The sequence below is a fragment of the Acomys minous genome, assembly GCF_964271855.1.
Source record: "Acomys minous genome assembly, chromosome: 4".
In the NCBI taxonomy this organism is placed as follows: domain Eukaryota; kingdom Metazoa; phylum Chordata; class Mammalia; order Rodentia; family Muridae; genus Acomys; species Acomys minous.
The window spans coordinates 23,655,792-23,785,214 of record NC_140486.1 but is presented as its reverse complement, the minus strand read 5'-3'; the positions used below and the strand labels follow the sequence as shown (position 1 = coordinate 23,785,214).

General features: G+C 44.1%; 1 protein-coding gene across 1 annotated transcript; it reads left to right on the top strand.

Moving 5' to 3' along the window:
- Positions 1–55,683: 55,683 nt before the first annotated feature.
- Positions 55,684–112,839, top strand: ONECUT2 (one cut homeobox 2). Its single transcript, XM_084778015.1, has 2 exons — positions 55,684–57,028; positions 98,763–112,839. The coding sequence occupies exons 1-2, from the start codon at positions 55,798–55,800 to the stop codon at positions 99,050–99,052; spliced, it is 1,521 nt and encodes a 506-aa protein (XP_084634141.1). The 5' UTR covers positions 55,684–55,797; the 3' UTR covers positions 99,053–112,839.
- Positions 112,840–129,423: the final 16,584 nt, after the last annotated feature.

Sequence of the window (129,423 nt, the reverse complement as noted above, 5' to 3'; positions counted from 1 at the left end):
GTGTAGTCAAAACAGATATAAGCCGGCAGCCAAAGTAAGGAGCTTAACTTTTGTGGACTTCACTCCAGGGCTACTTGTTTATATTTCACTGTCTACATTTCAAAGAGGCAAATCGCAGGCCATTCATCTTCATAAATGAATAGACCAAGAAACGGAGAGGTCCAATGATTCATTCAGATTCAATTTGGGATTCATTCCCAGAGGCTAAAATATTCCTTAGGTGATCTGATTTCTCAACCTCTGAACAACGCCTCAAATGGAGGGATGCACCTGTGCTGTGATGTTTGAGCTAAAATGAGACCCACTCCTTCCCCCGACCACACCCACACCAACAGAAACTCAAAGAGCTAAAACGCAAGACCAATACCTGCAAGCGAGGTGGTCGGTTGTTACTAGCTGTCTTGTCCTAGCCCCTGCTGGGTGAGGTGCGACCATCCTCATGAAGTTCCAGGCCATGATTTTTCTCTCTACTGTGTACATACAAAGCTCTTGATCACCACAGGGACCCAAGAACACCTTTGATTTCCTTCTGTGTGGGATTGAAACATAGTCTTATTTCTGCTGTGCAGCCAGATATATAACAACTGCTCTGGTAAACTAGCATTTATGCATTTCCATGTGTATGTAACATCATCAGAGCCAACTTCAAGCTACTAACTTCACATCAGCCAGCTCCAGTGTGCCGAGGTTCCCAAGAGCCAGTGTAAATTGGCTTTGACCTATGAGCTGGTTCCAGCATAGCACTGCCTGAACAATTCTGAATCAGTGAGCCCCTTATCAAGGAGACAGGAAATCTACCCTGGTCAGTTCACTAATTTCTAGGAATGGAGCATGTTATTATGCCCTTTGGGTGAAAGCCCTAAGGTACCCAAATATTTTTAGCCACGTGCTGATGGGAGTTTCTCAGCAGGTCTTCAACTTAGGAGATTGTTAGCCATGGCTTCCCTAATGTCAAGGAGTGGCCTCCTTGGCGAACATGCTCTACTTTAACTGACAGTTGCAATCGTGCTTGGATGAGATTTCTGCTTGTCCGTTTACTTGTCATTCTTCTGACAACACAAAATTCATAGGCTTTCGTCAGGCAGCAAAGAAGCAGGCAAACAAGATAGTGCTCGGCTCACCGAGTCCCAGGCACCTGCAAAAGCTCTGTGGCTCAAAATCTGCACTGAAGGAACGCTCAGCCTCATGCCTGGAGCCTGCAGGAGTAAACAGCGGAACGTCTCTCAAAGATAAAGTCATAATAATTCCAGGACATTCCTGCATTGAAGGCCTCTGGACAACTTCAGAAGCTGAGAGAACAAGATTATTAGAAAAAGACTCAATATGTTGCCCTCTTCACAGCTTAGCTAGCTATGTCTGGCCTCTGAAAAGGATCCTACCAAGCAATATGTCGCCTTGTCATTCTGTGGCACTGGGTGGCAGAGATGCTGTCCCTCACACTCCCTACTGAGGATCTAGACGTCAAACACAGTGATGAGCTACAGAATAAGCTTGCTTTGCAAAGGGAGAGTTTTGTTCTGGTGGGAGTCATTTTCGGGTGAGTTTAATGAAATCCTTTCAAAGCCAATGATGGGAGAAAAATGTACTTAATTCCCCAGACAGTGAATGGCTGTAGATTTTCGCTCTGCATAGAGTGAATCACAAGGGACCAAGCCTAGTTTTCTCATGTAATAAAATATCCAGCAGGTCCTGTAGCTATTTCTACACAGTAAATGTTTGAAACTCATGTTGGAGACATTTTCCTGTATCGTGTTTAAAAGGCTAAAGTATACCTCTGTTTTGGAGGAGCTTTATTTGTTTATTGTTTTTGAGACAGGGACTTGCTCTATAGGCATGAGGTTGGCCTCTATCTCACAGAGATCCACCTGCCTCTGTCTCCTGGAGTTAAAGGTGTGTGCCACTACTCTGGGCATTGTTTTCTATTTGTCTTAATTATTATTGTTTCTTTATACTGAGCAAACCACATTTTGTTTCAAATAAGTCATGTATGTGTTCAGGAGATTTTTCAGTCCTCTCAACAAACTGTATGTTGGCACAATGAATGTCCTCATCTTCTGTCTCTTTCAGAGGAAAAGTCCATAGCTATCATCACAAAAGACTAGACTGGAAAACTCAATTTTATTATGAGCATATATTTACTACTACCCACCCTGGGAGCAGAAAAGTGGAGCAGAAAAGTTCATAGACAATAGGAGAGAGGTTTGGACAAGAGCAGGTTAAATAAAATTATTGAGGCACTTGCAAAAGGTCAGTAGATTTTGTAAAATCTGGAATCTTTAAGCCATATTGGAAAGGCTGTCGAAGCATGTTTCATAAGCGCGGTTGCATATGTATCTGGGAACTGAGTTTTGTCTCTAGAGCCCCAGTGGAGTCTAGGATCAAGCATCAATAAATGGCACTGAAACCCTCCTAAAACTAGAACAATGAGTAGTTCTCAACCTTCCTAATGCTGCAAACTTTAACCCAGCTCTTCATATTGTGGTGACCCCCGACCATAAAATTATTTTGTTACTACTACATAACTGTCATTTTGCTACTGTTACGAATTGTAATGTAACTATCTGATATGCAGGAGATCTGATCTGTGACCCCTGTGAAAGGGTTGGTCAACGCTCCCAAGGGGTCACGACCCACTGACCTAGGACAAACACATCAAAGCATCACCGTTTGAGACAACCACAGCAAGGCTCCGCGGATCTAGGCCGTTCCTGCTTCAGCTGTAGTCAGCATCATCCTCAGTTCTGAGATTCAGAAGCCACATCTCTTCCCAGCTAGAACCATGGCCATGGATGCCATGCTATGGTGCAAAGCTGGACAGTCCACTGTCAAAACATAGATTAGAGGTCAAGGCAGAAGAACCTGTTTCTCACACTCCACTTACTCTGTGCTATCCTTTAATTTCAGTACCATTTTAAAGAACAGAATAGAATGGTGTAGAACAGAGCCCTTCATATTGTGATGATAAAACTAAAAGGTTAAAATGCGAAGGCATGGCGAATGCAAGTTACTAAAGAAATGAGCAGGCTGAACAAACACGTCAGGTGAAGAATCAATGCCTCTTGTTAGTATCGTGGCAGCCCTTCCCCCACCCTCACTGACTCCTTTGTTTTGGGAAATGCCATTGTACGTAGAGACACTTTATCCTTGCTCAACCACATTGGCTGTTCTGTGGTCTTCAGAAGAGGTAGGGGCCTTTACCAGTCAGAGTCGCATCTGTCCTGTGAGAGTCCCCCTTACCTGTCCCTGGAAAGAGACTGCTAGAGAGCGAGGGCCACAGAGGCCTGGAAGAAGCCAGTGTTGCTGGGCTGAGCACCCTGTACATATCTTCTGCCTTCTAGGTGAACAAGAATGATCACCTTTCACAGAGACAACTGTCTGCGTGTGTGCGTGTGTGCGTTGTGGCTGTAGTTTGTGAAGAAAATGCAAAAGTTTGCTGCAACGGCTTTCAAAACGAACCTGTAAAGTATGACTTTGCCTGCCTTGTTGCCTCATGTGCCAAACACAGTACTGGATGCGTTGTTTTTAAATAAACTGTTTTATCGTGCATTGGAAAATGCTGCTCTCTGTCTATGCCCCGTTCAGAAGATCCACAGGTCTACCAGCGTTGGCACACACTCACTCACATGTAAAACAAATGCATCCTCCCTTCTCATGCCCTGTGAGGCCTTCTCCTGGTAGCTTGCAGGACAAGTCCACACAGGTTGACCCTGCGTGTCTATAGCTATGAACCATCAGTGAATGCTGAAAGTGCCTGTGTACACTTTTTCCATAGGATTCTTGAATGATGGTAACTACTAATAATATCCTGAGAACTACAATTATAAGCACCATCTTATTTGATCAAGCCACAAGGCTGAGGATGGAGCTCAGTGGGTGGAGTGCTTACCTAGAGCGCACAAAGCCCTGGGGTCAATCTCAAGCATCACATAAATTAAGTAAAGTGACATATTCCTATAATCCCAGTTCTCTGAAAGAAGCAGGAGTACCAGATCGTTAAAGTCATGCTTGACTACATATTGAGTTCGAGGACCACCTGGGCTATATTTGATCCTGGAGAGAGAAGAGGAGTGAGGGAGACAGAGATGGGCAGAGACACAGAGAGAGAGAAAGAGGAGAGAAAGAGATAAGAGACAGACAGACAGACAGAGTCATGCAGATAAACAGACACACATACGCACAAGGGGGGCAGGGAATAGAGTGAGCCAGATGTGGTAATGTATGCTCATAAATCCTGAAACTTAGAGGCAGGAAGTTCAGGATTTTGGGGTCATCCTCAAGTACATGAGACCCATGTCAAACATGAAAGAATTGAGTGAAAAGGGCCCAGTAGCAGTAGCACACTTGCCTAGTGTTCACAAGATTTAGCTTCAACCTCCAAGAGAAGGAGAGAGAGGGGGGAAGTGAGAGAGAGAGAGAGAGAGAGAGAGAGAGAGAGAGAGAGAGAGAGAGAGAGAGAGAGAGAGAGAAGAAACAAAAGAGAAAGGGAGTACAAACCAGAAACACTTAAGAACGTGGCTCATGAAGCACCTAATGATGACTCAAAGCGAGAATGCAGTCTGCCTCTCACTTGTGCCTTTTACTCCTGGAATACCATTAGGTCACTCTCTTCATAGTGCCCCTTGGCTGTCACCATCAGCCTCTTCTTTATTTGTGTCCTTTCTCTCCTCTGGGATTTTTTTTTCTCATCACAAGAAATGATACGTCCATTGTTCAGCTGTGTTTTGTACTGTATTAAAAGTTCTAACTTATATAAAGCAGGTAACTTAGCCTGTCTTTTTGATGCTATGCCCTTAGTGCCAAGAACAGTGCAAGGATCTCGGTAAGCCAACAAGCAGTGTCCACAGGATGCAGAGAGGCGGGTGGAAGTACAGCACGGTATATGCAGTGCCTCAACTCTTCTTTTTTCATCTCCTTCTATATCTTTGGATCTGTACCACAGACACCAGAAGCCCTGTCTCTCCTCTCACTGTAATGTCTGAGACAGCACTGTGAGCTATGCTCAACAAGAAAGTATAAAGGAAGAAAAGGAGGGAGGGAGGGAGGGAAAAACAGAGAGAGGGGAAAAGTAGGAGAGGGGAGAGAAAACAGGATACAAAATTGGTAAAATCACAATGCCCGTCTTGAAAATTTCTGCAGTCTTGTTGGGGAAGTGCCTCAGTGCATCCCAGGGGATTTAACTAGAAATACAGGCAAAGGCCTAGCAAGCTCTGCGAGTCAAACACAGAAAGCAGAGGCAGGGGGATTACGAACTGTGGGCCTAATATATAGTGGGATCCTGCTTTAGGAGAGGAGAGACGTGAACATGGTGGAGAGAAAAGGTTAATTCAAGTAAAGATAATCAAATTTTTAGAGTCCAGATGTAATAATTTGGGTTTCTATTTTCTGAAAATTGTATTTGAAGATTCTCCTTTCACCCTACACATATGCACACTGAGAGAGAGAGGGGGGGGGGATATGGGAGGTGGGGCAATTCTAAAACAAAACATTTCATGAACTTCAGCAAAACATGAAATTGACATCAAGCTTATTGCAGACTCTCTGCCTGGGGCTGATTAGTACAAATTAAATTTTTTTAATGGGATTTTTTTTCCCTAAGAAAATGCATTGCCGCCACTTGATCAAGACAAAGAGGACTTAAAAAGAGAGAAATCCCCTTCATAAAACAACCAGCCTGACCCCCTAGAGTGGCAAAGAAGTATGACTTTGTGCTTCCATTAAGCGTTGGGACTCCTCCGCTAGCTGGACTTCCTTGGGGTCCAATCTTAGAGCAGGGTCACTTGGTACCAGCCTCAGCTGCAGAGGGGTTACCCCGAGTGTGGGATTCCAGTGAAGTCAGTGAGCTCAGAGATCATGCCTCTCCTGACACCAGCCCACCAAGATCTCTGTGAAACTCTTCAATGCTCAGTGCTGGGGATGGAGGTGGGGAGGTGGGGGGTTGAGGGGTGAGGGGTGAGGGGTAGGGGTGAGAGGTGAGGGGTGAGAGGTGGGGGGTGAGGGGTGAGGGGTGAGGGGTAGGGGTGAGGGGTGAGGGGTGAGAGGTGAGGGGTGAGAGGTGAGGGGTGAGAGGTGAGGGGTGAGAGGTGAGGGGTGAGAGGTGAAGGGTGAGGGGTGAGGGGTGGGGGTGAGAGGTGAGGGGTGAGGGGTGAGGGGTGAGGGGTGAGGGGTGAGGGGTGAGGGGTGAGGGGTGAGGGGTGGGGGTGAGAGGTGAGGGGTGAGGGGTGAGGGGTGAGGGGTGAGGGGTGAGAGGTGGGGGGTGAGGGGTGAGGGGTGAGGGGTAGGGTTGAGGGGTTGAGGGGTTGAGGGGTTGAGGGGTTGAGGGGTTGAGGGGTGAGGGGTGAGGGGTGAGGGGTGAGGGGTGACTATCCCAAAGTGCTGTTCTAATGAGCCATGGCTGAAGCACTTTGCCAGCTTTTAGAGGAGAAAGAACTTGGCTTTTATGTCAACTCACAGTTCTCTACTCCAGGTAGAAAATATTTAAAGAGTCAGACTGCCTGCTTTGCTTATTTTATAGTATTTGAAAAGCATTCATGAAACAGTAGAAGATGGAGGTAAGCCCAACCCACTTAAACCTTGCGTGTTTATGATGTGCCATGTATTCTTTTTGCCTTTTCTGCCTTTTTATTTTTATAAAATTCCACCAAAGTCATCGTTCTACGTTATTAAATATTAAAGGATAAGCTCACTGAATCAGCATTAGAGCACTGTAATTTATTTAACCAATTCTCTATTATTGCTTCAAATTTAGGTAATTTGTAATTTCTCATGGTTATAGACGGTGCTCTGAGAAATGTTGGGTATTTAGCTATTTTCTTGGAGTAAGTTTTCAAGAACTTTACGTTTTATGAAAAGAATTTTTGCAGGATCTGGGAAGGAAGCTTAGTCAGCAAAGTGCTTGACATACAATTACAAGGACCTGAGTTCAGTTCCCAGAAGCTACATCGGAAACCTTGGCTTGGAGCCAGCAAGATGTCTCAGCAGGTAACCTGAACCAGCAGCCAAGCCTGTGGACCTGAGTTGGATTCCTGGGACCCACGTGGTAGAAGGGAAAAACCAACTCCAGCAATTTGTCCTGTGATCTCCATATGTGCAACACCACACACACACACACACACACACACACACACACACACACACACACAAAACGTAGATAGATAGGTAGGTAGATAGGTAGATAGACAGACAGACAGATGATAAAATTTAAGAAATAAAAATATGGGCATGTTACCATGCACCTATAACCCCCGTGGTAAGAAGGACCGCCTGATCCTTGCTGGCCAACCAATATAGCCAAATAAGCAAGCCCCAGGCTAATGAGAGACCCTGTCTCAAAAAAACAAAATAGACAGTACATGAGGAATGATACCTGGGATTGACATTTGGCCTCCACATGCACATAGATGTCAAGCACACACACACACATGCATGCACACTTACACCCTCATACATATAAACATAGGAGTGAACACACACACACACACACACACACACACACACACACACACACACACACACACACATCTTTTCAGAGCCAGGCAAAAACGTTCAGATAGGGATTCAATGCTTGAATTTCTAACTGTTCTTCTAGAAAACTTGCAACAACAAAAAAAAAAAAAAGAGTCAGGAGAAAAACCATACATTGTCACTGAATATAACTTCCTTCATGGCAAAATGATGAGTTTTATATGCAAAACTTAGGTAAAGTAGCTAAGCTACTGTATGTTTCTTATGTTCATTTACTGTGTCTCTCTTTTAGGCGCTGGGGAACCTTCACACAGACAAGAAAAGACTCAACTGCTTGGACTCTCATTACTAATCAAATAAGAGGCACCTAGATCATGCGGGAAAGACAGTCCTTCAATACAGTGATAGATAGTTCTTTTCTTTATTCTAAGAGTATGTTTATTGCTTACTCAATCTACCAACCTACTAATGCTTCCATTTTACATTAAGTCCAGTAAGTCAAAATAAGGCGATTGAACCAAATGATCTACCTTGAGGCTGCACAGAACGTACAGACCAGTTGGTTTTGTTAAGCTTCTCTTAATTAATAACACTGGCTACATGGAAGAGATATGCTTTAACCGAATTTGAAATATACTATACATTTCAAGGCAGATATTAAGACTAGCTGGTCATCACAAAACCCCAAACAACAATTGTTTCTTTCATAAGTAAAGTAGATTTGTATCAAAAAATTAAATAACATATTAATTTGTGTGTGTCTTGTAGTTTCTGTCAAAGCAACTCAACTCCACTGTTTTGCCACAAAAATAGCCACAAATGACATAATCAAATGACAGTGGCTATGTTCCAATAAAACTTTATTTGTGATATCAGGCAGCAACTAAATTCAGAGCATTGGGTCCTAATTTGACAACTTCTGCTTTAAGTAACAAGCCTCTTTTTATGTTAAATAGTTGGATCTTCATCACAACAGTTTCTACAATCTTGGTGGCTTAAAACAACACAGTTCTGGAGGGTAGATTCTGCGGTCGGTCAAGATAATAGCAATCAAGAGTGATTGCTTAGAAGGGTCCGACACGTAACTGTTGTGTGCATTTCTCCTTGCTGCTGGTAGTTGCCAGAACCCTTGGTATTCCTCAACATGTAAATGTAGATTTCTGCCTCCATCTTCTACTCTAAGGCCACATCCCTGAACTTAGAGCCCAACTGAGTCCAGGACGATCTCCTCTCAAGCCGCTCAGTCTGGGTACTTTTGTCTCCACTCTTCCTATAAATGAAATCACATTATGAGTTTTCACATAGACATATTTTGGGTAGCTATAATTCAATTGCCTACATTCATTTATTTTTAATATATTTTATTAATTTATTCATATTACATCTCAATTGTTATCCCATCCCTTGTATCCTCCCATTCCTCCCTCCCTCTCATTTTCCCCTTATTCCCCTCCCCTATGACTGTGACTGAGGGGGACCTACTCCCCCTGTATATGCTCATAGGGTATCAAGTCTCTTCTTGGTAGCCTGCTATCCTTCCTCTGAGTGCCATCAGGCCTCCCCATCCAGGGGACGTGGTCAAATATGGCACACCAAAATTCATGTGAAAATCAGGCCCCACTCTCCACTCAATTGTGGAAAATGTCCTGTCCATTGGCTAGATCTGGGTAGGGGTTCGAAGTTTACTGAAACCTACAAGAAGAACATTATGATGGGCATATCTGGGCCCAGGGGTCCTGCTCAAACTATGGCACCAGCCAAGGACAATACATGCAGTAAACCCACATTCATTTATAATACACGCATGCAGAGTAATTCAAGAACTCATAGGAAGCCACAGAAAACACCCAGATGATGCACACAGGCTCTGATGTACTACACTCTGTGTCTGATGACCCTCTTTCAAGGTAATGCATCATTCTATAGAAACTCAGCAGTATTATTGGGTGACAGACGTTATGCCTTCAAATGAATTAGATTTTACAGAGCTCCCCACTGTTTGTTGATAGAAAATGGGTGTTCTCATCACAGACTCTGAAACAAATCACACACCACCAAAAAAAATCAACAAATTCTAAAGACATTCCTAGAAGACAAGATCTCATTTCCCACACCAAAGAGCTGTTCAACACCAGTGATATTGATCTTGTGTGAGTGAGTTTTTCTGGCTGGGGTACACACATAGTGTTTAACAGAAAAACACATGGATGAAGAAAATATGAAAGTTGACCAACCTATGACATGGGGTGATGCGTTTAAAAGAAATGTCTAAAATGTTTCGGTGGACACATTTGCTCAACACCTGAAAGATCAATTTAAGACTCATTCTCATCTTTGCAGAGATAACACAGATATATAGATCTAGATCTCAGCAACGTTAATCACAAACACTAATATGTCTGATTTAGCTTCCTGGAACCCTGTGACCTAATCAGCAAACACAGTCTATTGGGAAGAAAAGTGGAAATTCAGTTGGAGATATCTTTCTTTTAAAAAAAAGAAAAAGAAAAAGAAAAGCACGCTACCTGGAATCAGCAATGTGTAGCCAATAGCAGGGGCTGGTTGACTTAAAGGGGAGAAAACTAAAGTTCTATAGGAAACGGAGCCAAACACTGCTGCCTTCTTTTCAAAGCACTGAGTCCTTCAAAATGGAAATGTCTGTAAGAAAGTTTTCTCCATTCAAGTACATCCACACCAGAATGACTGTGTAATTATTAGGCTCCAGGTGAGAAAATAGTCTTTTTCATGCAAGTAGCCAGGGGGGGTCCAGGTGAGACACACATCACATCATATACCTACCCACCCTGGACATCCAGAGTTGCCATGCGGCTTTTCCTTTCTCATTCTTTGACCCAGGCCAGAGAGAAGAGATTTTCCACAGATCCAGAAAACAAAAGAGAGGTGGTGAAAGAGCTAAGTTCATGGAGCCTTTAGTATAGAAGACAGGAAGTCGGATTGATCTGGACACTATATAGAGACTTATAAACCAACAATTAGGGACAAAGGGATTTATCACTCACCCCATGCCTGTCAATCCCAAGGTCCTTTGTGGTGGGTACCTAGACTCTCCATCTTATGGGTGAGGTTCACTCTCTGATAACTTTTCTGAACAACCTGGGGTCTTCTGAATATTTGTGTTCCTTTCAACTCTTATGTTGGAAACTAATCTCCAATGAGATTAGAAGATGAGGCCATTGGGCAGTGATCAGATCATCAGGTCAAAACTAGAATGTACTCCTGAGAATTGATTCGTCCCCTTTCACCACATGAGGACACAACTCAAGTGTACCAGTTGTGAACCAACAAGTTCTCTCCAGACACTGAACCTGCCAACACTGACCTTAGAGTTCCCGGGCACCAAGATTTCCTCTGTTCATAAGCTACCAAGTCTGTGGTACTTTTTGTATAGCAACCCAAACCCACTGCCATTTTTCTGAGGCTGCCAGGTCACAGCCCAGCACTGTGTTTCAGAGAAAGTCCCCTGGTTTTCATTTTTCTATCTATATAGACCTCTCTTCTATATTCAGCCTTCCCCTTGTCAGCTCCCAGGGTCATATCAACTTCTCTGCCCATGTGCAAGGTTAAGTAATTCCAACACCAGACTCCATGCTATTTTTGTAAGGCGGCTTCTTCTTCAATATTCACAAGTTCTGGCATAATGTAACCCTCCAATAGTGTGCTCCTGCAAACGCACACACAGCCCCTGGGATGACTCACTCAGCCCATCTCCAGAAGATGTTCAGCTATCAGACTGTTAATCTGGCTGAGAACTAGAAATCTGGCATCCTTGGACCAGGACTCCCAAGTGGTAAATGGGAGGTCATAGTTGGATGGAACAAAAAGAGAAAAACAAACCAAGTCCTTGTGGCTAGAGACAGAGTTCCTATGAGGGAGTCAGGGAAGCCAGTCAGTATATTCTTGATTACGTCACATACAATGGCATCTTCAGGAACTCTAGTCATGGTTTTTCATTCCCAGTCAGGCCTAAGCGAGCCACGCCTACTTCTGTTCTTAAGAATCGCTGACAGCCCAGTGGGTGTCCATTTATGAGTAAAGCATGACCTTGGTTATCTAGAGTAATTCCTTAGACTTCAAATTCTCAGGAACAAATACGACCACAAGACACTGTCCATCCAGAAAGTGCTCCGGTTTACAGCTTGGTGTCTAGTTATATCCAGCTTCCTGCCCCCCAAAAAACTTACATTCTCCCAATGTGTTCCCCCATCCTTGTTTGTACTGACCTAAAAGTTCACACACTGAGTATATTCTTTCTGCTTCCGGATTCACTGACTTTTTTTTTAGCTCCTCTTGCTTTGTGTTTCTGTTCTGTATTTTATAACTCAATGGATATTGGTTCCTGGGGGATAAGAATCATAGCCCATATTCCTCTGTGCCCTTTGCTTTGACGCATCCAGAGCAGGCAGGGTTTGTGAACTGCCCAGTTCCTCGGATTTAACCTGTGTCTCTTCTTACAGTCACTTCTTAAGGTCCCTGCAGTAGCTAGTCCTGGGTAACATCACTTATTTCATTGGAAAGTTTTCATATACATCCAAGGCTGGGCTGGGAAGACAGAAGGCATGGCTTGCAACATGATCTTTGCACTGCTGGCATAGATAGAAGAATTTGCTTTTCATTGATTGGCCTTCCCTAAACCCAGCAAGAGCATTCTGTTGTGGTTATTATTGTTCACCCTCAAAAGCAAAGTTCTCTAAAGAGCCAGCAGGTAGTCATCTTTTCATGGTGAAGCTGCCGTGTAGAGATAGTAGCATCTTGTATTGGGTAACCTTTTTATCTCAAAGGTCAGATACTAGCTTATTAATTAACCATAGCTACTTCTTTGTGTTAGAATTTTGGCACCATTCTGTAATTTCCTAAATTTTCACCAATTGGGTTCATTTTTACCATTTAAAAATTTGTTATTATTATTAATCACTATTGTTATTCTTTCTATATCTTTCCCCAATAAGCCTGATGGTGGCATCCAGGAGGCAGTTAAAAGCATGCTAAAATTTCCTCAAGCCTTCACATAGGGCTGCTCAGTCTCTTCTGAAAGTGACTACCCTAACTGGGATCCAGAGTGAGGAACCTTCATCCTCTAGGCAGAAGATTAAGCAATCAGAGCTAAGTAAGAAAAGCCAACAAGCTAACAGTACTTTGTAGCTACACATGGGACTATCAGTCTCCAGAGAGGTCTGTTCATGAGGGCTGGGCAGTTTTCCCCAGTCAATGATTCATCACTAACACTCTACAGGGTCCCTTATGAGGAACCAGCAATTCCCTAATTCACAAGTAATTAGCACTTTGACACTTAATTCTGGTCAGTGAGGGGAAAGGAAAAATGGAGCTCAATACACTTCCTTTCCTCTATTTAGAAACAACCAGGCATCGTAGAGCATGTTTTTAATCTCAGCACCAGGGAAGTAGAAATAAGTAAGTTCAAAGCCAACTTGGTCTATATAGGAAGCTCCAAATCAATATGACTACATAATAGAGAGACCCTGTCTAAAAAAGAAGGAGAAGAAAAAGAGGGAGAGAAAAAAGGATCAATATAGCAAGAGAGCACTCTCTAAGTGAACAGGCATGAAGAGTATTGTTCGTCCTAGATGGAACCAGGGGCTAGATGCATGAAAAAGAATGTCAGGGTGCTGGAGGGATGGCTCAGTGGTTAGGAGCACCGGCTGATTGTCCAAAGGACCCAGGTTCCATTCCAAGCCCCAGCGTGGTGGTTCACAACTGCCTGTATCTCCAGTTACAATAGATCTGGTGCCCTCTTCTGGCCTCCTCAGACGGTACAGACAAACAGACATGAGGCAAAATTCACACACACACACACACACACACACACACACACACACACACACACACAAAATCAATATATATATTTTAAGAAAAGAACTTCAGAAGCACATAGTCTGACTTCAGCATTTGTAAATGTCAGAGGAAAGGCTGAAATCCAAGATCCGATCTCTGTCTTGGATCCCAGGCTGTTTGCTGTTTTGCTGAAAACAACACAGAGCATCAGAAACAAAGATCACCTCCCTCCTGTATCCCTGTCGGCATCACCTCCTCCAACTCGTGCTATTATGGCCTGCTAGGCATTTCTGAGGCCGCCCGTGTGTTGTGCTCAGAGTCCAGTCGCTGGCTCCCTGGCTCCAAATCAAAAGGCAGCAGAGTTGAAATACTCCCCATTGTGCTGTAATTTGTAATTAACATATCAATATCACAGTAGCAGCAACAACTAGTTCCACTAAAAAAAAATAGAACTAAAAATAAAACAACTCAAAAAAAGAAAAGAAAAACCTAATGCAAAGCAGATTTAAAAGAAATATATCACTTAGTAAATATGGTCATTGGGACTAATCCAGCAATGGTGAGAAACAGACTGTCTCTGAGAAAGACATTACATCATACCACAGCACTCTAAGAACAGGGGTTTAACCTAGGGTCATTGCTGGTCTGCTGCCAGCTGGAAGTCCCAAGTGTTTGGAAGTCCCCATTCCCCTGGCAAACCTGGCCTGATAACCTCAGGTAGGATTCAAATGATCCTTGGTTCTGTATTGGAATTGGAAATCGGCATTGGAAATTTTATCTTCACTTGCCCCTAATAAATTTACAAAATTCCTTTAAGTATAAAAGTAGGCCACAAACGAACTGCTTGATATTAACAATGTCTGTGACTTCATCACTGGTCCTGGTCCTACATGTTTCTAAGTCACACTGAGTGGCCCCTGGCATTTTTTTTTTTGAGACAGTTTCTCTGTGTAGACTTGGCTGTTCTGGACTCACTTTGTAGACCAGGCTGTCCTCAAACTCACAGAGATCCGCCTGCCTTTGCCTTCCTAAGTGCTGGGATTACAGGCATTTGCCACGGTGCCCAGCTGCCCCTGGAATCTTTTAATGAATGCATCGCAACTTGGAAACAGATTCAAAGCTACCACTAGATCGTATTTAATACATTTTAAAAAGCATATATTACTGAATCAAAATCTAGTTATATACCATGTAATCACATTTAAAGAATTCCTGGCTCATAGTCTGCAGGCTCTTTCAGAGTACCAAAGAGATCCGATAACACAGAAAAGGCTAAGGTACCAGGCGACCCTTACACTAATTGCCTAGTGATAATAGTGTTAAAGTTATGTACTAAGGATTATGTTATAGGATTTAAACACATTACTCACTTTATCCTCCATAAACATCCTGTAAAGTGGCAGTTAAGTATATGATCATTATCAACATGACTTTGGGAAGTTAAGTAAATCTGGCCTTCTTGGGGTGGGTCTGGTACCAGAATCATTTCTCCTGGTTCTTCACAGAAGATAGATGTGAAAGACAAAGAAGTACTACTTAGAAATAAGAAAGTGGAGGACTGGGACTAAGAAAATGTCTCCGTGGACAAAGAGCCTGCTGCTTGGTCCAGAGTTCAACTCCCCAGGATCTACATAAATCCCAAATACCGAGTGTGATTAGAGTGCTCCAAAGGCAGAGACAGGGCATCCCTATGCCTAGCTAGCTGGACTAACAATCCCATGACCCAGCTCTAGTTTCCATTGAGAGACCCTTCCTCAGGGAAGAAAGTAAGAAACAATTACAATTAAGAAAAGTTCCCAATGTCAGTCTAGGGCTTGCTCACAAACATTAACACCAATACATAAATCACACACACACACACACAGAGAGAGAGAGAGAGAGAGAGAGAGAGAGAGAGAGAGAGAGAGAGAGAGAGAGAGAGAGACTTTTTTTAAAAGCAGAAAGCTATCTCTTGCTCTAACTATCAAAAGGGCTGGTTTAGTTAGTCCATCTTTCTAACTATGAATAGGGTGCCTATTTTTTTTTTTTTATCTAAATCTCACTTCCCTCCTCCTATAACCTTGGCCTCTAGGTAGCATTTTCCAGGGGTCTTCCTAATACCCCCTCTTGCTTCTGGCCTGTTTGCTTTTACATGCAGATGTGTGTATTACCCCTTGGATACTCCCTGGGACTAAATTCCAGGCACCGGCTACTTTAGTAATTTGGATTCCATCAGCTTTATGTCCTAATATTTTACAATGGTCGAAATCTCATCACTTAGGACCTTTACTGTCCCTTTAATGCTTTGGCTGTGACGAGGTAATTCTGACAGCTTACTGACTCTGTGACTCATAAACACAGGGTAATTGTCTTCAACATTTGGGGAGAAGTGACTATTGTAAAGTAGACGCATTATTTTCATATTATCAGAGCAACAGAAAAGCAGGATCCATTTTTCATCCTGTTGAAAAATTAGCTTCATCACAATAGTTTTTAACCTAGAAGTGTCAATATTAGAACGTGTGAATTATTCTGCCGGTGTGGAAAACAGCAACGCATTGACTGCCCTGCGGGCCTTTATAGACTCCCTCGCCAGCCTACAAGCAGCTGTGATGAGAGAACCTAGCAAGGCATCAAATCAGACAGGACCCATGAGATTACTCAGGAGACGCAGCTTCTCGATGCCACTGCTGGAGCACCACATGGCTGCTGGATGGTCTTCAGACTCCTACTGACAGGACGACTGTTTGTTTCCATTTGCCTAGCGCAGGGGTGCTTTACAACACTTCTGGTGTCTTTATCTCCTGGGCTTTATTGCCCTCTCTAGATTCAGACATGCATGATTCACACGGCACACAGCCATATGATCACCCTACTTGTTGATCACCTGGGCCAGACATCTTTCTCCAGTGACTGGCAGTGGGCTGAGTAAGCAAGGAGATGACGCTTGTCTCATCTCCTTTCCTGTTACTGTGATTTGTACCCTGACCAAGTCAACTTAATAGAGAAAGGGTTTATCCTGGCTCACGGTTCAAAAACACATTCCCTTACAACAGGGCACTCAAGGCTGCAGGGTCTTGAAGCAGCTGCTCATATCCGATTCACAATCCAAAAGCTGAAACCTATAAATGCTTGTTGCTGCTCAGCTGCCTTTCTCTATGGATACAGTCCAGGGTCCTAAGCAGGGAATGGCACCCGCCACGGTGAATGGGCATTCCTACCTCAAATCATACAATCAAGATAACCCCCACAGACATGTCCACACACACACCACACCACACACACACACACACACACACACACACACACACACCAAATAACACAAAAGTAAAAAAAACTAGCTATACAGTATGTTCAGGGAAAAAAAGGATGAAATATTTGGCTGTTGATATACTCAGTAAAAAAAAAAAGATGAATCTGAAGATAATACTGAATAAAAGCAAGGCAAACCTAAAACAATACATGCTACAATACTTTAAAACATGTAATGCCAGGCATGGTAGCAAATCCCTTTAATCCCAGCACTCAGGAGGCAGATCATCTGAGTTCAAGGCCAGCCTAGTCTATATAGCAAGAACCAGGTCAGCTAGAGCTACATGGGGAAACCTTGACTCCAAAAACTGTAATGTTTTCATTAGTGAATATTAATTTTTATGAATGAGATTAATCTGCTTTCTGCTGAAAATATTTTTGAAAATTCAAATAGTGGTGAAATTATAGCAGATCATCGATTGTGTGGGAAGCAGATAGTTCACAGGAAAGAACTAGGACAGGGACAGAAAGACATTTTTAGAGGCAGTCAATAATTCATTTTTTAAAATGTTGGTTGCTATGATTTGGATGCAGCATAATCATGCCCAAACCCATGCTGATGTTTAATTCTTAACCCAGTGGTTTGGAGAAATTCAGCATAGTTCATGAAGGGATTGATGTAGTTCCAATGAGAATGAGTTCGTTACTACAAGAATGCATTATTGTACAGTGAGTTTTGCTCCCTCACAGAGGAACGGCATTGAGAAGAACAGCTAATTATCCTGGAATAATCAGTAAGAGATTTAAAGTTACAGCATTTAGATTCCCACGTCTAATGAGGTGTTGTTGACAAAGTTTAAAGGCTTAGCACTCCTTTCGTATCATTAGCTGCAACAGACAACCCTGAGGTAGAGCTGGGGAAAGATGGCTCCGGCAGTTCAGGGCGTGTGCTGCTCTTGCAGAGAACCCAAAGTTTGGCCTCTAGCCTCCATATTAAGTGTCTCACAACTGTCTGTAACTTCAGTTCCAGGGCATCAGGCATTCTCTTCTGACCTCTGTGGACACCTGCACACAAGTAGCACACACAGGTGTTGTACATACACGCACATATTAAATAAATAAATAAATCTTTTTTTTAAACCTTTGAGTATTGAGGTATATTCTTCAGATATTTCCAAGGCTAAAAAAAATATTTACACATTTTTAGTAAATGTAAATTAAAGCCCACTTGCATAGCAAGCCTTTGTATCATCCATGGTTACTTCAGGTCAACCTCATGTTGACTAGATCATGTACTTGAACATGCTAACTCCATTACACATTCTTCCCCCTTCCCATTAGTCCCTTCTGCACTTCCACAAAGCTTCATATCTACTTTTATGACATCAGTAGAGGACACACGCATCTATAGAGGATTCCAATGTACCTAATAAAGTCTAGGACCCACAAATGAAAGAGAAAATGTGATGTTTGTTTTTCTGAGAGTGAGTTTATTAAAAAAAATTAAGCCCAAGACATGTTCCAGTTGTTGAAGGTACAGAAGTGATGAGGGCCTGATCCCGTCTTCAGAAGGCTGCTTAACCAGTCACTTGAGATGGGAGAATGTCTGAAGCTGTCCAGGGTCTCCTCTTTGTTTATTGTGAAAAAAATATCACTTAAAGATAGTGTGGTTATAATCACAGGGTACCAGTTTAAAATCTAAGACTTCAAGGAAAGTCTCCAATACAGGTGTTGCCTACTGACGAAGTAGGATAGCTCAGATTAGATGCCCATGTCTGAAGATGCTCACTCCAGCTGATTTGCTGAAAAGAAGATGGATCCTCGGGCCCCTGCCACCCCCATCCCACAAAGCAGACACAGCTGGAGGCTATATCATACAGAGGACAGAGCACCCTCTCCCTGAACAAATCTGAGAAGCTCGTTGCATTCGGTTGCGACATACAAAATATGGCATAATTGTAGGCTCTAATCATCACAATGATAGCTGGCTTGATAGGCGAGGTCAAATCCCATTTTTATATCCTGAATTTCTAAAATATTGTTTCGTCCAAAAAAAATCAATTTCTCATTTTTCTAGTGTTAACTTGAAAAGGGTATAATTGATCAAGCCTAAATCCCTTACATCACCCAGGACTGTGTGAAAAGCTCATACACCCAGCAAGCCACTTGAGTCAGAGGCAGGCTAACGCAGGGCAGTCATCTCAGGCATCTGACACCCATGGGTCCAAAGGGCTGCAAAGCAAGAACACATTTTTACATCCTTTGGTTAAGACTGTGGGGAAAATATCGGCTGGTGGAATATGCTCAGCTGGCTCATTGGGGTTTTGTGGTCCAATTTGCGGAGGAGATATTTATAAAATCCGGTGATTACAATGCCATCTCATTAACATTTGTTAAGTGAAAACCACAGAGGGCAGCTTTTGAGCTCCAGCCTGAGCGGAGAAAGGCTGGCTGAGGAGACTGGCTTCCCTGCCTCGGCACAGCAGAAAGCCATCCTGATAGACAGACATCCTCTTAAGTCCTTTCAGTTTGATGTTCTCCTTACGGAAGGAAAAGACTGTGGGGAGGAGCAGAGCTTTTGCTTTCTTTTGTTTGCTACCTAAGCACAGCAAAATTAAGTCAAGACCAAATCAGTTTCCCATAAACTCACGTTCTCCGCTTCTTGTACTATTTATTCAAGAACATACCCCCTCCACCATGATGTCTGCCTGGAGACAAATTAATCACCCCAGTAGGTCTTTGCAAGCTCCATGAGGCCCTAGACCTGACTGAACTCACAGTGCAGTTGTTCTCAGTGCCTTCCACTTTTCTGTCCCTGTTCCTATGAGACTGAATAACCTCTAGTCTCAGCTCGGGCACATGTTGGCCCCAGGCTCTTTGATAATGTCTACTGTGCATGGATGTTCCAGTGGTGGTGGTGGCGAGCACTCAGTCAGTAGTAGTATAATTCCTGTTGATATATTGAGATCTGACTCTCCTCTTCTGGTCAGTCTCAACTTCACAGGTGGTTGAAGCTGTGCATTGTCTACAGACCCAGCCCTAGGACCATCCACATGATGGGCACCCTGTAACTATGGACTGAGCATGTGCCGTGTCCAGAGGAAACATTTGGAAGCTGGGCTCCATGTCTGATCAAATCCAGCAATTTTTACGGTGATGTGTACAGCAAGCAGCTTTACTTGAGGACTCTGAAAAACCTTCAGGGTGGTCTTTCTTTTTCAATTGTAAGTAAAATCTAGACCTCTGGCATTCTTTCGCTCCTAACACCTACCATATTTTCCTCTCATCATGGACATGTGTTACATGAGCATGCACATACCCAGAGGATGGGAGCTGGGGGGCGGGGGGAGAATGAAGGAGGGGGAGGAAGAGGAGGAAGAACATCAAACTTTCTCATTGATACTTAGAGTCACTGAACCTACAGACAGAAAATAAAGATGCCCAGGCCTGGAGCAAGAGCAGAATGTTTTGTTTTCAAGTTTTGTTACAATTTTAATTCCACACAGCCTTCTGTACTTGGCCTCCCACAGGCCAGGGATGCAAGGCAAGTTAACCCTTTTCAAGCCAAATGTGAAGCCCCAGGTTGCTATGCCTTTTCCAATAAGAACAGAAGACTACCTCTGTCCTTCTGGGAGACAGAGACCAGGGGAGGGTGAACATTACCATGGAAACAGTCTTCCATCCTTACCACCCTGGAAGCCATCACATGGGTGAGAATGAAATTCTTGAGATGATATCCTAGGAAGTCTCTCACTAGGAAGACGGGCAGCGCCAGCTTCCAGGGTTCAGTCTCCCACTCAGATCTGCAAAGCAGCACTGCATAAGGCTAAAAGAGAAGCTCAATTAGTAAAATGCTTGCTGAAAGGCAGAAGGACCCGACTTTGAATCCTTAATTCCAGTGCTGGAGAGGCAGAGACTAACAGATCCTTCAGACTTGCTTGTTAGCCAGCCTAGTTGACTCAGTAAACTCCAGGTACAGTGAAAGACTCTGTCTCAAAAATTCAAGTTTCCAGAAGGGCTAAAACTATACTGCAGTGAGAGTGCTTGACTAGCATGCACTGCTCCCCTAAAATAAATAAATAAAATTGATGTTTGAGAAAGACACCCAATATAGACAGATGGCCTCTACACACACACACACACACACACACACACACACACACACACACACACACACATATATATATATATATATATATATATATATATATCATGCCAAAGAAAGAAAGAGATGGAGAGAGGGAGGAAGGGAGGGAGAGAGGGAGGGAGAGAGTGAAAGGGAGGGAGGGAGAGTAAGAAGAAAGCAGAGATGACATGCCTCCATTTATGTGACTATACCTCCTTGCTTATGATGAAAACATTCATAAGATATAACAGGTGTTACTAAAATACAGTAGTTTTCTTGTGTTTTTAAGTAACTTTTATTAAGTTTGTTCTTTGACAGTTTCATACATGCACAAAGCGAATCATCATTACTGTAACTCCCCATGCTCTCTATTTCCCTTTCAAAAAAACAATCCCTTTTCTGGCGTCAGAACTTGTCATTATTATTTTTCTTTATTTTGTTTTGGTTTTGAGGCCCACTGAATTAGCCAGGATCATCTGTGTGACTCTGGTGAGTTTTTCAATGGACTCACAACTGAAGACAATGGCTGTCCCTCCCCAGAATCTGTCAGGAATCGATACTTTAGCAGGGCAGGGCATGGTCCCATAAGCTGATGGTTAAGAGGCCCAGACCTGTAAAAATCCAATTCATGTAGCCACAGTTACTGTAAGATCATGACACACGAATAGTCCCATCTACAGAGCACAGTGTTCTAAAGCCCTCCTCCTTCCTGTCCACCCTTCTGCCGTGATTCCTGACCCTTACAGGGCCAGAGACACACTCTTTCTAAAGGCTAGGAAAGTAAAGTCTCCATTCTAGCCATTAAATTCCTTCATCAAAAAAAGTTATCCAGGAATTTACAGAGGCTGAAGCACAAACAAAGAGCATGGACTGGACCTATGTCCTTTACACATATGTAACTGATGGGCAGCTTGGTATTCAGATGGGTCTCTTAACAAGTGGAGTGGGGGCTGTCTCTAACACGGACGCTGTTGCCTGCCTTTGGATCTCTGTCTCCTAGCTGGGCTGCCTTGTCTGGCTTCAGTAGAAGAGGATGCGCTTAGTCCTGATGTGACTTGATGTGCTGAGGTGGGTTGCTACGGGGGAGGGGGAATGCTTCCCTTTTCTGAGGAGAAGGGGAGAGGGAAAGGAGGAAGAGGGCGGGAGGGAGGAAGAGAGAGGGGAGGGGCCTGCAATCAGGATGTAAAGTAAATAAATAAATGAATTTTTAATTTAAAAATTTGAAAAGAGAAAAGTTATCAAGAGGTGATGCTTTTCTTGTCATTTTTTCAGCATCAAAAAATTGAGTCCTTGTCCCCTGGTGACTCCTCCCCCACAACTGTTAATCTCGAATGTCAACTGGATCAGACTGACAGGCACAAGGAGAAGATGATAAGGCGCACATCTTTACGTGAGCCTGTAAGAGTACTTCCAGAGAGAGTTAGATCATGGCGGTTCTGACTTGAAGAATGTATTGATCATGATGGTTTCAGTTTCGAGAAGCTGGTGGGAAGGCTGTGGTGGATCTTGGCTGAACACACACGTTCTTGGCAGCTCCGTTCTTCTTGGGGGCCCCTCCGTGCTAGTGGTCTGTTCGACTTCCTAGTCACATGGTAAGAATTGCCTTGCCACACACACCTTGCCATGATGGTCAGAAACCTGTGAAACTGTATGCAAACTAAAGTTATCCCTGTGGGTGTTTTGGTAACAGCAATAATAAAGCTAACCCTTTATCACAGCTGAAATACCCTAAATTCTATCTTTCCCAAACACACACTCTTATTGGGTATAACCCTCACTCTCTCGGTTCTATGCCTCTCTCTGTATTCAGCAGAGAAGCCTACAGGGATGGGAAAGACACTAAAATTCCTTCCCACCAAAGATCTAGCTCATCATCATTAAGGCAGTTGGCCTTGAAGCCCTGGCCTTCAGAGGTGGACTCCTTGGTTAAAGCAGCTCTCCCAGGAAGGTATGATCAACACCGTAAGTGGCGAGGCACACATCATCTTAGGAGCTCCCTAGCAATTGCCAAGTCAAGAAAAGGGGAAAAGATAGACCAGAAGGTCTGCGTGGGTAGAAAGCTGAGTGTGCAAGTGAAAGATTGAGCCGCAGGAGAGGATGACAAATCCAGGAGGAAGCAACAAAACCAGGGAGTACACTACAGTACTGGAGTAGTGTGGAAAGAAAATACCCAAATATGAGTGGCACAGAGAAAAGGCTTAATCAATATGAGTTCATTCGTTCATTCAATATGCATTTCCTAAGCGTCTACCAAGTTACAGACACTCTGAGCACAGGCTGACTTAGTGAGAAAGCCCCAGTGTTTGGTCAGCCTATTTTCTGGTGTATGTGTGTGTTTGAACCTATGAGCAGTGGTCTTCTCCTTTGTTGTATGAAGAGGTGGAAACAGATAATTGTGTGTATACAATCTCTGATGCACATCCAGCGTTTCTACCCACTCCCAGATAAAGTCCTGCAATTTGGCTTAGACTTCCTCTTTCAATTCTAGAAATCTCAGTTGTCTCAGGAAACTACCTTTCTCAGAGCATTCAACCTGAAAAGGGTACTAAATCCAGCACCTCTGGGCCTCAAGCACGTGTCCACCTGCAGCTCCCGGCTGCTTGGCCTTACCTGGTGGCAAATGGTAATTTCTTTTAAAATACATATTATAGATGAAGGGGACGGCAATACCAATGAGCTAACAATCTACTGGGAGGTAATATAACCCACGAACCAGCCGACATGAGATGAAAAGGAATCAACTGAGTTTGCTATGTCACTATTCTTCGTTTGCTCTGAAAGGAAGAGAAGACTGGTACAAACAGCATCCACATTTGAATAAAGTCCTCAAATCATTGCAACAAAGCTGGAGCTAGCGTAGATCCGGGGCTATGAGGAGTCACTACACTGACTCAGGGGCCTGAGGAACAACATAACAAATGTAGTGACTAAGCTGACGGGTCTGTGACAGACACCTCACACCACTTAGCCAGGCTGTGTATGATTCTGCATGGCACATGGGAGGAACTACAGGAACCCTTTTACTGGTGGTGTGTCTAGCCTGCCAACAGTCCAGGCATGCTTGGATTTATCAAGTTAGAGTGATCTCATTTATTTATTAAACAAACATTTATGGAGGACCTATTATGTGGCAGAAAGCTCTTAGGCCTTACATATTAGTGAGAGAAGACAAGATGATAAGCAAAGGAGAAAAAGAAAGAAGGCAGGAGAGGAGCAGCCTTCAGACCTATCATTTAAAATGAAAAACTGAGGTCCTATGTGAGAGTTATGGGTGATGGCAAATGAGCTATCACATCATACTTCATAGACGCATGCGTCCTTCTGACAGAAAGGGACTTTATGTCTCAACACTCACTGCACATAGGATGGAATTTGGGAGTAATGTCACGCCTCTGAGTCGTACCCGGGATTCTCTGCACAGGGACTTTCCCAGTTATTTGCTGAAGAATTATTTTACAAATATTAATTAGGCCAGCATTTTATGTTTTCAGAGCACTGTGGTGGCTGTTATGTAGAAACCAAATTCCTTGCAGTAATATGAAGATGAAGTAAGCAGAGATCCACCCTGAGCTAACTGTGACCCAGGTAAGCAGAGGTCCACCCTGAGCTAACTGTGACCCAGGTAAGCAGAGGTCCACCCTGAGCTAACTGTGACCTTGACTGTTTCCTATAAATGACAAGGAGAAGAAAACAGAGAGATGTGTAAAGGCATGGATTCACCCAACAAGGCTGAATGGAAGAGAGGGGAGTGAGTGACATCTTAGTACTCAAAAAAGTCACAAGGGGGCTGGAGAGATGGCTCAGAGGTTAAGAGCACTGACTTCTCTTACAGAGGTCCTGAGTTCAATTCCCAGCAACCACATGGTGGCTCACAACCATCTGTAATGTAATCTGATGCCTTCTTCTGTCCTGCAGGTGTATATGCAAACATCTTTCCAAGAAGGGCAAGAATGGGAAGGGAGACCCGGAGGAAATTAAAGAGTAGCCAGGGGGACGTGGGACATGTTCCTGCTTACCATCTTCACAAGTTTAACTGCAAAGGAGAAATGCATCTATAATAGGCACAGTTAGGCTCCCTTTCCACTCTAGAATTTGACACTGCTGCTGTCAAGTAACAACTTTGGATACCTCATGCTAAGACACCAGCAAGCAAAAAAAAAATTAGCCAATCTAGCAAGGGTATTTGGTGCAGTTGTAGGAGAGCCTTTACTTCTGCTGTCATTGAACACAAGCAGGAACCATCTGCTCTCCACCCACCAGGTGCTCCACCAGGGACTTCTTGATGTCCCCATGCCCATTGTTGGATGTCAGATACGAAAAGCAACCATAGGCTGAGAGTGTCATAGGAATCTTGGGCTCAGAACCATGACTAGAGCCTTGGGCGCCACCAGAAGCTAAACCATCTAGACCAGCATGGAGGCTACTCAGGTTTAGAGTGATACTCTGAGTGCTGAAGAAGGGTGGAAGTGGTCCTGGAAGTCACCTGACCAGCCCTGAGATCAGCATAGCAACAACAGACAGAGTATTTCCATTAAACCTTCACATGTGAGGTCCAAGATCAAGCAAAATTCAATAGTAGGTATTTCCAATAGCATGAACTCATAATAAACAGTAAGGTAGTTTGAATGGCACTAAAGTGCTTGACCTTGGTCCCCCTCATCAGGAAAATACTCATGGCCCCCAGATGATAAGAATCCAGGTTGCTGTTGACCCAAGCAGACTGACCTTCATCTACAAGTTGCCTCATTATAAGCTACCCCAGGGAAAAGCATATGACCAGAAACTAGCCTTTGTAGAGACAAAACAATGCTTGGGTCTTGCTGCTTCATTGTGGGACAGCTATGAAGGAGCATCTCAGCTCTCTGCAGGATCAGCAGAGAGAGAGAGCGCCCCCACAGGAATACAGAGTGTTTTCTTCACCCGCCCATTCCTTCCTTCATCACTAGAATGCAGATACATATCCTGGAAAGACTATAAACTTCCCAGTGAGACTCTGTCTAGACATTCATTTCTGAGCCCCCCATAAACTAAGAAAGGGCTATGTGTGCACACATAGCACATGTCCCAAGTCAGCAGGGCAGGGAGGAGAGTGCCATAGAGCCTTTTGTCTTGGCTCCATCTCCATGTCACCAAATCTAGTAACTAACTCAGAAATCTGTATGGACAACCCGGCATGCCTTGTTGTGAACTGATGAGACTATACTATAAGTTATTCAGCAAAGCGTTACATACAACCTGCTTCCTCTAACACAAGACGCTAGTAAAGAAGAAGCGAAGCACACTTCAGCAGCAGAAAGGTAGTGCCTTGGTTTCATCGCTGGAGCCTGGCCCATGAGAAATGGTGAGGAAGAGGAGATCGCTGAGTACACATGGGTAGGGAAGGCCTTCAGCTTCCGCCAGACTGTTTCCTAACCTCTTATTTCTTTTTATTCTTTTTCTGTTTCCTAATAATTTCAAAAAGTTTTTTTTTCGGTCACCCTCAGAACTTCCTCTGTAAAACCTATCTCCTGAGATTCTGAGAACAATTACATGAGGCCATGTAGCATGACTTCTGTGCATAGCATACACTACGCCTATGTCAAGTACCAAATGAAATACTTGCAAACATACCCTGGGAACTCTTTAACAAGTAACAAAAAGGTGCCGCTATGATTACAACATAACACGTCTGATATGTAACTATACATTTTCCAAAGCTTTCACCTTGACTCCTTAATAAGAAAAGAACCTTTGTCTTCTATTTCACTTTAACTTCAAAGCAACCCGCGCAATATTTTCCATTGGGCAAGTGCTGTAGTGTTTTCCCTGATTGGCAAGGCTGGTCCACAGCATCCTCCCACATTGCAATTGCTGGAAAGTTCAACTGCTTCTGTAATATCCCTTGAAGTGAGATTGGGCTTTTGTTTTGCATCAGACTGAGAAAGGAAAAAGAGAGCTGCCTTCCCCAAAGTCACCAGAAGTATCATCCAGAGATTTCAAATGTATCCCTCTGTCTGAGTGTATCCCAACCAAAACCTACGTCTAACTCCCTAGTATCTCAGGACGCTGGTGTATGTGACCCAGATCCATTTGTGCCTTATTAAAAAAGGAATTGGGACCGAATCTATCCTACACTAAAACTTTTTAATGGAACAGAAATCCTTTAAGGATTATCTTAAATCTGGGCAATATTGTTAAGTGGGGCCTGAATGTAGCCAAATAGCTGCATGCTTAGAAAAAATGTCTGCCTTCCTCCTTACAATGATCCCATGAATCAGGGTTTCTGTGCCGCTGATCCACTTCAGTGTTGGCACATGTACTATGAGGATATTAATTGATGGAAATACAAAAACTACTCAAAAATGTCAGTATGTCTCAACATGAGAATGGTTTGCAAACTCCATCACTGTTATCTATCCCACTGAATCTCATCCTCAGGAGGACTTAAATCCTGTACGTCTTTCAGTTGAATAGACATAACTTGTCTCCTTGTTCGTATCTTCTCCTTTTCTGTGCCAGTGTCCTGTCCCTAAACCAGCCAAATGTCTTGTTTCCCCAGAGCTACCTCCAGCCTTACTTCTTCCCACCACACATTGATTTACAGAACCCAGCTCATTTAAGGAACTTGAAAATACAGTCCTCCTCAAAGGAAAACAACTGCTGCAGTGGCCAAGCCAGAAAAAAATGTGATCACCCTTTGTGCCTCCCTGCAGGCTATATGCAAGGCACGGGCAGCTGCAGATCATAAAAATGTAATAATCATATAATAGTTATCTAATGTACGAAGGAGTTTTTGTCTCTGAGTGACAGATATTCATTTTATAAAGAAGATATATTCCCAAGTATAACTCATTCATTCCTATTACAAAGTGCTGTTCCTTTCTGTTAGTTGTCCACATTGACACTCTGCTGGAAGACTCATAAGATGTGCTTAAAAGTTGAGCATAGAAAGAAGAAGAAGAAGAAGAAGAAGAAGAAGAAGAAGAAGAAGAAGAAGAAGCTGAACACAGATCCCTTAAATTCCAGCAGTCAGGTATCATCTGACTTGTAAACAGCACCTGAAAATATTTCTCCAGAGCTCTACACCTCTAAAACTTCTCTATGCTAGAACAGTGTGATTGAAACAATATATTGAAGTCTTTTGGGGGCTGATTAGATGTGCCTTTTCAGGATGGCATCTTTTTTAAACAAGGTCTGAACTGGCTAGCCATAAAGAAATAAAAAGGGATGGAAATTTTATAACTTCGACAAGCCAGCGAAATAATCACATTTGAAAAAAGGGTTTGGAAACACTGCCAAATCGTACCACGTAGGTGGTCGCTTTCCGGACAAGAAAAGTCTTCAAACCTCTCAAATGTTTGTCACAAAATATGAGCAACAGCGTTGTGTGAATACAGAGGGGCTCGTGAGAGAAGGGTCTGAGCTAAGGAACAGCATTCTTGTGGTTCCTCAGACCAAGAGTTAAGAGGAACAGTTCCAGTGCCCACCATGCTGCTGTCCAAGGTACCATCCCGCCTTCTCCTTCCAGACAACCTGTTACCATGTTGAACCCTGGTGCTTCTAAATAACCAGACTTGCAATAAGCTGACCACACCAACTGATAAATTAAGGACATGGTCAGGCAGACCTACATTCAAATTCCGTCTTTAAAACTTACTAGCAATGTGATCAAAATACTAGATCTAATCTTCAGTTTTTCCTTCTATGAAAGGGGAGGCGTGGTAGAACCTCCTAGCTCACAGGCTTATTTAAGGATAAATGAGGTAGATGGGCAACCATTAAGAAAACACAGCCCACAGAGAAGGTTCAGTCATTGGGTTATTCTAGCCAATATTTGACTGCCTAGAAATAAAGCCCCTACACCAACTGTAAAAACTTTCTTTTCCACCACAATCGAAGGGACAGTTGAAGGGTCAAGGAAGTGGACAGCACTGAGCCAGAACTAAGAGAAGGAACAGATTCTTGTCCTTGCTCTGCCAATAACCGGGTGGATTCATGGGACTGACAGGCCTTTGTCTAGGCTTAAGATTCTTCATGGATAAACCAGGAGTGGAAAATATCACATATGTGCCACAGGGAGTGATGGAGACAAGTATGATGACAGATGTGATGGCGCACTGAAACTACAGAGTGATGAGAGAATGTGTTTACTCCACAAAACCTACAGCAAACAGAAATAATCAAAGCAACACTCTACATCGCGGTTCTCAGCCTTCCTGGTGCTGAGACCCTTTAATCCAGTTCCTCATGAGGTACCATGTTCCCAACCATAAAATCATTCTCGTTGCTACTTCATAACTGTAATCTTGCTACTAGTATGAATTGTAATCTGAATAGCTGACGTTCAGGATATCTGATATGTGACCCCAAAGGGGTTATGACCCACAGCTGGTCTATAGGATGCTATTCACACCCAGAATCAGATCCTCAGCTCCCCACCCCGACCCTCTAGATAAATAAAAAAAATCATTTCAACTGAATCAGAGATTCTTTGCTAAAGTCTTGTGTTGTATGACGTGTAGTTGCCTGTCCATTGGTATTTGGCCATTGGTATTTGGCCATAATAATCTGCATTGGTGGATTGTCCTACTTATTGCAATACCATTAACACAATTGCTACATGGGATACTCACAATCAAATCTGTCCTGTCTCACTCATCTTTGCATTCCAACAATCAGAAGAGTAATTTGAAATACTTTATGTGCTACTTAAACTAATGAGCAGACTAGAAGGGAAGGAAGAGAACAAATTGATAAGAAAGCTGACTCATCTCTAGTTCTGTTCCTGTGCAGCAAGTTCTAAGCCCCATGATGTGAAACTGGATCTTATATACATCATTTGTGAAATATGGATACTTATATATCGCCCCTTAACATAGAAAGCTGGAAGGAATAAAATCTTATTTTATGACTAAAAAAATTGGAGCTGCTAGCATCATGTCAGTGTGGCCAAGCCTGGGTCCTAGGTTTAAGTCTTCAGGTGGTTTTCTGATTCATTCCAGGATCTAAAACCCTCTGGAATAGGGAGGAGGCCATAGCCCTATTTGGTGAGAAGGTGCAAACTTAGGCATGGGGATGTCATATGGTCCTGACTAGGACCCAAACATGATGATGCCTAGGCCACGGCTTCTCTCCTACATCAAGCTGCTGCAGTCTTAACTTTACAACATCCCTCTGAGAATGAACACAACCCTTCTCAGGAACAAACATATCTAAAGATGGTGAGCATCCTACAAAGCCGGATCTAAATCCTTCTTCATTGATATCTTCTATCTTTACGATTTCAATCCTAATTTGAGCTTCATTTTCCATTATTTTTCCAATCTTGAGATGGATATACAGATGTACCCATGTGAATATGTAGCTATACATATTGCTCATTTTCATTATTGTCTAAGACTTGCGTTTAATCTATAAATTTATTTCTAAACAGAGCTTATCTCTATTCCCCTAAGCTTTTGATAAACAATATTTAAATTAGAATTCAAAATAGTTTATTACTTCTTCATTGACAGAAGATTTATTTAATAGCATACCGTTCAATTCCAAAACATTGAAGAATTTTCTAGTGTTTTACGGTTGCTTTCATCTTAAACCCACTGTAGCTGTAGGAGATTAAAATGTTGAAGTCAGTTGAGATCTGATTTTTATCTTAGCATACAATTTTGGCAAATTTTCTATCTGCACTTGAAAATAATGTTCCATCTCATTATTGCTGCCTACAAGGTTCTATATATGAAGATTTTCCATGCTTCTTATTTTATTGTACACATATAAGGTTTTTTTTGTCATTTACCACTATTCAGTTATTAACAAGGTCCAAATGTGAAGATCCAAGATGGCGGTACCAACCTTGCACTGTGTCTGATTGGCAGAACTGAGCCTAGGGACCAGGCTGGGAGCTACAGACCACAAGACCAAAAAAAGTATGTTTAAGTTTTCCTCTGTGACTATGTTTGCATCTTTTCTTGCTCTTTACTTTTACCAGTGTTTAGTAATGGTTGTGATGCTTTTGGTTCTCTCTCTCTCTCTCTCTCTCTCTCTCTCTCTCTCTCTCTCTCTCTGTGTGTGTGTGTGTGTGTGTGTGTGTGTGTGTGTGTGTGTGTGTGTGTTGCATGTTTATGTATATGTGCACCCATGCACACATTTGAAAACCAGAGGAAGGTATTGTCTTTTGTCATTCTCCACCTTATTCCTTTAAGATAGGGTCTCTCAGTGAACCTGGAGTTAGAGTGGTGGCCATGAAGCCTCACTAAGTTTCCTGGTTCCACAAAGCTGGAGCTGCAGGTAAAGTGGCTGTGTATTGTAGCTCAGATCCTCAGTCTGTGGAGCAAGTGCTCTTAGCCACCGAGCCATTCCCAACCAAAGGATTTACTTTTAAATTTCAGGCTACGTTACTAGATGTATATCTACCTGCGGTTTATTTAGTATTTATACCACACTGTTTCTTTTGTCATTGCAATTGTTAACCTTGGTTGTAAATCTTGGTTTGGCTAAGAGAGTCCTAGGATATTAATAGGGCACACTCCTGGGTATGTCTGTGAGAGCCTTATCTGAACAGCCTAAAAAGCAGAAATGATGGTTCACTAAAAATAAAATTCTACATCAAAACAATAACAGTCTAGCCTGGAAGTCTCTAGCCTACTGCTTTGTGCTGGAGCTTTCTGACTTTACAACCCCTACAATGCAGAAGACAATTTCACTGATCTGATAAACAACCTGAAATAAATTCACATTTTATGCTTCTCAAGAGATTCTCTGAATGTTGAACATATTAATCTGGTCCATACCACCTTTTGTCTTTCCAGGCACTTTAATGCCATGCGTACCTATTACAGTACCTTGTTGTTTTATGTCAACAGTGTCTTTCTCTGTGTGTCCATCACAGTGCTCTTCCTTTCCTCTTGCATTTCCATGTGATTGGCTTCCGTCTTCCTGGAGCATTGGCAAAGCATACTAGTGACAAAAGCTCTTCTTTCTTACCCAAAACTTTCTTATTATGCCTTCGTACTTGAGGGGCATTATTTCATTGGCCACAGAAGTCTAGTTCTGCCCTTCGTCAAACTTTCATCAGTGGAAAAGATTATCTTGGTTCATTGTGTCACAGGTTTCATCTCATGGTCTGCTGGCTGGATTGCATCATGCCTGTGGCAAGGCAGAAGGGCATGCTGGGAAAATGATACACACAGCATAATGGACAAAGACAAATGGAATCTTTCCACTGACCTCCAACCAGAGGACATCTCAGACTCAATCTCAACACTCTTTGATATCTTGGTACCCCAGCACCTTAAAAATGTCATCCCACTGCCTATGGCTCCTGTATTGTTGTTCCATTTCATTGCTGTATTGTCTTTGTTCTCCGGCTTCCTAAAGACTTTTAGCAATTTTATTAAGAGCATTTTCTTAATAAAATAGATTCTTAAATATTCTTTGTGAAGTTCTGTGACTTGATACTATTCATTGGTTTTTCAGAACTTTTAGCTATCATCTCTTTGAAGATTCATTTTTTTCCCATTTTCCACCTCCTAGTCTAGAACTCCAATCATACATACAGTAAGCATGCTCAGGGTACACTAGACATAAACTCAGCTATACACATGTACTTATTAGACAGATGATAGATAGATAGATAGATAGATAGATAGATAGATAGATAGATAGAATGAGATTCATTTCTCACAGAATTATAGTCAAAATACTTTTAATGAAATATCATGTATATAAATCATCAGAAAAAATCTCAACATTATTTCAAAAAAGAAAGTCAGAAGTCACCAACTCTGAGATGAAAATGTATTAGAATTTTTTGTTGGCCAGGAGGTGGTAGTGCATGCCTTTAATCCCAGCACTTGGGAGCCAGAGGCAGGAGGATCTCTGAGTTTGAAGCCAGCCTGATCTACAGAGTTTCAGGACAGACAGAGCTATACAGAGAAACCCTTTTTTGAAAAACCAAGAAAGAAAAAATGTTAAAGACTAAAAAACATTCACTATAATTATCTTAAATTTAACAATGATATGCACTTCAGACAAATGAGTTAGCCTCAAAAATATAACACAAAAAAAGCCAATTGAAAATAGAAATATTTACAATAAAAGTTCAATGGATTAGACAGAAGAATGAATGAACATTACAAATCACAAAACCCAAATGACAGAAAAAAGATGGGCTGAAAAAAATGAGTAGAGCCTTAAACATTTATGAAACCATAACCAGAGAATTAACAACCATGGAATCAGAACCCCAAGAGAAAAGAGGGTCTCTGGTTTAAAAAATAATAATAATGGAAAGAGGCTTCTAAAATCCGGTTGCATATACACACTTATAAGTAAAACTCAAACCATATAAACTCAAAGACTCACTCATCAAGATAAACTACAGTCAAAATAATGAAAACTTCAAAGGAAGGAAGGAAGGAAGGATGGCAGAAAGCAGAGAGAGAAAAAATAATGGCTTGCCTATAGGAAGAGAAATCACTAATAATGGATTTTTTCCAGCATAAACCATAGTGGCCAGAAACAAACAAGAAAACCTGCAGTCCAATATAATTTAAGTGATGAAAAACGAGTACTGTCCATCCATGATCCGATATCCATATAGAATGAGCTTCAGCAGGGAAGGGCACCACATCCAGCACATCTCAGCTCTAGAAACCTGAAATAAGCAGCAGGAGAGTGAAGAAAGAACAGACACACATAAGGGAAGGCTGAGGTTGGATTGCTGTGCTGTCTCAGATGAAGAAGTAACAACAGCCTGAAACCTGCTTAATATGTATATTAACATGCTTAAGTGCATTCATATGTTTAAATATGTAGCATGTTTATTACGTACAGCATTGGGGGGGGGGAGTTAGCTGGTCCTGATAGGACGTCTACAGGGTGACTGTAGGGTGACAGGCTTAGGTTGTGGCTATCCAGGAGGAGGAAGCTGAATTGCTCGGTTTTGCACGCGCTGGTCAACCCTTTAACACTCTTATTTGCACGCACCATCAGCATTCACACTTGTACCAGCAGAAGGCATTGCCATCCCTTTGAGTTTCACCCAGGGAAAGCTTTGCCACTCCCATGACCCTGAGGCTGCAGTCCATGACATGGCTGTGTCTAGAGTAGTGCTTAGTTACCCCAACATTATCCTCCCAATAAATGAACGATAAAGTAAAATCAACAAGAATGTTGACATAGCCAATGATTTCAACAACCAAGAAGATCTATTTAATAATTATAGACATATTCCCCAACAACAGCAGAATATACATTATTTTCAAGCATCCATATATAACCTATATGGGAGGCGTGGAGAGGTGGCTCAGAGGCTAAGATAGAGATATTTACTTTTCCAAAGGTCCTGAGTTCAATTCCCAGCAACCATGTGGTGGCCCACAACCACCTAAAACAAAAATATGGTGCCCTCTTCTGGTGTGCAAGCAAAATACTGTATACATAATGAATAAGTAAATTGTTTTCAAATAAACATATGGAACACATAGTATATCCTGGGCCATAAAGAAAACTTAAAACAATTTAAAATAATTGAATCACCGTGAGTGTTCTTTGTCAATGTGGAACCAAAGTAGCAATCAGTAGTGTGGATAAAGGGAAATCTTTAAACACTTGCACACTAGACCACACAGTTCTAAACAATCCATCAGAAAATCCCAGAAAGTTTGAAACACACACACAACTGAATGAAAACAAGCAAACAAAATACCTAGGCTGCAGGTGAGGCAGTGCTGGCTGGGAAATGTCTGGCACTTAATGCACACATAGGAAAGGACGGAAAGTTTCTAATGAAAATGTGATGAACTATGGAACAAATGTAGAAAGAGAAGAGCAAATAAGCCAAGAGAAGAAAAGATGTAATGGGCATAAAGGAATGGTAATACAGGTTATTATAAATCAATGAGTAGAACTGGCCATCTCAAACAACTAAAAAGAAATAGACACAAATTAATGACATCAGGAACGAAAGGGAGGCTTGAGACTGTAGACACCAAAAGGAGGGCAGGGGATATTATGAAGAGCTCTGCACTCACAAACTTAACAACTTAAGTAAAATGTGCCTGTGCCCCAAAAATCATTTTCATACAGCCTGAGATAAACTAAATAGTGTTCCTGTTATGAAGGAAATTGAATTTGTAATTTAAAAACATCACCCAAACAGTAATCTCTAATTCTATTCTAGATGGTCTACCAGCTAGACAAATCTACCAGTTATAGAAAAATTAATGCCAATCATTTTCCCAATTATAATATGTTTGCATGCGTGTGTTTATGCATGTCTGTGAGGCAAGGTGCACACAACACGTATGCATGTAGAAGCCAGAAGTCAATGTCCAGTGTCCTCAAGGTTCTATCCACCTTGTTCATGGGTACAGGGTCTCTAATTGGCCTGGATCTCACCAATCGGCCTAGGCTGATAGGCCATGAGCTCCAGGAATATGCTGTCTCTATCCACCCAACACTGGGATTACAAGTGTACCACCAGGGTTAGCTTTACACAGTGTGTCCTTCAGATTGAACATGGGTCCTTATGCTTTTGTGAACACCTCTTTTCCAACTGAGCTACCTCTCCAATTCTCTATTTTTAATTTGAAAAATTACATATATATGACATATCAGCGTGTTATTTTGATATATGCATATACTGAAAAATAGCTAAATCAGCCTAATAGTATGCGTGTTACTTTGCACATATGTCTGTAAAATGCGACAATGTAATAAAGTGTTGAAAATTTAACACACAATCATACATACATACATATGCATATATATGCACACATACATATGTACACAAACTACACATATACATATACAATTATTAGAAATCTGTTCTTCAACGGTTTTTCAGAATATAATATATCATTAAATATAGCCTTCAAGTTGAATTTAAACCTCACAGCATTTAACAAATATCTCCCCAAGCCTCCCTTTCCCATTATCTTGATAACAGCTACTTAGATTTTTTTCAGCTTGAATCAAATTAGTCAAAAATGTTTTTTTGTTAATTTGCCACCAGTAGATTCATCTGGAAATATGGAACATCAACTGAGGAAATGCTTCCATAGAACTGGCCTGCAGGAAAGGATATGGGACATTTTCTTGATTAATGACTGGTGTAGGAAAGCTCAGCCCACTGTGGGCAGCACCACCCCTGGGCAAGGTGGTCCTGGTTTGTATGAAATCTTTTTTTTTTTTTCCTGAGACACAGTTTCTCATTGTAGCCTTGACTGTCCTGGGCTTGCTTTGTAGACCAGGCTGGCCTCAAACTCACAGAGATCCGCCTGCCTCTGCCTCCTTGAGTGCTGGGATTAAAGTCATACACCACCATGCCCGGTTTAAAATCTTAGTCCGAGTAAGCATGAGAGAGTAAACATGTAAGCCACAACAGCATACCCCCGCCCCCGCCCCCGCCCCCGCCCCCGCCCCCGCCCCCGCCCCCGCCACCACCGCCCCCATCTCTGCTTAGGTTCCTGACTTCGGTTCTTAACTTGAGTTCCTACCTGGCTTCCATCAGCGACTGGCCGTGGTCAGGATAAGCAGGGCAAACGCAGTCCTTCCTCCCCCGTGTTGCTTTGGATCATGGTCTTTATCACAGGCACAGAAAGAGATATAGAATACCAACATATTCTCTGTGTCTTTGGGTTCCAAGGATTTTGACATTTTTGGATTTCATATATAAGTGAGATTACATGCATTTGCCTCTCTGTGCCTGCTTTATTTAACATAACACTTTCCAGATTCATCTTCATTGCTACAGATGACAAGACGTCCTCAACTTCTAAGGTTTAACTATATTCCAGTGTGTGAATATGTACATATTCATCTACATATATGTACACATACATCTACATGTGATGGATACGTGTATGCGTGTATGCATGTGTGTCACATTTTCAATCAATTATCTTTTGGTGGACAGTTAGGTTGACTTTCTTGGATATTTTTGATTATAGTTAGCTCTGCAATAAGCAAGAGAGTGCACTTAGTGACGTCTTTGACATAGTGGTCTCATATCCTTCCACCCCATAAACAAATACAGCTCTGCTTTACAGTTTTAAAAAATCCTCCTTATTGTTTCTCTAAAAAGTTGCATTAATTTACACTCCTGCCAACAGTACCTAATTGCTCCTCTTCCTGTAAATCCTCTCTAAAACTTAGCTCTTGTCTGTGTGTCTAACGACCGTGCTAGTAAGGGTGGGTGATTAACACTAATTCTGTCACTGTCTTTAAGAATAAGGAAAGCCAGCCAGGCGTGGTAGTGCACACCTTTAATCCCCGCACTGAGGCAGGAGGATCACTGTGAGTTTGAGGCCAGCCTGGTCTATAAAAAGTGTCCAGGACAACCAAGGCTGCACAGACAGCCAAGGCTGTCTCAAAACAAAACAAAACAAAAAGAATAAGGATAATTTTCTCAATTTACTTTATGAAGCTAAGATTATCCTGATATTAAAAGGCAGACAAAGGCAACATTAAAAAATAAATCTATGAACTATTATTCCTCATAAATGTAGATGTAAAAATCTTTAACACAACATTAACAAATAGAATCCAGACGTATATGAAAAAATGTATAAACTATAACCAAATGAATTTTATTCCAGGAACACAACTAGTTCAATACTAGAAAATCAATCAATGTAGCCCAGTCTATTAGCTAAGTAAAGAAGAAAATTATATAATCATATCAGTCAATGCATAAAGTGTATTTGATAAAAACTGAACACCTATCCAAAAAGTCTTATAACATAGGAATATAAAGAAACATCTCCAACCTGCTTTTTAAAAAATCCTGAAAAGACCTTACAACTAAATTACAGTAAAAATATGTTTTGTGCTAAGACCAAGAAAAAGGATGCCCATGTCCACTGTCAGCAATCATTGTATTAAACACAGAATGTGTAGTAAGAACAATACAAAAAGAAAGAAAATTACACAGACCAGAAAGAATGAAATAAAAGCTGTCCTTATTTGTAAATAGCATAAATATCTATGTAGAAAATTCAAATAAATCTACAAAACATAAAGTAGAACTAATAAGTTGAAAAAAAAAGCAAGGCACGGTATTCATTGTGCTCCATACAGCAACATTATGCGGCTATGAAAATGTTAAACGTGATATGACTTTTCAGTCTTACCACCCAAAAAAGTAAAGTTTTTAGGAAAAATAAAACACAGGGTTTTCACACTGAAAACCAAGTGACTATAGTAAAAGAAGTCAAACTAGATATTAATGAACATGCCATATTCGTGGAGTAGTGAGTATAGTAAAGGTTTCACAGGCTCCCAAAATGGTATACGGCTTAATACCATCCTTATCCAAGTCTCTGAAAGATTTTCATAACTATAGACATAATTATCCTAAACTTTAAATAGGTTAAAGTAAATAAAATGTCTAAAATATTTTTTAAAGAGAGTAAAAAGGTTGTAATAACTTGTCTACCCAATTCCAAGACTTACGTAGCTAGAGTAATCAATACTATGCAATAATAGTGGAAAGAAACATAGACTGGTGTAGAACAGAGGATGCGTCAATAAAGAGTCCACATGTTTATGTCAAACCATTTTTCAAAATGGCACAAAGACGATTCAGCAGAGAAAGTGTACGCTTTCTGACGTATGGAGCTGAGGCAAGTAAACACTCACTTATATGCAAAATAAAATACTAAAAAGTATTCTAAATCTCCCTTATGCCAAAACTGGCTTAAAATGGATCACAAATTTGATGATAAACACAAAACCATAGAAAACAAAAAACAATCACAAAAATATTTAAGGACACCTTCAAGACCCAGGGCAAATTGTTCTTACACTTGAAGCCAAAATCTTAGTCCATAAAAGCAAAAAATGACTAAACTTGATGAGAATTAATAATTTACTTTCTGAAAGCTCATATTTAGAGGGAAACAGAAACACTAAAAGTGGGTACAGATATGTATAAGTAACATATGTCAAAGGGCTACTATCTAAAATAAAAGAGACTCTCAAAATTCAGTTTGATGTGTTTGGAGGAAGTTGAGAAGGTGTGGTCTTGCCGGAGGAAGTACGTCACTAGGGGGCAGGCTTCGCGAGTCTCCACGTAGCGTTCACTCTTTCTGCATAGTACCCGCATTTGAAGATGTGAGCGAGCGCTCAGCTTCGGCTCCTGCCAACAACGCCTGCTACCTACTGCCATGCTTCTCAGCCATGATGGACTCCTATCCCCCTAGAACCATAAAACCAAATAAACTTTCTTCTATAAGTTTCTTGTTTCTGATGTCTTAGCACAGCGACAGAAAAGTACCTGAGGCAAACACAGAGCATTTATCACGGAGTAATAGAGACATGTACATCAATCGCCTAAGAACGTGTGTGTCCATAGCACCTAGATTCATAATAGTATCAAACTGGAATGACTACAAAGGTTAACATTCATGGTACATCCTACCATGAAAGATTACTCAACATAAAAAAGAACGTGCCACTCATACGCATAACAACCTGGGTGGATCTGTGAAGAATTAAGCCTATCTCAAAGGGTCATGCACTGTATTACCGTACCTATATAATGTTCTTGAAGCCATTAAACTGCAGAACACTAAAAATGATAGAGATGTGAGAGCCCTGAGTTTAGCTATAAAGAGTAACATGAGAAACCCTTGAGATGAAAGTAATGTTCTGTGTCTTGACTGTTGCTGTAAATGTCCTGATATCATGCTTAATTTTGCAGTGTTTTCGTCGATGAAAACTGTGTCAAGGGTGCAGGGAATCTGTATTATTTCTTGTACATATATATGAATCTACAATCGTAGAAAAGGATCTACTACTGTCCCTTTGCTAGACCAGCACAATTCCTTACTGCATTCTAAAGCATATTCTTAGACCTACAGGTAAGGGCATCCCTCATTGAAGAAGCCTCTCCTTACAGCCAATGGACACCATCGCAGAGAGCCACTCTGGACACAATGGACCGCTGAAATCACAGCAGTTTTCGGTAATGTACGGGTTAATACAGTGAAAAAAAAGTAACTAGAATTGGAACTGAAGCCTTGGATTCTAGTCTCACTGTGACACCTACCAGATGTGTGTCCCTCAATAAGTCACATAAATTCCAAGCTTCACTTTTTCTGTCTTTAAGATGGGGAGAGTAAGGGCTGGAGAGCCGGCTCCGCACTTAGGAGCACTTAGCTACTTCTGTGGGAGACCAAACATACAGAGCTGAGGTAATTAAACGCTCACTCACATACAAAATAAGATACTCAAAAGTATTATAAATCTCCCTTGTACAAAACATGGCTTAAAATGGATCACAAATTTGATGTTAAACACAAAACTATAGAAAAACAAAACAAAACAACAACAACAAAAAAGAAACATGAGAGAACATATTCAGGATCCAGGGCAAATTGTCCTTACCTTGAAACCAAAACCGTAGTCAATAAAAGCAAAGCTCACAGAACCAAGGTTGGGTGGCTCACACCAAAAACACCAGTTCTAGGGGATCTGATGCCCTGTTCTGGCTTCAGTAGTCACCTACATATAAAGCTCTTGCAGACACGTGTGTGCACATGAGCACACTCCCACACATTCAAACACACACAATACTAACAAATAAATATGTTTATATTGAAATAAATTAAATGGTAGCAGTACTATTTTTCCTGCCCACCTTACATCGTCTCCTGAAGCTCCGATGGATGTGTGATTACTCTGGGTACAGTCTTGGTCTCATTCATCTCTGCGACACTCCTGCCTAGCTGAGGACCAGCAGGATCAGGTATTCCATAAATGTCTACAGAATGAATAATAGTTTCAGGAAGGATACGTAAAATGAAAGCCATCAATTAAGTGTGATACTAAATCCTCCTGTTCTGCCAGCAAAGTATGCTGTTGTCATGCAGACCAGCTTGAAATAATGTCACAGATTCTTTGGGAAGAGACCCTCAACACTGACCACTTTGCCCAGTCTCTTTATCAAATAAATATAAAGATGACAGAACAACTCACTGCTTCGTTTTATGGTATGGATTTGTCTGCTAGAGTAACTTCTTTCTATGGCAAGTTTTACAAACTTATGTATCGTGTTGCAGAATTATTCTAGCTTGATCTAGTAATACTGTATGGTTTCTTATCTAGATTTCAGGCCAATGAATTCAAGTCAGTCTGCAAGGACGGGAAGTATCTCATTATGCAGCTGCTAATCCTACATCAGGGCACACTCCTTATGGTAGGCTTTTTGGGGATACACTTGAGGTTTCTCAGATATTTGAAAGCTACTCATGGCAAGTATCACAGATCACCATCTTCCAGCAGGGTCTGAGTCGGCGCCCGGCCACTCAACACTGAAGCGTGTCTGCAGATAGGCGTGTGGAAGCTGTTTTGTGTAGTTTTTGAAACAAGGCTTCACTATGTAGCCCTGGTAGGCTTGAAATTCACCATGGAGACCATGGCTGGCCACTAACTGGAGGAGCTGTGCCTGCGCCTGCATGCTGAGTGCTGCGAGAGAGTTAAGGTGAGTGCCACATGTGTAAATATTATAGTAACTGCAACAAAGATGATAAAAAAAAAAAAGTCTCACATCAGTTAAGGTTATTTTAACGTGCAAAGTCTAACAGTGCTTGGGTTTTCGGGGCTTTATTTAATTGTGGAAATCCAGACAACACACAGATAATGGATTTATACTTTTGCCAAGGAATGCCTTTGTTAGTGCCCTGTGATAGAAAATATCTCAGCCTGAATATTTAAAACGTATAAGCTTGAAACTACCCAACGTTGGTTTATTTTTTTTAAGCTATCTAAATCAAATTACCCTCACTGCTTACTCTTTTTAAATATTCAGTTCAGCAAGTCCTGTGGTTTGGTTAGAGATGCCTTATTTCAACTTGCCGCCTGCCTCCGCTGATGCCCTATGAACCCAGCAGTCACAGTCTCCGAAACAATCTTCACAGGTGAAGAACTCGCTCTGTTGTGTGGCAAACACTGTGCTCTCTGGCAAATGTAATTGCTGGAATCAAAAGCAGTCTGTGTTACCCTTTGCCCCCAAATCTGAGCTGGGGTGGGGGTAGGGGATAGAAAAAGCTACGTGGCCTCTCCCTGCCATGTGACAGAGTCAAATATTTGAGAGGGCCTTCATGTACCAGGTCACTCACCTATCCTTGGGGGTGAAGTTCTCTTCCACAGGAAACTGGTGTCTTTTCCTTTCATATCCTAGTGCTTTAGTTTATCAATGGCCAGATTAAAGTGAGGTGTCCAGAGCCGAGGAAATCACCAGCTCAGAATATAGAGAACCCGTTGTTTACCTTACAAGCTGTACATTGTATTTTTCTTTTTCTTCTATTTTTATTACCTTATTGTATGTGTATCAGTGTTTATGTATGAGTGTGTGTGTGTGTGTGTGTGAGTATATGTGAGCGCGTGTGTGAGACAGTGTTGTGTTACTGTGTGAGTATGTGTATGAAAATGTGTGTGTATATGTGTGTGTGAGTATATGTGAGTGTGTGTAAGAGACAGTGTGAGTATGTGTATGAGTGTGTGTGTGTGAGTATATGTGAGCGCGTGTGTGAGACAGTGTTGTGTTACTGTGTGAGTATGTGTATGAAAGTGTGTGTGTGTGTGTGTGTGTGTGCGTGTGTGTCTGTGTTTGTTATGAAGTTTGTATAGAAAGTGGGGATTGGGGATAGCTTTATGAAGTTGCTTCTCTCCTTCTACCACGTGACTGATCTCATATTGTCAGCATTGGCATCCAGCACCTGTACCTGCTAAGCTATCTAGCCAATTCTGTATACTGAATTTTCATAATACAGTCTATGTAAATTGTGCAGCGAAGTACTAACTCGGACTGAGCGTATTTAATCTGAAAATCTGAAATCTAAAAATCTGTGCACCAACATGGTACAGGAAGTGGAAAATTCCACACTTAAGCTCACGTGATGTGCCACCGAGTCACTGCAAGGATCGGGCCAGATTCCTTACAGGCTATGTGTACATGCTGTAGGTAAAGGATAAATGAGTTCCGTGTTTAGACTTAGCTCTCATTCCAAAATATGTCCTCTAAAATCCCAAAATGTGCAAAACAAACACTTGGAATAAGGCACTCAACCTACAGCAAATTATCACCACTATATTTTTTTACACACATTATTGCCATAGTCCAGGTTTATATTTATATCTTTCAACTTAAATAAAGGGTGTTCAGTTGTTCATTGCTAAATCACACCATGTCCTGACATTAGCATTTCATTGTGAACCCTGACTTTGTGTTCAGTGTGTCGGCTGTGACTGTTGCTTTGACCCTCCGCTTCCTGCAGCTTTGCTGAGCAGCCCTTCTAACCTGCTGCAAAGATTGTACTGAACACATTGTACAAAGAAGAATCAAGAGCCCTCTGACTTGCCACTGGAAACTTCTTGGCAAGACTGCATCCTGAAGTATCAATGAAAAAAATGGTCAACACTACGTATGCAAACAGCAATGCCAGGAAAAGGCTCATGTGCAAAGTGAACATGTGGAAGAGAAGAAACCAATGCAGAGGAGAAAATAGCGCATTCCTGAACAATCAGAATTCATTTAAATTCTGAGCTCCTTTACAAGCAGATGCTTGAAAGATGCCTTTCTTCAGAGGCAGGTGGATTGCTGTGAGTTTGAGGCCAGCCTAGTCTGCAAAGCAAGTCTAGGACAGTTGGGCCTATACAGAGAAACTCTGGCTCAGAAAACAAACAAACAACAAACAAAAAACGATGCCTTTCTTTCTTGGAAAAAATAAAAGATAGAATTGCTAATTCCCAGAATTTTCCAAGGGACACGAGATCGGTATATCAAAGAGATATGCTGTAAGTTCCTCCCACGTTAGCCGAAACAGGGAACCGTCCTCAGTGTCAGTCCAGATGAGTGGATCGAGAAATTGTGGCCGATATACAAATAGCCCACAGCGTACATATACACTTTACACTACATAATAGATACATACACGATTCAGCTTCAGGATTTTCTACGGTTTTCTACAGATGAACCCAGGGGAACTATTCTAAGAGGAAAAAAAGTCTCACACAGAAAGACAAACACCACATGCTCACACTTACATGCGGAATCTAAAAAGGTCAAATTTACAGGAACAGAAAGTAGAATGAGGCGTGCCAGCGTGCCAGCGTCTAGAGGGTGACAACGGCTGGGAAGGTTTGGGGGGATCTAGTCAGAGGTTTCCAGCTTTCAGTTTGAACGAGTAAACTCAAAACTTCTATTGTGCCAGGGGAACTCAATATTCTTAACACACACACACACTCACACACACTTACAGAGTTAATACATACATTAATTAGCTCCATTTTGCCATTCCATTATACACATATTTCAAACTAACATGCAGTACATTGTAAGCTTATAACATTTTTGTCAATTGAAATATTTTTTATTTTTTTTTCAGGTTAGCAAGATGGCTCACATCAGGTAAAGGTGCTTCCCGCCTGGCCCAACAGCCTGAGTTCAGTCCCTGGGATGCACACAGAGACAGAAAGACATGGCTCTTGTGTGTTATCCTCTGAGCTTCCCAGACGTACACACATGCACACTGAATAAATAAATGTCTTCTAAGAGGGAAATATTTTTTTAATCCTTTCTGGAAAGAAGATGGAGAGAGAGAGTGTGTGTGTGTGTGTGCATCCTAGGATGGCAACATAAATTCATTTCCTGCTATGAATACCGCATCCAGGAAGTTGACAAATGTGGCGTTAAAGGACAAGTAGGATTTGCAGTAGATTAGAGAAGGAGTAAACAAACCAAGGACCCTCCCCCCAAAAAAACTCAGCCCACTGGGCATCAAGAAGCTCTTTCAGCATCCATTCCCTGCAGCCAGATGCCCTCTCCCCACCCCAGACCCCACCACTGTAAGTAACTCCTTTGTGTGGAAATTAGTATTTTAAGTGTTTATACATTTAGATAGTTAGTTGGTGTCCAAAAAGATGATTCACTTTTTAAATGGGTCATACAGAGGTCTAATATACAAGGTGAGTAACCAGTTTAATATATGTTCGTTTTGATCGACGACCAAGGGTTTTTTTTTTTAGCACACCGAGGAAGCAAAAATATCAAGGACTGCTTTTATTTGCTTATATTGGGTAACAAGCCTAATGTTAAACATGACCCTTGCAACTGTTCCCTCATCTTTCCCAGTCACGATACTTTGATGCTAGAATAAATATCAATATAGCTCCATGTTGAGGAAACCAGGGGTTTCTGGAAGGATTTAATCCCCTCAAGTAGTTCTGTGGGGTTTTTCCTTTGCTTGTTTGTTGTTGTTGTTGTTGTTGTTGTTGTAACAATTTAAAACTCTCTTTTTGAAATAAATACTTAAAAATCTGTAGTAAATTCCAAGATTGGTATGGACTGAGACAATGGCTTTAACGTGTGACAATCTCTGGTTCGCTCACATTCTCTATCCATTACTTCTGCCTTTTCGGTCTGAAAATGAGTTGCAGAAAAGAACCGAACTGATGTAATTGGAAACTGAAAATAATTACCCATCCACTGACATCTATCATTTGGAACTAGAAATAAAATTCATTTTTGAAAAAAAAAAAAAAAGAATTCTGTAGGCGTTCCAGGATATGAAGTCATTTCTTATTTATAATTTATTCATCAGAAATAACATTTTTCTTTTTAAAAAAAGATTTATTTTAATCCCTGTGGTGCTGGGCACACCTTTAATCCCAGTGCTTGGAAGGCAGAGACAGGCTGATCTCTGCAATGGAAGCCAGCCTGGTATAGGACAGCCAGAGATACACAGAGAAACCCTCTCCCTCCCTCCCTCTCTCTCTCTCTCTGTCTCTCTCTCTCTCTCTCTCTCTCTCACACACACACACACACACACACACACACACGCACACGCACACGCACACGCACACACACACACACTGGTAGCTCTTGTAAAGGTGACAGAATATAAGGGGTGAGGTTGGAGCTACTCTTAGTGAAAACAGCTGAGGCGCAGCATGGGCAAAGGCTTGTTGAGGAGCCTCCGATGGCAGAGCAGGATTCTCTCTCTCTGTGTTTTCTTCTCTGTGGCTGTGCTCAGCTGCCTTACATTTCTGACAGCTGTCTGATTTACTCCATTGACCTCTTTCCCTCTGAAGTTAGTGTGAGGCAGCTTCTGTTACTTACAAGCAAAACCACCGATAGACTTATAGTAGCCACTCAAATATTTCCCGTTTGAAAAGCAGGCTAACAGGATCAGTTGCCTATTATAATTTTATGTCCAGCACTACAATTCCTGCTGTTTGTTTGCCTGCTCCAATTTCATTCCAGATAGATTATTACGCTTAACAAAGGCAAGCTCTTCCTGATACAAGAAAGAGCCGAGTAAACAACAACAAACATGATGGGGGAAAAACCTTTTAATAAGCTAAAGTAGGCTTGATATTATTTCCCGAGTATGCTGTGAAACGCCAGTCCTAATTCACTTCGGATGGCATGCTTAAGTATTACAGAAACTGAAACAAAGATAGAGAAAAACTTAGAATATTGTCTGGGGAGTTGAAACCAGAAAGAGGGGCATGAAAGAGAGTGAAATGATTCCCAAGGGAACCTCTCATGGTATATTGAGTGTGCAGGTGGGGGCTGGGCTGGGGGCCAGGGAATCTCCAGACATTAAGACTTTAAATGTGGGCTGACCTTCACCAAGGGCACTGAGGTGAAAGTGGTTCAGCAGCTTAGGGTACAGCATCTTACAAAGACAAAAAGTACACACACACACAAACACACACACACACACACACACACACACACACACACACACACACCACACACACCGCACCAAACACACACACATACCACACCACACACACACACCACATCACACACATGATACACCACACACCACACCACACCACGTACCCATACCAAACCAAACACGCACACACACATCACACACCATACCACACCACACACACACCACATCACACACACCACATCACATACACACACACCACTGCTTTCATGGTCTGGATCTATTGAACCAGGACAGATCATTTGGTCTGTAGATCAGTAAATGTGTCTTCACCCATCCCATCTCCACCTCCCTCGACCATAACTGTCTCCTTGCTTTCTAACCAAATCTAAACAGAGAATGCCACCAACTTCCACGTTTATAATTTAAAAGTCTTGGTGTTCAGAATAACTCCAAGAATTCTACCACCCTGCTATCAATTTACGCCAAGGTAAAGGATTTACCAGAGTGTGTCTTGCTTGGTTTGTCTGAGCACGAACCCCCAAACTAGGTCACCCCAAATTTTAAAAATCCATTAAACCAACTCAAGTGAGGAATAAAAGAAAGGCCGTTTTCTAAAAACTATGCTTGCTCAGCAGGTAATTCAGTGCTCTCCACCCCCACTTTTGCCGTGTCTGATCTCCAGGGAGCTGGTGCTCAACCCTATGTAAATAAAGCCCGAAGAATTCATCAGACAAAAGAAGGTCCCTTACTACTTCAGAGTAGTTTTTTGAGGGGCAGGGTGGATTAAATGCTGAAGGAGCAGTTGATTAATTTGGATGTCTTGCATACCGTGTATCGTGCATAACTTGATTTCTATAAAAAATGAAGTATAAAAATAAGTTCAAGTGGTAATGAAAATCCATATACACACACGGCTGTCAGTGGACCAACGAAGAGACGTGAAACCTATATATTGGCTTCCTGTGCTTTTCTGGTGCAGATACGGAAGACAAAGGCGTTGGGTCAATGGATTCATCAAACGTGTTCTCTGTTGTTGCATCAATTATGCAGCTCTAAGTATACCGGGCCCTTTAGCACGTACTCTCCACTCCGGCTCCTTCTTCCCAGGATACAGCAGTTCTCCCCAGGACGAACACACCTCTCTCAGCCCTGGGACTGGAGTCGGGCCACCCACTGCCCTGGCGGCTGCCAAGACACTGGGACTTGTTGCTGGAGGCAGATCCTCTTGCTTGCCCGCGGAGAACTAGTAGTACGCCGCGCCTCCCAGTCAGGCGTGGGTGGGGACAGTTGCCCCCGGTGCCCCCTGCGTGCGGAGAGCCCGCCCAAGGGGAGGGGAGTGCTCCCCTGGGTCCGGAGCTCCGCGCCTAGCAGGTCCTCCCGCCCAGGTCGCAGGGTCGAGGGCACCCGAGGGCCCAGCCACTCTCCTGCCTTCCCCGCGGCCTCCCCACCCCCATTCGGCCCTGGAATCAATAGTGGGCGCTGATTTTTCACAATTGCAGCTGTCTGATTCATCAGTGAATAATTAAATCAGAGGCAGCCAGGCCTGCCTGGCGTGGGAGTATAGGGGGCCCCCCGCCTAGATCCGCTCAAACTGGGGGTCAGTGAGAAGCTGAGAGGGCAGCCAGAGGACAGGCCTCTGCCGGCGCCCAAGCTGGGAGAGCTCCCTAGCTGGGGAGCCTCTCAGGGTGTGGCTGGAGAGACAGAGGAGCGTGTAGGGGGCTGGCCTGGCTGCTGGGAAGGGTGAGGGAAAATGGGACGTTCCATAGTGGCCCTACAGGGGTTGACAGCCCCTGCATTTTGGTCGTAGGCTGCAGATCCAAGCACTACACTTGGGTCCCTGCTAGGAGCTGCAGCTGGCTGCGTTTGGTGCAGACACCCTTTTCAGGATGACTTTCCGAAGGGACAGGAAATCCACCCTCAGAAAGCAAGTTGCCTCTGAGGAAGATAGAAGCGCCTAGAAACGGCATTGATTTAGACATCAATCCTGACCTACTCCCTCCTCCTCCTCTTCCTCCTCCTCCTCCTCTTCCTCCTCCTCCTCCTCCTCCTCTTCCTCCTCCTCTCCCCGACTGGCTGGGCCAAGCCGCCCCTTCCTCGAAAAGGAAACCTTCCCAGCCCTAGGGCCACCGGATTCGGATTCAGCTGGCTGGCAACCAGACCCTCTCACTCACGTCCCCACAGATTACATATCAACCCCCACAGCCTTCATGCCTACCCCCCGGAGTCTCCGACCTAATTCCACGGGCTCAACACCATTACCCACTGTCTCCACGAACCTGCACACCAGCCCCCCACAACCTTGATACCCGCCTCTAGGACCTCCAAGCCACCTGAAACAGCCTCCAACCACCCTGAGTCTAGTGGCTAGCACTTAGGGCCTCCGTGTGTGTGTGTGTGTGTGTGTGTGTGTGTGTGTGTGTGTGTGTGTGTGTGTGTGTGTGCGCGGTGTCATCCTTCTTCGGCAGGGTGTGGGGCTTCTGAGTTCTCACACACAGCCGCCTACACACCAAGGTTTCCATACCAGTCCCCAGAGCCTCGACGTCCTCCTCTGTGGCGCCAACCTCACCCGCACGATCTGGACCCACTCTCTGAGGTTTATGTCACCACCTCCAGCCCAACTCCGTAGGCCTCCAAGCTTGGCTTGACTCAACAGCCGGCACCACTTCGGGCGGTCTGCTGGGCAAATGCTATTACTTCCAACAGGTCTTCTAGGCCCTCCAATTCGCAGCGTGCCCGGTTAGTTCTCTCAGCCCAGGGTCTTGGGGAGGGGGGGGAGGAGGAGGTCTTCAGAGCTCAGTTTCCTTATTGGCAGCCCTACCAACTGAGTCGGGCCTGGGAGCACTTTGGCTCACAGTGCAAGTCCTGCTTCTAGAATGACCACAGCACCATCGCCACCTGCAACTCTCGTCAGTCTTGGTTTCTTACATGCGGTTCAAAGCACAACGATTCAGAATTCGTAAGATGACATCGAGACAATTTTGCGTGTCTCCTAAAATTCTCCTAAAACCACCTCACAGTGTTTTGTGCCTTTTTATATTATTACTCCGAAAGACCAACTCAAGATCTGGTTCTTTAATTTATTTGAGAGCAGAGAGTCAAAAAGCCTTAAAAATGTGCGATTTTAATAAATAGCCTGAATTCACATAAAGATTCGCAAACGCCTGTTTTATTAGTTTCCGACTATATATATATATATATATATATATATATATATATAATCGAAATTTTTATTTCTCAAGTTTCATTTCAGACCAGTGTATAAAACACTCTAAGCTAAAAAAAAAAATCTTCCCCTGTGGTACCTACACAACTGAGACATTGTAAACTCTCGTTTTCATTGAGAAAGTACTAGGTACTTGTAGTAATGAATAAACAATGCTAAGTCCTTAAATTTTGTTATTTCTAGAACAAATAAATGGTGGTTTTTAGAGGACAGTAAATTAAAAAGTGATGCCATACTTAAGTGTCTCCGATAACTTAAAACCAGCTCTACTTTTAAGAAGCTAATTTTGTCCTTTTTACAACCAACTGCAACTTTTGCCTTTCTTTAGAGAAGACAACAAAAAGATTTCACGCGCAACTTGACCGGGACAAAGGGACCTCATGCCCGGTCTCCTTTTGTAAGGTGACAACTGACAAAAAAGGAAAACTTTATCTTCAGCGCACTTAAGCAATACATCTGGAAACCTTCTTTAATGAGAAAGTGCAACGGAAGTTAGCCTCTACTTGAAAACTGAGGCCAGGAGGGACTTTGAGGCCAAGATGACTAGTAATCGTGAGACAGGGGCGAGAAGCCGACGGGGATTTCCTAGCCCTTAGGTTTCAAGTTGCTTATTTAAAAGTGCCACGTGGTTTTAGAGAACACCTCCGGTCTCGGGAAATGCCACATGCGCCTCCCTACCCACAAAGAAGTCCTCAAGTTTTTGAGAATTTGCAGATTGGAACCCTCAACTTCCCCGTATACTTTTTTTTTTTTTTAACGTTTTCTACAAGAGGGAAAAAGCTTTCCTCTAAGCAGCTTCAGCAATGTTGGCAGCTTAGAAAACATGCCAGGAAAGGGATGCGGGGCTGGAACTCCGGTGTCTTGGAAGAGTCTATACCGTCTAGACGGCTAAGGTCGGTCCAGACCAGAGCTCCACTACCCACTACCACTAGAACTCCTCCAGCCGGGAAGAAGGAGGAAGGGGTGGGAGGTGGGGTGAGGGGTGGGGTAGGGGGATGGGGAAGGCAGAGAAAAAGCTAGAGGCAGTGGCACACAGAAAGAAACTGGTCAACAAAACTTTACATCTATGAAAATAGAGAGAGATTAAGATTAGCTGACCTAGTTCCTGGATTTCTTTAAAAAAAAAAAAAAAACTAAGCAGATGGCCCCCGCTGGTGTCTCATCTCAGCTGAAGTCATGATTCCGGTTTTGGCTGCCTCTGTAGTCTGTCAGTCCCAGTGTGCAGGTGCCCACGTTATATTTGGGTTGATGGCTACCCCTTCTCAATTCCTCTCAAGTATACCCACACCTCCCGGCCTCCACCACCCTCCACTACTCCAACTACACCTTCAAGGCTTAGAGCTGAATTTGTGGCTCCAAGAAAATGCTTCTCCTGATACAGACTTTGTGGAGGGGGGGGCAGCCTTCCTCCCCCCACCTCAACGCCAAAGAGGCCAGATAAGCTGAAAGAAAAGACGCAAACCCCCAGCAAAGCAAACTATCTTTAGCTAATCTTATATAGTCAGGGGCAGGGTTTTGCTCTCCCTGAGTTTGCCTTACCATGATCCATAAGAGGAGGCAGGAATTGTTTCTTAAAAGGACTGATTTGGCTTCAGCCACCAGAGAACTTTGGGGGGGGGGGATGTAGGTTTTTGTTTGTTGTTTATTTGTTTATTTGTTTGTTTAAATTTCCTAGAGCCAGTAGGATGTCTGGAAAAGCGTTGGTGGATTTACAGGCTGAGAATCTGAAAGGACTTGGGTTGCACTTTAGTTTTAGTTTTCTTCTTCCCATGTTCAACCAGCCCGAGCTTTCAGACAGAAGAAAACTGAAGCTAATGGAGTTATCAAACAGAGGCACAATTTTGAAGGCTCCCTCGCTGCTACAAACACCCACCATGCATCTGCACTCAAATCACAGAGACTTGCCCCGTCTTCATTACTAGGGACTCAGATAACAGGGGAAGCAAACGCTCCTCCGTTGTTAGAAGGAAGCCTCTATTATCACTACTATTATTTGTGTACAGCAACATAAGAATTTCTTTCTCTTCTTGAAATTCCCCCACAATATTGAAACAGTATTTGTTGTATGATTCATATAAATGCTGGAGGCCTTACTGAAAAACCATTACCATTTAATGGCTAGAAAATTGCTCTCCTTCCTTTAAAAAAAAAAAAGGAATAAAAAGAAAAGAAAAAGGCTGGCGCAGTAGCCGCAGCAGCAGCAGCACACAGACAACAAAAACTTTCTCCTGAATAATCCTCCCTTGCACAATGACAAAGAAATGATATTGACTTACCCAGGAATGGATGATGTGTTTGATAAGGGGGGACTTTTTTGTGTGTGAAGATTTCTGTCCCGGAGCTACACAGACAGCTGCAATTCATGGGCGATGCTGATTCCCAGAAAGGCTATGGATTGGCATGGGGTCTGCAGCTCACAGACCCTGATCAATACCCCTACACTCACACGCCAGATGGTTTGGGGAAGGGCAAAAATAAAATAGTCCAAAACAGCCCACCATTATGCACCCCCCTATACTGCTCTGACAAACCTAGCTGTAGCACAAATGCATTGGGGCCAGCATAAAACCTGGACATATTTTGAGCATTTTGGTGTTTTTCTGGCCCTGCACTTTCCTAGATGAAGCTATGGCTACTGTTGGTTTTTTTGTTTGTTTGTCTGTTTTGGTTTTATTTTAAGTTAAAACAAAGCTGTTGTTTCCTTATCCAGATTGTACTGACTTGGAGGTCTGTTTATAATTTTTGTGAATAATTTATAGAGCTCCTGTTTTAATCGAATCTCCCCAGTTTTAGTATGAAAATTACAAGTGAAACACTGATAGTAAATATTTTTGTGTTTTCATTAAATTTCTAACTTAAGCTCTGAATTTTTTTTCTTCTGCCGTCAAAAATCCAGCTGTTGGACAGTTTTCTCTGTACTCTCTCACATTTGTGGTTGTGGAAGATATCTGACCTGCAGATGTATTATCCCGAGAAGTGGCTCTCCTCCGGTTCTGCCACAATGCCTGACACACTTCCCCAGGATTCTAACAGGAATGGCTCTTATGGCGCTACATTTCCATAGACTATTTGTGAATGCTGGAGAAGGGAGGGAGAGTGTAAGTTCACATTAAAAGCAAACCCCTCACCTAAAGAACTTGTTAAGCCTACAGCAGAGCGTGGAGTTAAACAAAAGATGATTTAAATGCAGCTCTCTCTCCCTTTTGTTTTTATTAACAACACAATGAGAAAGAAACACCAAAGTATTTCACATTTTCATTAGTATTGCTACTGTTAAAATTACCCCTGTTAGAAAGGAAGGGAAGGGGGCATCTAAAACCCAAATCACTAAAAATTAGGGTGCTAAGCCCTTTCATTTTTCCCTTTAATTGGATTCTGAGTTGGAATATAAAAACATCAAAGCTATTAGAAAAACATCGTGGAAAAAAATCTGCTTTAATTTAACCCAATGAAATTATATACAAAGAAGCCCAATGCGATTTCATGATTTTCCCGAGATTGTCAATATTGATTGAGAGGAGGGGGGGGAGGAGTGGAGGGAGAAAGGGAGGAGGGAGGAGGGAGGAAGCCAGGCTTTGAGAAAATGGAACTCACCTTGTTGCTATCAGCACAGAAATGCAATTCCCAGGAGCAGAGTTATCTTTGTGGTCTGGTGGCAAATTAGTTTATCATTTTGAAAAATATTTAAATGGAAATTTACATGCTTAGGGTTCTGTTTGTATGAAGCACCAGGCTAGGGGGGGGGGGAGGTCACTGGCTACTCCTTGAGCCTCGAACCCGGACAACAGCAACTGGAAGATACCGGCACTGGAGTCTATCAGAGAGACCTTTCCCAGCCCTGCCCTTCCCTGTTGTTTGGGGTTCCTGTCACTGAGCACTAGGGGACCAAAGCAGGTTGATGTCTGAGGAACTTTTGTTTGATAAGGTGTGTATTTCAAACATTAGCTGGTTCAAATTATCCTGTGTCCAACCACAATAGATACAGTGAAGGGGACAAGTGGGGAAGAAACCAAAACAACAGAGAACTGCGTTATTTTATCTGTCTCTTTCGTAGCACTAAAGATGTGAACAGTTAGGAAACTAGAGATCTGGCAAAAACTGGGGTATGCTGCTTTCTTACCCAAGCTTTGATGTCATAGAGGATGCTATTTGAAAGAATAATTGGCAACATATTGACCAGAGCTCAATAAAGTTGATCTATGAATAACATCACCATATATTCATGGGTGGTAGTGGGATGTGTCTGTAGCTGGAAAAGAGAGCAGAACAGCAGAAAAGGTCACTTCGAGAAGAACTGTTTTCCAAATGAATTAAACCGTTCTCTAGTCCTAAGAAGGCACATACAGTATTGTAGGCTGTCCTCGTTTTCTTATCAAGTTTTCTCTAACAGCTGGAAATGGTCGGAGGGGACAGTCTTAAGAAGACCCCCTGCTCTTCTTTTGACAGCTGATCAAAAGAAAATAGGTCACGCTTCTCCAACTTATGTCCACCCTGTCCTTAATTACTGTCTCTTTAAACAAAGGCAACATCTGCGCAACCTCAGCTAGCTTGAATCTTCGGAGGCAAACGGAGCGGAGCGCAACCTGCTTTGGAAGAATCTGTTACTTTTAAAGCTTTCAATGCCGGTTGTTGGCCTCTCTGGCAATCTTCAAGCACCCCTCAACCCACATACAGTTCGCGGAAATCGCTATCTCCTCCTCTCCGACCTCCCGACCTGGGTTTGTCAAACAACGGGAATTCTAGGAAGACGAAGGTGTACTTTTTAAAGCTACAGCTCTCAGAGAGTATTCTCCCACGTACGTTCGTACGTAGTCAATGCCCCAGGCTCGGATCTTCAGATGCAAATACCAACGGAGGCTTACAATTACCTACCTATTGCAGTAACCTAGGGTGGACAGTCCTCTCTAGGATTCAAGAAAAGCGGCGTGTGTGTGTGTGTGTGTGTGTGTGTGTGTGTGTGTGTGTGTGTGTTGATAGAAGAAAGGTCCGCGGGTGCCGTCCCTACTATTTCCGCATACTCCGTGCCCCCCCAGGAGAAGTTTGCTGGGCTGTGAATATCAATAACAATCTTTACCCTCAACCCTATGAGTTCTACACTCTCCTCTTCTTCCCTATTCTCTGAAGGAGCAAGCATTTGGTCACCTTGAAACCGCAGCTGCTGGAATTTTAGTTTTGTCTTGCAATCTAGTAGGGCCCTTCTGAAGCCTCATAACTGAGAGATTTATGGGCTGGCCAAGTAATTAAATGATGTTATTGTGTTAACTTTGCATGCATTAGGGCTGCTTGCGCCGCCGTCAGTGTGAACCTTCCGCCGCTGCCGCTGTCGGCCGCAGCTCTCAAGCAGCCTAGGCGTTAGAGTTGCTTTCCCCCATAGATTATGCACATACCAATCTCGGAAATTTACCGTGCATTAGAACACATTAGCGCCTGCATTTTAAAAGCTAGACTGCTAGCTCCCGGCGAGGGACTCTCGGGAAGTGGCTAGCTAGGAGACGCGCGTTTGTTTTTACCATACCACAAGCTTATAAGAGTGAAGAAAAGCTTTGAGGTGAGACTAAAGAAACCGAAGCAATCAGCCCAAATCGTAGCTGCCCGGGAGAGGCAGAAAGAGGCATCTCTCGTATAATCCCCCTTAGTCTTGCTTCTTTCTCTCTCCTCAGTAACCCTCTCTCCTCCCTTCTCCTTGACGCTTGGATCCAGAAGCAAAAAAATGGGGGGGGGGGGGCGGGAGAGAGAAACGAGCCGACTGTCAGCCAAACCTGAAACGCTCGGCCCCGCCCCTTCCACATCCATTGGCAGCTGCTCCAAGAAGATCTGCCTTTCGAGGCAGCTACTGACGCCGATTGGTTTCTCCTGCTGTCCATCCGGCACGGTCCCGCCCCGGGCCCGGGAGGATAGGTTGGCTGCTCCCGCAAGCGGCAGAGCCCTTCTGGACAGCTCCCGCTCACCCAAACAGAAGACGTCGGCGCCAGAGTGGGCTCGGACATGGCGAGGCAACGCGCCCGCACAACCGGCGGGGCCCGGTGATCCCTCCCTCCTTCCCCATCCCCTCCCCTCTCCCGCACGCACGCCCTGTCCGCCCCCACCCCACCCCCACCCCGGGCGCGCCCGTCCGCAGCCCGGGGCACACACCCGCACGCACGCTACCCCAGCACACACTCCCGCACTCCCACGCCCGCCCCCGAGCCCGTGGCTGAACCACGCCACGCGTGCCTAGCCAGCCCGCCGGCAGCCCCCGCCGCTCCCACCGCCCCCGGGCCCCGATGGACTGAATGAAGGCTGCCTACACCGCCTATCGATGCCTCACCAAAGACCTAGAAGGCTGCGCCATGAACCCGGAGCTGACAATGGAAAGTCTGGGCACTTTGCACGGGCCGGTCGGCGGCGGCAGCGGCGGGGGCGGCGGCGGGGGCGGCGGGGGCGGGGGCGGGGGCCCGGGCCATGAGCAGGAGCTACTGGCCAGCCCCAGCCCCCACCACGCGGGCCGCGGCGCTGCTGGCTCTCTGCGCGGCCCGCCGCCGCCAACAGCGCATCAGGAGCTGGGCACCGCAGCGGCGGCGGCAGCGGCGGCGTCGCGCTCGGCAATGGTCACCAGTATGGCCTCGATCCTGGACGGCAGCGACTACCGGCCAGAGCTCTCCATCCCGCTGCACCACGCCATGAGTATGTCCTGCGACTCGTCCCCGCCAGGCATGGGAATGAGCAACACCTACACTACACTGACGCCGCTCCAGCCGCTGCCACCCATCTCCACGGTCTCAGACAAGTTCCACCACCCGCACCCTCATCACCACCCTCACCACCATCATCACCACCACCATCACCATCAGCGTCTGTCGGGCAACGTCAGTGGCAGCTTCACTCTCATGCGCGACGAACGCGGGCTTCCGTCCATGAACAACCTTTATAGCCCTTACAAGGAGATGCCTAGTATGAGCCAGAGCCTGTCTCCGCTGGCTGCTACGCCGCTGGGCAACGGGCTGGGTGGCCTTCACAACGCTCAGCAGAGCCTGCCCAACTATGGTCCGCCTGGCCACGACAAAATGCTCACCCCCAATTTCGACGCGCACCACACTGCCATGCTGACCCGCGGTGAGCAACACCTGTCCCGAGGCCTGGGTACCCCGCCTGCGGCCATGATGTCTCACCTCAATGGCTTGCACCACCCGGGCCACACTCAGTCCCATGGGCCAGTGCTGGCTCCTAGCCGCGAGAGGCCCCCTTCGTCCTCCTCGAGTTCGCAGGTGGCCACGTCGGGACAGCTGGAAGAGATCAACACCAAAGAGGTAGCTCAGCGTATCACCGCCGAGCTGAAGCGCTACAGCATCCCACAGGCGATCTTCGCACAGAGGGTTCTATGCCGGTCTCAGGGGACTCTCTCCGACCTGCTCCGGAATCCCAAACCCTGGAGTAAACTCAAATCTGGCAGGGAGACCTTCCGCAGGATGTGGAAGTGGCTGCAGGAGCCCGAGTTCCAGCGCATGTCTGCCTTACGCCTGGCAGGTAAGACTGGGGGCAGCCTGTTGGGGAAACTGCTCCAGCGTGCACGTGGGACTGATCTGTGCCGAGCTCTGGTCTTTGCTTTGCTCCTTTTCTCCCTACATACTTCTCCTTTCTTTTTCTTCCATTTTCACTTTCTCTCCCCCGCCTCCGTCCCCGCTTTTTCCGTCTTTTGCTTTCTCACTCCTTGACTGGTTTTCATTGGCCCCAACCACTTCTCTTGCCCTATTATCAATGTGCCAACCTTTTCCTCTCCTTCTCCTATAGTAGAAGGCAGGATCCGGGCTCTTAGTGTCCCCTAGAAGCCCTGTTTTCTGGACTCAAGAAAACCGAGAACTGCACTCAGCCAAAAACCTGTGTACTTGAACTCGTAGGACAACGTATTTCCGTTTTCCAGGATGCCTAGTCTCCTTATGTAGATGCTTTGACCGTCAGTGGGCTCTGCTCCTTAGAAAAGGAAAAGTTCTTCACTCACTTCCTTCCTACCAAAGCGGGCAAACTTCTTTGGTCATTGGCAGGAGGTACGCCCTGGCGCAGCCAGGACATAACACCGGTGCCAGAACCTATCCGAGGCTTTCGTGATAGATAGCCCAAGGACTCTATGAACCACCAAAAGAGCGGAGTCTGGCCAGTTCCTGAATAATCGCCTACAGAAAAGCGGGTGCAAAGACGAAGGTTTGGGGCTGCCACACTCATCGCTTTGGGGAGTGGGAAGAGCTGCCTCATTCGCCCGTAGCCCTTGCTGGGCTGCCAGCTCAGGGTTTGCTGAGAATTGCCAGGTCTCTAAGAAAGGTTAAGGAGTTCTCGGAAAGAGGTGCTGAGAAATTAAGATGCGAGTTAGTTAATGCTTCTTGGCCGCTGCAGGTTGTAAGCCCCGCCTTTGCATTAAGCGGGCGCTGATTGTGCGAGTAGCGGAGTGGCGGGGAGGGCTGGCAGCCCGCGGCAGGGGACCGGTCAACGCGCGGGTTACTTTGTTCTGAAGCGGGCTGGGCTCTCTGTGCCTCCTCTAGCGGCCAAGAGGCGAGGTACAGCCCTCTATTGTTCTAGGAACACTGAAACCGCTGGTGTGGGCGGTGGGTGCAAAAGCGAAAGAGGCAGCCTGACGCTGCGATTGACACAGTTGCGAGCTTTTGTGCAAGCAGATCCGGCTCCCAGAGTGCCTTGACTGCCCTGCCCCGAGGCCTGAACCGCGGACCCAGAAGGGCAAGGTGTCCAGGCCTCCCACTGGTGAGGACATACAATGCCCAGCTGCAAGCCTGTCTGCGTGATTTCTCAGTACTTCTTGGTGCTCTAGAACAATTAGTGTCTGCCTTAATTTGCATAAAACCCGTATCGGGGCTCTCGTGTTTCTGAATCCGGCGCTCACCGCTCACTAGCTCTGCATCTGCTAGCTCAGGTGTCCATTCCGGTCCCCCGGGACTTTCTACCACCACCGATCTGGGCTTGTGGGATGCAGTCCACCGTTGCCTAGCTGGACTTGGGGATGTGTCCCTCTGCGTAATCACTGCACCGGAGGAGAAGGCGTTCCCGGCTACAGGCGGCTCCTTTGCCCACTGTGGATTTTGTTCACTACTCAGGCTGTCAATCCAAAAGGGTAAAGAAACACACACACACACACACACACACACACACACACACACACACACTGGAATTTGTTTTGGAGAACTCCCCCTCAAAAATCAGTGGGCTGCCGACACTTGAATAGAGTTCGAAGTCGACTTTAATCTTCTTCTTCTTCTTCTTCTTCTTCTTCTTCTTCTTCTTCTTCTTCTTCTTCTCTCTCTCTCTCTCTCTCTCTCTCTCTCTCTCTCTCTCTCTCTCTCTCTCTCTCTCTCTCTCTCTCCCCCCCCCCCGTTTGTTTATTCTTGATCATCTCCTACAGTGTCCTCGGATTAGCTCCTGGTCCCTAACAAAGATAAAGTTGTGAAAGCAGTGAGCCTAATGACTGCACTCACTGTAGTGAGCCTTTGTTTTAGATCCTCCACTCCTCAGTACAGCGGGAGCTCTAAGGGGTCTCCAGCGCTCGGCTGGCTCCTGCGCTTGGAGGCCGGAAGGAACTTGGCAGCTGCTCTTTGGGGTTCGGTAAAAGGCTGGATGACAGCTGTTCTTCTCTGGCCTGTCTCGGAGCGCTGCCGCCCCCTCACGCCCGTCGGGCAAAGAACAAGGCTGTTCAAACACTAGAGTTCTGCCCGTGTAGGTCTTGAAAGTTAAGCCTTGCCTTGCGGTGGGTTCTTACTACAGTATATGAGGAAGAGTGTGGTAAGGGCTCTAAGCCCCAAACTCTTGAAAATTTGCCCGGTGACTCCTGAAGGCAAACCTTTCACAGCCCTTGCAGCGTGAATTTCGGCGGGGAATGCCGACGGGGGAAGTGCGTTGAGGACCGGGCTTTGCTTAAACATTTAAATGTGAGTCTGTTTTATCACCCCAGGTAAAGGGAGACAAGAGCCTTTGCCTTTTTTTTTTTTCCTTTCTTAATCTGACCGTTTTATCAGCAACTACAAGTGTGTTGAGTGGTTATTATTACACAGGAGGCTTTTCAGTGTGGGGTCAGTAGATCAGTCTCTTCAGACTCTGCGGCAAAAGCTGGGCCGAGTAAATAGGCATTGTGTGCTCAGTAGAGTAGGGAACAGAAGCACACAGAGGAGAAAAGGGAGGCCTTTTGATTGTTATTGATCGATGGGAAACCCCGCTGGGAAGCATCCGGGAGCCTAGGCCTTTGGGACCCGGGGGTTAGGCAAGCCAGCGACTCCCCAGGACAGTGGTCTCAGCCCAGCACCTGTACGACCTGGGGCCCACATCCGGCTACCCGTTCATATTATCCTTCCTTCATATAGTCTCATAGTCTCATAGTCTCTCTCTCTCTCTCTCTCTCTCTCTCTCTCTCTCTCTCTCCTTTTAGCATTTTGAGTCTGGTCTGGATGTACAGGGGTCTGACAATCTCTATCTTTAAGTCAAGTATACCTACTTGTCTCTCTCTCTCTCTCTCTCTCTCTCTCTCTCTCTCTCTCTCTCCCCCTCCCTCCCTCCCTCCCTCCCTCTCTCCCCCCTCCCCCCTTTTATCATTTCGAGTCCCATCTGGATGTACAGGGGTCTGAGGGAGTCTTTAATTTGGTTACTATCTTCAAGCTCTACCTTTAGGACAAGTATACCTAGTCACCCGGAAGCTAGGTCTTCCAACTAGCCCATGCAACTTCCCGGGTCTTTTAGCTGCTGGCACAGCCAAGCTCAGGTTACAGCAGAGAGGATCCCAGGGCGAGGTTAAGGAAGCTCAGATTGTCCCAACGTAGAAGCGAGAGAAAGGAATTCTACGTGCACTGGATAGTGAGAACAGCTAGTGCTTGCAACAGGCCAAATAGGCTGGGGGTGGCTCGAGAATGGATCCTGCTGGGCGGTTCTTATTATCCTGGCCTGAGGACAAATTCACGCCGTTTTTGAGCACACTTTCTCCGGCTTTGGTCCTCGAGGGGCCTCTGCACCTAGTACAAAAGTGAACTAGAAGGGACCTCAAGAACTCAGTGGCAGAGTTTGCCTAGTGGCAGAAAGCCCAGGCTTTAAAAGATGAGGGTGGTTTGTTTGTTTGTTTGTTTGTTTTCCAATGCAGGAAAACAAAAGCGTGGCTGCTGTTACCTTCATAGGTGAGGCTTCTGCCTTTTGGGAGCTAGGATCCGGGCTTGGTCCTCCCAGAGCCTGTCTCCAGAGCCAACAGCGGGAAACCAGTACATCTTTCTTCAGGAAGCAGCCTCAAACAGTCAGAATGGAGCTCACTCAGTTCAGATCTAAGGTCCTAAACCAAGCTGATGTCGGTAGTCCGACCCACTTAACACCTGCTACAGAATGTTGATCTGACAGTGTGTCTGACCAGTGCTCCTGCCCAGGCACACATATGTGCGCGTGTCCTGCCGCGCAGTACAAGTGCTTATATGATGCGGGAGACAGGTTGTTGTTGTTATTATTGTTGTTTGTTTTCTAAAACGAAGGGTTGAAAGAGGGCCGCGGCCACACTGTGCCTTCTATGCCCCGCCCAACCTTTCCCACCATCTTGTTCCTCCAGCCCCGGGTCCCATCTTGTAACTCCCAATGGCTTAAAATTTCAGGGATCCGAGCCAGGAGGCCAAACCCAACGCAGAATAGACTGATCTGTTAGTCTGCTGGCTGATCGGATTAATAAGTGAAAAGCTCACTACGGGTGTCCCTAGTCCCCCAAAGAACGCCTTCCTAACACTGATTGAGATGGGCAGGAGCTTGCGGAGGAGGCCGGGCACGAGGGAGCTGAGTGAACCCGAGTTTGAGAAGTATTCCAGGCGGCCGCCGGCAGCGGTGGATTACAGCGCGCATTTATTTTTATTCCAGGCTTTCCTCCGTGTGGTTATGTCACTTTCTCAAACAAATGTGTATATGGAGGGAGATCGATGCTGATAATGTTTAGAAGATTAAAAGAGCATTAATGCTAGCAACAATAGCGTAAACGTGTGGACCCAGATTTCATTGATCTGGAACCTGATCCGGCGTGTTTCCAGTAAGTCCAACGGCCCCGCTTGCCCTTCCCAGAAGAGCGCTCGCCAGTGCCCAGGCTCCCTGGCGCTTCGGCCACGCCACTTCACCAGCTGGGGCCCAGTTCTCAGGTCTGACCGCAACTCTTCCCTCGAGCAGCCTCTGGAGCCAGCTCTATTCTCGCCAAGGTTTTCTTAGCTTCTGGGCTCCATTCACCACCCCTGCCGAACAGGGTACACTCTCGGCACTCCCTGGGGCGACAATTGGTGATCCGCGGCAAAAAAAGGAAAAAGATTTAAAAAAATAAAGAAAAGGCGCCTTAGTTTTCCATGCCTTTGACTATCGGACTTGATACAATAATTCTCTCTCTCTCTCTCTCTCTCTCTCTCTCTCTCTCTCTCTCTCTCTCTCTCTCTCTCTCTCTCTCTCTCTCACACACACACACACATACACACACACACACGCGCACACACACACACACACCATACACATGCATGAACACATCAAAACCGTCCTGGAAAGCCTCTTAGTTTTGAAATTCGTTCTCGATTAAGTTTTCAAATAACGTGAACAATGTGAATAAAGCGTCAGCGAGCGTCGCGTTTTATGCTCCATCCTTACAGGCTTCAATACTAAAAGTCCTAGTTGCAGACTTTGCACTGATGATGCGTTGGCTGGGCTGTTAAACTCAGTCCCAGTACCAAAAGCCTGGCCTTCATCCCTCAGAGTGGCCCGCTCCGTGGTGGACTACTTGGCTCAACTCCTGGGATCTTGTCTTCTGTCTTGATGTGCTGGGATCTTAGGCAAGGCTACTAGAACACCCACCCCACACGTTTCCACCTGATTCTGAGGCCACGGGCCTTAATGCGTGTTGGGGGAGGGACTGCTCTGAGACACACACCCAATCCACCAGATAGAAAACTCCAGAACTTTTTCTTCCTAGCTATGGGTGAGAGGGAAAAGTTACATTCTCAATCCCCTTTCTTGTTTGTTCATTGAGAAGGAACGTTGAGGTGAATCTTCCAGAGAGAGGGGGCAACAGCTGTTTTAGTTGTTTGTAATTATATATGTAGGTGTGTGTGTGTGTGTGTGTGTGTGTGTGCACATGTGTGTATGTGTGTGTGTATGAGAAAATGAATATTTTCTTTTAAGAGTGTCTTAGACTTGGTGGAAAGGGGCCTTTTCCTATTTCCCCCAAAAAAATGAGGAGGGGGGAGAGAAAGAAAAGAAGAAGATATAAACCTTGTCTTTTGCTTTGGATGTGAGGAAGAGAAAGTGGTTGTTTCTCATCTTCCGACCAATGGCTTCCCTTAGAGCAAAGGAGCAAAGTGCCCAAGTCCCTAAAAGCCCTGTGCTCATCAGATACCACAAGGAGCATAGGTGGTTTCCTTTCTAAGTGGAAGGCAACTGTCCCACTATCCGAAAGCTCTGGCCAGCATCTGTCATCCTTTTCCCCTCCAGGAGGGCTGAGAAAGCCTTTATTGAGTGTGGGTGGGTGGGTGGGTGGGGGTCTTAGATTACCTCTGCCCCCTTTAAAATCTGATTCCTGCTGAAATGTGTAGGGCTAATTTGATTGTTCCTCATTCTCTTTGTCCCTATAATGTCTTAGTAACAGCTACATTCTTAAGACAAGACTGTCCCAGAGGGCACAGGACCCTGGACCCTCTTTCCGGGAATTCATTTTATGATCATCTCTGGGTGCACGGAGAACCCTTCCTTTGACTTCTCTGACTTTAAAAAAAAATACCCATTTGCCCAGGAGAACGGAGAAAGAGAGCTTAGGGATGTCTAGTAGCTAGGGTTGTCAGAAAGTGTCTCTGCAAAAACTGGTATCATCCTGGGGAAAATCTCCAGAGAAATGAAAACCTCAAAGGAAAAGCACGGAGATTCAGTTTCTGGGTTCTTGCCAAAGGAAGAGAAACAAGGAGAGCGTAAATAGAAATAATTGTCTGGATAAATGGCCCTGGGGAAGAGGATGAGACGGGGGGCACTTGGGCTTGAACTCCCTCTGCACACCCTCTGAGTAGGATTTGCTTTCATCCTTTTGGGGGACTCTTTTCTCCCCCTCCCTCCCACTCCCCTTTGAACTGAGGGATGCCATTTCCTTCAGAGAGGTAACTCCTCTTCAGGGCTGAGTGCATCAGGAGGAGGTCCTCCAGCCTGTGTGGTCAGAGGAGTGACTTCCTTCCTGGTGAGAGGCAACCTGCTCTCCAGTCCAGGCCTTCCCTTCAGCCAACCTTAACGCCTGTGAGGGAGATGTTTTGATTTCCAGTGTCAGGCAAAATAGTGACAGTAAAGATCACATAGGGTGTGTTGGGTAGGGCAGTAGGAGGCAGGGGAGTTGACTGGTTATCCCAATTAACTGATTATCCTGACATAGGACAGACACAAGGCACAGAGACAGAGATTGTCTCATTTGGGGAGTAGGATTTCTAGGAAGCTGTGGGCGCCTATCATGAATAAAAGTCCCACACAAATTGTCCCAGGGCCCCAGAAGGTTCTGCATTTCTCCGTGGTGCCTTTCTCACCACTTGAGGGTCTATTACTCTTTCAGTAGAAAGCAGACTTTGTTTGGGTTGGAAGCACACCTCCAACGTAATTTAATCAGCATTGGACTTTGGCTCCTGTAATCAAATATACATATACTTTCTCCTGTAGGAAGAAAAATAATGTCTCTGTAACTGGTATTGACTTGAAAGCATGTAATTTCTGGAAGGCATCACATTTTTAAAGGGAAATGTAAAATTAAGGGGGAAACAACCAACCATTTTTGTGGTTTGTTTTTGTCATTACCAGGAAGACCCCGTTACCACCTAAGAAAGGGCACAATGAGCACTCACGGGGCTCAAACGCTCAGCCTCTCTAGTTGCAGATATCTCTGTACAGTCAGCCTCTTAGGTCTGTATTGATAGGAAGCTATATTGACTGGCTCTCCAGGTCCCAGAACATGAGCTTTTCTGTTGCCTCACATTCTTAAAGGAACCCATCTTGCATTTTACTCCCTCCTTGGAGAGGTCACAGGCAGTGGGATCTGGATGTGCAGTAAGCTCGGTGCCAATCCCCACCCAATTCTCTCTTCTACCCTAGAGCATCTCCCCGGAGCAGCTTGGTCTCCCCACCTCCTAGGGTGAGGCTTTGGGCTCTGCCCAAGCTGAGTCTGTTAGGGAATCTGTTGTAAACACAGATCCATTGATTTGCATTTGTCAGAGAGTAAAGTTAAACCAGTGAAAAGAGAAGCCCTTACCCTTTTATGCAGGGCCAGGGAAACCTTTCATATTGATCCTATTGATCGAACCTTTCCCTTTAAGGAAACCACATAGTTAAAGACCCTCGTTCAATAGATTTACCCTCCATGCTTATGATATTCCTCTAAGTGTTCTCATCTAGGATAGCTGGGCACTAAGCCCACATTCCAAGCCAAACCAAAAAAAAAAAAAAAAAAAAAAAAAAAAAAAAAAAAAAAAGGAGGGGGTCGGGAGACAGAATTGTGAGATGTGAAATTAAATCAGACTGAACTGTATAGTGACACAGCTGGGGATGTTTTGATCATTCTGAGATGACATGCAGAGATAAAGATAAATTAGATGCATTTAGCATCTCCCCTCCTCTCTTTCCCTCCCCCCACAAATGGAAAACGAGTTGCTTCACACAGACTAGCAATGTCTTAGGACATCATTTCCTAATGTAAGATGACTTCAGCCAAACCAGTTCCCCCAAACTGGTTCATTTAAAAAGCACTACTCCTGACATAATAACTACTGTGGTTTGTTTGTATAAAATCAAGAATAAAATTGATCCCTACAAGTACTGTATCTTGGACTCCATATATGATCATGGACACTAAAAACACTGAAGAAAGGCCTTAGAGCTGCAGTGAATAGAAGCAGCAGATGCCTGTTTAAGACTGAAGTACAGGCTTTCCTGTAGAGTGTTATAGATGAAACGGGAGCTGCTTAGTGTTTCTCTTGCTTGCAGATATGAAAATGAAAGTCCCTTTATCCCTTGAATTACTGGCACAATCCCATCCTTTCTTTTCTGACACTTTTTGTTGTTGTTGTTCTGTAAGTAACATTCATTTGTGATTTTTTTTTCCAGTATGGCCCATGGACTATTCTCAATTGGCTATCTCTTGGATTGTTTCGTACATTCATGTATGTCTTATGTGATTGAAAAATATTAATGATTCCTTAGGTGAGCTAATGTATTTATCTACTGAGTGAGTTCAAAGGGCAGAGTTCAGCTATGGTTCAGGTTAATTGAACAGGAAGCAATGGGCTCTTTTAGACTGTGTTGAGCAAGGGACTAGCCCCTTAAAATATCACTTTTAGCAAACACAGTTTCACTGTCCTTATCCTGGAGTCTGATGTAAGAGGCTCGGATTGATGTGGATTGCCTGTTTAAAAACCTGAAGCAAAGGGCAGCAACTGCAGCAAAACCTGGAGTCCCCCTCCGGGAAGAAGAGTTTTGTCATTGGCTAATTGCTTTATTGGTAGCCTGACCTGCAGAGCAGCTGCAGGGGCCTGGATGAAGGCTTAGGCCTTGGAATAATGTGATCCATTAGAACAGGGCAAGGCATTTTTTGTTTACTCAATTGAAGCTCCCTGCAAAGTGCCATTAACCCCAACCCAAATGTGTGTGTGCTGCAGAAGCCAAAGGTCACACTAGTCATCTGCTGGTGGAGCCAGTCTCTGCCCCTAGTCCAAGGGAGGGAGGCATCTTGCTGGCTCTACCTTCCTTGGAGTTTGGCACAGTCTTTTGGGCCCCTCCAGGCTTTAGACCAAAGCAAGCAGTTTCACCACTTGTTTACACTTCCCAACTGCTGAATCATGTTATTGCTGATTAAACAGTTTTGATCTAAGCACCAGCGCATATGCATGCGCGCGTGCTCACACACACACACACACACACACACACACACACACACACACACACTCCTACTACTAACCCTCTCCGTTCTATTTATGTTCCCTCTATTGCTGTGCATTACAGTAAGTGGAATTGTGCACACAGTGCTTTTAGCAGAAATGGATATGTTTCTTGGATCCGGCTAAAGGTACAGATTGGTGTGGGAGCAGAGTTATGCTGTGCCACACAGACACTGATAACTACAGTTCCACCTGCTGGGAGTCTCTGATCTGCAGTCCGCTTCTCCTCACCTAAGGCTCCTTCACTTCCTGTCTAGTATCGATGTTTCATTCCTCACCTCTCACGCTGCCACCCGTTGCAAACACTCCCTTCTGAGATATACCATAAGGGGCCTTTCCCTGCTCCTTTGAGACTCTAGCCTTTGTTCTTGTAAATTCATTGCCAAGGAGAAACCAATCAGCAGTTTTCCTGTGAGTGAGATCTTGGGCTGTGGAGCAGTTGCAGTAACAAGATCCTGCCAAGTTAGGTGGTGCTTGGGGTGGAGTGGCAGAGAAAACAAGGAATGCGCCAGGGACTGAAGAGAAGTGGTTCCCTGTGGGAAGAGAATGGCACAGCTGACCGCATCAGCGAAGCCCGTGCCTCAGGAGCTGATCTGCAAAGGTAAGATATTGTAAAGGAGACTAGAGAGAAGGAGATGTGGTGAGGGCTAGGAAGGAGAAAAGCAAGCCGTCAGCGTCAGCGAAGTAGACTTGAAGACTAAAGGCGGAGCTGGCTGTATTTCTATAGGACGCAATCGCGCTTGTCAGCTCACGTATACCCTGGCAGGAGCCTCACCCCGCAACCCCCAGCCTAGTGCCTGTGGGTGGGTTGCAGCCTCCACAGCTAAGGAGCTTCAGCACCACGAACAGCACCATAGAGCATCCCTCCAGCTGTTGTCGCCTCGCTGCCTGCCTAAACCAGGAAGGTGTGGTGGGGGCATGAAGTCTGAGTAGGGGCAAAACTCCAGCCCTGTAGATTTCTGTTCCCAGAGAGGGGAAAATAAAGCCTTAGATTTTTCTCTCATGTTGTATGGTTTCTGGGGTGAGAAGATGCTTTTAAAAACAAATAAGAAAAACCCACCCTGCCTCCAGGGAAAGGACAGAACATCTGTGCAAGGAGGCAGGTAGGGGTTGTCCAGAGTTAGCTTTTTTCCTCCGTGTCATTTGGAAGGCAGTTTTTTTAAGATCTAGCTTTTCTTCTAAGCTCTATGCCTAGTTGCCCCTATCCCCCAGGCATGTACACTAACGGATGCTTCGGCCCTCCACTTGCATGCTGTTGATTTTAGAAACACAAGCCTCATCCCATTAAACAATACTCTCAGAGTAAATCAGCAGCGATGTTTCAGAGTTCCAATTATAAGACACCAACTTATATAGGCCCAGAGTCCAAGTGTAGCTTCTCGAGTGTCACTGATGATAGGGGTCCAGATGCTCCCCCACCACAGAAAGAGCCAAGAGTCAAGGTGTTGAGGCTATTCAGTGGAGGGTGAGAGCTGACTTTAGGGGTTGACCTCTGACTGTTTGGCCTTTGTTGCTCGAGCAGATGAGTCCTGTTGGTCAATAATTGCAGATTTTGCATCTCCCTGGCTTTTAGTAAAATATCCATTGAGTTCCCCAAACTAACTAACATGCAAAGCCTTCTTTTGCTTTGTTTTAAGGAATTCCAGGCCTTGTTTATGTGGTTGTTGGGGAGGCAGAGCCTCAGCACAGAAGAGTGTCTCCTTTACAAGAAGGCCAAGGCCATAATACATGAGTTTCTTTTCCCCTGGCAGTTCATTTTCAAGTTTTAGGTGGTTCTTTATGAAGATAACTGATCATATCGAAAACCTAGTTTTGAGAATGTTCAGAAGGGCTCTGACTAATGTGGTTTCTTCAAATTGTATCATCTCAATTTTCAGAATTCCCTTTCTAAGCAGGCATTAGGGTTTTTTTTTGTTTGTTTGTTTGTTTTGTTTGTGAAATCTTTTCGAGTAAAACATTGACAGTCACCATAGCGCCTTTAGCTGCTCCCTGCCCCGTTGCCGGTCAGGTATTAGCACTGCAAGATGTAGCTGAATTCACTGTCTTTGTGGTGGACTCAGTATGGCTTTTAAAAATACATTTTGACAAGATGTCACACAGTAGGGCCTTTTCTGTAGCCTTTGACACATAGAATAAAATAGATTCATATCTTTCCAAATGAATGGCATAGACCCATAACTTTTAGATATATAGGACATTTTTTTTTCACGGATTCATTTGCCTCCTACTGTGTTCCAAAGTTCACTTCAGTCACATTGAAGGGACAAGAGCAGTTGTCTATTCACTCTCAGTGTCTCACCTCTGATCCATTCTTCCATTTTTCTAAGAAGGGAGGAGTGGTCTTGGTACAGAAGGCTAAATCCTCTGACTTCCTCTGAGCCTTCATCTCTCCTCCCCTCTCTTTCCCTCCACCTCTCCTTTTCAATTGGCTTCATCACAATCAGCATTTTCAGGCTGCCTACTTCTGTCTACTCTGAAAAGTGCCCACATCCCCCTTAATCTCTTTCCTCCATTTCTTTTTTTTTCTTTTTTTATATGCAAAGGATCTTTATTTTTTTTTATTAAATGTATTTATTTATTCACTTTACATCCAAATCACAGCTCCCTCCCTCCTCTCCTCCTGGTCTCATCCTCTTCCTTGTTGCCCCCTCCTCTGCTCAGAAAAGGGGATCCCCCCATCCCAACCCACCCCAACTCATCAAGTCACATCAGGACTAAATGCATCCTCTTCCACTGAGGCCAGGCAAGGCAGCCCAGCTAAAGGAAAGTGAACCAAAAGCAGGCAAGAGAGTCCATGTCAGAGACAGCCCTTGCTCCACTTTGCTACAGGACCCACATGAAAACCAAGCTGCCCATTGGTGGCCTAGATCCAAACCATGCATGCTCTTTGGTTGGTGCTTCCATCTCTATAATCCCCCACGGACCTGTGTTAGTTGACTCTGTTGATCTTTTTGTGGCATTCTTGTTCCTCTGAGGTCCTTCTGTACTTCCCCTGACTCTTCCACAAGAATCCCGAGCTCCACATAACGTTTGCCTGTGGGTCTCAGCATCTGTTTCAATCTGCTGCTAGGTGCAGCCTCTCAGAGGACAGTTCTGTTGGCCCCTATCTGCAAGTATAGCAGAGTATCATTAATAGTGTCAGGGTTGGCTCTCTCCCATGGGGTGGGTCTCAGGTTGAGCCTGTCATTGGTTGGTTGGTCATTCCCTCAATCCTTGCACATCTTGTAGGCAGGGGAAATTTTTTCTTTCCTCCATTTCTATAAAGAGTTGCTGTAGCTCAATTTTTCTCTTACCTGTGTGGTTCGCCTTAGCCCTTGGCAGTCTGATCCCAGCCATTCTTAAATGCTAAACCTGCTATCACTTATCCCACTGCTGTCTTATAACTGAAGTTCACATTGAAGTTCTTATCTTAACGTAGCCTCTCTGCATAATTTGACACGCTTGGCCACGCTCAGCCCTAACTTTTTCCCCCTCACTGATTTCTGACATACTATTCTCCCTCACTTGGCCCTAGTCCTCCTCTTCTCTTGCAGTCCTCTTTCTATTTCATGTTCTGTGTGTATGTGTGCGTGTGTTTGTGTCTTTGTGTATGTGTGTGCTTGTGTGAGTGTGTCTCTCTGTGTATGTATACATGTAAATCTAGATTCCACATAATATTTGCCTTTCTGTGTCTGGTTTCTTTGATGTGACATAATGCTTTCCAGCCCCACCCACTTTCCAGCAACTGTCACAATTTTATTCTTCTTTATAGATTAATGAAATATGCATGTATATGCTACATTTTTTATCCATTTGTCTTTTAATAGGCATTTAGACTATAATTTTTCAGATATTGTGGCTAATGCAGCAGTTAACACATACGTGTAGTATCTCTATAGTATACTGGGCTAGGCTCCTTCGGGTATACACGCAGGAGGAGTAGAGCCATACCACAGGGTAGTTTTGTGTCATATCCAGAATGACTCCAGCAATAGATCTGGCTGGGGTGTCAGGCCATAAAGAAAATACAACACAGACAAAGAAGCTGGGGTTGGGTGGTCTGGGCTCTCGGATGGAGAAGCCAGAGCACCCCTGAAGCGCGGGGTCTTTATTGCATAGAATTGACCTGGAGGCAGGGTTATTACATACAGGTGAACAAGGAGGCGGGGTTTATGGTGTACAGTTGGATCGAGGAGACAGGTTTAACTAATCATGGTATGAGCAGTCTCTATAAGAAGCAGTTTTTGGGCTCTAAATATCCAGGGGGATAAAGCTATGGAGGGCACTGTCTGCACATTTTATCAACATTTACATGGAAGGAAGCGAGGCTTCGCTATTTCCATGTGGATCTGAGGCTCCAGGGTCCTTGACGTGGCCGGTTTATGTCAACACGCACCCACTCAGATCCTCACAAACTCAAGGCTTCCTACAGTTCTATTTTGAGGGGTATTTTTGGGGTGGGTGTGGGGGTAACTTCACTCTGATTTCTGCTATAGTGTGGCTGGTTTGCACTCCTGCCAGCAGCCTGGAAGGGTCCCTCTTCCCCCATCTCCTCTCTGATAGTTGCTACTATGTGTTTCCTTCATGACAGCCAGCCATTCGGACTGGGATGAAATGGAATCACAAAGTAGTTTTAATTTGCATTTCCCTGATGGCTAAGGATATCGAGCAGTTTTCAAATATTAATTGGCCATTTGTGTTTTCTCGCCCTGGAAGATCTTATTGATGCGGTTCTTATCTCTCTATACCGAGGACTTAAGGTCTCTTTCCAGCTCTGGCATCTCTCCTTGTCTCTCAAGCTCCAGGAACCTGTTTCCATCTGCATCAGTACATCTTTGCCTAAATGCCCTCAAACACAGTTTATCTTTGAGTGAACTCGGTTGCTTATCCTTCGGCCTTTCTCACCACCACCAAAAATGTGAGACTTGTATTCAGTCTTTGAATAACAACACCATGTGTACAAACTTTTAATCTACAAGTCAGGGTATCAGCTCGGATTCTTTCGTTTTCTCCTTTTCCCATCACTCAACCATATATCAGCCGTGTGTATCGTACCTTTTAAATACCTATGTCTGTTGCTCAGTTCTGCTATTGGCCCAGTTGGGGCTCTCCCCAACTTCAGTAACCTCTTCACTGGCTTGTCTCCGGTGTTGCCTTTTGTCACCCTTGTTCCATGCTTAAATTAGAGAGATTTTTCTGGAATCCAAATCTGACCCCATCTTTAAAATTCTTCCTACCAACCTTGAAACAAGTTCCAGGTCCCTAAGTGGAACACACTGCCCCTGTGTGTTCTGGCGTGGGCTAGCCTCCTCCTGCGTCCCTAGACACTCACTCTGGGTTAGACACTGCCCTTTCTGTAGCTTCTCAAACAACACACTGATGTTTTGGCCCAGAGGATGTTTCTCCTCACTCGGTGAACTGGAACCCAACTTCAGGTCTTGTCTCTAAGATGTGCTTCCTGGTCTCCTTACGATGCCTGCGAGCTGCCTTCCTGTTGCATTTGGAACACAGCAAGGATTATCTGTTCACCTGGCAGTGTGATCCTACTTAAGTGTGAGAGAACAGAGGTTAAACACACTATATGCTAGGTCAATAAATGTCTGTGAATAAATTTAGAAGTACTTTATAAGGTACTTCTACCCATTATAGATAACCCCTCCAAGTTATTACATAATATTCTGGGGAAAGAAAACTTAATCAGGATTGTCATATCACCTGGAAGTATTGAGTATTTTTCATTATCAAGTTCTTAGCAATACTGTTTTCCTCCAAAGCTAACATACTGACATAAGAATTTGTAATGGGAATTTCTGACCACGCCCCCTGGATGGGGCGGCCTGGTGGCACTCAGAGGAAGGATAGCAAGTTACCAAGAAAAGACTTGATACCCTAAGAGCATATACAGGGGAGGAGGTCCCCCTCAGTCACAGACATAGGGGAGGGGAATAGGGGGGAAGTGGGAGGGAGGGAGGAATAGGAGGATACAAGAGATGGGTTAACAATTGAGATGTAATATGAATAAATTAATAAAAAATATGTTAAAAAAAGAATTTGTAAAGGGAGTCTTAGAGTGAAGTCTCGTTTTTCCCTGGTTTTTCAATACAGGGGTTCCCTAGAACTCAGCCTGTAGACCAGGCTGTCCTCGAACTCATAGAGATCCGCCTGCCTCTGCCACCTGAGTGCTGGGATTAAAAGTGTGCGCCGCCATCGCGCAGCTTTAGTGTGAAGTCTTAACCAGGGCTTCAGTTTATGTCAGTGGGATAAGGAATACAACATGACAAACACTTGAAAAGGGACCCATTTTTCCCACGCCTCTCTCCCTCCCAGGTAGCCAGCTCCCGCCAGGCGGTTCTCACGTGTTGTCCTAACTACCACGCCGTGTCTTTGCCCATCTGCTCTCCCTACCTGGAATGCCTCACCTCCTCTCCATCTTCCTTGCCATCTCCATTCTCCCCTAATGAAATCTTTCCAGCTGAATTGACCTATTCTTTCCCTTCACTTCCCTGCATGTCTGGATATAGTCAACTGCCCTGAATTGCGCAATATAGCTTCTTAGCTCATCTTACATCTCTTTAGTTTTTTTCCCCCTGTGACTCCCCTTCCTGTGTCTCTAGGGGGAAAGCTATATCCTTGTTACCCAAGGCTGCTCTCTATGGCCATACCCGCAGACAGCTTTTTCAAATCGCTCTGAAATTTAAAATCTATTAATTGCAGTCATCCCAAGAGTAGGTTGTATATGTTTGCCTATGTCTATCATTGTTGCTTTTCTTTTCCTTTTTCATTACTGGGTGCTGAACCCATGCCTCTGTGCATATTAGGCAAGCCCTCTACAACAGAGCTATGGTGCCAGCCCTTGTCATTTTTCTAGCCCCTCTTTTTAAATAGGTCTTCTTTTCTAGAGGTGGTAAGAGAATTGATAGAAATGTTTGCTTATGTAATTAAAATTAGATTTCAATGTTAAGCCACAGTTAGACATAAGATTGTCTAACGTGGGTAAAATAGCACTTATGGTGGTTTGGTTGCTAGCAAAGACTGTTCTGCCTCTCTCTCTCAAGCTGCTTGAAAGGGTGTAAAGCAGCAAACACTCCCTCATTCGTGCTCCTGCCCTTTCTCCTTCTGCCCATCCTCTTCCTCTTTTCTTCCTTCTCCCTGTGCCAAGTCTTTTTTTAAAGACTTATTTATTTATTATTTATACAATGCTCTGCCTGCATCATGAGCGTGCATACCAGAAGAGGCCACCAGATCTCAGTATTGTGAGCCACCATGTGGTTGCTGGGAATTGAACTCAGGACCTTTGGAAGAGCAGACAAGGCTCTTAACTACTGAGCCATCTCTCCAGTGCACTTCCCCTTGCCAATCTTTAAAAGAAAATCTATCACATATATGTATTTATTTTGTATATCTGTGGTGCATGTTTCTGTGCACATGAACACACACACACACACACACACACACACACACACACACACACACACATGTGCCATGGTGTGGACAGAAGTTATAGACAACTTGTGGATTTGGTTCATCATCTTCCACCATGCGAGTCCCAGGGGGCATCTCGCTGGTCCTTGCCCTTGCTGATCTTACAGAGACAGTAAGAGCAGCAAGATGCCAAGTGCACTGAATGATCTGTGGGTTTGGAATAATACAGGCTCAGGTATAACTAAGCGTTAATCTCCTAACTTAATCTCTCTGAGCCTCAGTTTTCTCCTTTATGGAATGAGAGTAATATGTTCACCTTGGGGAGCACATGTTAGCATTAGACATGATCCACAGAAGGTGAGTATCAGGTAACAGAGCGATGTGGCTTCATGGTTTCCTACAGGCTCCCCTGCCTAGCATAATGACCCAAGAGGCAAAACACCTTTCAGTGTTGAAGAGAAAGTAAGTATAGGAAGAGCGAATTTTACTGAAGGTCTGTTATATAGTAAATATATGTAGGCTCCAGACTCATGGAACTGACAGTGAACACTTAGTTCTTGTGTATCTGCAGGAACAAGCTAATATAGGCTGGTCCCAGATGAGTTTTGCACAGGCACTATAGTTGCAGAGCTAAAGTGCTCAGGCTGTAACTGTCTCTGTCATCCCACTGATGAAGGCAGGTCACATGGTTGAACTCTGAGGTAGAGAGGAGCCTGTTTGTTATTAGGTTACACGGCAAGATCAGGGTCCAGAAGAAGGCGAGGGGTTGAAGCTTTCAAATTTGTCTTGGTACCCTACCTATGATACATATTCTGGCTCATTTGTTCACATAGGAGTATACTCTGCTAGTGACATCTGAACATTAAAGGATGGCCACTAGAATAGCACTCATGCTGGCCACAAAGAAAAGATGAACCTGGAAACAGAAGCATTTGATGTCCGTAAGGACAGCATCAGTATCTGTGGATGCTGTGCCGTCATAGGACACTCCTGACCTTCCCTACTTGGATTACAGCAGCCAGAGACCCCCAAGATTTGCCCTGCTTTATTCTTAGCCTGTCGCAGTGCCTGAGGCCTTAGTTAACACTCAGGAAATGCACATGGCTAAATGACCCCAAGGTCACACAACTACAGTGTGTACTGGGTGTTGGTGGGATTAGAGTTCCCTTCTGGCAATTACTGAGAGGAGGGGGTTGTATTGCTGGATATGTATCTTATGGTTATTTTGGGAGTTAGAGTGTGGTTATTCTGCATTGACAAACGTCAAAACAAAGATGCAGAAACTGTGTAGAGATTTGCAATAGCTATAGAAGCATTTGGAGTCAGCATCCATAGAAGCATTTGGAGTCAGCATCCAAAAGACACACTCCTTTCTAATTCTGCCAGTGTCTTGAGTTTTGTTTTGTGTTTAAGCCTCAGGTTCTACATCTGGGTGATACTTTTTTAATGGTGAGAAGCATTTAAAAAAAACATTCAGTATCTTGTTGAGATTTTCCATGCAAGTGTTAAGGGACGTCTTATGTTAGTGAACATGCCCCCAGACAACCTGTTCATTAGCATTTTCTTCTCTGCTGGTCTCCTAATGGGCTGGTACACGGAGGGCTACTTGAGCTGATTTACATGGATGTCAGCTGCTCTCGTTTGTACATACTTAATTCAGAGAGGTGATCCCATTGATTCCCAAGGCCTGTATTCTAGGACATGGAACCAGCATAGATATTTCAGCAGCTCTAACTAAATTGTCTGAAAGCAGAAAACACTTTAAACCTCCAGAAGTAATTGTGGTGGACATTTCACCATACTCTATATGACTCACATAATTAGATTCTTTTTAATTCAAGGTCTGTTTAAAATTAAATTGGGAAATATTTTCAAGTTCCTTTGGGTAGATAACTTTGTTCTGCACACACACAAAATGGTACTTATGACCTATGATACACAGATTCCCCTTTCCAGGGTGTCCTGTTTTGCTTCTCTGTGGCTGTGGTGAACACGGTATTTAGAAGCATCCTGGGGAGGAAAGGGTTTATTTGGCTTACAGGTTATAACCCATCATCAAGGAAAGTCAGGACAGGTGCTCAAGGCAGGAACCCAGAGTCAGGAACTGAAGCAGAGACCACAAAGGGACACTATTTACTGGCTTGGTCAGATAGATAACTTTTTCTAAACAGCCCAGGCCACCTGTGGGAATGCTACTGCCCACAGTGGCTGGGTGGATTTACATCAATTAGCAATTAAGAAAATGCTCACAGGTCAATCTGATGGAGGCAGTTCCTCAACTGAGATTCCTTATTTCCCAATATGTCTAGGTTTGTGTCAAGTTGACAAAAAAAACTAACCAGCAAAACTTGGACATGAAGAGGCATCAGCCTGAGTAGAAAAGTGCTGCCTCATTACATTAACTTCGTTTACCTTGGCATTCCAGTCTTTGTATCTTGTGCCTGAGGTCTGCTCAGTGCTTAGCATTGTGAATAGAATTTGTAATTCTTCAGAGGGACTCCCATTTGGTACAAGAGATGTGAATCGCAATGTCCCCCATCTTTGGCAAGGAGGCACAGGGGTGGCCTTATCTCTGGACCTGTCCTCCTCTGGGTAACATTCTTCTTTTATCCTGGATCTTACCAAGATAGCCATTCCATTGATCCTCTTTGGTGTTAGGAATGTGATTGGAGAACTAGCATTCCTTAAGCACTTTAAAAAGAGTCCCAACGAAGTCCACAGCTGCTTTCCCTTTAGACACCTTAGAATTCATTAGAATGGTTAGTCTTACAAACTCTTTAAGGCTTATTGTATTTGTCTCTGGGCTGAGAGGATGCTACAGGTGCTTAGAACAACTAATGTGTAGCAAATGGTTGCTGATTGCTAATATCGATAATATTCATTTCTAATCTTGTATAGCTTCTTTGAGTATGAGCTTCTTTGAGTATCACTTTGCCTCAGTGGTTCCTGCACAGGGGAGTGTGTGTGTGTGTGTGTGTGTGTGTGTGTGTGTGTGTGTGTGTGTGTGTGTGTGTTGTTTGGCATTGCCATTGAGAACACCAGCACAGGAGTCAATTTTAGTTTTTCTCAGCCACCATTACTACTTGCTCTGTCGCCTCAGATACATCACTTCAGTCCCCTAAAGACCAAGGAGGTTTTGGTGTCCACTGTAGTTGGTGTGTAGATTCAAAGAGCTATTATAAGGATGCTCTGTGATGGTGCATCCACCTCTGGTGCCCTTAGTAAAGACACCTGTTACACCTAGACACATCTGTTCTCCTGAGTAATGAGTGTCCCTTTCAGTGGTAATATTTAGTACAAGTGAGATCTCTAGAGTGGACATCCCTCTGCTGAATCCACTCTTTACATCCCCAGTGCTCTTCAACACTTTGTCATATAGTTATAGCCATTGGCTAACGGAGCTCTCTAGGCTCACATTTGAACCCAGAAGTCAAATATGCACATAGTGGATCCAGCTGAATTTTTATAGCTCATGCTGGGAGGATGAGTCTGCTTTTGCAAGTGTTCTGCAAATTGAACCAACAGTTTCTACTTGGCGCATAGAGATTGTGATCAAGGCAACAAAGTTCAGTTTATCTTCATCCAGCATGGGAAACGGGTGTGTGTCTTAATAGGGAGTCACTTTCATCAACACCAAGGGGGGCTTGGGGCTACTCTACTGGTCCTTAGGGGAGTGGCTCCCGCTTTCACATCTTCTCTGGTTTCAGTATGTCCAGGCCCTGCCTCTTTACCATGCTGGCCAAATCCACTTTAACTGCCTTTAAGGTGCTCCCGTTTGGGCTCGCACTATAGCTTGTCTTTCCATATCCGTGAATCTCAGCAAGAAAAAAATAGCACAGCTATTGCTTTTCTTGAAGCAACAACTTATTTGCTCGTGTAAAGATTTTAAAGCCACGGCCTCTGAGTTGTCAATGTTCCAGGCCCGTGTAAACAGCCTCCAGAATCCCTGTCTGACCCCAAATTACTCCCAAGCATTAATTGTCCTGGTGGTTTCATGGCCACATTATTTCATATTCATTAGTGTTTTCATGAAAAATTACAACGTTAATTAGAGCAGCTCAGTTAATTCACTGGATGATTCATTACCCCTCTCCCCTCTTGGTGTTCTGCATGTGGTCATCCTGGAGAAAGCAAGCATCCGAGGGGTAATTACAGTTGTATTCCCTGAGTGATCGCCTAATGCCATTAGTTCTGATCCACCTGCACAGCTCAGCAGCTATGATGGGGGCTGGCTACAGCTGCACTCTGGTCCCTGCCCTGTCCAGAGAGAGGGAGGAAAGAAGGGAAGCCCAGAGTGATGGCCTATGCTTAAGAAGGCATCCAGGTCAGCAGAGGGGAGCAGAGCCTCAGCAAAAGGGAAGCCAGGGAACACTGGCAAAAGAGCACCACTTAGTTCCTTCTGCAGCCTGGAGGAAGGACAGATGGTGGGCATTTACGTTTCGTACTCAGCACGCATATGACCAGCCTGGACTTTTCCTTCTCCAAGCTCTACTGTTTTGTTCTTTTAGTGAGAAGTTGGGCAGTGGTGGGCGCAGGTATTAACATGGTTGCTATAAAAAAATACAAAATAACTGTTGGAAAGGGTGTGGAGAAGTTGGAGGCTCCTCGTTCCACCAGGAGGAATGGGAAATGCAGGTGCTGCAGTGGAAGCAGAAAGGTAGCTTGAATTAATATTTTGCTTGGTAATCGATTTTATTCCCTCTCAAGTCTCTGATGGGGTTGAAGACCAGATAGTTTAGTTTTGCAATTAAGCTTAATTGTTTAGGGGTGAAGATGTTTTTAGGTCTAGATAGATATCTTAAGTTAATAATGATGAGATATGATAGATATTGAATTACATTCAGAATTTTAGACACACCAAGATAGGAAAAATGTTTTCTGCAAGGTTGCCAAATACAAATAGCCAAAACACTAAGAATGTAACATTTATATAACGCCTGATTGTTTCATGGTTCTTCTTGCTACAGATAGTTTATTGTATATATGTGTAAAATATAAAAGTATATGTAAATATAAAAATATTTAATAAAATAAAATGTAATTACATTAAAAATATTTTGCTTGGAAGTACCACCTCTAGAGCCATACTTCAAAAGAAAAGAAAATGAGGTCTCAGGAAATGTATATACACATGCACCCAAGCTTATTGCAATAGACAAAAAGTGGAACTTCAGCCCTAATCAGTAGATGAATGGGCAAACAACATGTAGTACATATATGTGTTGAACTATTACTTAGCATCCCCTTCAAAAGGAAAGAAGTTTGCACATGTGTGAGTGTGTAATGTGTAGCAAACAATTGCTAATTGCTAATATCGATAATATTCATTTCTAACCCTATATAGCTTCTTTGAGTATCAGCAAGACACTTTGCCTCAGTGACTCCTGCACAGAGGAGTGTGTGTGTGTATGTGTGTGTGTGTGTGTGTGTGTGAGAGAGAGAGAGAGAGAGAGAGAGAGAGAGAGAGAGAGAGAGAGAGAGAGATATTGTTAATTTTATATTATTTAGAAAATATTTTACATAAGGAAAATCTAATTATTTGGAAGTGGTGCCTAATTTTTAAAAAATAGAAAACAAAGTTCTGCTATAACACTACTGTTCTTTTTCAGTTTGCCTAGGCATTGCATTAAAATCTTGTTCTTGGGCCTGGAGAGATTCTTCAGTGGTTAGGAGTTCTTGCTGCTCTTCCAGAGGACAAGTTTAATTCCTACTTGTGGTAGCTCACCACTGTCTGTAACTCTTGTTCCTGGGGATCCAATGACATCTTTTAGTATCTTCAGGCACAAAATGCACACAGTGTGTAGACATACATGCAGGCAGAAACACCTACACACATAAAATAAAAATAAATAAAAGCTTTGTTCATGTAAAAATCAAAACATAAATGGTTCTAATAAAGTCCTCTTTGCCTGGTCCCCTTAACTCTTTTCTCTCACGTTACTTCTCTGAGGTACGCTCTGTTTGGGCTGCAAGGGTGTCTGCCAATTCGGGCACGCATTTATTTACCTACACATGTACTTGTAGAGTTTTATTATGCAACTATGTGTGTGTTGTTTTAATGTGAAGAGTCCACATAGCTCACATCATTCCAGGAGTGCTCAGTTTCATCAAAAAATGACTATCAGCTTCCACTTAGGATTTGATTCCTCCAGCGTCAGTCTGTATAGCACAATATAACGTAGAGTTGCTAATTTCATTTAGTCGTTGTTCTTGTCTGAGATGGAGTCTTCCTGTTTGCCCCGGGGTTGCCTAGGACATAGACTCCTACCTCCATTTCCTGGGTGTCGGGAGGAAAGGTGCAGAGCAACCATACCGAGCGATAAGGCTGTTGATCCTCTGGGTCCTTCTTATTCATAAGCCACTTTGCATGATCACTTTGTGTGTACCAGTGCAGATGCTTCCTGTGGTAGACATTAAGAGGTAGGATGCTCTGTTCTCCACACCTACCAGAAATGCAGCTTGGTGAACGGCGAGCTTTATTGGGGTTGCTCACAGGAATATGGGTAAAGGAGCAGAAATGACTTAAAGAGTGACATCAACAGGGGAGCCTGCTCAAACTACGGTACCAACCAAGGACAATGCATGCAGTAAAGCGAGACCTCCTATTCAGATCTAGCCAATGGACAGTGTGGAGAGTGGAGACTGACTCTGACATAAACTCTGGTACCCCTTATTTGACCACTTACCCTTGGTGGGGAGGCCCAGTCGCACTCAGAGGAAGGGTAAACAGGCTGTCGGATAAGACCTGATAAGCTATGATCATATGGTGGGGGAGGTGGTCCCCTTTTGTCACAGACCTAGGGGAGGGGAATAGGGTAAAAGAGGGAGGGAGGGAGAAAGGAAAGATACAAGTGAGGGGATAACAATTTAGATGTAACCTGAATAAGTTATCTAAATAAAAAAAATTTTTTAAAAAGAATGACATCAACAAAAGCCTGTCATAGTGTGTGTGAGAGCTCACAAAAGCTGAGAACCTGGGCCATACTGCACAGCCTGCAAGCAACTCAGCAAATTGCATAGTGAGCCTCCTCCAGGCAACTTGGATGGTATGAGCCTCTTGCAGGAAGAGTTTGTATCTCCCTGCTGTCTTTGGTGCTTACCTATTCTTGCAGAGGGAGGAGCTTAACGTTTCTAGTCAGTTTCAGGGACTTCCAGAAGCCTCTGAGTTGTTTACTTCCTGAATTTTAGGGGATTTCCTATGGAAAGTCAAACATTATCATTATCACGTTTGACTTTTTCTAACAGCCAGTATCTTTTCAGGCTTCCTTCCAAGACAGACTTTTTTTTTTATATCAGAAGAAATGGATGCACAACACGCACAAATACATGTTTAAGTTCTAACGCAGATTGAATATCGCCAGCGCCATAGAGGAAATACGTGCTGCTCCTTACCAAAGCTCCTCAGAGACCAGCAACATCCTCAACAGTTCATCTCAGGGGTACTGCCTCTTGATTTGTTTCGTGGCTCTTAAACGCTCATGACACATCCCTAAGCCCTATAGTTCGGCTTTTCTAGTTTTAACACTAGTCTTATACATGCAGATCTTCTCGGTGTATATTTTTACGTGTCAAAGTTCTTTTTTATACTGTTACATATCATTTCATGTGGCAGTTGCCCCTTCTTTCCAAAGCCATTCCATCCAACCGGTACGCCACAGTTGAACTATTCTCTTGTTGGTGAACTCCTAGGTCATTCCTAGTCTTATGAACGGGGTCACTCTGCATACGCAACATGTCTACACAAGCATTTATTTCAGTGGTTTTTGGATTTCCTCAGAAGACCCTGCAACCAGGACTTCAGGATGGGTTCTGGGCTGGAGAGATGGCTCAGAGGTTAAGAGCACTGACTGCTATTCCAGAGGTCCTGAGTTCAATTCCCAGCAACCACATAGTGGCTCACAACCATCTATAATGTGATCTGATGCCCTCTTCTGGCCTGCAGGTGTATGTGCAGCCAGAGCACTGTATACATAATAATAAATAAATACATCTTTTTTTTTTTTTAAAGGATGGGTTCTATTTGAAAGGATTATTACACTAGTACAATGTTCTGGCCCACTACAGCAGTGGTTCTCTACCTTCCTCATGCCATGACCCTTTAGTGCAGCTCCTCACATTGTTGTGATCCCCCAATCATAAAATTATTTTCTCTGCTACTTCATAACTGTAGTCTTGCTACTGTCACGAATCATAACATAAATATCTGATATGCAGGATATCTGATATGTGACCCCTGTGAAAGGGTCGTTTGACCCCCAGTGGGGTCGATGCCCACAGACTGAGAACTGCTACACTAACAGAAGGGTAGAAAAGTGACAGAAAACCCAAGGAGAGCTGTTTTATGAAGTACATTCACAGTGTCAGCAACTGGAGCTTGACCTTCAGTGACACTCTGTAACATGCCGCAGAAACCACACGTTATGGACTTTTTGGGTTGGGTAGTGGATAAGTACATAACACGGCTTCCGTTCTGAATGTCCATTCTAATTGTATAGAAGTTCGCTGAGTTGCATAAATTTACATTTTAGGTCTGGTTAATTTTGGTATGTGTTTTTTGTCTTGTGCTTGTTTTTTTAAATAATAAAGTTGATTTAAGAAAGGAAGAAAGAAATAGTAAGCGCACATACATGCACACACACCTCAAAGATGCGCTAGCTAAGAAGCCAGTTCATCTGGTAGCCCTCGTTATTCATTGATTGGAGAATTTTAGAAGGGGCACCCCAGTCTTGCCTACGGGCAGGATAGGGCCCGGCATGCAAAGAAAGGCTTCAAGGAAGGAAATGACTGTGCTGGCACTTGTGGCATTCAGGAGTGGTGCTGGCATGAACTATAGTGGTGAGCGCCCTTAGGGGCATGTGCCTGTGCCCAGCACAAGCTGCTGAAGGGGACTCTGTCCAAGAGTGGCCTGCCAGTCAAGGGGCCACATGTATTCATCCCTGGCAAAGTCTGTGCAGCTCTCCCAACATTAGTCCAGTCAGCTCCCTACAGGCCTTGCAGCTCTTGGAGATGAAACACTTTCACATTTCTTGTCATTTTAGGGGATGTGTGGTTGACATTTTAATTCATAATTCCTAGACTAGCAATAATTTTTAGTAATGTTTTATATCCTTATTGGAAACTCTTCTGTGAAGTGCCTGTAGTAGTCCCTTGTTTATTTTCATATTAGGAGGTCTGGGCTTTGTTTATTGATTTCCAGTAGATTTTATATATTCTGGCTTCAAGCCCTTTACCAATAACATGCATGGCAAATATCTATGTCTCTCTTTCGGCTCTTATTACTGTCTCCAGTAAACAGACATTCTTGATTTTAATGGGTCCTAATAGATCATTTTCTTTTGGATTAATACTGAGTCTTAAGAGATATTTCCCAGGTTTATAAGATATTATCCTATGTTATTTTTCTGAGCATCGCTTATTTATTTATTTATTTATTTTTGTATTCATGCTAAGATTTGTGATCCATACAAAACTTGTGTTTTGTGTAAGAAATAAAGAAGGCATTGGGACTGTCACTGGCCTGGCATGGGGAGATGGCTCAGTAGGTAAAGCCGTCACCACATAAGCATAAGGATCTGAGACTGAGCTCACATAAAGCCCAGTGCAGCCGCACATCTGTTATCCCAGTGTCCCATAGTGAGATGGATCAGTCTCTGGACACTCACAGTCCTGTTTTGTCATAAATCAAATATTCGTGTGTTCAAATCCTCCTTCGTGCTTTTGGGTCTGTTTTGTGGGTGCAGAGTTGTATGTTTTACCCCAATATGGCACTATGTGCTTTATTGAATGCCTGTGTATCTGGGTAGTTGATACAATGTGGCTTTGTGAAGAACAGCTTGGGATTCTTTTTTTTTTTCTTAAGCACAGGGTTTCTCTGTGTAGCCCTGGCTGTCCTAGAACTCACTATGTAGACCAGGGTGGCCTTAAACTCACAGAGATATGCCTGCTTCTGCCTCCTAAGTGCTGGAATTAAAGCATGCGCCACCACAACTGGTTTAGGTTGGGAATTCTTTACCTTAGCATTCCCTATACATTTCAAAATCAGCTGATCAAACTCCAAAGACTGCCAAGAACGAAGGAAGGAAAGGCCACTGCTATTCTGATTAGAGATAGCATCATATTTTAGACCAATATGGAAAGAACTGAACTTTGGCCAGTACCAAATCTGCCACTCCAGTTATTTCCACACTCTGTAATTCCTCTAAGAAATGGGGAATCTTCTGCTGGAGACTTGTACTATACTTAGTGTTAGATTGAGTCTATGGACCGGGCATGGTGGCACACGCCTTTAATTCCAGCACTCAGGAGGGAGAGGCAGGCAGAATGATGTGAGTTCCAGGCCAGCCTTGTCTTCAAAGTGAGTCCAGGACAGCCAAGGCTACACAGAGAACCCCTGCCTCAAAAAAAACAAAACCCAAAAATAAATAAATAAATAAATAAATAAATAAAATAGAACGAGTCTATGCATCTGTTTTGATCTTACTATAGATAAATAGTGTTTTGACATGTGTATGTATATATGGTACATGTGCATGTGCTTGTTTGCATGTGTATGGGCACAGGTGTTCAGGTATACATGTACATATATACTCATGTGGAGGCTAAAGCAAAGTCTTATTTGATTTCATCCCACCTCATATACCGAGGCAGGTTCTCTCCTTCGAACGCAGAGATCACTGATTTGGCTGGTCTATTTAGCCACCTTTCTCCAGGGATCCCCATCTCTGCCTCTACAGGTAGACTGCCACATCCACCTGGCATTTATGTGGGCACTCGGGATCCGAACCCTGAACCCCATGCTTGCACCACAAGTGCATTACTCGCTGACCCATTTATCTGTCCCTGACACATAATAGGTTTGAAGTTCAATGTGTAGCATCATATCAAAATACCATTGACTTTTGCCTACTAATTCTAAGAAAAATTTTTTAATTTTTAATTCTAAGTTTGTTTACTCTCTTAGATTTTTTTTTATATAGACACAGTATTGATTTTTTTATGTTTGTCTTGTTACTGGTCATCTTATTGGACTTTCTTATTAGTCCTAATGGTGTGTCTCAGGGCCCTTGTGTTTTCTAGGTAAAAAATTAGGTTATCGTGTAATGAAGATTCTGTTTCTGTCTGGAAAAAGAGTACAGAGTAGCTGTAAATGCTGCGAGTCTGAGTTAGGCTACCCGACTTTTATTATTTTATTTTATTTTTGAGACATGATCTCTCTGTAGTCCTATCTTTCCTGGAACTCACTATGTAGACTAGGTTGGCCTTGAACTCACAGAGATCCTTCTGCCTCTGCCTCCCAAGCCCTGGGATTAAAGGTGTGCTCCACTATGCCCGGCTGTAGGCTACCCTAATTTTTATCTCAGCTTTGCTACTTGCTATGAGACTGTAAGTAATTTGCTTAATTCTCTTTACTTAGGCATCACTAATTATAAGCATGCCTGCATACGATGGGTTCCTGCCAGTAGGAAGAGCTGTCCAAGAAAAAGCGGGCAGGTGTTCAGCTTCTTCTGTCTGCCACTTTTATTACTTTCTAAATCTCAACAACTTATCTGTTTGGTTTTGTTGTTGTTATTGTTGTTGTTTATTTATGTCATTGTAATGGCTACTTTCCCAATGGTATTGGAGACTAGTGGTGCTTGAAAGCCTCATCTTAAAACACTGGTGCATTTCCTTGTGATTTTATTGTAGGAATAGATATTGGTTCCATATTTGATGTATCTGAAGCAATTGGTGTTAAACTCTGAAAGTTTGTGTCATTCGCATAAAAAAAGAAGACATTGCTGCTCGCACTGTCTCTAAACACCACTGATCTGTGAAAGAAGAGCCCACCCATCCACTCCCTTCCCACCTATAGACCCATTAATGTAAAACTTTTCCAGAGAGCATGTCTGTTGTGTCCTAAACCTCCTGAGGCTGGTCACAGTGACATCATCACAATGCATGCTGGCTGTCCACTCTTGGAGAACAGTATCAAATTCCTGAGCTTTTGTGTTTCATTAAACTCTCAGTAGCCTGAAGTGTATCTTCAAGTTATTTTTCTTTTCAAGGAGAGAACACAGACTGTGTTCCTACAGGAAAGACCAGCTAACGTGCATGAAAGTCCACTCACTGGGTCCAGTATGCCTCATGCTCTTACTATAGGCCTCATCGTCCTGCAGGTTTTAAAATTTGTTCAGTTAGAGTACACACACACACACACACACACACACACACACACACACACACACACACGTACAAATACAGCCTGCTTAGTCTATTTCATGATACTACTATGTATATGGTTTCAGGGCTGACCACTTGGAATTAGATTGCCAATTAGGGGACTCATCCCTGAGGAAGACTATTTCTCCCAGCATTTCTTAGTTGTCTACAGTTCCTTGTCTATAGGAAAGGCACCATGAGATTTTTTTCATGTTAGCATGCCTATTGGTGCTGTACTTCTTTGGGTCTCGTTTAGGCAGCCATATTGTTCGGACGTCATGGGTACCATGTCACTGTCATTTCTAGAAGACACAATTTCATGGCCGCTTTCCTGGTCTTTTGACTCATATATTCTTTCTACCTCTTCTTCTGCAATAATCCCTGGTTCTTAGGTGTTGTGCTGTAAATGGATCCAGGGGGCTGGAAACCCTGTGATCACTGGTTCTCCATATTTTCACCAGTTATGATTTCCTATAATGGGATTGGGCTGGTTTAGTCTTAGGTTCTTCTCTCTGATCCATGACCTTGACAGCCCTGGGTGGGCTATATATACAGAGTTACATGAAATGTGTGTAATTTAGGCAAATAAATAATGATATGATTACTTGTGGATTTTTCAGACTTCTTTGGTGGCATTTTACCCTCTTCGCTCTCTCTCCTTCTATGTTGACATCATCCCCAATTATAGTTTGTACTGGGGTAGGTTCTAGTTTTCTAGTTGGTCTTTGAAATGATTTCTTGGAAGGTTGAGCCTGCCCTGGATCTTCTACCTATTTGAAACTAGATGTTCCTATTCAGAGTCACCTGCTTGTTTTTCAGCTCCTGGCTTTCTGGGTGGCTTGGAGGAATGTTATCCCTAGTTTTCTGTAGCTATGTGGAGAGCTAGAGATCTCTTCAGAACAGTATCCTGCCCAGAAAGAATGGATGGTCAACAATTGTGCTTTCCAAGAGTGGCTGCTCCAAAGATTTACTATAGTAGGTAAATGAGAAAACCTTACTGGATCAGATGGGAGGACAGGTGGATTCTCAAAACTCTGCCATTTCCAGGCAATAGTTAGGACCAGGCAAAGGATGGCATCCCTGGGAGTTGTCCACTCCTTAACTCATCCAAGTGGTCCCTAAGTCCTGCTGTCTTTGAACTTCACACTTTCAACAGCTAGGCTAGACCATCTGACTTTAGCCACCTGCATTTTGGTGTTCCTTGTTTCTGCTCTCAAAGCTTCTGCTGAAAGGGAAGCCAAGGCAGAAAGCATAGCTTCTCCCAGAGCAAGCTTCCACATGCTTGTGAATGCCAGCTGGTGGTGGGAAGCCAGACATCGCTCATCTCTCAGTTTCCAAGTCTCAGCTCTTCAATGACTTTGTATTGAAAATAAAAAATAAAAAAGACACCCACCCACCCACAAAACCTTTGACCCAAAATTTGTCCCGCCCATGAGATGTGTGGGGACAAAGAGAGAGCAAAGATTGAGGGAATGGCCAATCAAAGACTGGCCCTACTTGTAACCCATCCCATGGGAGAGAACCAATCCCTGCCACTATTAATGTTACCCTGCTATGCTTGTAGATGCAGACGCCAGCCACGCATTAGACAGAGCTTGGGGGGTCCTATGGAAGAGTTGGGGGAATGACTGAGGGAGCCAGAGGGGTCAAGGTCTCCACAAGAAGACCTACAGAGTCAACTAACCTGCGCCCATGGTGGCTCACAGAGACTGAACCACTGGTCCTCAGCCCCCAGAACATATGTAACAGATGCACAGCTTGGTATTCATGTGGATCCCCAACAATTGGAGTGGGGGGCTCTCTCTGACTCTCATACCTCCCTTTGGATCCCCTTTCCCTAACTGGGCTGCCTTATCTGGCCTGTGAGAGAGCATGCGCCTAGTTCTGCAGTGACTTAATGTGACAGAGCTCATCCTTCTCTGAGGAGGAGAGGGGAGAAACGGGGAGGGTATACAAGGAAAGAGACAGAGAGGAGAGGAGAGGGGACTACAATCAGGATGTAAAGTGAATAAATAAATACATTTAAATTTTAAAAAGTAAAAATTAAGGACAGGATTGGTTGTGGTGGCACAGGCCTTTAATCCAAGCACTCAGGAGGCAGAGGCAGGTGGATCTCTGTGAGTCTGAGGCCAGCCTGGTCTAGAGAGCAAGTCCGAGGATGGCCAGAGCTACACACAAAGAAACCCTGAAGCATTCTAACTGACCTCATTCCCTGTGCCGCCTGCCTTCTTTTGGGTGAGACATGGACATTGCAAGGTTGCCCGGATGCTTATCAAGGTCAGCACTCATGTGAAAGCAGAGAATCTGGAAGTTAAAGAAAGAGCAGGAAAAAAAAAAGAAAAGAAAAGAAAAGAAAGAGCAGAAATTCATCCTCTGTCACCCACATTTTCCAAAAGAGCAGAGGGGGGTGAGCTGGAAAACACCCTCATGGTAAGAAATGTGCTCGGGGTCAACAGGTGGGCTCAAAGCACAGTGCAGACATGCGTGGGCAGCACCAAGCCCCTTTGGCCTCCTGAATCTCTGAAGTTAAGGGGCATCGTCCCTGCTGTTTAACCGTCAGACTGTTCGTGTGTACGCATGCACAGGTGCGTGCAGATATTTGAAAGCCAGAGATCAACATTGGGGTGGGGGGGGCAGTCATTGCTCAGGTGCATCTTGTTTGAGGCAGGGTCTCCCACTGGCCTGGAGTTCCAGATGCAGTCTAGGTTGGCTGGCCGAGAAGCCTCAGGAACCCACCTGTCCCTGCCTCCTCAGTGCTGGGGCTGGATTGCATGCGTGCACTACAATGCCTTGCTCACTTCCGTGACTAGGCTCGTGCTCTCGCGTTTGCAGGACAAGTAGCTTACAGCCTGGGTGATGACAGTTTTCCTAACTGAGCTTCCTCCTTGGGCTTTTTTGTGGCTCCTATGTTTCTTCTCTTGCTCTCTCTTCCCTCTCCCCTCCTCCCTACTAGCTCCCCTTTCTTCCCACCTATATTTGCTCTGATAAGTTGGGCTGTAGCTCTGAGGCTAGCACACTGAATACCTTGTGGCCAAGGGTCCTCTTGGCCAAGTTTTTGCCTACGTGCACAATTATAAGAGCACAAGAAGAGAGGAATCTAATAATGATGAGTGCCCCGTGTTCAATTTTTTTGAACATCATTTCTTCTCTTGGCCTCCCAGATAGTTTTTAAGATACGGCTGGCAGTGCCACTTCAGTGGATTGGCATCAGGTCTGTGGAGACAGAGTTTTTAAGGAAAACCAGCTTTCTCCTTTGACACAACGCCAGTATGCTTCCCATCTGACTGAGCAAGGGTATTGACTGAGAGAGCTGAGGTGAAGCTGAGAGTTTAGCTCTCATCACAGTGTTGAGCCAACGGTCATCTGGACCATAGTTTGTCTTATGGATAAGCCAGGAATCAGAGAGGCAGGAAAAACTTAAAAACTATTTATAGATTCCTAAACCCAGAGAACAAAAATGATTTTCAAATTGTCTTATCCCAAAAGTAAGCCCTTCCCCATCCCAGCTGAGTCCAACTGGCTCTTAAGAGCCAACAGGATATATTGGAACCTGAGACCAAGTCTTCTTGTGTGTCATCCTCTTTTCGCCATGACCCTTTAGCAATGTGCTGATGCCTGTCCCTCGGCTGTCCCAAGCAGCCTGCAAGATTGATGCACCAGCATTGGTGGCTGGCTGAACATTAAATATATACCAGCACAGTGTGCGAGTCCTGCTTGCTTCCTTGTTTGAGTGTGAGAGATCTCATTATTTTTCCTGGAGAGACTCTTGACTATGCAATTTCATTCCAAAGAAAGGGTTAGCCTGCTTTTTTGTTAGTACTTAAGAGTCACCTCTCAAAAGCAAATAAGTGAAAGGTGTTAATCGCCTTTCTTCTTTTCTCAAAAGCCCACAGCATTTGCAAAGAATCAGACCAGTGGCACAAATGTGAACTTTTTGCCATTGGTGTTTTCCATCCTGATCCCCCTGGATCTCTTGAGATGTGCCTCCTTCCTTGCTTAAGGTCAGTCTCTCCCCTCTTTGTACAGTCCCCAGCTTCAGGCTCTTCACCTAAAAGAGAAAAGGATTTTTAAAAAATATTTTTTATTTAATTTTAATTTATGTGCATTGGTGTGAGGGTGTCAGATCTTGGAGTTACAGACAGTTGTAAGCTGCCATGTGGGTGCTGGGAATTGAACCCAGGTCCTTTGGAAGAGCAGACAGTGCTCTTAACCACTGAGCGATCTCTCCAGCCAGAGAAAAGGATTTTCCTGCGACCCTCAGCCCTCTAGACTTGCACGTGCTGACAGAACCACGCCTTTGACGGTTTTGTGCCCCCACCTCCACCGTCTGTTCTGGAAAGATCATAGCGAACTCTTCAGGGGAGCAGTTACTGAATGTAAGGCGACTAGAGCATGGCCGCTTTATTTCTTAGGGACTATGAGACCCATCGCAGATAGAGTGTATTTGAATATAAATTAGTGATATCAGGAAACACCAGTGGTTGAAAGCCTTTTAGGCCCTCTGACACAGGCAAAAAAAAAAAAAGAAAAGAAAAGAAAAAGTACACCCCAGCCTTCTCTTCTGCATGAGGCTCGGAACGAAATGAGAAGACAAGGAAAACAAAACCCTCTAACTTTTATTTGCCATTTGCCCAATAGCAAGTTGTGTACTGTTGAGTAAGGTGTGAAAAATCATCTGAAATTACAAATTTAAAAATTTGAGTTTTTGAAAATGGGTGTGTGTGTGTCTCTGTGTTGAGTGTATAGCACATGTGTGCAAGTGCCCACAGAGGCCAGAAGAAACTTCCTGGAGCTAGAGTTACAGGCCATCATGGGTGGTCTCACATGGGTCATTTTCCACCACTGCAAATGCCTTTAACCACAGAACAGTCTCTCTGGCCCTTCAGATTGTGAAGTCTGAACCTCACCTTCTGAAACCACTTTTCTTTTTCTCTATGTGAGGAAGAAGAGTTACATTTACTGAATATCTGTGTACTGAATGTGACAGCTAATATTGTGTGTTGGAGAACAGTGTGTGTGTGTGTGTGTGTGTGTGTGTGTGTGTGTGTGTGTGTGCGCGCGCGCACACACATGTGCATGTAGGAACATACATGCATGTGTGTGTGGAGGCCAGATGCTATGGTAAGGTATCAGTTGCTCTCCACCTTGTTTCTTGAGACAGGACACTCACTGACTCAGCAAAGCCAGCCAATGAGCTGCAGGGATCCTTCTGTCTCTGTCCTCCTCACGGTCATAATAGACACCACCAATGTGCTTGACTTTTTACATGGGAGCTGAGGATCCGAACTTGGGTCCTCATGTTTGCATCGTAGGCATTTTACTGACTGATTATTTCCTCGGCCCACAGCTAGCCTGTTGATGTCAGGGTGGACATTAGGGTCTTTGGTAGGTAAGGAAACTAAGGCAGAGGGCAGTGCAGCTGGTATGTGGCCAGTGAAGAACGGAAAGTGGGCTTGGTCCTGATGAGGTTTCTCTCCTGCATTTGACTCACCCCATGAGCAGAAAGGCAAAGGTGGCTCTTGGCTTTAGTGTCTGCTAGCTCTCACCACAATTAGGTTGCATAACATAACCACAAAGCAGGTAGCATAAGTCAGCACTTATTTCTGTCCAGGAGCCTGTGGGTTGGCACAGCTCTTTTGCTGATCCAGGCCACGCTTGGCTGATCTCAGCTGTACTTACCCAAGAATCTGCAGTCAGCTGCTGGGTCAGCTGGGGATGATCTAGTAGGGCTGGAGTTGGATCATCCCATCTCCCCCTACAGCTAGCCTCAGATTGTTGGGAGAGTTCTCGGAGCCTGACTAAGGCTGGGCCCTTGGTCGCAAACCATCCTGTCACCGAGCCGTGAGCGTCTTCGGCTGACACCATGTTTTGCTGATGGAGCCAGGACCTTAGCTCAGCTCTCTATGATGACCTCTGTTTTCTTTGCTATGATGAAATACCCTAGGCTGGGTATTTTACAATGAAGAGGGGTACATCCAATTCATTTCTGATGTGGTCTGGTGTCAGTGTGGCTTTGATGAGGACTGCACAGCAGAGGCTAGATGGCAGGCTTTATGACAAGTGAGAGGGAAAAATAGAGATCAGATAGTGGGGCAGGCACTGAAGGCACACCTTAGTAACCTCAGGACCTCCCACCCAGTGTGCCTCTTGATGCTCGGCCCTATGCTTCCACACGTGAACCCTTAGGAAAACAGAACACACTGAAACTACACCCAGACTGAAATAGCCTCTTTTTGGTGCATGTGCTCATAGCTTCAGAGGGGAGAGGGTTAAAAAGAAAAGGCCATTTATAAAGACTCTGAGTATTACTATATCTAGACAGGAAACGGTGCTGTGCTTGGAGGTGACACATGAGCCGGGAGATGAGGCGGGAGGAGGGGGAAGAGAGTGCCTGCCGGATACAGGAACAAAAGGACGGCTGGATTCTTGGAGGACAAGGATGGACAAGACAGTTCCAGAAAAATAAGGGGGAACTGAAGGGAAGCAGAAACAAGTCTCAAGGAAATATAGATCAGAGATGAAGGGACAAACCAGGGTCCTCAAACTTTGGACCACATCCATCCTGCTGCTGCTTGGTAGCCAGGACTTGCTCAGGCCCCTCTCTCCAGCAAATAATTCATGAGCCTCCGCCAGGACAGTATATTTCTCTGCACACTCATCTCCTAAAGCCGGTAGTGTAGGAATCATGCAAACGTATCTCTTCCTGTCTAATGAGGCCACTGCATAGGAGTTCTATCATTATCTCATATTAATAATTCTGTTGCAGATCTCCAGGCTTAAAGAGGGTCTCAGCCTAATACAAGAAGGGCACACTCACTGGGGATCTGAATTGATGGTGCAAAATCCAGGTAATGTGTAGCATTTCTGCTCCAGAAAGGCAGGGGGATTCAAGCCTGGTTTTAGGTTCACCGTTTCTTCAAGGCGGTGCTAGGGAGGTTGAGAAGGGAGTTTCCAAGGCTGCTGACCGTCACCCTCAACAAAGAGGAGCCATTGAACTTTTATGAACTGTAACGTGAATCCATGCCTCTGCTCTGTCTTCTTCTCAAAAAAAAAAATGTGTAGAAAGGAATCCAAAGAGGACATCTTGGTACTAGCTTTGACTCTGTTGGTATCACTCTTCTAGGATTCTCATTTTCCTTCTGAAAGTGACAGCCTCTGACCAGACAAAGACACTAAAGATCTATGACTGTGATGAACACCAGGCTACAGGATGTGAAAGGTGGTCAGGTAACCCGGCATGGTAGCTCCTGCCTAGAATCCCAGCACTCAGCTGGCAGAGGCAGGAGGGGGTACCATAAGTTCAAGGATAGCTTTGTTGAAACAGCAATCTCCAGGGCAGCCAGGGCTACATGGACCTTGTATTAAAAGCAAACCAAAACCAAACAGTGTTCAGGTGCTTGAGAAACTAAAGGCACTGAATCTATGGCATAGACCATGAGTCAAGGCCATGTACAAGACCAGAATGGCGTCACCTGTACCTGCCTTCAGAGCCAGCCAGACACTGCTTTAAACACACACACACACACACACACACACACACACACACACACACACACACACACATACACACACACACACTTAATGTCTTCCACAGATGCAAATTGTCTTAGTTTTGATAAATTCTGCCTCAGGTCTCTGACTACATTCCCGCATGTTGCCAACGGTAAGCAGTGGGCAGAGTTAAGACCTGAGTATCAGAATCTGAGACCCCAGAACTGCATGAGCAGGCCCCTCTCAAAACAAGTAAGACGTGGCTATAGGGAGAGCCGGGATGGAGATATGTGGAAAGAGGATCAGTCAGGAGAGATGTGTCTCTCCCCCCTGGCTAAGAAGGATCAGCTATGAGGAAGTAACACATCCCTGAATTTATAGTGACTTTGTCTTATTAAAGTCCCTGATACCATAAAGGGAACAAACAAACTGATGACTAGGTGAAAGGCACATTGACATATTGAGATGTGAGACTTGGGCTTGTGCCTGAACTGGTGCCTCCCTTAGCTCAGTGTACCAATGAGCCTTCATTTGTAGGTTGGTAGTCGGCTGTTGCCCTTTGCTATTAGTCACAGGTTATGGACAGACCTATGAATTCTCATCTGTCCCTGCCCTGGTCCAAAATGACCAATCTGAGTTGTGGAGAGAGGGAACATGTGTAGTGGCACTGGTGGCTCAACTCACGGAAGGCCAGCAAGTGATTCTCCCCATCTCTGGGCTGGAAATGAGCTCGAAGCTTCTTGGACTCACACCTCTCACCAGCACGTAGTAGAGTCATTGACTCACGTACGTTCTCCATGCTTTTTTTTCCCCCTTCGGAAGGGAGTAAGAGAACAGATACAGTTAGCCTGGGCCTACCATCCACTGTGGAATTTCCCTTGGGGAGCTGGAAGCTGGGCAGGACTGACCAGCATTAGGCTGTGACCGTACTCCATCAACACTTCCTGTGAACATCTGCTGTTAGCTGGAGTCTCTCATACATTCCTTAGTTGTAGAGCGCCACTTGGCACCTTCCCAGCCATTCAGAAATGGGTACACATTGACTGTATAATATCTTACCACTGCCGGAACGAACCGTTTGCAGGCTACCTGTGTCTCTTGGGATGGCTGGCGCTGTGGTTTGTTTTAAGACGACTGAGGTTCACAACCTCACACCACCTGTTATTCCATCTGTTGATTTTTTACTTTCAATGCAAGTAAAACTTTATTTCATTCTAGTTCTGAACAAGTGACCTTTTCGCTTATTTTAATATAATGTATTTTAATACATTTTATTTTAATTAGCTCTTTTGAGAATGTAATTTGTCCACACGATGTATTTTAATCCTATACCTTCCCCATCCCCACTTCCAATCCCTCCCAGATGCCTCCCGTTCACATCCTTTTCCCAGCTTCCTGACCTCCATGTTTTTATAGCTCACTGAGTCCGTTCACTGCTGCCCATATACACCTGGGTAAGGGGCCATCCACTGAAGCATGGCCAACTTATCATACTCTTAAAGGCCCTAAGGAAGATTTACTCTCCATTTCTCGGGAGCCATCGACTGTCAATAGCTCCTCAGCTGCCAATGGGGACTTGTGAGCCCTTCTCCCATATGTGCTGCCGTCTTGACTGGCTTGTTCTTGTCATGAGGTCCCTACAGCTTCTCATGAGGACAATGGCCTTGCTGTGTCCAGAGACACTGTTTTGCCCAAGCTTCCCTGAAGCTCTGGCTCTTACAATCATCCTGATCCTTGGGTGGGAAGGCCGTGATAGGAATGTCCCACTCATGTCTGAGCGCTCCACAGATACATCGTCTCCACGCTCTGACCACTGACCAGCTGACTCTGGGGGTGAAGATGATATGTTGCCAACCACCAGCTGTTAATACTTTGAGCAAGTCTGGACCTATTACTTCATTGTTTTGGCCTTCTCGCTTTGCCATCCATTGACAGACTCCAGGATGTAACATCCCGTTTGCTGGTGTGCAGTCAGGCGGCTGTAGAGAGCAACTAGAAGGGAATAGGAAGAAAGCACTGACCTACTGTTTCTCTGCACTTCTTGGACATTTGAAGCATTTAATATTTTTCTAAGAATATAAAGCTAATATCTATCTTATCTATCTGTATCTCATCAAATATAATCTGACAAACCGATGTGGACTTCTCCCACACAGTGTAATCACCCTCCTAAAAACACAAACAGAGGCTTATCTGAAGGGTGGTCAATATTGGTATGAAAATTGAGGGCGATGTGACTAATCCAGAGGAGGGTGAGAGAGAGCTCCAGCCGATGTTTACAGAAGCTGATGGCTCAGATCTTATCAGGTGATAGTTGTACATCACTATTAAGAAGCCTCGGGCTTGAGAGATGGCTCAGTGGTTAAGAGCACTGTTTGCTCTCCCAAAGGACCTAGGTTCAATTCCCAGCCCCCACATGGCAGTCACAACTGTCTGTAACTACAGTTCCAAGACATCTGACAGCTATAATACCAATGAACATGAAATAAAGCCAAATAAAAAAGAAAAAGAAAAAGAAAGAAAAGAAAAGAAAGAAACCTCCAGATGAAGGCTCCATGCCAGGTGGCTGGGGCTGCGCTGGGGGCTGAAGACCTGAAGTGGCAGTGTGTGGTCAAGCACATTGTTTCTTACATCCCAGAAAAACCTTTGGGGAGTACCCCTCAGAATCTCTGGGGAGAGGGGACCTAAGCACTGCCCTGCTCAAAGGCCCCTCCCCTTGTGACTGGTGCTGTCCTACGAAAGGGGAGATGGAAGCCTGGGCTCCAGACCATCACTTTCACTACCTAAGCGTTCACCTATTTCCTTTTAAGATGACAGTCATCCTGCCTGATGTGTCTAGCTCAGAGTTGCTGGGATAATCCACTGAGTGGAAGCTGGCACTGTGATTTCCTTATTTGGCTCAGGAATACAGGCCCTGAAAAGGTTAAATTACTCTGTGATCCCAAGCCTTAGAGGTTGGAGTCAAAATTTGAAGCCAGGCAGCCCTGACCGCAGAGCTTTCTATACAAGCAGGTGCTCCTGGAAGATTCTAGAAAGCAAGTTATTCAGACTGAGGCACGTGGACCACTGCAGACAGCTTCACTTGGGAGCTACTGCATGGTGCAGAATCTCAGCATGTCCACAAGCCAGCCTGCATCCACATCTGTATTTGTAAAGTGCTCTTCAGGTCACTCCCGCACACTCTAAAGTTCAGACTTGCTTTGACAGATAATCTGAACTGTGGCATGAGAGTCTCAACATGGGCTTATGGCAGCCAGGCAGGCACCCATGCAATCTGACAAGCCGTGAGAACCTGGTGTGGTAGGCAGGGGTGGGTGCGCAAAGAAATATGCAGGAAATGCTATGCAAGGATGGGGTGGTGGAAGACCTTGAGCATCTGCTGTCTGACATCACACTGCCAGGGACTCTTCTCTCATGAGAAAACCCTAAATCCTACAAGAATAGTTCTTGTGTGGCTATACTTATTTTTGGAAGATAATAAGATTCATTCTCTTTGTTTCTTTGTTGTTGTTTCTTTCTTTCCCTCCTCCTTCCCTCCCACTCTTCTTAATGAGTGAAGGACAAATCAGGAAGGAATTATTTGCCCCACCAGTTTTCCATCAGAAGTCCCTCTGCTCCTGCTGTCCTTGGAGGGTGTTGTCACATCTTGTTCACTTCAGGAATGAGTCCTGTTGGTTTCTCTGTGGTGTATAGATAGCATCCCTGAGTTAGGCGAGAGAAGATTCCGTTTACAGAGCCTTGTCCCCACGAGTGTTGAACTTGAGCTAAATCCTGTCCCAGTCCATCCCAGCTGCTATGGCAAACTATCATTCCGGAGTTCATTTCTCTCAGTTCTGGAGGCTGGAAAGTAAAAGATCAAGGGCCTGTTTCCTGGTTCTCAGATGATGGCATTGTAGAGCATCCCCACACATTTGGAAGGCTCCACTGGCTCTTCCATAAAGCACTATCCTACGCACAAGAACTACACACACACACCACATACCACACACTCATGTGCGCGCGCGCGCACACACACATCATACCCCCTACATCTCCACATCACACACGCACGCACACACATACACACCACATACCACACACACATGTGCATGCACAGACATACACACCACACCCCCTACATCTCCATACCACGCACATACATAAACACACACCACATACCACACACACATGTGCACGCACACACATACACACCACACCCCTTACATCTCCACACCATACACACACACACCACACACACACATACAGCACACACCCCCATGCCCTCACCCCCACACTCCCCACCACACATGCGCACTCACACACATACACACCACACCCCCTACATCTCCACACCATACACACACACCACATACCACACACACACACACAGCACACACCCCCATGCCCTCACCCCCACACTCCCCCACCACACATGTGCATGCACATACATACACACCACAGCCCCTACATCTCCACACCCCCTACAAATCTACCTAACACACACACACACACACACACACACACACACACACACCTGTGTTCCTGCATTGGCTTCACTTTAAAGTAGCCAAAATAGAACCATCCAAACCAATTTTCCATGATATTTTTGTTTATCATACTCCAATATGACCGTTTGCCATAGCAGCTGGAGCGGGCTGCGAGAGGACTTAACGCGAGGACGACACTCACAGGGACAATGCTCTGTTGTCTTGCTTTTTAAATGTCTGGATAGACAGGATTTGGATCAGGATGCTTTGGTTCTGTTACCTTGACTTTCACCCTGTTCAGAGCTTTTGGACTCCTATGAACTGAAGCGCTGCTTGTGCACGGGAGGGAGTGTGCTTTCAGCCCATCTGAGAACGCTGCTAGAGGGTGAATATGCAAAGCTTTCCCCCGGTGCGGGCCTTCTTCACCTTCCTCACCACAGCTGATTCCAGAGACACCCCCGCCCCCACAAAGTTACGAATGGGCACAGGGATGGGAATAAAAGAGAAAGGGAAAAAGCAAGTTGAGTCAGATCCAAACTAGACTGTGAGACGCAGCCCCGGCTCTCTTTCTCTCGCTAACTGCTGCCCTCTATCACCAGGAGGAGCTGGGCTGGCTTCCTGTTGACAGGTGGGCAATCTACACAATAAAGCGTAACCGGTCCAGTCCCCTGTATGACGTCAGTGTTTTCAGTGGCTTGCCTTCCCTGTTGGGTCCTCACTCCACCACTGACTCCTTCCCTTTTCTTCTTCTCTTTCCCCTTCAAGCATGCAAACGCAAAGAGCAAGAGCCAAACAAAGACAGGAACAACTCGCAGAAGAAATCTCGCCTGGTGTTCACCGACCTCCAACGCCGGACACTCTTCGCCATCTTCAAGGAGAACAAGCGCCCCTCAAAGGAGATGCAGATCACCATTTCCCAGCAGCTTGGGCTGGAGCTGACCACTGTCAGTAACTTCTTCATGAATGCCCGGCGCCGCAGCCTGGAGAAATGGCAAGATGACCTAGGCACGGGGGGCTCCTCCTCATCCACCTCCAGCACTTGTACCAAAGCATGATTCAAGGATTCTCACCTGGGCACAAGTCACCTCCAAATGAGGATAACAGATACCAAAAAAAGCAAAACAAAACAAAAAAATCACAAAGACATCAGATTCTTAGCTGGGGCCCTTCACTGGTGACTTGAAAGCACAATTCTCTTGAAACGTCTAATCTAGCTGTAATCATAGGCCAGGTGTTTGTTTTGTTTTGTTTTTGTTTTAAATGGCTACAGAGTCCAAGTGCACGCTGAAAATTAATGACCCAGTCACTATCATCTGAGCACGCTAAGCATCCCAGAGATCCAAACGGGGCCTTGTTCAAGCAAGTTACTTGCAGCACGGCATCAACCAAGCTCTGTGTCGCCATTCAGGCCCTGTCAATCTCTTGCATTAGTTTCCCATGAGTAACAGTGGGAATTTGGCCTGAGTATAGAGACACAGTTTAGGATTCCAAAATACTATGTTAAGAGAAGAATTTAACAAGAAAGGCCTCATTTGCTTCTGAAGTGCTTAGCCTCTCTATATCACAATAATTCAAATTCTCAGCCATAATATTACAAAAAAAAAATCAGACTGGTAATTACTGAGCACAAGTTTTAAATATGGAAATCAATAAAAAAAAAATCCAAGGATCTGTTTTTCCAACTCAGGCATCTCTTCACTGGGTAGTTTAGAATGCTTTAAGTCGATTTCAGTTTACAAATTTTCTTTTCCTTACCTCCTGGAAATCTCGTGTGGTCTTTTGGATCCGTCAGAAAAAAAAAATCAGTTCAGTTGAGCTCAAAGTATCAAGCACAACGAAGACAAACAGAAACAAGGAAGGTTCTGGTTTCAATGCATCCAGTTTGATGAGGCAGTTTGTGTCCGTCTTCACTGTTGAGAAATCACTAGGGAATCATTGGGAACATGGCTTCAAGCACATTTTGCAGTTTGTTACAAATTCTGTTTGTACATAACGCAGATGCACACTCAGGAGGCCACTTTAACTGTTACAGTACAGGAGCAAATGTATCATTTGAAAAGATCTAGATTTTTTTTTAAGATCATCACCGTGTCCTTGATTTACTTGTTACCCAGTTCCTCCTATGTGCTTTGCAACTGTGGTTTAGTCTCATTCTTGCTGATTTGTGTTTTTCCCTATCCCATCCCCTTAGTTGGGATGTTTCGATTGTTTTCTACAAAGGAACAGTTTACTAAGACACATCCCTTCATCTCTTCCATTGTGGATTCATCCTTGTAAAACAGCCGACGGAATCTGGAGAGAACACAGCACACCAAAGAAGCAGAATACTGCAAACCAAAGACATTTCTTACCTGCCATTTTCTAGCCTTCAAATACTGTGATTACTTTTAGAGATCAGAACACCTCTGTAACTCCAAGTAGCATTTGGCTCTTGTCTTGGGCTCACCATCTGGCTGAGCAGACCAGCTATGTCAATGACATTAGCCAAACATCCAGGCAGTGGCTTCATCGAGCCAGCTCTGGTTAGCACCTTTCCCAAAGGGTGAGGGCCCACCAAACTCTGGGAGATTACAAAGGTCTCTATGTGCATATTTACCAGTGAATGGCCCCAGGTGGGCACCGTGGGGTGTTCAAAGCAAGCCAAACGCTGCAATGATTCTTTACAGACACTTGAGACTGACTTTTTTTGTATGAATTACTTAATTGAAACCAAAGAAACTTTTTTTCTGCACCTACTTCTGCAACAAAAACAGAACTGTCCCATTAAATGAGTAAACGACTCCATCAATCACTGGAAATCACCACCAATGAGAAAAGCACGCTAGAATAAGAAAAAAAAAACCCAAAAAACACCGAAGACACACTGTGTTCAAACAGACCTGTTGGGACATTTTTTTCTGGAAGCAGATTTGAAAGAAAGGGTTGAGACAAGAATCAAAATACAGAAGAGCCTCAATGGCTGCTGCTTCATCTGACAACTCACTCGGTAATCTTAAAGTTGAAGATTGTCTTTAATTTGTGCCTATGCAGTTTTTCAAAACAAAACAAAACAAAAAAAAACATGGAACAGAGCAACAGAAACCTCAACAGCTACAATACCAAAGATGAGGATTCTCACACCTTCTGTCTCAGTTCATTACCTTCTTTTGCCTGGCTAAAATACTTATAGCGTCATTGATCTGTACAAAGGTAATTCGGTTTTGTTTCTTTAAGCAACAAAAGGAAAGGGGCGTTTGTCTGACTTTATTGTTTCTCTTTAGTTTTGTTTTATGGCTTTTTTTTTACCCACCGTGGAATCCCCTCCCCATCAAAAGTTTCCATGGACCCCAAATTTGAGATGTTGGGATACTGAAAGATATTTCCCTCTCTCTTCAGCAGAGTACGGGAAATGCCGCTGTCGCTTGAATGTTCACTGCTTAGCCCTTACACTTGGTTGCTTCTATGTTCAGAGTCTCGTCCTTAGGGGAGGGAAGGGGAGCAAGGGTCAGGGGTAGGAGTCTGCGTGATCCATCCTCTCCACAACCAAAGAATTTATAGAGGAATTTACAACCTCATCTTCATGTGATTGCCACATAGTAACAGGGCTTCATTTGGGGGTGGGGGAACATGTAAAAAGAATTGCCAGTTTCTACTTTTCTATTAGCTTTTTAAAAAAAAAAAGTTCAGCTGTAAAGTTGCATTTCTAAAGAAAGATATATAAATATATATATTAAATGTATGAGTACATATAGAGATCAAACCTGCATTGGTGATAACCCAAATTTTTTGCTGTCCAAATTCATACCATTTTTTTTTGTCACAGGCTCCATTCACTGATGCCCAGATTCATGCCATCTTTTTGTCACATGCTCCATTCACTGAGTGTTCAGATCACAACTGAGCTCATCTCTCATGCCATTCCAGAGTTGATTTGCCATTATGGTTGTCTGGCAGTATTCATATTTCTATGTCAATTTATGGGAAAGGTTGGCAGTCACATTTAAGCATTTCTACATGTAACCTGTGGACGGAATCATTATAGAAGTGAGTTTTGTTTGTATTTAGTCATCTCTATGACATCAACTATGATAAGCAAGGTTTATCCACCAGACTAGCTCGGAGCTGCACTGCTGGCGATGGGGAACTCACTTACTGTCACTGCTGGGAATGTAATAGAACACCTCGAAATCCATTTTTCCAGTAGATGCCCTATCCATTGGGGTGTTGTAGATTTCTCTCAGTGAGTAGATCCAACAGGGACTTCTCATGGGGAAGTCCAGATCCCATTGCAACCGATCAGGTTTCCTCAGGGTGGTAACTACCAGTTGGCACTGACAAATTGGAGTGCAACCCTAGCTGGCAGTGGGGCAGAGCAGGGTTGTTGGGGGAGGCACCTCAATCCTGGAGAAAAAAAAACATACAATAGACTGTGAGGGAAGTACCAGATTCCTGCCCCTAGAGAGCCACACCATATGCTGTGCCACGTCTTTACTCACCCAATGTGGGCAGTCCTGTGTAGGGGACATCAGAGCTAGAGCTGAGAGAATGTGGCTCTGTATGATTTTTGGAATCTGTCCTGCCTAGGGAGTAGTTCTTCCACTTTTCCCTTTGTCCCTTGTTTATAATCCATGGACCTTTGGTAAAATGACCATATTTCCTCAGGAGATTGCTCCCACTTCATCTTGGTCAGATGAATTTTAACTTGGGTGTTCTTAAATGAGCCCCCATGGCTTGTGGACAATGGGAATGGTGGTTTAGCTTGAATACAGACTGAGGAAGCAAGCATCTTGCTTTGGTGGGTGACTGACACTCTAATTAACAGCATCTCGATCTCTGTATCCTTGGAAGATGATGGTGTTAAGGAAAAGACAAGAATTTCCCTCTAAGAACTCTTGATAAATGTCTCACATATCTCAGATCATATCAAAGAGAATACTTGCTTTAAAAAAGTTATTTATACACACACATATAGGTGCATCTGTACACACGTGTCAAAATTTTAGGCTATCCAAAGTGTCATTTTGCTAGATAGGTGAAAGAAAAAGTGCTATTGCTGAAAGATTATAGAATTTAATCCAGTGTTCTTTCTCAAAGCCTTTACATTTTTAATTTAAGCTAGTAGTTTCAGAGAAAATGACCATTTGGGCATGGTTATAGCCTAGGGTCTATATCTTTAATCCAAAACAAAAAAAAAAAGTTCCAGGTAGCTGTCACCATCAACAACATCAGGATGCTGTGAAGAGAACAGTCCACAAACCAACTTCACCTTCTTGGACTGACTGAAATCCAAATGTTCAAAGCTATTCAGTGAAAGGTATTTTTCATAAAGCCTTCATATAACTGAGCTTTATTTTTGTTTGTAGTGAGATTTTAATAATGAGGATTCAATTCCTTCATTCCCAGAATTCTTTTAAAGGAAAGCTAATATATTTCTCTTTTTTTTTGTAAAGTTCAACAATAATAAAATTTATTATTCCAGTATTTAAAAGGTTTTCTCATAGTGTAATAGAGCATTTATTTTATGCCACATAGTGGTACAGGCTGTTCTGAACCAAGAGGGAAAGATCAGAGTTGCTTACATAGCTCATGTTTTTCCAAAGGCTCTTGGCAGCTTCAGCTTTGGAAATCCAATCTCACTGTCACTTCAAGCTAAAGCAAAACAAAAACTAGGAAGGTAAACCTAACACACACACACACACACACACACACACACACACACACACACACACTTTCCTAAAGCAAGCGGTGAGTTTCAAAGCCAAATATTAATAATTAAATTTTAAATTGGGCATCCATGTCTTAGTGCCAGGAAATTAAAATTGAGCACTTTTCAAACAAGTAGTTACTATTCGGTAAGAACAAGAGAAGAGCTTTTCCGATATAAAAAATGTCAATGGATATGCCCATTGACTTGATACTATCAAAATATCATGAAAATACACTTTGGGAGGAAATGGGTCTTTGGGAACTTGTCTAATTGGAAGTTTTCAAAATCTGCAAACAGCCTAAGTTCCAAGGTCATCAAGAGATAACACTGAAAACTGGGGAGAGTAGGCATCTGTGGTTAATGTTGAGCACCTGGCCCAGACACTACTGTGACAATACTTTGTCTAGATTCCTACCCAATCAGGGCTGGCTTTTTACCATCCCGTTGCTGATATTCTGGTTCAGATGTGCTAGTCTAACCAAATGAGTGAACAGGAAGCAGGTGAAGAAGGAAGGACAGAGCCTAATCTGGTGGCTATTTGTAAAGCTGGGTAGCTTAACAGAACTGTGCCATTGGCTAACCAGAGAGTCCAGTTATAAACTAAACTAAAAAAAAAAAAATCCCACTTAAGAACAGCAGTACCCCACCCAGGTGGTTGCTTGAACTATGGATGCCCTAATTCCCTTTTTTGACCAATGCTTTGGTTTGTTTGGTTTTTTGTTCGGTTTGGTTTTGTTTTGTTTTTGCAAGGTTCTGGATAAAAGTAGTTGGTTGATTGGCTTGTTTTTTAAAATCCCAAGTACTTATGAAACAATAAAAAATTAATTCTTAGAATAACATGGGATTTATATACATAGATAGTTGCAAACCTTCCCATTAAAGCCCATGGGTTGGTTATGTTGTACGTCCACAGGACCTTAAGTGCTCCTTGACCTCCGTTACTCAAGTGACCCTAACAGTCACAGGAAGGGGAAGATGGAGCCCAGGCTCTGCCTCTCCAGGCTTTGAATTAGATTAGTTGACATTACCCAGTTTATACATTTTTAATGGATAAAATATATGTAAGAAAAACATCACCACAGGTTGGTCATTCCATGGGAATCTTCCGTTCAGCTCCATTTTTAGCAACAGTCATTTTACATGGCATAGACCTTGGTAGATTAAGTTTGCCTGACGTTTATACAGTCTGTGGGCTTGAATGTATACAGATCTAGATACATATTTCAACATATATCCTCATAGTTGACTTTACATCCACCTACAATGCCTAGAGGTGTCTAGACTGTGTACATGCAAGTGTGTACAGACATGCTAAATACATATATATTGTAATCTGTTACAATAAATATATTTCAAATCACCATGCAACATGTATGTGATACTTTGACAATGTACCTTGTCCTTATTATTTCTTGTAATGCTGAAAACCAAAGTGCAGAACTGTAAGCAAAGGCATATCCCAGCATCTCACTCATCATGATGCTTGACATTACTCACGTTTGGGTGCAGCCAAGACAAACAACGCTTAGTGGAACTTCGGATATTATTTATCTGTGTTAGATGTCTGATGATGTTGGTTAAATAGCTTTATTCTGGGACGTCACATAAATAAAGCTAAATCCAAAGACCTTAAAAAGAACAACAAAAGGGGAGCATGGGGGGGGCGGTATGCAGAGTAAAGTGCAAACCAGTGTGGGTTTCCAGGGTTGAAACAACAGTGGTGTGACACGTCTTGTGGGGGTTACAGTGGCTAGTGCGGGTGGGGGATAGTTTTTTTCCTTCACATTTGTCACATCAAAGTTGTCTTTAATGTGGTAAAGCTTTAGAAGTTATACTTTGCTGCTTTATTTTAACTTAGAATATAGAATGAGATGACCCATTTTGTCCACCAAAAAAAAAAAAAAAAAAAAAAAAAAGGAAAGAAGATAGCCGCTCCTCATCCCTCGGGTATATTTTTAACTTGTCTCTTTCAGTTGTGACCCGACAAGCTGTTAATATAATTAATTTATTTAAATTGGTTTATTGTGTAGTATCGTGTAGGATTCAGGTAATTATTTAATTCTCTTCCCTTAGTCTGATTGTATTCCTTGTTCTTATTTATCAAAGCCTAGAGCAGTGGTGCATGCATCTGAGATGCTAAACCCTGGCTGCTGTACTCCTTCCGTGTAGTCTGCTTCGTAAAGCGGTGAACTTCTGTTACAGGGAAGAAAGAAACATAGGTTACAATGAAAATGAAAAACAATCTGGGGGTGTTTCCTCTCTTGGATTAACTTATGAAATGGTTTAGTGGTTTATTAAATTATTTAATTTAAGTTCACAGCCCCACCTGGTACCGGGCGAACTTCACCTCTTAATTATGGGGGGAGGGGGGCCTCAGAGCCTTTCTATTGTAACTTATTTATTTAACTTATTCAGCATCTGCCACAGATGCGCTGTATAGTTTGTGTTTGTTATTCAAAACCACAGAGAGCACTACAGTTGGTTTGCTGTCAGGATAACAGAGCAGATTTGTGGACAAGCAGTGACCGATCAGCCTGCGCCTGCTTCAGACCTCGTGCTGAGATCCAGCTTCACCAGCCCAGATCTCGGGGCTTCTCTATGGAAACTGGAAAAATAAATACATAAATAAAAAAATCATAAACCAAAAAAGAGAGAACCCTTACGCTAGCTGCTTCCAAGAAAGAACTCAGTGTGCGTGTAAAGCAACAAAACAAAAAGGGGGAAAAAAGCAGAAAAAAAAAAAAAAGAAAAGAAAACCGGAAAAACTTTCTATTTGTAGTGAGAACCAAAGAAGGCTACCTCACTGACTTTTCCATTTGTAATTTTAATCGTGTTGATGACACCAAAGATACCAAAGATTCCTTTCTCTGTGCGGTCTGCATTTTGCCTGTGCTCCTTTATGATTTGAACTCTTCTCTCTGACATATGGTATGGACAGCCACAGCTCAGACGCCCCAAAGAAACAATGTTGTATGTGAAGGTGGCTGCTAACCTGGAAAGAGATATTTTCTGTGTCTCTTGCATTTGTCTGCTGCCCCACCCCTCCCCTTACACATTCGGGATGCAAGTTGGGAAGCTGCTTGTCTGGATTCTTTAACGTTCCAGTTTGGTGAAGAAGACTGCTTGGAAATGGTCTGTAGTCCTAGCCGGGACCTCTGTTCCTTGGAGCTATCATAGGGACAAGTGCAGGGCTGCTCAGCCACAGAAACATGCACTGGGTAGGAGGGCTAGAAAGGAGCGGAGGACTCAGCCACTCCTCCTGTGGCAAGGTTGAAGTAGTTACTGAGTTTAGTAGGAAAGTAATCATCTTTTAGTGATGAACAGTAACTGTAGCTTATGGATTAATATTTTCATATTTAAGAATATCGTCAGGCACCCCACATCTTATATATCCAGAGTCATGTGTAATCTGTTGCTGAGTAACATGGCCAGCCTTGAACTTCTAGGGCTTACTCAGGGGTTCTGCCCTGGGAAGCATATTGACCTAAACAGTAACACGATTTTTGAACCCACCCATTACAAATTTTGAATAAAGAAGCTTGCAGTCAGTGAAAGGAGAAAGCCCAGTCTTGACCCATTGAGTTTAACTGCTATGAGCTATTCCAAAGTCAATATTTATGAAGCAAATGCACTTGGCTTATCATTTTTGGTAGGATATTTAATCTATTGGGCTTTTAAAATTGTTTTTACTTTTTACCTAACCATGTTCCCATTTCATTTCTAAATCAATTCTCTTCACAAGATAAATGCAATAAGCCTTACATTGTTTGATGCTAAGGTATATTCCTTGTAAATGACAAAGATCCCAAATATCAGAAGAATGACTATACCAGTTTAAATAATGGTTAAAGTTACTTCTCTCCTCCCCCTGCCCCTTATCAAAACTTAACTGGTCTTCTTTAAATTTCTTTGGATTCTATTAAATGACTAAATCACTATTAGGACCATTCACCAAAGTAATGGGAATGTTAGCCAGTAAATCCTTTTCAGCTTTTGGCCAAGTGGGATTCAGATACACACTGATTCCTATCTCTAGTCTACTGAGCTCTTCTTTGAATACTGTGTTTTTACATTTCACATAATAGTTATTATTGTGTTTTTAAAGAGACTACTAGATAAAGCTGAGAAGAACAATTAGCAAATCAGTTCCATACACCGAGAGTGTACCCGATAGATGGATTTACAACAGATTTATAGACTACAAAACACACATCCTTTCCCCTCTTTTCTTCTTCTTCTTCTTCTTCTTCTTCTCCTCCTCCTCCTCCTCCTCCTCCTTCTCCTCCTCCTCCTCCTCCTCCTTCTCCTCCTCCTCCTTCTCCTCCTTCTCTTCCTCCTCTTCCTCTTCCTCCTCTTCCTTCTCTTCCTTCTCTTCCTCCTCCTCCTCCTCCTTCTTCTAGAACGGGTCTTATGTGGTCCAAAGTAGCCTTAAACTCGTACAGATAAGGATGGCTTTGAACCCCAGTCCTCCTGCCTCTATGTTCCTAGTGCTGGGGTTACAGTTGTGAGCCACCATGTCCAGCCAGTTATCTTCTTTCTGAAGTTCCCGCACTCCACTCTGGCATATGTGAAAGTCCTTTCCTACCTGGATCGGCCTAGGACCTCATGTTCTCTCTATACAAGGCAAACTTGCAAGGCCTTCTTTCCAAGCAGCCGATCACCAGATTCCTATTGGAAATAAACATCCTCAGTATACCTGGGAGACCATACATTCACTAAGGAGCAGAATGCTTCCCTGAAAGTGGCCATCACCTTTCCCAGCCTTCCTACCTGCTGAGCTCCTAGGAGAGAGAACACAGAAAGAGCAGTGGCAGCCCGAACACAGAAAATATCTCAATTAGCAGACCCCCTCTTCGGCGACAGCCCCCCCCTTGCCCACCCCCCAGCCTCATGCTTCACTTGCAAAGTGTGACATAACCATGGGACGAGTGCCTTGCTTGAACCAAAGCAACGATTTAGCCAGTCTGGACCTCTCTGTGCTTTTTTAAATCATTCCTGTGAATACCTCAGCTTCAACTGGGCCTCCGTACGGTAAATTGGTAGGCTTATTGTACTGTGGTGCTTTGCAATGCAACCCTGCAAAGAACAAGATTTGTACTAATACCAAAGGTTCTTTCTCTTACGTCTCTTCCTTCTGTCTCCCCATTGTCCCCTTTTCTAGTCCCTCACGGTTCCAAAGCTTTAATATGAACCTGGGCATGTTGGCAATGCAGACCACGCAATTCCTTACCGAATTTTCTCAGATATACCTCATAGATAATAGTGTTTAGAGTAATGTTATTATAGCGTATGTAATAAATTATTCACTGTTTCTTTTGGTAACTGTGATTTAAAAAAAGAAAAAAGAAAAAAAAAGCTTTATACAGTTTAGGTTGTGCTTTTGTAATAGATGAAAATGTGCGCTTAAAAAGGAAAACGTATGTTCTTTTTATTTTTCTTCCTCCCCCGCCCCCCCCTTTGGATTTTATTTATTCTGGATTGGGGAAAGTTGCAGAATGAGCCCAAAGTTTACAGTTTCATATTTTGCTGAAGAAACAATCTGTGTTCATTTGCTCTGTTGAAAAAAAAAAGGAGTTATTTTCTACATTTGTGCTGATCGTTCTGTGATAACGGTGTAGTATTATAATTAGCAACTGCCAATCAGTGCTATAATTTTATGCATGAGGCTAAAAGCTTAGCAGTGTGATGCATTGTGGTCTTAATAGCAACATCTTTCATTTTGTACTAGGTCCTCCCCTTTGGTTCAACAGACATTATTTATGCATGAGCGCCTATTGTTTGTTAGCAGTCGTGGACAGTTGTGTATACATTAAACTGTGAAAAATGTACACAGTTCAGCCTCAGACAGTGATAATACTGTTTTCTTGGGAGATGTATTACCTTGAAAAAATACCTTTATATCTGTTGGGATTTCAAAATGAGTCAGACTGAATCCGGTTTGAATTTTATAGTGAGAAAGGTCATCCAAGTTGGAGTTAGCCTACTTGAACCCCATAAACTGGGGTCCTCATAACCCAGATACATTGCTGTATCTGACAGAATTGAAGTTGAGCAGTAGAAAGCGACTCACCTCTGCATTTTTTAATTTCCACTAAAAGGAATTACAGCTTTATGTTCATGATCTCAGACCTATTGGGCCATGTACACAGCAATGCTAGCTCATCTAGTCCTCCCTTTTCTGGATTTTTCCCTCGGGAGTAGGCTTCCTCTAGGATTCCATTGTCAGTTCCCAGTTGAAACACATAGAGCATCAGTATCAGTAATTCATCTCTGGCCTTTTTGTACACTCTTACAGATAACCCCACCAGTTATTTGGACAAAAATATATGGTCATTGCCTATACTTTCTGTCATGTGACCCTATCATACTTTTTCTCTTTGGGTCAGAAATGACTCAAGACTACCCTAACTTATGCCTATATTCTGAAGGGGAGTATAAGTTTTGTTTTTTTTGTTTTTTGTTTTTGAGATCCAATTTAGGAAAACCATCTTGGTTTGAATTTCCAATCTTCGAGGTCTCTCTATCTCAGTGGATTGGAAAACATATTCTTAGACTTGAGTTCTGAGATCCATTCTTGAGTTTCATACCTATGCCCTACACCAGTTTGCCCCGCCCCCCACAAAACCAAATCAACTGCCAAGTTATGCAGAAGAGAATGAAGATGAGGAAACAAAGGTGGGAACACAGCAGTCTGCTGTGCAGAATATTGGAACTCACCGACAGCAGTGTTGCATGTGGGTCTGCCAGTGAGTACGTTGGGGGTGTTCTTTCATTAACGACGCAAAGGAACGGCCTTATAAGTAGCTTGTGATCATGACAGCTTCGTAATATAGTTCTTTTCTTTGTTTGTTTCCTTTCATTAATCTGCCAAAGATGGGAATGGATACATGAACTTTAAAAATCAGCTTTTGTAAGCCAGTTGTTGATTGTAATGGTGTTTAATCTTCCAGAAAGCTTTACATATTCTTCTGCAATAAGTCAAGTCATCATTTGTTTCCATAAGTTCTCCTCACACTCATAAGCCTGCAAACTGTTCCTCCTGATGCAGATGTTGTAATACCTACAGTGTTTTCATGTATTTTTGATCCAAAGCAGACAGAGGTGTGCGAGACATAAGCATGCCTGGCCCTTCTTACTACAAACAACACAGGGGACTGGCTCACTAGAAGTTTGCCAAGAAGACTTGTCCTATGAAATTCGAGGTATATTTTGTTATGCCATTTTATTTCCTTTTTTTTTTTAACTGTGGAAAGTGATACATTGAATCAAGTGTAAGCTGAGTTTTCCAGACAACTGAAGTAGCTACATTGTGAATGTTATTTTGTTATTAAAGGGTTTTTACTCAATCTTTGTGCCAATGAATGTCCTTTTCCTTGGAAACACAAGAACATCGGAATTACCTCTACTTGGCCTGGATTTTCTTCCTGCTGAGGTGTGTAGGCCTGGTCTGGGAAATAAATGGTAATGCTTGGGCTTAGAAGGTAGGTTGTGGGCACTAGGAAGAGATCTCCATGTCTTTCAGCTAATTTAAAGGGACCCTGGGTCCAAATTTTCCAGCCTTAATCTCTCAGGACCCCAACACTTTGCTAAGAATCCATGAAAAATGCCAACATGAAAGCAGACCTTAATTCCTACAGGAAAGGGAAGGGAGGGAACTTGGTGCGCTTGCAAGATCTCATTTCTTGTGATCCACTAAGTACCCACCCACCCAAGACCCCACCCAAGGCCCCACCCAGCGGCAGGCATTGGCTTCAATGAAGGACTCTCTTCCATCTTGACTTCTTCAAGAATTCAGGCATTCACTCAAGCCAGGAGGAGGCTCTTGAAGAGCAGTAGCCTTCCCCATCATCTCTGTGTACCATTTACCTATCACATCTGTAATAATTTGGGGGGCAATTCCTCGAGAGTCAAAGGCATGGTTTCCTAGTGTTTTATTTCTAAGTGATTTTAGCTTCACAATTCTTAGATGGGAAAGTATGCAAATGAGAGCAAGAGATTCCTTGCCTTTCTGTATCTCAGCAGTGCCAGGCCTGGCACATTACCAGGTTATGTTTAGGTTGGTTATGTTTAAGGCCAAGGTGAACCACAGATGTAAGCCTAAGGAAAAACAGGGCTCATGGATTGCTATTTTATTTCTGCTAGAAAGTCCTTTTCAAAAAGTTGCAGACCTTGGGTTAGTTTTCCATTTACCTTACTTTGGCTACATTTGGTATTTAGTGTGACTCAGTTTACTACCTTGTTCTTGTTCAGGTTCTTTTTCATAGAAAGTCAGGGAGTCTGTTATTTGAAGAGAAAGGTTAAGTATACATGGGCTGCCAGGTCACACAGATAGTCACACAATTAGAATATACTTCCCTAAATGTAAAATGCAATCCCCATCCCCCCATGTTGCCTTGTGTCACCCAAGCCCAAACAGTGTGAGCCAGTAGCTCATCGTGAACAGTTATAAAACACCTAGCTCATTCGATTTCCCAAAACAAGAATACAAGCTGGGGAAGTTAAGTAAGAGCTACTGAAATTTGGAGCCAGGGCCTGAGATGATACAGCATCATTTTGTTCCCTTGTTTGTCATCCCCGTCATCAATCAACAAATCTCTTTCCTCTCAGTCCCAAGAACAGTCCAGACTCTTCTCTACAAACCGGTGATGCCAAAGAACTTCATGGGCCAGGGGAGTCAGGAAGTGACTAACATTCTACTGGGCTCCCTTCTGCATCCTTAGCTTTTCTAGGTGGTTTATGGAGAAAGATCCTGGCCTTTTCCTCACTCTGCCTATTCTTTCTGCTTAAATTTTTCTACCAGTTGGTGCTTTATTAGCATAGATCTATAGAGTCTTGCTCTGTGAATTCTTACTGCTCCCAATATATTTTCTTTTATCCAGTTTTGTTCTCATGATTGATCCAACTCTCACGTTAGGCCTTGGCCTCAGTATGTTTATGGTTTAAAAACCACTATTTAATTTACATGCTGGCCTATATGCCTTTGATCTTCCTTCTAGTCTTTTGGCTGCTTTATGGTGGCATTTAAAGGTGACTGTCATGAAAGAAAGGAGGAAGAGAGACTTTGCCTCCTCCCCCCCCCCCCCCCCCCCGCCCCACCTCTTTTTAAAGTTTAAAAATGAATGATACCTATGATGTCACAAGAGGTGGGGATGTAGGGTGTGGCCTCTCTCCAGCCCTGGATGGTGGTTCTGGGACTTTAACCCTTTAGTGGAAACCTAACTCCTTGTCATAGATCTTCAGCCAGACTCAAGAGAGAACAAGAGGCCCCAGTCATGTGCACACCTTTTGATTTGTTTATTTTCTTTTACAGGTGTTATCTCCAGGAAATTGGAGGAGGGGGGCTTTATTTTAGTCAACTCCCTGTAAGTCCCTTTAATTAATCCCTTTTGTATTAAACACCAGGAAAACATATTCCCTCCTGTTTTGAAAAAAGAAAGAAAGAAAGAAAGAAAGAAAGAAAGAAAGAAAGAAAAAAGCCCCAGCAATGATCCACCATCTTGTCTTCTTTTCTTTTCCCTCCTCTTATGTTTCCAAGCACATTTCACCTGGGTTTTGCCCCATCTCAGACACACTAAGTCACACTGAAAGCCTTTCCAAGGATAGTAAACAGGGTATATATATGCAGTGGCTGCCCTTAAGATCCTTGTGGGAGTGAAGGCAAGTTTCATTATTGAGAGGGAGCACAGTGTCCATTAGCCCCTAGTCCTATCTTTTTGGAAGATTTCTTTGAATATGGGTTGCATTTTCACGATGGCTCATTTCCCACCCTGGTGTTTGGTCTGCAACACTGCTTACACTGGATTCTTTTTATTTTTATTCCTATCGTTAAATGGTAGTGCTGTAAATTCTACAATTAATGTCAAATAAAATGCTTTAATTCATTGATCATGGCTCAGACGCTTTCCTTTTTTTAAACATTTTGTGTGTGTGTGTGTGTGTGTGTGTGTGTGTGTGTGTGTGTGTGTGTGTGTTCCATCATGTGGGTTCCACAGATCAAACTCAGGCCATCATGCTTGGCCACAAGTGTCTTTACAACCTGAGCCGTCTCTCGGACCCTTCTTCCTATTTTGTTTGAAAAAACTAAGAACTATTCCTCCCACTTTGGTTTCATAGAGAACAGCAACGTTGTTCTACTTCGTTCCTTACAGGACACACAGCACATTCTATGGCCAACTAACCTGTCATTCTTGTTACCAGTCACAGAATGCTTAGATATGCCTGTCAGTTTTCTTACTCTTCACTCATTAAAACTTGGGAGATAGCCTGCTCTTATCTGGCTTTGCTCTTGTACAGATGAGACCACATGTGGCGGTTCAGAAGGAGGATCATCACCTGTGGAAGAATCAAAACACATAGACAAACACACATAGAGCTGGGAGGCCTCACAGGGAACCTAGATTCTGCCAAAATCTATAGCTCACAATTCTAGTGGTTGCCAGCTTGAGTAGGCCCAGCACTGATCTTGGCTGGGCTCACTCATTCACAGTATCTGCCACTGGTTCACTATTTGATGGGGGCTGGCTAGACTAAGGTGGCTGTCGTTTGGACAACTCTTAACTTTTCATCTCCCAGCTAGCGGGGCTCAGCTGCATTCCAAGATTCAAAGAAAATGCCAAAAGTCCTCCTTGAGGTCCAATTGTAAAGTCTGTCAAGTCACTTGGGCAATATCCTGTTGACTGAAGGAAACCAAAGTCAAGCCCAGATGCACAGAAGAGAAATGGGACGACTCCATTCCTCAGTGGAAAAAGCTGCAAAATCACATTACCAAGAAAGGTAGGGTATGGCTATGTTTTATAATCCATCACTATCTATTTTTTAAAAAGATATCCCATAGATTCAAATTCTCAACTAAATTTTCAAAAACACATCAAAGGTTTTTATTTCTGTTTTGTGTGTGTGTGTGTGTGTGTGTGTGTGTTTGATTTGTTTATCTGTTTTATACAGCACCAACCAGATCTGTCGAGTCTTTGAAATGCTGTCAAAATGATCATGAACTCACTTTATGAGGAAACAATTTACAGCTTTCAGACTTACAAAGCAGATATCACCTAGACTACATTGATAAGAGTTAAAACAAAAAAGCCTTCCACACATCAGAGAGAGTCAGGCACTTTGTTAACAGGGAGAAGCATCTTAGAGAACACACACCTGCCCCTCCCCCCAATTTATGTCAAGACTAGACAAGCCAGACCACCACTGAACCTCTTCCACATCTGCCACACTTTGTTTCCATGACCTACCACTATTGCTCACAATATGAAGCTGTGACTAAACCTGGCATAGATCAAGACAGGGGGGTCCCTGGTTTCCAGCAAGGCCACTTTGTTTTCATAAGAAAGAAAGAAGAAAGAGGAAGGGAGGGAGGGAGGAAGGAAGGAAGGAAGGAAGGAAGGAAGGAAGGAAGGAATGAATTCTGGACTCTGAGAATTTATGCAACATGTCTTAGATAGCACAGCAGTGGCATAAATGGCAATTCTTATGCAGTAGGGCACACCACAACACCTAGCTAAACAATTAGCTTTGACAATAGGAATGTAACCGGTAGAAGATTTTAAAATGTGTCCACTCTTGCCATGAACGGACTGTAAGGACCCAAGGAGGTGTTTTAAGGTGGTAAATGCAAATATTGAAAGTTGGGGGTGGGACAACACGAAAGCTTAAATGGTGATAACAAAGTGATTTAAGATATATGAGAGAAATGAGAAATGCTTCAGGTCTCTTCCCCCCACTATACTACTGCTGTATTAAGACTTCAGAAGTTCAGAGCTTTAACATTAATCAATGGAGTTCTGATAAGGTATTCGTCTAACTGGTAAAGCCTTCCACTGTATGATCCACCAGTATAGTCACAAGCTTCCTTTGGTTATTTTTCAAGTATAGACTTAAAAGTGCTTCTCATTGTGTTAAATTTATATACATTCACTCTTCTGTATAGAGGGAAGAAGCCCTCTCTCACAGTTTGTAGACATACTAAAAATCAAGGTCAAGCAGGTTTTTGCCCCTTTGCACCACAGAAGGTTTCTGACTTCCCTTAGCTCACTTTAAAGAGTGTTCATACTTTGAACTCAACATCATTTCCCAAGCTTGTTCTGTTACACAAAGACCCTTCTCCAGATTACAAACAATGCTAATGCTAACATGTCTGAAACATATCTTTGTAAACTTAAGAATGGACTCCAGGTAAGTAGCCATGTCAATCAACAGCCTAAGGTTCCCCACCTAGTGCCTGTTCCAGAGGGTGGGATCCCTCCTCCTTTCCCTGGTCTTGGGACTCTCCTCATCCAACTACCAAGACCACATTTAACTCTTAACTTTATCTTCTGCTGAGTGTGTGTGTGTGTGTGTGTGTGTGTGTGTGTGTGTGTGTCTGTGTGTCTGTGTGTTCCAGCACCCTGCCAAATCCAGGTGTTTCTTCAAAATCTGCATCCAGGACAGCTTCCAAGCGGCTAGTCCCAGGTGGTCTGGCCTAGACTCACAGACAGCTTCAACTGGGCCTACACTGTCCTACCTCCAGATGGTCTCACAGAGCCTGGACAGCAAATGAAACAGCCTGCTTTTCTCAGACTTGTCCAACATTCCAGCTTTTGGGACCCCCAATAACAGTGTCCCACTGTCAGCAAGAAGTAGTCATAGAGTACTTCTTCCATTTCATTTCATTGTCCTTTACTCATTTATTGTCAACAAAGGGCTGGGATGTTGGATTTCAGACCTGGAACAAGCTAATTGGCTGAGGTACCTATCATACATATCAAAGAACTGGCATTCCCCAACCTTTGCCCTGAACTTTTCAGCCCAGGTCTAGACTTCCCCTCCTCCAGAGGCTCTACATTATATAATCCAGACATTTTGCTCACACTCTGTCTCTCTGTCTCTGTCTGTCTCTCTGTCTCTGTCTGTCTCTTTTCTCTCTGTCTGTCTCTCTGTCTCTGTCTGTCTCTGTCTGTTTCTGTCTGTTTCTCTCTCTCTCTGTCTCTGTCTCTGTCTCTCTCTCTCTCTCTCTGTCTCCCTCCCTCCCTCTCTCTCTCTCTCTGTCTCCCTCCCTCTCTCTTTCTCTCTCTCTCTCTCTGCCCTGCCCCTAATCTGCATGGTGATTTTTACAGTTTTATCCCCTGAGGCTAGTAAACTTACCCAGGAGCCAGTCCCAAATAAACCTGTCTTCTTTAACTTTTACTTTGGCTTGAATTGGATTATTTCATCAGCATTCAAATACATGAGCCTGTGAAGGTCATTCTTATTCAAACCAACAAAAAAGCACAAGTAGGAAACAGAGAAAGTGAACTAGCCATGGCATCAATTTTCAAACTCTCAAAGCCCACCTCCTGTTACCTACTTCCTCCAAGAAGGCCATCTCTCAAACAGCGCCACCAACTGGAGATCAGTATTCCAATGCCCAAGACTTGGGGGCAGGGCAGGCAATCCTCATGTAGAGCACACCACATTAGCATCTGGACGTTGGTGCCAAGGCTATTAGAGATAGATGTGGATCTGGGATCTTCTCCAGCTACCAGGTCATCCACAGAGACCCTACTTTTCCTTCCCTGTTTTCATTTGACTAGCCTTGGTCACTGTGCTTATGACATCATATCTAAGAAACTACTTCTCAACCCAAGGTTGTGAAGATGTATACTTAAACTTTTGTGTTAGTTAATTTTTCACATCTGTGATCAAATATCCAAGAAGAAGAAAAGATTTAGGGTTAGTAAAATTCTTGCTATGCAAGCATGGGGATCCGAGTTTGGTCCCCAGAATTCACGATAGAGATGCCAGGTTACGCTGGAGAAATAGTTCAACCATTAAAGGCTTCTAGGCTCACAACTAAAATACAAGAAAAAGCCAGGTGTGGTGGTGTGTCCTTGTATGTCCTTGTAATCCCGGTGCTGGGGAGGCAAAGACAGACAGATCCCTGCATCTTGATGGCCAGCCTGTCTCACTTACTTGGTGAGTCTCAGGCCTGTAAGAAATTGTCTCAAAGACCTATACACACAAGTACACCCACATGTACACATACTCTTATACACATGAATGTGTGCACACAAACACACAAAGAAGAAGAAATTCTTATTTTGGTTCACTGGTTTGGAGAGTTCAGTCCATGGTCAATTAGCCCCAAGCATTTGGGTAAATATTATGGCAGTTAAAGAATGTGGCAGAGGAGGCATTTTATTATTTGCACAATAAATAAATACATAAATATGTAAATAAATATTGGAGAAGGGACTGAGAACCTTGGATAAGCTCTATAGTTGCACCCAGTTATTTATTTCCTCTAATGTGACCCGCCCCCCCCCCACACTACTGTTCCCAGAAACTCGCATAAAAACACCACCAGTGCAGGGACGAGCTCTCAATGCCTGAGCCTGCGGGGGACACCTCATATATTGTATGAGGGGAAGTTCTAGCTTTTACACATATGAAGAAAAATTCCCTGTATCTGCAGAGATGGCTGGGCCAATTGGAATTTCAGTACTGTGGGGAGACTGGAATTTTGTAGGTTCAGATAGAGGCTAACCACCTTATCTTGGGCTAGTTTTAGCTTCTGGAATATCCCCACTCTGTACCTGAACTAACATCTCATGATGATAGATTAGGAGGAGGCCCCCTTCGGTCACAGACCTAGGGGAGGCAAATAGGGTGAAAGTGGGAAGGAGGGAGGAACAGGAGGATACAAGTGAAGGGAAAACAATTGAGCTGTAATCTGAATTAATTAATTCATTTTTTTTAAAAACCCTAGTTGCCGAGCATGGTGGTGCATGCCTTTAATTCCAGCACTTGGGAGGCAGAGGCAGGAGGATTGCTGTGAGTTCGAGGCCAGCCTGGTCTACAAAGCAAGTCCAGGACAGTCAAGACTACACAGAGAGAGACCCTGTCTCGAAAAACAAAACAAAAATAAAACAAAACAAAAGCCCTAGAAGCTATTAGCTTAGAACTAACATCTTGTAATAATAAATATAAACCTCTTAGAAGCTATTAATTTAACAGACCACTAGATTCTGCCAAATCAAGAGCTAAGATGCCATCAGAGAGGCATCTTAGGGCAATAGAGAAGCTTCCTCCATCGCTATGTCCCTGTGTCTCTAGTGTACTCACCACTGTATCCTAAACTTGTCTTGATTTATGAACTTTCTTGTTCAGTAATAATATAAAAACCCCAGGAAACTGCTTTCATGGTGGAACATAGAATTGATGATAATCTAAGTCTCTGCTCGTGGGCCATGGTCACTTATAATGGCTGCAAAATAAAGTATCTCTTAATCCTTTTAAGATGAGAGATCTGATTTTTAGGTCAACACATACTTTCTAAAAATCTATTTGTTTAAAAGGTTATGGGGTTTTGTTTGTTTGTTTTTGGTTCGGTTATATGTTTGGCCCCACTCCAGGGTGCTGTGGTTTCTCCCGCAAAGAGCGTGGACCACCGACCCCAGGTTTCCACCCATCTTCCCATCTATGTTTGTTTTTTCTTCATTCTGACTCTGCCCTAGTCAGGCCCAAGTCCCTGGATGCAGCACTTGGGGTTTCTCTTGTAAACTAATAAAAGTGTTGTCTTTGAATAAATATTAGCTTTGTTTGGCTTTCAAACTTTTCCTGCCTTTTAATTCTTTAGTTGTCAGAGAAGACAAAGCTGTCCCTGCACCCCTAAGTTGGTGTCACGAACAATTGACATACCTGTCACTGCTGAGGCTGTCCTTGCTCACTTCAGTGAAATTGTCGGTTGCTCCCTTCTGTAGATGCTTTCAGCACACACATGTGAACAGGAAGCCCATTCTTAAAGATAGAGTGACACCGCACCCTCACCTCTTGTCCCATGTTTCCCCATATTTTCAGGATCTTTAGTTCCGACTCTCAGATCTTCACATCACTGTCATTCTACCCAGAGATAGTTCTCTCCTGATGTCAGTGACCAGGAGATGCCCTGCTTCCTTCTGGTCCTTAGGCCTTTTCAAATTTGGCCAAGAGAGCAAGGCTCTCTCTCTCTGCCTTGGGGTAAAAGTGACCCGGCTCAATTCCTCTTCTCTTAAAACGAAACCCACATCCCTAAATCTGCTTTTCATCCTCAACTTAAGGAGAAAAAACAGTCTTCAGATCAATATTGTCCATGTACACACACACACCCCACAAAGAGTGATCCACACAAGTGCTGAGCAAAACTCTCAAGCAGGCAGAACAGATCATTAAAAACTTTCGTTTGTGTCTTCAGACTTTCTCCTGTGGTCCCCAGACCAACACTGAAAATGGCCACCCTGGGTTCAGTATGCTCTATTCACCACCTTCCCTCCCTCCTGAGCACAGGAACAAGCACACCTAATTCACAGCTGAGGTAGCCAACTGTGACCAAGACAGGACATGCAGGTGTGGATACCAACCCCTCTCCAGAGGGAGAAAGAACCTAGGGAGTGTATGTCAGCAACAGCAGTAATTGCTCATCATCTCCTTACCTGTTATTTCCTGAGAACTTTAAAGGCTTCCTACCCCTCTGCCTTCACCCAATAGAAAAGGCAGCTATCATCGAGCAGTGAAGAATTGATTCTGCCTGTAGGTGTTTGCACTTAGCCAGGGGATCCAGGGGCCGCTTTGGATTTGCATTTCCATCGCTGCCTCTCCAGAGCTGATTACAGGTACCCAGCACCTCCCAATTGCCCCATTAGTTTTCATAACCACCTCCGGCTTCTCACAGCCCTAATCAAACTCCATTTTGGAAACACTAGTCATTGCTTGAGACCTGTGAAAGTTTTTTGCTCTCTCCCTGTGTGAAGTTTTAGAAAACGGTTTATTTTCCCCTCTAGGCTTATTTTTACTTAGCTGAAGTCACTGGAGACAGCATAAACTTTGCATTTTCATCAGACCTCTTTCAAATGTGCTGGTACTGCAGCTGAATTTCAATGACTCGCTCGATGATTGCAGTAGAGAGCGTTCAGAATGCCCCACTCCCAGAGCTACCCTGTTGGTAGAACTCCAGACAGGGCAGCCTTTACTATCTACTTATTCTCAAGAAAGCCACTGACTCCTTTTTCCTTTCACAAATAATTATGAGGATTCTCATTTGGCTCCAGCATCCTCTATGCTAATAACCAAACCCAAACAAGATGTTTTGGGGGTGAGGGTGCTTAGGAAACGGCTCTCCAGGTAAAGTGCAAGCTGAGATTGGTCGTGAACATCTGAAACTCCAGTGCTGGGGCTGGAGACAGGGGCTCACTGGCCAGCCAATCTAGCTGAAATGCTAGAGGCTCGCAGAAACACCATGTCCCACAAAACTATGGTGGAAAGCAGTTGAGGAAGATACACTGATATAAGCCTCTGACTTCCACATGCTTGAGCATACCTGCACACACACTTGCACACATGCATCCAACACATACACACACACACACACACACACACACACACACACACACACACATTTAAGAGACTCTACTATCTTTCAGAAGTTGATAATCCAACTAGGACTTGAGGGAAACATACACTGTCGTAAAGTAACACTACAAAACACTACAAAACATACCCAGCTATGATGCCTATGAAACACAGTGACCAGCATGGCACCATAACTCTAAAGTTGTAGTACTGGCACGCACAACTTGGCAGTAGCCAACAGCTCTCTAATTGAAATTAAGTCCCACTCAGCAAATGAGAAACCATGTTTGCTACTAGAAAACTAGCCAAAAATGCCAGAGAAGCTACACCCACAAAATCTCATATATAAGATCTGAACAAGGAAAATAATAATCATGCTAACATGAAAGGGGAAACCTTCATGGGTTCTCAAACTTAGGCACAGGAAACTAAAGAATGCTAAGAGTGGGAGACATAGTCTTCCTCGGGGCAAAGCCTCCAGAATGGTTACTCAACACCAAGTGGTCAGCTCTGAAATTGTATACATACAAGTTGCATTATCTAGACTGAGCAGGTTGTATTTATGTCTTTGGGAGATATACATATTATGTGTGTTTAACAACAACTAAAAATAGAAGCCATAAACTTGAGAGAGATCAGAAAAGGTTCAGGCAAATGTTGGAGAGAGGAAAGGAAAAGAGAGAAAATGGAATAATTATATTTTAGTTTAAAATACATATTTAAAAAGATTTTTAAGCAATGTAACTGTCCCAAGCAGACTCTTTTGGACTTCCATGTCCATTGCAGGCAACACTGCTCATGGATCTTCGGGACTAACTCTGTGCTGGTCAACGGTCACAGAGGAAACCACCTCTCTCTGCCCAACTTGCACTGCGGTGGTTTTTACTGTTGCAGTTTCCTGTCTTCTAGCCTACCTTCTTCAGCTTTGAATGGAAACTGACTTAGGCTGGAATAAAAATGTTTCTTGTCTATTTTCTCGGATGTTTTGCCTCTTTCCTCCATTTTTCTCATTTGCAGCCCCCCCCCCATCTTGATTTCTACCCTGCCTAGAGCACTAACTTCCTTCCTGGTGATACCTTTGCTAAGATCTCCAACTCCCTGCTTCGGCTGTGTTGCATTCCCACACCCCACACTCCCAGCCTGGGGTTCCTCTCATTTTCTACCTTCTCCGATGCACGTGTGAGTCCTTGGGCTCATGCAGAAAGCACAGAGGGCAGAGGACCTTGTGCTAACACTGATTCAGGGGCTCTCAAATCAACATTTTGCACAGGGGCACAGTGTGTTAGTTATTAGCAACACATGCGTTGCTGTGAAGAAACACTCAAGAGGAATGTTTCATTTGGCTTCCAGTTTGAGGTGACACAGTCCATCACGGCGGGGGAAGTGTGGTAACAAGTGACGCTACAGCATCAGGAGCATGTGACAGGAACATGCAGTCACTTGTTCATATTTTGGGTGACTGGACTACAGCCTGTCACTTTCTCCAGTTATAACATACTTCTTCTTTTTTTTTTTTACATATATATAATTTCTCTTTTATTATATTTTTACTTTTACATATACATTTATATTATTACACATATATACAATAAACTACACACAGCAAGAAGGACCATGAAACAATTAGGAATTATATAAATGTAACTTACATAGGGGTTTTGCTTATTTGTATTTGGCAACCTTGAAGGAAACATCTTTCCTATCTTGGTGAGTTTAAAATTCTGAATGTAAATCAGTATCTACCATATCTCAAATAACATACACTCCTAAAGGCTCCAAAGACTCCCCCAAACAACAACACCAACTGAGCCCAAGTGTTCAAATACGTCAGCGTTTGAGAGACATCTTACATTCAAACCATAGCACAAGGCGTATCTGTGGGTATCCCTGCTTGTTGTCAGATCCACCTCCTGGTTTATCGAACAGGCTTTACTGTCCTTGGACATTTACACCTGTGCCATGTCTACCCTGACACTGCACTATACCCCATGCTGTTTCCAGATCTCCCTCCACCCCCCGCATCTGCCACATCTTGGCCTGTTTTAATGTAGTCCTTCCAAGATGGCTTCAACCTCACTATGGTGTTGGACTTTTGACCCCCACTTCCTCTACCTCCCTCTACCTAAATTACAGGCCTGCTCCACTATGCCTGTGTATGGGATGCTGTAGGCTGACCCCATGACTTGGTGCTTGCTAAGCCAGCACTCTACCAAGTGAACTGCCTCTACTCAGCTCTGCTTCTTTTTTTTAAAATTACATCTAATCGTCTAAGCCTGGCGTTGTGTTTACTACTCCTTTCTCACTCAGTACTGCCTCCATCTTTTTACAAATCTGCTCTTATTCCCCTTGTCCCAGATCTCCCCATGGTATCAGCAGAGGAGGGTATTCCTTTTTCTCTGTGTGTGAATGCATTTGAAGCAACAGTTTACCCTCACGCCATCACTGTTTTATCCCTAATCCCTCCTTTCTCTCACTCTGGTGTCCTTCAGGAGCAGCCTCCTTAGAATAGCCCAAAAATCGTACCATTTCTTCCTTTCTGAAACACCATTCTTTCCCATGATTCCCTGTATCTCTGATCATTGTTACTCTGTCTTTTACAGATGCTGATGTTCCTGGGAACAGCCATGGGGAGCCTCCAGTGCTCTGTCTCACCATAGGATCCACCTGGCTAATACTACCCACACATTAATTCATCAATCTTCATTTCCTCTGGGATTCGTATGTGTGTGTGTGTGTACATATGCATACATATACATACATACATACATACATACATACATACATACATACGTACGATCCTATGGATATCTTGGCTAGCCATTGCCTATGGATACCAAGTGCTCACTTAAAATTACCTTACCCCTTTCTCCAAAAGTGACTCCTCTTCTTCTTCTTCTTCTTCTTCTTCTTCTTCTTCTTCTTCTTCTTCTTCTTCTTCTTCTTAACAAATGCCACAAACCACAAACTTAGAGTCATACATTTTTCATTGCTTTATTTTTAGAATTTTTTTAAAATTTTGCTTTGTGTTGGTGAAGTGGTCCTCACACAGGTCAGGCTGGCCCCAAACTCAACTTGTATCCCATAATGCTTTTGAACTTCTGATCCTTCTGCCTCCAGTTCCCAAATGGTGGAGGCAGAAGGAGTACATCACCACACCTGCCTGGGCCTCATCCTTGGCTTTTCTTCTGTCTCATTATTAATTGATAACAATTTCACTTAATATATCTCCAATCTTCTTATTCTCTCTCACCACTTTTGACCTGCCTCAAGGGCTTCATATCCATGATTTCATTTTTGAAATTTTCAAGCAAGGCCATTTTTTTTTAAATTTATGTGTCTGTATGTGCATGTGTGTTTGCCCATAGAGAGCAGAAGACACAGCAGATCTCCTGGGATCACAGCTGTCTGTGAGCTGCCAGCACGGGTGCTGGTGTCTAAATTCTAGTACTCATGACAGGGCAGCAAGTGCTCTGACTGATGAGCCATCTCCCTAGATGCCTCATTGCAGGCTCTTTAAGAAAAAGGTCTCCATTGGGCTCTTCAGTACAACACGGATGAGTTGACATCGTAAGGTCCTCAAGAGATGGCCTGCATGAGGAGGAAGCTGCTGGCTTCCACTAAAGGAAAAACTGAAGGTTAACACACCTCACTCCGAGCGATGCTTTAGTTGTGGCCTCCACAGATGCAAGTGTTGAAGTGGGCAGAGGAAGGGCAGAGAAACAAGAAATCAACTGAGGTAAAAATCTCAACTGATTTTACCTTTAGAACTGCCTAGAACTCTCCAACCCACGCCCCACATTGTAGCCAGTTCACTTCTTTAATATCAGTAGTCTAATTCTGTCACATCTTTACTTGATGATGTCAGTGGTACTCTAGTGCTTTTAGGATGAAGCCCAAAGTCTATCATGTCACTCAAGGCTTTTCTGCACCAAGGATCTGTCTAACTCTCCAGCCTCACTTCTCACCAGCCTCCCATCAGAATGGAAGAAGCAGTTATGGGTTCCGTCTACTTTTTGCTTATAGCCTTTCGTATGTAGTCTTCCTTCTTTCTGGAATTTCGTTGGCTAAGAAACCCTTAGTGACTCACTGGACGGAAAGTCTCTTACGTGCCCATCCACACTGTCCCGTGTTTCTACCTGCCTCATTGACTCCCTCCCTTCCCTGGGAGCTGCTCAGAAGCAAGCACAGATTTGTACTCCCTTTTAGTGTCCAGCAACTAGCGTGTTTTCTAATATATGGTTAATACTTAAGTTATTTGTCAGATAAATAAAAGACTGAATGATGCTGAAGACATTTAAAGAAAAATAACACCAGTGTTAATGGAGAATTTATAGTGTCAGGCTGCCATAAGCTCTTTTTTTAAAAAATATATTTTATTAATTTATTCATATTACATCTCAATGGTTATCCCATCTCTTGCATCCTCCCATTCCTCCCTTCCTCCTATTTTCCCCTTACTCCCCTCCCCTATGACTGTGACTAAGGGGGAAGTCCTCCCCCTGAATATGCTCACAGGGTATCAATTCTCTTCTTGGTAGCCTGCTATCCTTCCTCTGAGTGCCACCAGGCCTCACCATAAGCTCTTTTTATGGAATATCTCATTCAATTATTACCCAAAACCTACAAGCTGGGCAGTGGTGGCACACACCTTTAATGCCAGCACCCAGGAGGCAGAGGCAGGCAGATCACTGTGAGTTCGAGGCCAGCCTGGTCTACAAAGTGAGTCCAGGACAGCAAAGGCTATACAGAGAAACCATGTCTCGGAAAAACAAAAACAAAAACAAAACAAAACCTACACGAGAGGAGCTATTGCTATCTCCTGCCTTACAGATGGCACCCAAGGAGCTCTGCTAACCTTCCCAAAGTCCCAATGGGCCGCAGTCATTAGAAAGACGATTCCAAGAGAGCTCCCAACAGATTTGCTCCCATTGTGAAATCACTGGTTACAGGTGATGCCACGCTACTTGCAGCTCCTGTCATCAAGTCCAAACAGCCCCTGAAGAGCACTGAAGGCATCATCTAAAATTATTTTGCTGAATGACATCTCTAAGGACCTAGATTTGAGAGGAGCGAAAAGCAAGGGAAGCTGGGAATTCGATCAGGGTAATTCGTTCCAAGGTCAAGGGGAGTCCGCCCCAGTTCTAAGCCCCAGTTCACGACAACTACTTTCCGATTGATTTTTGCTTTTTCCTATCTGAGCTTGGAAATTACTTCCATCACAGAACACTAAATTCACTTTTCTCAGGCTTCACTACCCAAGGGGGAAAAAATTCTACTTCCAAATTAAAAAGAAGGAAAAAAAAATCTTTGTCACAATGACAGAAACCCCTATACTCTCCCAAGAGAGTAGGTGGCCTTGCTCTTTTCTCCCCTGTGGCTACTTCCATTTTTACAGCCCTAGAGGTAGAGTGAGCTAATTTTCCTGCTATTCAAGGCTCCGGAGTGATTTGATTAGAGGTAATGCTATAAACTCACTCGGTTGTTTTTACATAGGTGTCAGGACACCACCGCAACCTCACACTCACGGCTGATGCGCAGCAAGGAATTTCCTGGAAGCCAATGAGTATTCTCTAAGGTGTTTTCCGCCTCTGCTCCCTGCCCCCTTCTTTCCCTTGCTTATCATCAAACACCAGGAAGTAGTCTCCCAACAGCCTCACTCCTTTCTCCTCTTCTCTCCACTTCCCTAGACAATTCCACAATTGAGTCATAAGGCTACAAACTATTGCTTGAAAAGCTTGGCTATCACCCTTTCCTGCTTTCCAGATTTCTTGTACCTTGAACCTGGTGTTCAAGGTGCTGTTTCTTTCTAATACCTTCATGGTGGCTTTTGTTGTTTTATGTGTTAATTTAAATTATTTGTTTGTTTATTTATTTTAAAATAATAATAATTATTGTTGTTGTTGTATTTCAAGACAGTGTAGCAGTCCTGGCTAGCCTGGAACCTGGAATTTACTCTGTAGACCAGGCTGGCCTTGAACTCACAGAGGTCTGCCTGCTTCTGCTTCCTGAGTGCTGAGATTAAAGATGTGCGCCACCACACCAAGCAATTTATTATTTTTCATAATACATTTTATATAATATATAATTTTAAAATTGTATTTATGATTATTAATGCATGTGTGCATGAGCACATGCATGTGCATGTGTGTGTGTGTGTGTGTGTGTGTGTGTGCAGGTTCACATGCTATGGTTTGCATGTGGAGGTCAGAGGATGACTTTAGGGAGTCAGTTCTCTTTGTGAGACCCAGAGATCAGAGTCAGCTCATCAGAGGAGAGAGGCTAGCATTCTTACCTCCCAAGCCATCTTGCCTTTCCCATTTTTTAGTGCTTTTGTGCTGCTGGGAAACCCATAGCCTTGTGCATGCTAGGCTAAATGTTGAGCTGAGCACACCATCAGTCCTCCAAACACCTCTGTGTGCCGTTTCAGTTCTGTGTATTTGCTCATTGTGCTCATAGCTTTGCTTGCCACCATGACAAACCTAAGGGAGGAAGGGTTTGTTTGAGCTCACAGTTGCAGGGGCTTTGGCTGCTATGGTCAGCTGCATTGTTTCTAGTCCCGGCTTGAGGCTGAGCATCGTGATGATGGTAGAAGCATGTGGAGAGGAGGAGGCTATTCAACTCATGGATGCAGAGAGAAGTCCCTAATAGAAAGGGAATAGGGGAGACTGACAGGCTCCAATGACAGACCAACTTTTCCCAACTGGGCTCTGCCTTCTGTGGCTCCACTGCATCCCAGCAACCTGCCTTCTGTAGTTCCACTGCATCCCAGCAGCCCCCTTCTGTAGCTCCACTGCATCCCAGCAGCCCCCTTCTGTGGCTCCACTGCATCCCAGCAGCCCTCTTCTGTAGCTCCACTGCATCCCAGCAGCCCCCTTCTGTGGCTCCACTGCATCCCAGCAGCCCCCTTCTGTAGCTCCACTGCATCCCAGCAGCCCCCTTCTGTAGCTCCACTGCATCCCAGCAGCCCCCTTCTGTGGCTCCACTGCATCCCAGCAGCCCCCTTCTGTAGCTCCACTGCATCCCAGCAGCCCCCTTCTGTGGCTCCACTGCATCCCAGCAGCCCCCTTCTGTGGCTCCACTGCATCCCAGCAGCCCGCTTCTGTAGCTCCACTGCATCCCAGAAGCCCCCTTCTGTGGCTCCACTGCATCCCAGCAGCTCCTTCTCTGGCTCCACTGCATCCCAGCAGCCCCTTCTCTGGCTCCACTGCATCCCAGCAGCCCCTTCTGTAGCTCCACTGCATCCCAGCAGCCCCTTCTGTAGCTCCACTGCATCCCAGCAGCCCCCTTCTGTGGCTCCACTGCATCCCAGCAGCCCTCTTCTGTAGCTCCACTGCATCCCAGCAGCCCCCTTCTGTGGCTCCACTGCATCCCAGCAGCCCTCTTCTGTAGCTCCACTGCATCCCAGCAGCCCCCTTCTGTAGCTCCACTGCATCCCAGCAGCCCCCTTCTGTGGCTCCACTGCATCCCAGCAGCCCTCTTCTGTAGCTCCACTGCATCCCAGCAGCCCCCTTCTGTGGCTCCACTGCATCCCAGCAGCCCCCTTCTGTAGCTCCACTGCATCCCAGCAGCCCCCTTCTGTAGCTCCACTGCATCCCAGCAGCCCCCTTCTGTGGCTCCACTGCATCCCAGCAGCCCCCTTCTGTAGCTCCACTGCATCCCAGCAGCCCCCTTCTGTGGCTCCACTGCATCCCAGCAGCCCCCTTCTGTGGCTCCACTGCATCCCAGCAGCCCCCTTCTGTAGCTCCACTGCATCCCAGAAGCCCCTTTCTGTGGCTCCACTGCATCCCAGCAGCTCCTTCTCTGGCTCCACTGCATCCCAGCAGCCCCTTCTCTGGCTCCACTGCATCCCAGCAGCCCCTTCTGTAGCTCCACTGCATCCCAGCAGCCCCTTCTGTAGCTCCACTGCATCCCAGCAGCCCCCTTCTGTGGCTCCACTGCATCCCAGCAGCCCTCTTCTGTAGCTCCACTGCATCCCAGCAGCCCCCTTCTGTGGCTCCACTGCATCCCAGCAGCCCCTTCTGTAGCTCCACTGCATCCCAGCAGCCCCCTTCTGTGGCTCCACTGCATCCCAGCAGCCCCCTTCTGTAGCTCCACTGCATCCCAGCAGCCCCCTTCTGTGGCTCCACTGCATCCCAGCAGCCCCCTTCTGTGGCTCCACTGCATCCCAGCAGCCCCCTTCTGTAGCTCCACTGCATCCCAGAAGCCCCCTTCTGTGGCTCCACTGCATCCCAGCAGCTCCTTCTCTGGCTCCACTGCATCCCAGCAGCCCCTTCTCTGGCTCCACTGCATCCCAGCAGCCCCCTTCTGTGGCTCCACTGCATCACAGCAGCCTACCTTCTGTAGCTCCACTGCATCACAGCAGCCCCTTCTGTGGCTCCACTGCATCCCAGC

Bases quoted from the DNA above. Each gene is read 5' to 3' on its own strand.
- ONECUT2 (XM_084778015.1), top strand. From the start codon at position 55,798: ATGAAGGCTGCCTACACCGCCTATCGATGCCTCACCAAAGACCTAGAA. The intron at 57,029-98,762 runs GTAAGACTGGGG...TTCCCCTTCAAG, and splicing joins GTCTGCCTTACGCCTGGCAG to CATGCAAACGCAAAGAGCAA.